Source organism: Grampus griseus, assembly GCF_964374135.1.
Source record: "Grampus griseus genome assembly, chromosome: 5".
Taxonomy (NCBI): Eukaryota; Metazoa; Chordata; class Mammalia; order Artiodactyla; family Delphinidae; genus Grampus; species Grampus griseus.
The window spans coordinates 76,808,682-76,938,138 of NC_138998.1; the positions used below are offsets into that span (position 1 = coordinate 76,808,682).

General features: G+C 36.5%; 1 protein-coding gene across 1 annotated transcript; it reads left to right on the forward strand.

Annotated features, from left to right (window-relative positions):
- Positions 1 to 7,520: 7,520 nt before the first annotated feature.
- POLQ (DNA polymerase theta) lies at positions 7,521 to 121,549 on the forward strand (the record flags this gene model as incomplete). Its single annotated transcript, XM_082654665.1, has 30 exons — positions 7,521 to 7,701; positions 8,169 to 8,348; positions 10,298 to 10,428; positions 12,103 to 12,259; positions 13,872 to 13,980; positions 21,578 to 21,797; positions 24,291 to 24,438; positions 26,834 to 26,980; positions 28,645 to 28,857; positions 33,662 to 33,801; positions 35,488 to 35,692; positions 36,018 to 36,160; positions 56,109 to 56,302; positions 57,182 to 57,306; positions 58,601 to 58,844; positions 72,520 to 75,629; positions 77,970 to 78,113; positions 79,118 to 79,314; positions 82,069 to 82,309; positions 88,547 to 88,740; positions 92,263 to 92,400; positions 93,640 to 93,814; positions 96,325 to 96,451; positions 97,024 to 97,145; positions 104,538 to 104,722; positions 107,404 to 107,515; positions 112,409 to 112,533; positions 118,588 to 118,741; positions 120,870 to 120,985; positions 121,436 to 121,549. The coding sequence occupies 30 exons, from the start codon at positions 7,521 to 7,523 to the stop codon at positions 121,547 to 121,549; spliced, it is 7,791 nt and encodes a 2,596-aa protein (XP_082510791.1).
- Positions 121,550 to 129,457: the final 7,908 nt, after the last annotated feature.

The following is a 129,457-nucleotide window of genomic DNA, read 5'->3' on the forward strand; positions in this document are numbered from 1 at the left end:
GACTGCTTTGGCTATTCAGGGTCTTTTGTATCTCCATACAAATTTTAAGGTTTTTTGTTCTAGTTCTGTAAAAAATGCCATTGGTAATTTGACAGGGATTGCATTGAATCTGTAGATTGCTTTGGGTAGTATAGTCATTTTCACAATATTGATTCTTCCAATCCAAGAACATGGTATATCTCTCCATCTGTGAGTATCATCTTTAATTTCTTTCAACAGTGTCTTATAGTTTTCTGCATACAGGTCTTTTGTCTCCCTAGGTAGGTTTATTCCTAGGTGTTGTATTCTTTTTGTTGCAATGGTAAATGGGAGTGTTTCCTTAATTTCTCTTTCAGATTTTTCATCATTAGTGTATAGGAATGCAAGAGATTTCTGTGCATTAATTTTGTATCCTGCAACTTTACCAAATTCATTGATTAGCTCTAGTAGTTTTCTGGTGGCATCTTTAGGATTCTCTATGTATAGTATCATGTCATCTGCAAACAGTGACAGTTTTACTTCTTCTTTTCCAGTTTGTATTCCTTTTATTTCTATTTCTTCTCTGATTGCCGTGGCTAGGACTTCCAAAACTATGTTGAATAATAGTGGTGAGAGTAGACATCCTTGTCTTGTTCCTGATCTTAGTGGAAATGTTTTCAGTTTTTCACCATTGAGAATGATGTTTGCTGTGGGTTTGTCATCTATGGCCTTTATTGTGTTGAGGTATGTTCCCTCTATGCCGACTTTCTGGAGAGTTTTTATCATAAATGGGTGTTGAATTTTGTCAAAAGCTCTTTCTGCATCTATTGTGATGATCATATAGTTTTTATTCTTCAATTTTTTAATATGGTGTATCACATTGATTTATTTGCATATATTGAAGAATCCTTGCATCCCTGGGATAAATCCCACTTGATCATGGTATATGATCCTTTTGATGTATTGTTGGATTATGTTTGCTAGTATTTTGTTGAGGATTTTTGCATCTATATTCATCAGTGATATTGGTCTGTAATTTTCCTTTTCTGTAGTATCTTTCTCTGGTTTTGGTATCAGGGTGATGGTGGCCTCATAGAATGAGTTTGGGAGTGTTCCTTCCTCTGCAATTGTTTGGAAGAGTTTGAGAAGGATGAGTGTTAGCTCTTCTCTAAATGTTTGGTAGAATTCACCTGTGAAGTCATCTGGTCCTGGACTTTTGTTTATTGGAAGAATTTTAATCACAGTTTCAATTTCAATACTTGTGATTAGTGTGTTCATAGTTTCTATTTCTTCCTGTTTCAGTGTTGGAAGGTTATACCTTTCTAAGAATTTGTCCATTTCTTCCAGGTTGTCCATTTTATTGGCATAGAGTTGCTTGTAATAGTCTCTTAGGATGCTTTGTATTTCTGCAGTGTCTGTTGTAACTTCTCCTTTTTCATTTCTAATTTTATTGATTTGATTCCTCTCCCTCTCTCTCGATGAGTCTGGCTAATCATCTTTGTTTATCTTCTCAAAGAACCAGCTTTTAGTTTTATTGATCTTTGCTATTGTTTTCTTTGTTTCTATTTCATTTATTTCTGCTCTGATCTTTATGATTTCTTTTCTTCTGCTAACTTTCGGTTTTGTTTGTTCTTCTTTCTCTAGTTCCTTTAGGTGTAAGGTTACATTGTTTATTTGAGATTTTTCTTCTTTCTTGAGGTAGGTTTGTGTAGCTAGAAACTTCCCTCTTAGAACTGCTTTTGCTGCATCCCATAATTTTGGATCGTCGTGTTTTCATTGTCATTTGTTTCTAGGTATTTTTGATTTCCTCTTTGATTTCTTCAGTGATCTCTTGATTATTTAGAAAGTATCATTTATCCTCCATGTGTTTGTGTTTTTTACGTTTTTTCCCCTGTAATTGATTTCTAATCTCATAGGGTTTTTTTCTTTTTTTTTGCGGTACGCGGGCCTCTCACTGTTGTGGCCTCTCCCGTTGCGGAGCACAGGCTCTGGATGCGCAGGCTCAGCGGCCATGGCTCACGGGCCCAGCCACTCCACGGCATGTGGGATCTTCCCGGACCGGGGCACGAATCCGTGTCCCCTGCATCGGCAGGCGGACTCTCAACCACTGCACCACCAGGGAAACCCCTCGTAGCGTTTTGATCAGAAAAGATGCTTGATGTGATTTCAGTTTTCTTAAATTTACTGAGGCTTGATTTGTGCCCCAAGATGTGATCTTGCCTGGAGATTGTTCCGTGTGCATTTGAGATAAAAATTTATTCTGCTGTTTTTGGATGGAATGTCCTACAAATATCAGTTAAATCAATCTGGTGTATTGTGTCATTTAAAGCTTGTGTTTCCTTATTAATTTTCTGTCTGTAGGATCTGTCCATTGGTGTAAGTGAGGTGTTAAAGCCCCCACTATTATAGTGTTATTGTCGATTTCCTCTTTTATAGCTGCTAGCAGTTGCCTTATGTATTGAGGTGCTCCTATGTTGGGTGCATATATATTTATAATTATTATATCATCTTCTTGGATTGATCCCTTGATCATGTATTGTCCTTCCTTGTCTCTTGTAACATTCTTTTTTTTTTTTTTTTTTGCGGTACGCAGGCCTCTCACTGTTGTGGCCTCTCCCGTTGTGGAGCACAGGCTCCGGATGTGCAGGCTCAGTGGCCATGGCTCACGGGCCCAGCCGCTCTATGGCACGTGGGATCTTCCCAGACTGGGGCATGAACCCGTGTTCCCTGAATCGGCAGGCAGACTCTCAACCAGTGCGCCACCAGGGAAGCCCTCTTGTAACATTCTTTATTTTAAAGTCTATTTTATCTGATATGAGTATTGCTACTCCGGCTTTCTTCTGATTTCCATTTGCATGAATATCTTTTTCCATCCCCTCACTTTCAGTCTGTATGTGTCCCTAGGTCTGAAGTGGGTCTCTTGTAGACAGCATATATATGGGTCTTGTTTTTGTATCCATTCAGCAAGCCTGTGTCCTTTGGCAGGAGCATTTAATCCACTCACATTTAAGGTAATTATCAATATGTATGTCCTTATTACCATTTTCTTAATTGTTTTGTGTTTGTTTTTGTAGGTCCTTTTCTTCTATTGTGTTTCCCACCTAGAGAAGTTCCTTTAGCATTTGTTGTAGAGCTGGTTTGGTGGTGCTGAATTCTCTTAGCTTTTGCTTGTCTGTAAGGCTTTTGATTTCTCCATCGGATCTGAACGAGATCCTTGCCGGGTAGTGTAATCTTGGTTGTAGGTCCTTCCCTTTCATCACTTTAAGTATATCATGCCACTCCCTGCTGGCTTGTAGAGTTTCTGCTGAGAAATCAGCTATTAACCCTATGGGAGTTCCCTTGTATGTTATTTGTCATTTTTCCCTTGCTGCTTTCAATAATTTTTGTTTGTCTTTAATTTTTGCCAATTTGATTACTATGTGTCTCAGCGTGTTTCTCCTTGGGTGTATCCTATATGGGACTCTCTGCACTTCCTGGACTTGAGTGGCTATTTCCTTTCCCATGTTAGGGAACTTTTTGACTATAATCTCTTCAAATATTTTCTCGGGTCCTTTCTATCTCTCTTCTCCTTCTGGGACCCCTGTAATGTGAAAGTTGTTGCATTTAATGTTGTCCCAGAGCTCTCTTAGGCTGTCTTCAATTCTTTTCATTCTTTTTTCTTTATTCTGTTTCATGGCAGTGAATTCCACCATTCTGTCTTCCAGGTCACTTATCCATTCTTCTGCCTCAGTTATTCTGCCATTCATTCCTTCTAGTGTATTTTTCATTTCAGTTATTGTGTTGTTCATCTCTGTTTGTTTGTTCTTTAATTCTTGTAGATCTTTGTTAAACATTTCTTACATCTTCTCGGTCTTTGTCTCCATTCTTTTTCCGAGGTCCTGGATCATCTTCACTATCATTATTCTGAATTCTTTTTCTGGAAGGTTTCCTATCTCCACTTCTTTCAGTTGTTTTTCTGGGTTTTTATCTTGTTCCTTCATCTGGTGCATAGCCCTCTGCATTTTCATCTTGTGTATCTTTCTGTGAATGTGGTTTTTGTTCCACAGGCTGCAGGATTGTAGTTCTTCTTGCTTCTGCTGTCTGCCCTCTGGTGGATGAGGCTGTCCTGCATCCCATGTTTCTGATCAAGTGTATTTTCCAGCTGTTTCTATTTTTGCCAATCACTTCCACTCATGTGAGAAGCACATAGTTTTTTTTATTGCTTTTTTCTTCCAGTTTTATTGAGATATAATTGAAATACAATACTGTATAAGGTGTACAGCAGAATGATTTGACTTACATACATCATGAAAAGATTATCACCATAAGTTAATAAATATCCATCATCTCATATAGATACAGAGAAATAGAAAAAAAGTTTTTTCTTGTGATGAGAATTCTTAGGATTTACTCTTTTAACAACTTTCATATGTAACATACAGCAGTGTTAATTATATTTATCATGTTGTACGTTACATCCCTGAGAAGCACAGAATTTATTTAGTCTGGTTAGATGTTTCTGTTTTAGTCAATTCACAATTTAGTTTGTGTAAATTTCATTTTTTCATATAACCTCTGCAATTTCAATGGATAAACCACTCTTCATTATTTGTGCAACTTACTAAAATAATCAGATGACATCTTTGAAGGTACATCAATTGTTATTGAGTTTCCTTTACTTCTGTCTTTAGCAATATTAGGCCAAACAAGAAACCACTTCTAGAACAGCACACTTTCCTTAAAATTCTGGATGTTATATAAAAAATACTTCCTTTAAAATTCATGACTAAACTGGTAAAATCAGAGATTTCCTTGTCAGTCAAAAAATTTGACATTTGACTCCTTAATAAAAGGAGTAAGTAGAGAAGTGAAGCGTTAGAATCAGAATTTTTCATAGTGATGTCTGCTGATCCCTGGTGGTCTAGAGTATGGATTTTAATGGATTATGTGTTCTGGGGGATAGGAATCTGGTGTTCCTAGCAGGGTGGGTGGTAAGATCTAAAATCCCCTGTATGAAGCCAAAACCCCAAAACGACAGCTCCCTCAGAAAGTAAAGCAGAGAAATATCTCTTCTGAACATTGAGATGGTGAGTGTGGAAGCTGTCCAAATCTGGCTCTGGTGTCTAACATTACTACTTCCATATCTTAAAAAATGCCAACCCAGAGATTACATTTAAAATGGGCCAGAACTGATATGTCTCCCAGGTAGCTGACAGAAATATATTCAAAAAAATTTTCAAGGTCTTTAATGCAGACCTTAAGGAATTACCACAGATACAATTCCAAGGAATCCAAGCTTACAGTTAAAAGACAGGTGGGAAATACTTCAGGTGTATTAGCTTTAATTATTATGGTAACTATTAGCACAAAAAATGTTTAACATTTTTGAGAAGTAACCTTCTCTTTTCTATTTTCTAAGAGTTTTTTTTACATCTTTATTAGAGTATAATTGCTTTACAATGGTGTGTTAGTTTCTGCTTTATAACAAAGTAAATCAATTATACATATGTTCCCATATCTCTTCCTTCTTGCATCTCCCTCCCTCCCACCCTCCCTATCACACCCCTCCAGGCGGTCACAAAGCACCAAGCTGATCTCCCTGTGCTATGTGGCTGCTTCCCACTAGCTATCTATTTTACATTTGGTAGTGTGTATATGTCCATGCCTCTCTCTTGCTTTGTCACAGCTTACCCTTCCCCCTCCCCATATCCTCAAGTCCATTCTCTAGTAGGTCTTTGTAAGAGTTTTTTTTAAAATTAGAAATTTATGTTGAATGTTTGAAGTACATTGTAAATTTTAAAATATTCTCTAGGTTTTTTAGAAGGATGACACAAACCATGCCTTTCAATTTCTTCGTAATTATTTTTCTCACTTGATTATAGTTCACCTAATAAAAATAGAATAACTTTGTGACAGAGATTTCTTTGGTTTATTCTTTTCCCATCGAAGTGCTGGATTTATATTAGAAGCAATATTAGAATATTTATATAGCACTTTCTCTGAAGAGCACTTATTATGTGGTAAGCACTTTACACCTATGACTATCTTAGTGCTAATAATAACCAAATAGTTGTTACTCTTATTATCTCCATCATATAGATGAGGAAAAAGAAGCTCAGGGGGTTAAGCAAAATCACACAGCTACTAAGTCTTCAAACAAAGACTGATTGGCTACAGAGTTGCTGCACTGTTGACCCCTATGCTACACTGCATCTCTGAAAGATCTTCCATGACTACAATCTAAATTAGGATCCTTTTATATCTTTGATAGCACTCTATTCTTTTTTGCCTGAGCAATAGTACAATTTAAAATTATCAATTAATTAATTAGTTTAATGTCTGTCTCCTCTAGTCTCTTTCACTTTGAGAGCAGGAGCCATTTCTTCCATTTCCCTGCCATATACCCAATGCCTAGCACGTAGTAGACGCTCAATAACTAGTTGAGTGAATGATTGCAAGAAAGGTTAACTAAGAAAAATGTTTCCTTCATGGAGTAATGTCTCCATCTTGTGGAATTTTAGAATACTGTCCAAAAAATTTTTCTTTTAACAAGGAAGGTTTCACAGGAGAATTGATTCTCCTATTTCCCAGACTACAAGTCCGGGAAATATGAGAATTTTTGTTGTTGTTATTGGACTGGTCCTTTTGAGACTTTTAGAGCTGTAGAAAAGCACCACCCCTTCAGGGCAGGCCTTTCCCTGACTAGATTTGCTTGGTGAAACGAATTGTGCAACTGGGTAATTAACTGGCATCAGTTTAAGTCCAGAACTCGTTTGATTCTACCTTGCCAAAGGTAGAGCACAGATCCATTAACAAACTCTTGGCTCCGAATGATCACTCGGGCACATCCAGAGCCCCTTCTATGCAGCGTTCTACTACCTAAGAGGTCTATCGGCCGCAGTCCCTATCTCTCCATCACATATTCCTCACAGCGTATGATGGCTAAAGTAGAAATTGTGTACAGAAATAACCTCTGCCCTACCATCTGTAAATCAGTTATACATATACATATGTTCCCATATCTTGTTATAAAGCAGAAAGTAAAGCAGGAGTAAATTGCACTCCATTCTAAATCCTAAATTTTACTTGTATAATATTTTGCACATATAATTTGTAATAATTGTTTTAAAAATACAATATGTTAAATAGAGCTACTTCTCTACCTATTATGGGCAGTTCATTTTATGAAGTTAACATAAACTTGCTATTTAAACCAGACATGGACAAAAAGAAAAGGAAAAACTTTAAGCCAGTATGATTATAATTGGAGATTATATATACTGAGTCTGGTTTTTCCCCCCGTTTAATCTAGGTCCAAGTCGGGTTCTCTTTCACCATCCGACAACCGAGGTTACAGGCCGGAGGTCTACGACACCAGCGAGAGCCCCTCCTTCCCCACGATTCTATGGTCCTCAGGTTACTCTCGTCACTGGGAACTCTATGGTTCCGGGGCGGGTTGGGAGGCCTGAGTTTGAAAGCCGTGGCGGGAAGATGGCGGCCGCACCTGTCGCCAACTTCCGTTTCTTCCGAGCGGGAGGACGCTGGGACTGTGCCTTTCCCTGAATGGCCGAGAATATTTCGCGATGAATCTGACGCGCTGGAGTGGGAAACGACGACGTTCAGCACCAGGCTCAGACTTCTTTTCGGGAAGTGGCGGTGACAGCAGTGACAGCCCCCTGCTCCTCTCGGGGCCGGTGCTGAGCCCGCCCCCGGGCCTGAGACGCAGCCTGAAGGACCGCGGCCGCCCGCCGGCCAGAGCTGCAGGTACTCCCAGGCACTCCGTGGGCAGCGGGCGAGGTAGGCAGCTCAGCCGGGCCAGTCGTCGGGAGGTGTCCTCACCGCGCGGAGCTCGCGCGTTTGCACGGCCTGCTAGGCTTCTACTCCCCTTTCTCAGTTTGTGACTAGGACCTGGTGCGGCACGTCACTTTCTATTGACGTGGAAGAGCTTTCAGTCCATATTCAGCGACTGTCTTCAAGTGGTTTCTGGGTCTTTTCGACCTTTATTTACAGAAACAACTTACTAGCTGGCCAAATCTCATCACCTGTAGGGAATTCACTCCTAATAGTGCCCAGTGCTCCTTACAGATCTTTATATTGTATGTGTTTTATGTCAGGATGTACTTTAAATAGCCTCTTTACAACACATAGGAATCCCAAAACACAGTGGAAAGCAAATTACTGAAGTCTTATGTTAGAACTAAATTTAACTATTTCCTTTTTTTTCCTAAAAGGGAAATGCAAGCAGACGTTTCCTGACGATAAAGTAGACAAGCTGCTATTGGCAAATTGGGGGCTTCCTACAGCGGTTCTGGAGAAATATCACAGTTTTGGTGTAAAAAAGATGTTTGAATGGCAAGCAGAGTGCCTTTTGCTTGGACAAGTCCTGGAAGGAAAGAATTTAGTCTATTCAGGTATTCAAATTTGTGCAAGTTAATTTCTCTACTATTTTTAAGACATTATTAATGTAAAGGACACTCTATTGAGGTAAGGTGGGTGAGAGAGTGCTTTATAACTAGAGAAAGTCTTAAAATATTTGAAAAGCAGAGTTTCATCATATGCATACTTAAATTATGAAAATTCCATTAGATGGTAGGGTGGGGGAAGGCAAAAACCGAACAATTTAAACAGAATTATCTGCCTACCATTCCTCTCAAAAAACATGTGTCCCAGAGCTTCCCTGGTGGCGCAGTGGTTGAGAGGCCACCTGCCGATGCAGGGGACACGGGTTTGTGCCCCGGTCCGGGAAGATCCCACATGCTGGAGCAGCTGGGCCCGTGAGCCACGGCCGCTGAGCCTGCACATCCGGAGCCTGTGCTCCGCAACAGGAGAGGCCACAACAGTGAGAGGCCTGCGCACCGCAAAGAAAAAAAAAACAACAACAACAAAAAAACATATGTCCCAGAGTGAGTGTGCAGTATGAGATGTAAATGTGCTCTTCCCACAGTTGATCTCAGTTGCTTTTCAGTGTGTGAACATTTTATGTTATATGTTTATAAATTGACCTGCTTATACAGGATTGTATATACAAAACCCTATGTAATATACTTTATGAAAGGTTTATATGGGCTTTCAAGAGCAACTTTGACTTACATAATTTTTAACCGTCTGTGCTTAGTATACTGACTTTAAAATCTAATCACTTGGTAAGATGTACGTCCTTTGTATCAGTTTTCTCTGAAATTGTGAGTCATCCAGATTTTCATTATGGCTGCCAAAAATGATTAGAGAGTTAACTATCAATAGATATAAGTTCAGGCTGTTTACTGACTGTGTAACCTTGCAAATTAGTTGAGAGAGAGAAGCAGAGGGAGGGAGGGAGCGAGCGCCTACGCGCACAGAGAGCATGAGTGCCAGGGTGTGGGCTTAGAAAAGTTTTTGGCATGTAGGAAATACTCAGTTAATGCTAACTAGTGGCAGTTGGTGGCATTGGTAGAATGGCCTGACCGTTTCAGTTGCTTAAACAAGAATTTGGGTGTCATTCATAACTCTGCTCACCAACTCACATTAATTAATCACCAAGTGTAGTGTCTGTTACCTCAAATGTCTTGATTCTGGCTACTACTCTCTGTTCTTAGGTCCATTACCTAGTTTACTATCATCTTCTAGATTATGCAATAGTTTTCTAACTAGTTAATCTTTTCTTTCTGCTCTTGCTTTGCTCCTGCAGCCAAAAGTGATCTCTCTAAAGTATAAATATGATTTTGTCATTCCTTTTCATAAAACTCACTAGTCACTCTGCATTGCTTTCAGGATAAATTCCTTACATGGTAGGATTATAAAAGTCTTCTCCATGTGGCACTTTCATATGTCTGTTTTCACTCCCCTACTTGTACTTTATACTTCAGGCTTACTAAATTACTTGCTATCATCTGAACATACCAGGCTTTCCTCTAGAACTTTACACATGCTGTTTTTTTCTGCTTGGCATTCCTTTCTTCTTGCCTTCTTTGCTCTCATAAGTTCTGTTTCCATAAACTTCCTTACAGCTCTTCTCCCTCAACTTCTATCATAGCTCCTATCACAATGTATTAAAGCTTTTTATCTATTTCCCCAAAGCAGGGCTTTTAACTGTTCAGTACTTAAAGGAAAGGATCTTTAGGTATAAGCCAGGTACTCAGTAATATTCATCATTTATTTGATGTAAAGATTTATTTGTCTCTATTTTCACTGTGAGTATTTAGAAACCTGGTTTAAAGTCAGGGGCATTTCAGGGTATAAAGGTTTCAGATGCTAGCTGGGGCCTTAATGATAGTTTAGCCTTGGGCTATTTAGTTACTGGATATGATTTAAAACATTTATTAATGCAGTGTATCAAATATTACTTCTTTTTGTGATAACCTTGCCGAATAACTTGTTTTAGCTCCTACAAGTGCTGGGAAGACTCTTGTTGCTGAGCTACTTATTTTGAAGCGGGTCTTGGAAACGCGGAAGAAAGCTCTATTTATTCTGCCCTTTGTCTCTGTGGCTAAAGAGAAGAAATACTATTTCCAGGTAATGTTCTTTTACTAAGTTTGAAATTGTGAAAGGCCTGTTATTGGCAGCTTCAGCTTTACTCATTTAAAATGGAATTATAAAAGCAATTGGAAAATAAAATTTCTTTTATTACATCCCAATGTAGCTTTAAAAGTTGACCATTTATGAGGGGAAACTTTTAAATTACTGCATAAAGGAGAAAGGGCCATTAAATCAAAGAGCAATCGGTGAAAATTGTGTAAAAATTTATAAACTTTTCCTTAGGAAATAGGCAGGGTACTTTAATTAGCATATAAAAGTGCAAATTAAGAATCAACCTCTTAAGTGAATAGTAGGACTAGACTGAAGCATGGAAAGGAAGTATGTTTGAGGAAGCATATCCCATCCTGATGCAAGGCCATTTGGGAACGTTAGAGGATGAAGAACAAGATCCATTGGTGCTTATGTAAAGCTCCAAACCTGTGTTTTCTTCTCCTGTTCTCCTGCAAAAATGAATGACAACAGTATACATTTGTGTGACGCTCACTGGTCTTTAAGGTATTTTTACAAATACAATACTTCATTAAATAGAATAAATTTATTCTGATTTCTGCAGTGAAAAAATGTGATTTTGGAATGCCAAGATTATTGCAGTGGTAATACAAAAAATCTGAGTTCTAGTCCCAGTTTTGTCACTACCTGTGTCTTCAGGCCAGATACATAATCTGCTGGGCCTCAGTTTTTTCACTGGTAAAATGAAACTATGGGGTTAACTATGGGTTAACTTAGTAAACACTCAGAAACATTTTATTGAATGAACAGCTCTAAAATTCAATGGTTCTATAAATCTTTTTAACAGTTATTTCAGAGGTCAAATAGCCAACCAAGCTGGTTTTACATGGTAACATCCTTTCAACTTAGACCAAAGTAACAAAATGATGATCCTTTTTACTGAGAAGGTATGTTAGTTAAAAGTTAAACTAAAAAAATTAACATCAAAGTCCCATTGCATTTGACTTTTGAAACCTTTTCTTCTGTTATATAAAAAACTAATCTTTAGGGGAATAATGAGAATATTTTCCTCACGAAGTATAAATTTCTGAAAATATTAAGTTTCTGAAAATATTACATTAGTGTTACTTAAAGAAAGAGTGAGTTTCTTGCTTGTTTATTAGATTAAAAATGTTAGTGCTTAAGGTAGTTTTTCTTTAATTTTAATTTCTATAAAGAGCTCTTAGAACTTATTTGATTAAGTATGCCATTTTATTTGACTCTGTCTTTTTTTTTTTTTTTTGCGGTACGCGGGCCTCTCACTGTTGTGGCCTCTCCCGCTGCGGAGCACAGGCTCCGGACGCGCAGGCTCAGCGGCCATGGCTCACGGGCCCAGCCGCTCCGCGGCATGTGGGATCTTCCCGGACCGGGGCACGAACCCGTGTCCCCTGCATCCGCAGGCGGACTCTCAACCACTGCGCCACCAGGGAAGCCCTTGACTCTGTCTTAACAGAAAATCTCTGTACTGAGTTTTATCAGTTCTGAACTTCTTATTTTTAGTATATGATTCTAAAAAGAACCAGTGTGCCCTGACCAGGAATAACTAACAGTAATCTGATAAATGTATTTGAATACTTATGTCTATGTTTTGGGAAAGAACCAATTTAAGATTCATGAATTTCAAATATTTTCCCCTGTATTTTTCCTTTTTACTCAATTTAGAGTCTGTTTCAGGAAGTAGGAATAAAAGTAGATGGTTATATGGGCAGTACCTCTCCAACAGGGCATTTCTCTTCTTTGGATATTGCTGTCTGCACAATTGAGAGAGCCAATGGTCTGATCAATCGCCTCATAGAGGAAAATAAGATGGATCTATTAGGTAAGCAAATAAGAAAATAAGTATATACTTTCTCTTGCTATTTTTGATAGAATGGAGTGAAGCTGTTGTGATTTCTGTATGACTTATGTTTTATTCTATTGTCTGTCATCTACTTCTAGAGGTGAAAATTGGCATCTGTAATGTTAGGAACTCTGTAAAAAAAAAAAAAAGTTTTGCATCCTACTGATGTTATTGTCTCTACTTCCTTGTATTTTTGCACTTTACAAAGCATAGAGGGTATGCTTGAACCCTCAAGTCATTTCTCATTGCTTCTTTCCTATCTAAAGTTTACCAGGAATAGAAGGAAGCACCTGCCATCTCTGCAATTAGTGTATATATGTATTCATTATCATATTCTGGTACTGTGGTATCTAGATTAGGCCTGGACCCAGAGGCTACCATTTAGCAGGCAAATGGTAGGGAGCTATAGAAACTGGCACTGTATTTGAGCTTGGAACTTTTCTACCTTAATCCTTTTTTTTTTTCCTTTTCCAACCACTTGGGAAAGCCCACTATGTAGAGGTAGCAACAGGAAGAGAATGGTTATAGCAGCAATAGAAGCTGCAAGAATATCAGTTAGCTACTCATTGTTTTCCTGGTGAACGTAAATGGTAAAGTTAGGGTAGGGTAGGGGTGGGGAGTAAAATCAAAGATTAATGAGACACAGGCTCCGCTCTATAAAGCTTGGAGAGAGAAATCACATTCATCAGTTTGTATCAGAATTGTCAGATTGTGTTATATCAGATTAAGTGTTATATCTACTATACCTAGCACAGTTCTTGGCACACTAGGTAGAATAAATATTCTTTGGATGGATGAATGAATGCTGAAATAAGTCATCATACAATATGATTTGGAAATAGCTTACTGATGAGGAAAAGGATCATCATGTACCATTAGGAAATAGTCTGAAAGGTCTTTATTTTTGTAGGGGGATTTGTGGGGGGGACACTAGTGCACATGCAAACTATGATATTATGAAAATGTTTAAAGGAGGCATTCGTTGATACAAATTTCAGTACTTCTTGAGCATTATTCCAAGTGCATAGACTGGTTTGATTCTCCAAGTAGGGGAGGAGGGAATTACGATCATGTTTATGTTTTATAGTAGGGTGAGTCACTAGTCTACCATAATCAAACAAAAACATCCTCTTAAAATCATTTATTTCTTCCTGATCTGATTCTGTTTTTCTAAGCACTTGCTAACATCAGTATGGTTGCCCTGGCTGTTTTCCCCATAGAAAAGTCAACCCACTGAATAATTGTTGTGGATGTCCTTGATTTTCATTGTACATGTATTTCTACAAGGTTGCCAATTAAGAATTGTCTGAGTAACACGACAAAGTTTTTCTTGAGTTAGACCTGAGTTAGCTAATCATTGATTTTTAGATCCAGAATACATTGTGGTAAGACCACTTATTATACTTGAAATATCTTGGAAAAGAATTGTCTGCTATGTGGAATCTGATTTTTGTTTTATGGTTAGAAATTTGTATTACGTGCAGTGTATTATAATGACAGCTATTTATGGTACAAGATACAAGATACTGAGTCTTAAAATTCTTGGAATTGTGAAATTCTGTAAAAACTAGTATCTGGAAAATCTCTTTAGGAATGGTGGTTGTGGATGAATTGCATATGCTGGGGGACTCTCCCCGAGGGTATCTGCTGGAACTTCTGCTGACCAAGATTTCCTATATTACTCAGAAATCAGCATCTTGGTAAGTACCTGAAATAACTAAGTTCCTGAGATTCCAAAGAATGTTGAGAATGTGTTTGCAAAAGTGCATAATAACTAGGAGTTAAATACATCAGAGGAGGGTAGTACTTATTTAGAACAAACTCACGTACAGCATTTCATTTTTGTTCCAAAAGAAGTACTTAAGACTAAGAGTGATTTTAGATTATTTTTAAAACATTCTTAAATTTCTGACTGCTCACCACTTTTATGATAGAATTTTTAAAATCCAGTTTTCGTATTTGTTATCTGCACACACATCCTTTTTAAGTAGTCAAGGCTAATTATGAAAAATAGCATTTCTTTATCCCCTACTTTCCAGAGGTAACTATTTTCAACTCTTACAGCTTATTTTCTTTTTTAAAAAAAATTTATTTTATTTATTTATTTTTGGCTGTGTTGGGCCTTTGTTGCTGCGTGCGGGCTTTATCTAGTTGCGGCGAGCGGGGGCTACTCTTCGTTGCGGTGCACGGGCTTCTCATTGCAGTGGCTTCTCCTGTTGCAGAACACAGGCTCCAAGCGCATGGGCCTTAGTAGTTGCGTCACTCGGGCTCAGTAGCTGTGGCACGCGGGCTCTAGAGCTCAGGCTCAGTAGTTGTGGCGCGTGGGCTTAGTTGCTCTGCGGCATGTGGGATCTTCCCAGACCAGGTATTGAACCCATGTCCCCTGCATTGGCAGGCAGATTCTTAACTGTGCCACCAGGGAAGCCCCTCTTACAGCTTTTTAAAAATTCTGTTTACATGGATATCTCTAAATATAGCTACTTGAGTTTTTAGTTTTACACGTTATATATTGACTTTTTACTATGGAAGATGAAGATCTAGCTCTTTTTTATATTCTTTACTCACTCTGCCTGATCTCCTCCAGCCCCTTAGTCTTTCTTTATCCTCTCATTATATTCCCATTCTTCAAATATACTTATGTTCTAATTTTGCTTAGTTCAGTATTCAATATTACACTATTATGACTATATAAGTGTCGTTGTCAACTGAGCCATGTGGTATATTATGATTATTTTTACTTCCTAAATAACTTTTTGTTTTCTCTGAAATTAATAAATGTCTTTTGTTTGATGAGTTGGTTTTCTGTGAACTTATCATTGATTTATCTCTAGCCTCTTCCCCACTTATATAAATCTCCACCCAGTGTGTTCCAATACATTTGTTATTCTGCCCAATTTGTTTTCTTGAAGAAGTTTCTCCTAAAGCCTCCTGAGTTGTTCCAATTTAGATAGGTGGTTAATCTATATATGTGCTGTACAACAGTTATCTTGAGATCTCTTTTTATCATTATCATTAATTCCCATTGCTGTTGGCTTGAGTCAGAGCCCTCCTTTTTTGTGATCATATGTATTTCTCTTGATTCACTTTCTCATTTTAGTGGGGATATCTTCTAGGAAGTTCCACTTTATTTCAGTGTACAGGCTATTATGGGTATAAATTTTGCAAAAATTAGCATGTCTGAAAATGCCTTACAATTATTTCATAGATTTTCCAGGTACAAACGTCAAGATTTTAAACACTTTTAGAGTTTTTAACATAGTACTTCATTTTTCTCATTACTATTGAGAAATGCAGTGCCATGCTAATCCTTCATCCTTTGTATAAATTTTATAAATTTATTTATTTATTTTTGGCTGCGTTGGGTCTTCGTTGCTGCGCGCGGGCTTTCTCTAGTTGTGGTGAGCAGGGGCTACTCTTATTTGCAGTGTGCAGGCTTCTCATTGCTGTGGCTTCTCTTGTTGGGGAGCACAGGCCCTAGGTGCGCGGACTTCAGTAGTTGTGGCTCGTGGGCTCTAGAGTGCAGACTCGGTAGTTGTGGCGCACGGGCTTAGTTGCTCCCCGGCATGTGGGATCTTCCTGGACCAGGGCTCGAACCTGTGTCCCCTGCATTGGCAGGCAGATTCTGAACCACTGGGCCACCAGGGAAGCCCTGTATAAATTTTAAAATTTTTCTCTGAGAGTTTTTAAGAGATCCTTTTCTTCCTTAGTATTGTGAAATTTCACTGATGTTTCTTGGTGTTGGTCTATTTTCTAACATTGTTCTGGGTACTCAGTAGTTGCTTTCAGTCTAGGAGCTCTTGTCTTTCAGTTTAGGGAGATTTTAACACATCTCTTGCAGTATGTGGGAAAACATACAGATAGTCATCTATATCCCAAATTAGTAGGGATATAGAAGATATGACTAATATAATTAGCAAATTTGACCTAATGGATGTATGTAGAATATTTACCAAATAAGAGCAGTATATATATTCTTTTCAGTTACATATGAAACATTTACAAAAAAAAAAAACCCCTATCATGTGCTAGGCCATAAAACAACATATTTAAAGGATTTAAGTCATTTAAAATATATTCTTTGACAGCAGTGGAATTAAGCTAGAAATAACTATAAGAAAAACATAACTGAAAGATGCCCACATATTTAGAAATTAATAAATAATTCTGACCCCTTTTGGGGTGAAAAAAATAATCACAGTAAAAACAGGAAGATAGTTTGGAATGAAAGTATAATAAAAATATCTCCTAATGAAATTGTGAAATGCAGCTAGAGTTGTTTTTTTGTTTGTTTGTTTGTTTATTTTGCGGTACGCAGGCCTCTCACTGTTGTGGCCTCTCCCGTTGCGGAGCACAGGCTCTGGATGCGCAGGCTCAGTGGCCATGGCTCACGGGCCTAGCCGCTCCGCGGCATGTGGGATCTTCCCAGACCAGAGCACGAACCCGTGTCCCCCGCATCGGCAGGCGAACTCTCAACCACTGTGCCACCAGGGAAGCCCTAGAGTTGTTTTTAAAGGGAAATTGATAGTATACAGTGTGTATATTATTAAAGACGAGAGACTGGAAAATTAATGACTTATTCATCTCTAGAACTTAGAAAAAGAATAGTAAAATAATGCCACAGAGAGTGGAAGGAAAGAAATAATAAAGACAAGAACAAAAATTAATGAAAGAGGAAGATCATTATCCTGAACATTAAAAACAATTCTACAAGTCAATGAGGAAAAATACAATCTAATATATCAATGGGTAAGGAACTTGAACAGACATTTATAAGAGGGTATCCAAATGGTGTCTAAACATGAAATGGTGCTTAATCTCATTAGTAATCAAGGAAATGTAAATTACCTCTTCAAAGAGCTATTACCACACACTGTCCAAAATACCTAACAGATTGACAATACTAAGTGGTAACAAAGATGTGGAACAGTAAGGAAGTCCTAGCCACAGCAATCAGACAAGAAAAAAAAAATAAAAGGAATCCAAATTGGAAAGGAAGAAGTAAATCTGCCACTGTTTGCAGGTGACATGATAACTATACACAGAAAATCCTAAAGACCCCACCAAAATACTAGAACTCATCAATGAACTATGTAAAGTTGTAGGATACAAAATTAATATATAGAAATCTGTTGTATTTCTGTATACTGACACGAATTATCAGAGAAATTAGGAAAACAATCCTATTTATAATTGCATCAAAAAGAATAAAAATCCTAGGAATAAGTCTAACTAAGGAGATAGAAGACCAGTGCAATCCCTATCAAATTACCAATGGCATTTTTTTGCAGACCTAGGGCAAAAAAATCTTAAAATTTGTGTAGAAACACAAAAGACCCCGAATAGCCAAAGCAATCTTGAGAAAGAAAAATGGATCTGGAGGAATCAGGCTCCCTGACTTCAGAGTATACTATAAAGCTTTGTTCCAGTACCATACTGTAATCAAAACAGTTTAGTACTGGCACAAAGACAGACTTATAGATCAATGGAACAGTATAGAAAGCTCAGAAATAAACCCATGCACCTATGGTCAATTAATCTACGACAAAGGCAGCAAGAGTATACAATAGAGAAAAGACTGTTTCTTTAATAAGTGGCACTGCGAAAACTGGACAGCTACATGTAAAAGAATGAAATTAGAATACTCCATAACATCATACACAAAAACAAACTGAAAATGAATTAAGGACCTAAATGTAAGACCAGATGCTATAGAATTCCTAGGGGAAAACACTCTTTGGCAGAACACTCTTTGACATAAATTGCAGCAAGATCTTTTTGGATTCACCTCCCAGAGTAATTAAAATGAAAACAAAAGTTAACAGGTGGGACCTAATTAAACTTAAAAGCTTTTGCATAGCAAAGGAAACCATAAACAAAATGAAAAGACAACTCATAGAATAGGAGAAAATATTTGCAAACAAAGTGACCGACATGGGTTTAATCTCCAAAACAGACAAACAGCTCATGCAGCCCAATATCATAAAAACAAACAACCCAATAAAAAATGAGCAGAAGATCTAAATAGACATTTCTCCAAAGAAGAATACAGATGGCCAAAAAACACATGAAAAGATACTCAACATCACTAATTATTAGAGAAATGCAAATCAAAACTACAATGATGTATCACTTCACACAGAATCGCCATCATTAAAAAGTCTACAAACTATAAGTGCTGGAGAGGGTGTGGAGAAAAGGGAACCCTCCTACACTGTTGGTGGGAATGTATATTGGTACAGCCTCTATGTGAACAGTACGGAGGGTCCTTAAAAAACTAAAAATAGAACTATCATATGATGCAGCAATCCCACTCCTGGCCATATACCTGGAGAAAACCATAATTTGAAAAGATACATGCACCCCAATGTTCACTGCAGCACTAATTACAGTAGCCAGGACATGGAAGCAACCTAAATGTCCATCAACAGGAATGGATAAAGAAGATGTGGTACATAGATACAATGGAATATTACTCAGCCATAAAAAAGAACAAAATAATGCCATTTGCAGCAACATGGATGGACCTAGAGATTGTCATAAGGAGTGAAGTAAGTCAGACACAGAAAGACAGGTGTCATATAATATCACTTATATATGGAATCTAATAAAAAATGATATAAATGAACTTACTTACAAAACAGACTCACAGATCTTGAAATCAAACTTATGGTTACCATAGGGGAAAGGTGGGGGGAAGTGATAAATTAGGAGATTGGGATTAACCTGTACGTACTACCATATATAAAATAGGGAACTAACAAGGCTGTACTGTATAGCACAGGGAACTCTACTCAATACTCTGTAATTACCTATACTGGAAAAGAATCTGAAAAAGAATAGATAAATGTATAACTGAACCACTTTGCTGTACACCTGAAACTAAAACAACATTGTAAATCAACTATACTCCAATATATATATATAAAAAAATCCTAGGAATAAGTCTAAGGAGGTAGAAGACTTGTACTCAGAAAACTATAAGACACTGATGAAAGAAATTGAAGACAGCACAAACAGATGGAAAGCTATACTGTGTTCATGGATTGGAAGAATAAATATTGTTACAATGACCATACTACACAAGGCAAGTTACACATTCAGTGCAATCCCTTCCAAAATACCAATGGCATTTTTCACAGAACTAGAATGAAAAATTCTAAAATTTGTATGGAAACACATAAGACCCTGAATAGCCAAAGCAGTCTGGAGAAAGAATAACAAAGCTGGAGACATCACACTCCCTGACTTCAGACTATAGTGCAAAGCTACAGTAATCAAAACAGTATGGTACTGGCATAAAAACAGACACATAAATCAATGAAACAGATTAGAAAGCCCAGAAATGAGCCCAGACTTTTATGGGCAATTAATCTATGACAAAGGAGGCAAGAATATACAACAATGGTGAAAAGACAGCCTTTTCAATAAATGGTGTTGATAAAACTGGATTACTGTCTCACAGCATGCACAAAAATAAATTCAAAATGGATTAAAGATTTAAATCAAGACCTGAAACCATAAAACTTGTAGAAGAAAGCATAGGTAGTATGCTCTTTGATGTTGCTCTCAGTAATATTTTTAGGATATGTCTCCTCAGGCAAGGGAAACAAAAGTAAAAATAAACAAATGGGACTATATCAAACTAAAAGGTTTCTGCACAGCAAAGGAAACTTTCAATAAAATGAAAAGGCTGCATACTGAATGGGAGAAGATTTTTGCAAATGATGTATTCAGTAAGGGGTTAATATCTAAAATATATGAAGAATTCATGTAAATCAACATAAAAAAATCCAATTAAGAAATGGGCAGAGGGTCTGAATAGACATTTTTCCAAAGAAGACATACAGATGGCCAACAGGCATATGAAAAGATGCTCAACGTCACTAATCATCAGTGAAATACAAATCAAAACCACAATGAGATATCACTTCACACCTGTCAGAATGGCTGTTATCAAAAAAGACAGCAAATAACAAGTGTGGGCAAGGATGTGGAGAAAAGAGAACCCTTGTGCACTTTCGGTGGGAATATAATTGCTGCAGCCACTATGGAAAACAGTATGGCGATTCCTCAAAAAATTAAAAGTAGAACTGCCATGTGATCCAGCAATTCTACCCCTGGGTATTTATCTGAAGTAAAACAAAAACACTAATTTGGAAAAAATATGTGCACCCCTAGGTTTAGTGCAGCATTATTTACAATAGCTAAGATATGGAAGCAACCAAGTGCCCATCAATAGATGAATGGATAAAGAAAACATGGTGTATTTATATACCATGGAATATTATTCAACCATACGAAAGAAGGAAATCCTGCTGTTTGCAACAACATGGATGGACTTAGAGGGTATTATGCTAAGTGAAATAAGTGAGACAGAGAAAGACAAATACTTTATGATTTCACTTACATGTGGAATCTAAAAATACAGAACAGATGGTTGCCAGAAGGATGGGGGTTGTGGGGAGGAAAGAAATAGGTGAGGAAGATTGAGGTATAAGTTTCAGTTGCAAAATAAATGAGTCATGGATATGAAGTGTACAATGTGGGGAATATAGTTAATAACTAATAGCTTTGTATGATGACATATTGTAACAAGACTTATGCTGATCATTTTGTAATGTATAGAAATATTGAATCACTGTGTTGTGTAACAGAAACTAACAGTGTTGTAGGTCAGTTATACTTCAAAAATGAACAAACTCGTAGAAAAAGAGATCAAATTTGTGGGTTACCAGAGGCAGAGTTGGGGAGAGAAGGAGCTGAATGAAGGTAGACAAACTTCCTATTATAAGATAACTAAGTACTAGGGATGTAACGTACGACATTATAAATATAATTAACACTGCTGTATGTTATATATAAAAGTCATTGAGAGTAAATCCTAAGAGTTCTCATCACAAGGGAAAAACTTTTTTCTGTTTTTTTAATGTTGTATTTATGTGAGATAATGGATGTTCCCAAAACTTATTGTGATAATCTTTTCATGATGTAAGTCAAATCATTATGCTGTACACCTTAAACTTATAGAGTGCTGTGTGTCAATTATATCTCAATAAAACGGGGAAAAAACACACATGGATTGCAGGGGTGTAACTCTGGTACAGTCTCTTTGGAAAACAGATGGACATTATCTAATAAAATTAAGATAATATAAGACCCAGCAATTTTACTCCTAGGTATATACCCTAAAGAAATTTATGCACATATATACCAAAGGACACGACCAAGAGTATTGTTAGCACCATTTGTAATTAGTACTGTGTGTCTTTTAGCATCATTTTCATTTGTTTTTCACAGCCAGGCATATTTAGCCAGTCCTCTGTCTAATGCCGTGCAAATTGTTGGCATGAGTGCTACTCTCCCAAATTTGGAGCTTGTGGCTTCCTGGTTGAATGCTGAACTCTACCACACTGACTTTCGCCCTGTACCACTGCTGGAATCAGTAAAAATTGGAAATTCTATTTATGACTCTTCATTGAAGCTAGTGAGGGAATTTCAACCCATGCTGCAAGTAAAGGTAAGTCATTATTTTTATATAATTACCACCAGTACTTTTGTGTTTGATTGCATTTTCTCACAAGTTAACAGTTTTTTTTTTTTTTGTTGTTATTTTTGTTTTTTGCTATACGTGGGCCTCTCACTGTTGTGGCCTCTCCTGTTGTGGAGCACAGGCTCCGGACGCGCAGGCTCAGCGGCCATGGCTCATGGGCCCAGCCGCTCCATGGCATGTGGGATCTTCCCGGACCGGGGCATGAACCCATGTCCCCTGCATCGGCAGGTGGACTCTCAACCACTGCGCCCCCAGGGAAGCCCAAGTTAACAGTTTTTGAGTTAAGTAAAGTAGGGGGTTGCAAAGTAGTTGAATATGCATTATATATGCATTAGAAGGATTCCTAATGCTAAGCTAATTGGTTTCATATTAAAGAATTGGTGGTGTTGGTGAGAGAGGAAATTTAGCTGTGTCTTAAATTTAAGTATTATCATTTCCTGTAAGTGTAAGTATAAAATTGTGTAGATTTTTCTTTTTAACTAGGAAAAAGATTTTCTTATGGCTTTGTTTACACTAAACACTAATGTGGAAAATTGACCTTTTGTTTAATGTTGTAGGTATAATATAGGAGAGTGGAAAAATCATTTTTTGGAGTCAGAAAGACCTACTTCTGATACTTCATAGGGATACTTGATATGGCTATGATATTAGTTGAATCACATAACTTCAATGAATGTAGTGTCTTCATCTATAAAATGGGATATAATACTTGTATTTAGTATTGTAAGAATGAAATTTGATTTAAAAGAATTGCCTAGCACCTAGGAAGGGCCTGAGAAATATCCCCTCCCCACACCCCTAAATACACTTAAAAACGTTTAGTTCACAATATTTTTCTAAGCCTGATTCTTCAGTCCTGAGGTTAAAGGACTGACTCATGATCTGTGCTGTGAGGGATCTGTTTTTATGCCGAGCAGTGCCTCTGAGTACTGAAAAAGTTAAGGGTAAGTTTAGAACTAGGAATAGGACTAAATTCATGTGTTTTAGTACTGTCATAGGTATGCATTTGTAGCTTCCGCATGCCTGGTATGGAATCTTATTTAGTTGCTTCGCTCTGTACCCCAAATTTCACCTGACTGTGCCTTGGTTACCTTAAGCATATAAGTAAACACATTCATCTACTCTCCTGTTAATCTTCTTCTATTATCATGCCTATGCCTCCACCTCATTTAAATGTTACAACTCTTACCTGGATTTTTGAAATAGCCTCATAATTGATCTCTTTGCTTCCTACTTTGTCCCCTTCAGTCTGTGCTTAAATCAAGAGCTAGTGACCTATTTAAAATGAATATCACATGCTGCTCAAAAACTTGTGATGGTTCCCTGTTTCATTTAGAATGAAAGCCAACATCTTTAAAGTAGCCTACAAACCCCTGCATGATCTGCCCCACTCCCTTAGTGCGCTGACTTCAGTTTCTATATTCCTTCTTACTTCCTCGGTAGCCTTTTTGCTATTCCATAATATGCCAAGAATCTCCCACCTCAGGTTCTCCTTATCTGGAATGCTTTCTCCCCCAGGCATCAGTAGGGTTTACCCTTTCACCTTTGGACCTTTACTCAAATATCAATTTCTCAGACTTTCCTTGGCCACCTTATTTAAATTGCTGTGTTCTCCCATTCCTCCTATTTTCCCTTTTTATTTTTCCCCTTTGCACTTTTCAAAATTGAACATACTACGTGTTTTACTTATCTTGTTGTTTTTATCTATCTTTTCTTACTGGAGTAGAAGAACTCCGAGGGCAGAGCTGTTTTTCTGCTTTATTCTCCATCTGCAGTGCCTAGAACAATATATGGCACATAGTAAATATTTGCTTAATGAGTGAATGGATTAATGAATTAATCCAGTTACACACACTCACCTTCCAGTTTTGAGAACTCCCTGGGCCACCACTGGGTGTTTACAAATGCTCTTTGTTCTGCTTGAGATGTGTTCTCTGTCCCCCAGTTACCTTTCATTAGGATAATGCTTCCCATTCTTCACGTCTCAGCTAAATCATCAGTTTCTCAGGGAAACCTTTCTTTCAGATCTTTCAAATTTATGTCAAATATGAGGCTTCAAAACACCATAAAACTCTCTTTCATAGTACGTATTATGATTGTATTTTACATTTGTTTGTTTAGTACTTTAATGTTTCCCCAGTGAGACCTAAACTCCTTAAAGATAGTACCTTGACTTTCTTTTACTCACCATAATATCCCCATTACTTGAGGGTTGGAGGTCAGTCAATATTAGTTGAATGAATATAAGATATTTCCTACTCACCTTGCATCATAAGGAAGTTTATTTTCTTCTTTTCTCTTTCTGCTTTTTCTTTGTTTTATTACTGATTTTGTGTAACTGATTTTTATCATGCCTTTGAGTAGAAAAACCTTTCCCTTGAAGCAAAATGAATGACTTTAAAATGATATGAAAATGTTTTGAAAGTACTACTACAGTGGCAACTTCTCTTTCTTTTTTAGGGAGATGAGGACCATGTTGTTAGTTTATGTTATGAGACCATTCGTGATAACCATTCAGTATTACTTTTCTGTCCGTCAAAGAAATGGTGTGAGAAGTTGGCAGATATCATTGCCTATGCGTTTTACAGTCTACACCATCAAGCTGAGGGTAAGTTACTGATAGCAGTGAAAGCCTCCATACTTAGGACATTTGCTTGAAAGTAATGTTAATAATTATATTAGCAAAGCATGGCTCTCTTTCATCATTGCCACCACCTGCCTACTGTATACTCCTTTGTAAAACTATGCTTTTGTGACTAATCATCTCCTTATCCTCCTTACAGACAATGTGTACACACATTTAGATTAATCTTCAGAATTTTAAAATGTTGGATTTCTACAGATATATACTGAGGTTCTTCATCTAGGATCCATGAGCTTTGAGAGGTTGACCTCAAAGCCCCTAAATTGTATAAAAAACTTCACATATACACATTTTTTGGGGGAAAGCAGTCATATCTTTTTTATATTTCCAAACTGTAACTCTAAAAAGAATCATACACACACACACACACACACACACACACACGTACATATACATATATACACATGTATTGGGTTGGCCAAAAAGTTTGTTCATAACATCTTATGGAAAAAGCCGAATGAACTTTTTGGCCAACCCAATATTTTAAAAGCTTTACTGAGGTGGAATTTATGTGGAATAAAATGTACCCACTTGAAGTGTGTAACTTCATGAATTTTAACAAATGTGTTCACCTGTTTAACTCCCCCACTGTGATCAACATGTAGAACATTTCTGTCACTCTAAAATGTTCTCTTTTGCTGTCAATCTCCTCCCTCTATCCCCAGCTTCAGGCAACCACTCATATATTTTCTGTCACTCTAGATTAGTTGTGTCTTCTAAGAATTTCATGTAGTAAATGAAATCATATTGTGTGTGTGTGTCTTTTGTGCCTGGATTCTTTTACTCATCATAATATTTTTAAGATTCATCCAGATTGTTACTTTTATCAATTTGTTTCTTTTTTATTGCTGAGTATTGATCTAGTATATTGCTATAACCATTAGTATATATTTTTACTGATTCTAGGATGAGTACTAGCTTATGGTCCCTTGGGGTCAAAGATAAGTGTAGGGAAGACAGAGACCAGTTCTAGTTACAGAATACTGTGATATTTTATGACTTTGTTATGACAGTGGCATCTTGAGGACAGGTGATGGATATCTCAAGCCTAGCTCCAATAAGTAAACTTTGCCTGAAGTTATATTGGGTAGACTCTGATCCAACGTTTTAATATCTCTTCTAGTTCCCTCTTAATTGATACTTTCTTATTATGCCAACTTATATTTTTTATGTGAACCATGATAACTTACATTTCTTAATAACCAGAAACATTATTAATATTTTCTTTGCTTGAGGCTCTGTTATTTTGATTTATAGCAGTGGTTCCCAAATCCTAGTGCTTAGACTGGAGCCTGGGTTATGATGAACTTTTCACCAGAAAAGTAAAGACATGGCAGCACATTTTTCATAAAGATGAAGTTTAAATTTTGAAATTATCCCTACTGATTTTTTATGTTAAAATAACTTTTTTTTTGAAATAAGGAATCAATGATAATTTTAAAAAAATTTTAAATTGTTCTTAGAGAAATAAAACTTTGGCAACCCTCTATGGATCCTCAAAATTTGAGGAAAAGTTTACCTAAAAGATTTAAAAATATATAAAATATAAGATACATTCTATGAGAAGGTTTACTAGTTCAGAAATCCAAAATTCTAAGAAATTCTTTAAGCAAACATAGTTCTTGCATCTAAGAAGGTCTTCTGGGGGAAGTTACACATAGAGGCAAAAACAGAGGGTAATGTATGATTAATTACCACATTGGTGCCAAAAAGGCTAGAAGAATTGTCATTTAGAACTAAGCTCCTATGTGATTCTGACACTGCTGGTTTGGGGGGTGGGGCACACTTTGAGCGAGGATTTTGATTTTTAGTCTCTGAGTGGTAGTATCTGTAATTTTCTCCTTCCTTCAGCTGTTTCTTTGATCTCCTCCTGTGGGCTTGATCTCACCCTAATATAGTGTTTCCTAAACTTTGGTACACATTAGAATTGCCTGGGGAGATTTAAAAATCGTTATGTCCAGGTTGCATCGCATCACAAAGTCCAGAGGTGAATGCCAGGCATCAGTATTTTTAAAAGATGTCCAGGTGATTTTTTTTTTTTTTTGTGGCGGTACGCGGGCCTCTCACTGTTGTGGCCTCTCCTGTTGCGGAGCACAGGCTCCGGACGCACAGGCTCAGCGACCATGGCTCATGGGCCCAGCCGCTCCGCGGCATGTGGGATCTTCCCGGACCAGGGCACGAACCCGTGTCCCCTGCATCAGCAGGCGGACTCTCAACCACTGCGCCACCAGGGAAGCCCCGTCCAGGTGATTATTATAAGTAGTAGTTTCAGAACCATTGCCCTCTGTCATGACTCAGGCAGATAGCAGTTAAAGAGGTCCAAGGGGAGGTGACAGTGTTGATGATTTTTTTGTGACAGGATTGGTAAGATCATCTGAACTTCCACCAGTGATACTGGAACAAAAGGGCCTCCTAGAAGTGATGGATCAGTTAAAACGTTTGCCTTCAGGACTGGACTCTGTATTACAAAAAACTGTGCCATGGGGAGTAGCATTTCATCATGCAGGTATCCGTATTTATAATATGTTATTAAGAAGCCCCCTCCAAGAATCCTTATAATTTCTTCATTTTTATATTTGATTTGCATTTGATTTCTTGTTAACCACACTTAATACTCTTAGATTTTATTTTAAGAAATTGTGTGATTAAGGTTAAACAAGAATAACATGTAGGTTTACTTATCTGTATGGTATATAAATACTGGATATAAGCTTTTTTGTACCATTGGGGAAATGAATTCTAAAATTATTACCTTTCTATACTTTGTTTTCTTAAAAATTAGGTTAGAGTGGTACTTGCTATCCTAATTTTATGCCACTCTGCTTCCTTTTATCTCAAGGGGTATTGGAAATATTCTCACGAGTATATCAAAATCAAATTAAGTTTAGAATTTGTCGTATTGTATTTTGAGAGGGCTACAAGTGTTTAAAAACCAAATACCTAGGTTGTCAAAATTGCAAGGGTTATGACAGTCACCGAATTAAATAATTTCTTTCAGGGTATGATCTGTCAATGATGATATATGCTGAGGATATGATTAAGAATATATAGTTTCTGGGGAGTGGGAAGGGTAAGCTGTGACAAAGCGAGAGAGAGGCATGGACATATATACATTACCAAACGTAAGGTAGATAGCTAGTGGGAAGCAGCCGCATAGCACAGGGAGATCAGCTTGGTGCTTTGTGACCGCCTGGAGGGGTGGGATAGGGAGGGTGGGAGGGAGGAAGACACAAGAGGGAAGAGATATGGGAACATATGTATATGTATAACTGATTCACTTTGTTATAAAGCAGAAACTAACACACCATTGTAAAGCAATTATACTTCAATAAAGATGTAAAAAAGAAAAAAAGAATATATAGTTTCTATGATTAGGAACTTAACCTTTTCAATTTATTTAAAATTTTTATCGTGCTATATATAAATAAATTTTTAAAATATATATATATATACCCATACACACAAACACATAAAAGAATATTTTCATTGTATATAACTTATAATGCATACTAGTAAAATGAATACCGGTGGACCCACAACTTATTTACAAACTAGAATCCCAATCCTTTTGATTTTTCTTAAAATAAAAGAAAATAAAAAATAAGCCACATAAGTGTGTATTCTATATGCTGTTTTTCATTTACTCATGTATTTATTTTTCAGACATTTATTTATGTGTCTCACCATGGTGTTGGATAGACCCTGCAGATACTGTCATAAGGCATGTCTCTACCTTCAAGGAGTTCTTGTCTAGAGCAGGGGTCAGCAAACTACAGTCTGCTGGTCAAATCCAGCTGTTTTTGTAAATAAAGTTTTATTGGAACACAGTCTTGCCCATTTGTTTTGCGGCTGCTTTCATGTGACAGTGGTAGAGTTGAGTAGTTGCAGCAGAGACCATCTGTCCTGCAAAACCTAAAATATTTACAGATAAAGTTTGACAACCCCTGGTCTAGAAGATGAGATAGAAGTACAGTATACAGTACAAGGGTTGGCAGATTATACTCTTAAATTGGTAGACTTTGATTACTTCTTTGTTTACAGTCATAACAATAGCTTGAAAAAAATCTTTACATGCTTGTAACAGATTCTCGGATCCATTTATAAGTGATCAAGTACAATATTTTCATTATATGTTAATAAATATATGCTATTGTAATTTCTTTTTTTTAGGTCTTACTTTTGAGGAGAGGGATATCATTGAAGGAGCCTTCCGTCAAGGTCAGATTCGGGTCTTGGCAGCAACTTCTACTCTTTCATCTGGGGTGAATTTACCTGCACGTCGTGTAATCATTCGGACTCCTATTTTCAGTGGTCGACCTCTAGATATTCTTACTTACAAGCAGATGGTTGGTCGTGCTGGCAGGAAAGGAGTAGACACAGTAGGTAAGTGAGTTTGAATTTTGTAATAGTGTTGCTGAAGGACAGTGTCAGTCTACCTGAAATTGAATGGCAACCCATTTCTTATCATGCTGTATTTCTTTGTTATCCAAAACACTAATGTCATCCTTTTGGATTTGTTTAATATTTATATGACTATAACTTAAAATTTTCATATCATCAACTATTGATTGTCTAGTAATGTAGAATCAAGATTTTCTTTTGTATTATATACAGTGAAATGATTCAGTATTATGTTAGATGACATCACATTAGCTGTAAGATGACTTAATTTCCAGTATCATCTACTATTTTGTGCTAGTGAAGGGATTAATTTATATGGGTATTAATTCTGTTTAGGTGCCTGCTGTAAGAGTTCAAATAGGGATGCTGAGAGCTGGGAAGTACTCGCACACTTTTGGAATAGGAACTTCATGTACCCTCTTTCTCTTTCTAAATTGGTGCTGGCTCTGAAAACACTTTTTCAGTTTCTTATTTTGTATCAACAAGTAATGATAATATTACCAGCAATGCAAACAAAACTTTTGTCTTAAGCAATAGGGAAGAGGCTTGTTTGAATTAAATATGAAGATAGCAGCAAATATTATTTCTTGCCTGCTACATTATTCTGAGTATGACTAAATTGTTGAGTCTTCTAACATTAAAGAACTTTGAGAGGAACATTCTCTGTCACACTTTCTTTCTTCTAGTTTGTTTTTCCGTGTTCAGCAGTATAGTTTCTATCTTGTGGTATAAGATGGCTATTCCAGTCTCTGTTATCACATCTGCATTTCAGTCATCAGGAAGGAGAGATGAGGAAGTAAAGGGCCCATCCTACCCTTTAAGGACACTTCCCAGAAGTTGCACTTAGTATTTCTCTTTACACACAATTGGCCAGAACTAAGTCATATGTTTACATTCCCTGACTACAGGGAAGCTGGTGAATATAATCTAGCTGAGTGACCCTGTGTTCATCTAACATTTAGGGGTTTTATTAAAGAAAGAATGAGAGAATGGCTATTAGGGGCAAGTATTAGTCTCAGCCCTAGTAGCAAATGATTCGTCTGTATGTAATCCCTGAAGGGCCACTGGTCTGCCTCACTTTTAAGCCCTAAGAAGTTTGTTGATTAAACAAACCTTCCAACTCATTGGATTTCTCTTACTAAAGGCATCAAAGAAGTTTATCCTACTTCTGTCTCTTACTTTATCTACGAAATATGCAGATTACATTTATGTGTTTTAAAAGGGCGGGAGGAAGAGCTAAGAGGCTTCCTTCTCATTCCTAACTGCCTCCTTCTGTCCTTCCTCCAATTTTCATTTCTCAGTAGACTCACAACTCTGGAGAGTGGAGTGTAAGTTCATTTTACATAGATACTCTTCTTTCAAGGCCAGAGGGTCTTCAAGGTGATGTAAAGATAAGGAGGTTTTATTTGCCTTGCTATGTTCTTAGCTTGTGCTTATCTTTCTCATGGGGAAGAATAATAGGAAGGTTGGCACCCTGGACTCATATCAAGCCTTAAATCAGATAACATTCAAACAATACTAAAATATACCACAACAACTTTGTTTCTGAGGTCTTGGAAACTTCTGAGATTTTGACTTTGCATAATGTTCCATTTTAGGTGGCATATGGCTTGCTCAGAATTTCTTTAAGTGGAGAATGTGCAAATAAAGGGTTTCATATCAACTATGAAGATTTAAATACTTGGTCATTCTTTTTGTAGCATTTTTGTAACTTCTTTGCATTTTATAAATGATATTAATATTTCCTGGATAGTTCATGGAGTTTTATTTAGATGACTCTTTAATCTCTCTTTGGATTTTTTGGAACCTTCCAGTGTAGGATGATGGTGCTTTGTGCCAAAACAGTGACTTGCAGTTAAAAAGTTTGCAGATCTATCTATATCAAATCTATGAATGATTTGACTCTAATTGACTTCTCAATTATAATATGGATACAGCCTCACTAGGCAGGTGGGAATGGGATCTGGACATATATACTGGCATTATTTTGGGCATTTTCATAAATCTTGCTCATCCTGAAAAAGGGTTGTCTATTTTGTTGAAGAATCAAAGCCTGGAAGAGCTTTACACTGCTCAAAGTGGCTTTTTAACCTTGTTGCTAATGCTAGTTGATCCATTTTCTAGGTAGTTTTTTTGTTTTAAGCTGGGTTGTTTTATAGTTATCACAAGAGCCAGGTGGTATATTTTATTCAGCTGGCTTTTGTTTGTTTGTTCTGATGGCACCTATGTTTTTGTAGTTATATTTGGGGTAAATAACCAATGGTTATCAAGTTTATAGTTCCTTATATTTTTCCTATCTTGATTCTCAATTTGGCAGTGTTAAGAAAGCATCATCTGTATTTTCTCTCTGCCTGGGTGGTTAGTATAGTCCACCACAATCCTACTGTTATTTCTGTTTTTCTCTAATGCAAATGGCCTTCATTTTGCCTGTTGAATATCTTATTTACTGCCTCCTTTCATTGGATTCATTTTTGAAAAAAAAATAGTTTTCTCTAGTTTTAATTGTTGTAATAAGTGTTTATGTTTGTATAAATTGTATATTTTTTTTCATTTTTGAAAAAAAAATAGTTTTGAAAAAAAATAGTTTTCTCTAGTTTTAATTGTTGTAATAAGTGTTTATGTTTGTATAAATTGTATATTTTTTTTCTTAGTGACTTTTTTTAAGGTTTAATTTTTTTTTTTTTTGGTGGCTGCGTTGGGTCTTTGTTGCTGCATGCGGACTTTCTCTAGTTGCGGTGAGTGGGGGCTACTCTTCGTTGCAGTGCGCAGGCTTCTCGTTCCGGTGGCTTCTCTTGTTGTAGAGCATGGGCTCTAGGCATGAGGACTTCAGTAGTTGCAGCACGTTAGCTCAGTAGTTGTGGCACGCGGGCTCTAGAGCACAGGTTCAGTAGTTGTGGAGTACGGGCTTAGTTGCTCCATGGCATGTGGGATCTTCCCAGACCAGGGATGGAACCTGTGTCCCCTGCATTGGCAGGCAGATTCTTATCCATTGTGCCACCAGGGAAGTCCTGTATATGTATTTAATTAATAAGTGCTTTCACATATTTTTGTTCACTTGATTGTTTCAATAGCCTAAAGCATTTAAATTAGTGAGTGTTATAATGTGATTTCTAGGTATCTGTTAATATTTTTGATTTTATATTATCATCATGTATAACTGATACTGAACTCAGGTTTGGCTACTCATTACACGATAGGCCAGTAAGTCAAGTGACAAGGTGTTCAGTCAAGGAAAGTGACTTTATTCGAAAAAGCCAGCTAACTGAGAAGGAGAAGATGGTGGACTAGCGTCCTTAAAAACGATCTTAACATCTTGGTGCAGGCAAAGAGCTTTTAAAGTCAGTGTGAGGGAGGGTGCTTCTGGGTGCATGAGCAGCTTTTGCACAATTCTCGGATTGGTTGGCATCAAGGTGAAGTTTCAAGCATCACCAGTTTTCTGGGTTCAGCTGGTCTGGGGTCTACATGCTTGTAGTCAGCAGTTTTCATCTGGGGGTCTGCTTCCTATAGAACAACTTAGGAACGTGTGTTAGACCTTTTATCTATATCTTTCAGGGAACTGAGAGTTCGGTGACTCTGCTTTGTGGCTGGTTTATAGTCTAAATTGTTACCAGTTTCCTGGCCCAACAGCTATTCTTTGTTTCTACACCTTCGCATTTCCTAATCATTAACTCTTTTTTTTATTTATTTATTTTTTTATTTTTTTAACATCTTTATTTGGGTATAATTGCTTTACAATGGTGCGTTAGTTTCTGCTTTATAACAAAGTGAATCAGTTATACATATACATATGTTCCCATATCTCTTCCCTCTTGCGTCTCCCTCCCTCCCACCCTCCCTATCCCACCCCTCCAGGCTGTCACATCATTAACTCTTGAGCCAGCCTTTTGAGACTGAGGGGAGGCCTGGGAGCTTTTTACTTCAAAGGACAGGGACACAGGGACTGGTATGCAGTTTCATAACCAGTAATAAATTGCATCTGCATTTTCCTTTATAGTTTTCAAAATATCTATTACTATTATATACTTAATTATTCAATAACAATAGTTAATCCTGTAGGGAAGGAAAAAACTTTTCCTCTACCCTCTTAGGTTCTATGCCTAGTGCCTGCAAATGAAACTGACAAATTACAGATTAACAGGAAAAAAGCCATACATATTTGACTTGATGTTAATATTTAATTTTTTACATACACAGAGTCCCTAATAGAAAAATAAAAATCTAAAGAAGCAGTTAGATGCTGGGGGCTTATATACCCTTTTAACAAAGGTTGATGAATTGTAGAGAAGTGACAAGACAAAGGAAAAGGGGTTTGGGCTTCTAGGGGGTGGTACATTGTGGGAAGGTAGATATATGCTGGAGTTTAATGCAAGTTAAGGTTTCTTTAGTGAGGTTTGTGCACACCCATCTCAATACTGACTTTTTGTCTCCAGTGATAAGAATTGTCCTCCTGCTGTGAGAGACAGGAAGGGGAACACCTTCACAGAGAAATTTATGTCCTGCTTCTAAGCAAATAAGGAGAAAGCAAAGAGCTCTTTCTATGTTTGCTGCTTCCCAATTGGCTTCAGGTCAAAATAATCCTTATGCTAAAGTGGCATATTTTGGTGTAGCATATTCTGATCCCCTTCAATCCAAAATTCAGAAAATAAAAACATTAGTGATAATTATATGACTATAACAACCACTATCTCTTGTCTCCTTTTAAACAAGCCAGTTTAAATTCTCTTTAGCAGGTATTTTATGTAAACGTGTTGGGATTCTGCAACTGTATAGTTTTTTTTGATTATAGGTGAGAGTATCTTAATTTGTAAAAACTCTGAGAAATCAAAAGGTATCGCTCTACTTCAGGGATCTCTAAAACCTGTTCGCAGCTGTTTGCAAAGACAAGAAGGAGAAGTAACTTCGAGCATGATAAGAGCTATTCTGGAGGTAAGAGAGAGTTCACTAAATCACCATTTGCTTTTTTGTTCCTGTAGTACAATGATAGAACTTTAATATGTGAGAAATCTTAGTTTTGTGTTTCTTTATGAGATTATTTATAGCCTTCCCAAGTCTGAACCTCTTCTACTTTATATAGTTATTTCCTGGAGTTTAATACAGCTAGTGCCATACGAATCTACTTCAAAACAGTGTATTAAATCACAAATGCCAGATGGTTATTTTTTAGATGTTCTTTATTATTTTCTGAATTTAAAAAAATGATGACAGGGCTTCCCTGGTGGCGCAGTGGTTGAGAGTCCGCCTGCCGATGCAGGGGACACGGGTTCGTGCCCCGGTCCGGGAAGATCCCACATGCCGCGGAGCGGCTGGGCCCCTGAGTCGTGGCTGCTGAGCCTGCGCGTTTGGAGCCTGTGCTCCGCAACGGGAGAGGCCACAACAGTGAGAGGCCCGCGTACTGGAAAAAAAAAAAAAAAAAAAAATGATGACAAAAATGGACCATAGTTCCTCCATCCAGATAATACCTGTTGACATTAAAATAAAATTAAATTACAAATACACAATTAGAAGTTGCAAACTTTTACAGACGGAAGTATCTAAAGTGAAAAATAAAGCCTTTTGCTCAGAGTCCTCAAAGATAACCCCTTTTAACTGTTTAATGTATTCATCCAAAAAAGTTTCTATTCCTATACCAGCATGCCTTGCTGTTGGTTTCATTGCTGGTGCTGGAGGACTGGTATTGTACTCATTCTCGTTTTTTCCCCTTTAGCTCTGTTTGAAAAAAAAAAAGAAAGTAATTGATAGCACAGGGTAGGTAAGACTGTAGAAAGTAGGCACTCATACAGTGCTGAAACTCTTTTGGAGAGAAACGTGGCCATACCTACTAAGAATTTTTTTAAAAATGCACAAAGACATTTATCCAGCAGATTCACATCTAGGAATTTTACCTAGGGATGTATTTGTGAAATTTCATCAAATTAAAGATACAAGAATGTTTATTATAGCTCTATTGGTAATAAGAAGAAACTGGAAACAACTAAAATACTATTAAAACTAAACAAATCTTGGTAAAACTATGCTTTGCTGTCATTAAAAAGAATGAAATAGCTCTGTTTAGACTGATTTGTTATGTTTCCAGTATACTTTAAATGACAGAAGACAAGGGGCAGATTAGTATATGTAATAGAATAGTTTGAGGAAAATGATATCTATAAGATGCCACTTTCATCTTTTTCTACACTGATTCTCACCCCTCTTCTAGGTGGGGAGTATTCAATGCTTGCATTCATATATGCCCACATATTTAAAAAAGGAAGGATGAGAAGAATTGATTTGGTTCATGGCCATGAACCATCAACACCCCCTTTATATTATATATGTTATATACTTATAGATGTATATTATTTAATTATGTTGTTAATTCCCACATTTCAGATAGATAATGATTCATTTATTTTCATTTATGAGAACATGCTATATCTACTTTTAAGGAAAACTTTTCATGTTGTCAGTAGGTGTTATCTACCTTTGTAATGAATGATGGTGGAAGAGTTAATAAAGAGTCTCTACATTAAGATGCTGATAATATTTTAAGGGAACAAAGTTATTTCTTTTATATTTTGAGGACCTATGTGTCTTATTAAAAAGTTACAGAATATTTCAAACCTCTTGTCTCAGATAATAGTTGGTGGCGTGGCAAGTACATCACAGGACATACAAACTTATGCTTCTTGCACATTTTTGGCTGCAAGTATGAAAGAAGGGAAGCAGGGAATTCAGAAAAATAAAGATTCTGTTCAACTTGGAGCAATTGAGGCCTGTGTAATGTGGCTACTAGAAAATGAATTCATCCAGATTACTGAAGCTAGTGATGGAACAGAAGGTAAATTATTCTTAATTGCAGCTTACTCACTTTTTCACCTTTAGTGATTTAGAGTATCTAAGACTGCTTAGTAAAAGGAAATTGACTTTTTCAGCAGTATAAAAGGAAACTGACTTTTCAACTCATTTTTAGTAAATCAGTGCTGTGTTCAGCAACATCAGACAATTAGCATAGAGCCTGCTAATAAATATCCATGCATTGGATTCTGTTTGTAAAATTTATCAGAGTCTTAAAATGTTAATTATAGAATGCCAAAAGACAGCATTTGTTTTATTTTATTTTTAACATTTGGTCCTTTATTTCTCCACCCCCAATCCCAAATCAGGAAGTGTGTATCATCCAACACATCTTGGTTCGGCAACTCTTTCTTCTTCACTTTCTCCAGTTGATACTTTAGATATTTTTGCTGACCTCCAAAGAGCAATGAAGGGCTTTGTTTTAGAAAATGATCTGCATATTGTTTATCTGGTAAGTTCTGCTTTCTTCATTATTATATTTGTGAAAATGGGGAGAAAATACCTATAAGAATCCTGAGCATCAAAGATACCCTAAGGGAATATCTTGCCTGCTTCCCTTGACTAGGTAGTACTGGTGGGAGTAGAGAAGAAGTAAGAAGAATTGTTGTAAAGTAATAAGCTAAATGTTCTAGTGACCTTTTCAATCTACTTGCCTACTTGTCTTTTTTCTCCAACTTTCTTTCAAAAAGTATTTGAGGTGACGTAAGAACACAGCAAAGGACAATGAGATATCTGGAAATTAAAGATAAGATCATAATGTAAAACTCAAGCAAATGTTGGTACATAAACAAGAACACCATTAAGTCATGTACAGTTTTTGTGCCCAACATTGGTTCTGGGCTGTCTAGCAGCTGTAGCAAAGAGGGAAGCTTTGTTAGTCTCAATATTCATAAGATAAAAAACAAAAAAATTTAGGAGAAGCATTGCATTTTATTGCCTAAGAGAAATGTCTTATAAAGATACTATGGGACTTAGATTCTTGATAAAATATTTATAGTAAATGCAATTAGGAATTTTAAAAGTTTGTCTACATTAGGTAATCTTTTATAAATGTTATTTCTTATAACAAATATTTTTGATAAGAATTGAGTAAAATAAAGTTTGAGATCATATTCTCTGGGAAGAACCTGACCAGAAATAAATACTTAATTTTGCAATTAAGAGCAGATGTAGGGACTGGTGTAAGCAAGATGGTGGTATAGGAGATCCCTGGCTCTAGTCCTCATCAAAAATACAGATTAGCAACTATTCACAGTCAAGAATGCCTTTCTGAAAATCCCAGAACCTGGTGGTGAGGTTAAAACACTCTCTTAGAGCACAAAAACTGAGAGAGGCCACATTCGAACACTAAGAACAGTGGTTTCACTTTGACTCTGTTGCCCCTCCTTCAAGCAAGCACAGTGCCACACTGAGGCATCCAGTTTCTCCAGTGGGGTGAAGAGAGTCAAGGTAGTCATCCAGTTTCCTCAGCATTCTGGAGTATTCCCTGGGAAGGTCACTTCTGTCTCGCCTCATGGAGAACCCTGGGAGAATTGGCAAGGCTAGACCACCAAGGGTCAGCTAGTAACAAAAAAGTGGGCGGGGCTCACAGTGACCAGTGTGTGGATCATGGCAGTGGCTCTGCATCTCTCCTGGCCACCTCACCCAATCAGAGAGGCCAGTAAGCGATTCCACTCACTGTGGCATCAGAATGATGTCCCCATCTGGCCAGGAAGCAGGGTGAGCAGTTCTGCCCAGCTGGCATCCCTGGCTAGTGGCCTGTGCATAATCCTCAATGTATATTTATACATTTTTATTTTTTATAATTTTGGGAGAATTTGTGGAGGGAAAAAGTAGTAACAGAGCCAGATTAAGAATGTGATTTATGAGCTCTTAATAAAGGTCATAATAAAAACCTTTTAATTAAAAAAAAAAAAAAAAAGAGAGCCAAGCCAGCAGCCCCACCAGACTGCAGAGCTTGCTTGCAGTCTTGCCTGACCAGGGACCCTGACTGTGGAACATAGCCTGGAGTCCTGCATGAACACAGAGTTCATCCTGTGGGCAACCCAACTGTGGAGCACAGTCTCTGTCTACACCTGAACATGGAATCCAGCTAATAGCACCAACCAGCCAGGGAGTACAGTTTGTTCCTGCCTGACCAGAGAACCCAAGCAGCAGCCCTCCCCAACCTCAGAGCTCAGCCAGTGGTCATGCCTATCCATGGACCCCAGCTAGCAGTTCCACCTGACCAGGCAGCTCAGGCAGTGGTCCTGCCTGAATGCAGAGCTGAGCCAGTGGCCCCACCCAACCAGAGGCCCTGCCTGCCCTCCTATGGACTCTAGCAGCTGGCCCTTTCTAGAGCCCCAAGCTAGCCTGACTAGTGAAGGTCTTTCTCTGCCAGAGCAAATGTGAGGATTGGAAGAGGAGACTGCTTCCTCAAATGCACAGACACCAACACCAGAATGCAAGAATAATGAAGAATCAGGGAAACATGACACCACCAAAGAAACTAATAAAGCTCCAATAACCAAACTTAAAGAAATAGAGATCTATGAACTGACTGACCAAGAATTCAGACTAATCCTTTTAATGAAGTTCAGTTACTACAAGAAAACACAGATAGGCAACAGAACAAAATAAAGAAAACAATACATGAACATAATGAGAAGCTCAACAAAGAAACAGAAACCGTTTTTAAAAAGCCCCCCAAGCCCCCTAAAACCCAGAAATCCCAGAGCTGAAGAATACAATGAGTGATCTGTAAAATTCAATAGAGAGCTTCAAAAGCAGACTTGATCAAGCAGAAGAAGGAATCAGTGAACTCAAAGATAGGTCATTTGAAATTATGCATCCAGAGGAGGGGGGGTGGGGGTTGGGGGGATGGAAAGAATGAAGAGTGAAAAAACCCTGCAAGACTTACGGGATGCCGTCATATACATTATTGAAGTCCAAGATGGAGAAGAGAGAGAGAAAATGGCAGAAAGTCTATTTAAAGAAATAATGGCTAAAAACATGCCAAATATGGCGAGAGATATGGACATGAAGCTAAAAGGACCCCAAACAGGTACAACCCCAAAATGACTTCATCTAGACACAACAAACTGTCAAAAATCCAAGAATCAGAATTTTGAAAGCAACAAGAGAAAAGACTCTTGTCATGTACAAGGAAACCTCAAAAGGCCATTAGTGGATTTCTTAGCAAAAACTTTCCAGAGAGAATGGTATGATATATTGAAAATATTTAAAGAAGAAAACTGCCAACTAAGAATGCTATACCAAGTAGTTCTGTCCTTCAGAAATGAAGGTAAGATAAAGACTTTCCCAAACAAACAAAAGGTGAGGAAATTCATCACCACTGGACGTGCATTATAATAAATGTTAAAAGGAGTTCTTCAAGCTGAAATGAAAGGATGCTAATTAACAGTGTAAAAACATATGAATGTATAAAACTCACTGGTAAAGGTAAATTTATAATCAGATTCAGAATTCTGAATGTAATGGTGGTATGCAAATCACTTTTATATAAAAGTTAAAGACAAACATTGAAAATAACTATAATTACAATAATTTGTTAATAGATACATAAGATAAAATGTAAATTGTAATATTAAAGGCATAAAATATGAGGGGATGGAGAAGTAAAAGCATAGAGTTTTTGTATAGCATCGAAGTTAAGTTGTTATTAGCTTAAAATAGGATTTTATAACTATGTATACAATGGAATATCATTCAGCCATAAAAAAGAAGGAAACCTTGCCATTTGTGACAACATGGATTAACGTGGAGGGTGTTGTGCTAAGTGTAATAAGCCAGACAGAGAAAGAAAAATTTTGTATGGTCTTGCTAATGGAGAATCGGAAAAGTTGAACTCAGAAACAAAGGGGAATTGTGGTTGCCAGGGGCTGGGGTATGGGGGACATGGGGAGGTGTTGGTCAAAGGGTACAAACTTTCAGTTAAAGGCATACCTCCTCGTTTTATTGCACTTTGCTCTGCTTCATTGCGCTTTGTAGATACTGCATCTGTTTTTTAGAAATTGAAGTTTTGTAGTAACCCCACATTAAACAAGTCTTTTGGTGCCATTTTTCGAACACCATTATTTTTATTTTTTATAACTAAAAATTTTATTTTTATTTATTTATTTTTGGCTGTGCCTTGCGGCTTGAGGGATCTTACCTTGCGGCTTGTGGGATCTTAGTTCCCCCACCAGGGAGCGAACCCCGGCCCTCAGCAGTGAGAGCATGGAGTCCCAACCACTGGACCGCCAGGGAATTCCCTAACAGCATTATTTTTAGATTAAGATGTGTGCATGGTTTTTTTAGACATAATACTATTGCATACTTAAGAGACTACTTTTATATGCACTGTTAAACCAAAACATAACTTTTATATGCACTGGGAAACCAAAAAACTTGTGTGGCTCACTTTATTATGATAATTGCTTTATTGCAATGGTTTTTTTTGTTTTTTTGTTTTGTTTTTTTACATCTTTATTGAAGTATAATTGCTTTACAATGCTGTGTTAGTTTCTGCTTTATAACAAAGTGAATCAGTTATACATATACATATGTTCCCATATCTCTTCCATCTTGTGTCTCCCTCCCTTCCACCCTCCCTATCCCACCCCTCTAGGTAGTCACAAAGCACTGAGTTGATCTCCCTGTGCTATATGGCTGCTTCCCACTGGCTATTTTACGTTTGGTAGTGTATATATGTCCATGCCACTCTCTCACTTTGTCACAGCTTACCCTTCCCCCACCCCATATCCTCAAGTCCATTCTCTAGTAGGTCTGTGTCTTTATTCCTGTCTTACCCCTAGGTTCTTCATGACCTTTTTTTTTTTTAGATTTCATATATATGTGTTAGCATATGGTATTTGTCTTTCTCTTTCTGACTTACTTCACTCTGAATGACAGACTCTTGGTCCATCCACCTCACTACAAATAACTCAATTTCGTTTCCTTTTATGGCTGAGTAATATTCCATTGTATATATGTGCCACATCTTCTTTATCCATTCATCTGTTGATGGACACTTAGGTTGCTTCCATGCCCTGGCTATTGTAAGTAGAGCTGCAATGAACATTTTAGTACATGACTCTCTTTGAATTATGGTTTTCTCAGGGTATATACCCAGTAGTGGGATTGCTGGGTCATATGGTAGCTCTATTTGTAGTTTTTTAAGGAACCTCCATACTGTTCTCCATAGTGGCTGTACCAATTCACATTCCCACCAGCACTGCAAGAGTGTTCCCTTTTCTCCACACCCTCTCCAGCATTTATTGTTTCTAGATTTTTTGATGATGGCCATTCTGACTGGTGTGAGATGATATCTCATTGTAGTTTTGGTTTGCATTTCTCTAATGATTAATGATGTTGAGCATTGTTTCATGTGTTTGTTGGCAGTCTGTATATCTTCTTTGGAGAAATGTCTATTTAGGTCTTCTGCTCATTTTTGGATTGGGCTGTTTGGTTTTTGGTTATTGAGCTGCATGAGCTGCTTGTAAATTTTGGAGATTAATCCTTTGTCAGTTGCTTCATTTGCAAATATTTTCTCCCATTCTGAGGATTGTCTTTTGGTCTTGTTTATGGTTTCCTTTGCTGTGCAAAAGCTTGGAAGTTTCATTAGGTCCCATTTGTTTATTTTTGTTTTTATTTCCATTTTTCTAGGAGGTGGGTCAGAAAGGATCTTGCTGTGATTTATGTCATAGAGTGTTCTGCCTATGTTTTCCTCTAAGAGTTTGATAGTTTCTGGCCTTACATTTAGATCTTTAATCCATTTTGAGCTTATTTTTGTGTATGGTATTAGGGAATGTTCTAATCTCATACATTTACATGTAGCTGTCCAGTTTTCCCAGCACCACTTATTGAAGAGGCTGTCCTTTCTCCACTGTACATTCCTGACTCCTTTATCAAAGATAAGGTGACCATATGTGCGTGGGTATCTCTGGGTTTCTGTCAGGTTCCATTGATCAATATTTCTGTTTTTGTGCCAGTACCATACTGTCTTGATTACTGTATCTTTGTAGTATAGTCTGAAGTCAGAGAGTGTGATTCCTCCAGCTCCGTTGTTCTTTCTCAATATTGCTCAGGCTATTCGGGGTCTTTTGTGTTTCCATACAAATTGTGAAATTTTTTGTTCTAGTTCTGTGAAAAATGCCAGTGGTAGTTTGATAGGGATTGCATTGAATCTGTAGATTGCTTTGGGTAGTAGAGTCATTTTCACAATGTTGATTCTTCCAATCCAAGAACATGGTATATCTCTGCATCTATTTGTATCATCTTTAATTTCTTTCATCAGTGTCTTATAATTTTCTGCACAGGTCTTTTGTCTCCTTAGGTAGGTTTATTCCTAGATATTTTATTCTTTTTGTTGCAGTGGTAAATGGGAGTGTTTTCTTGATTTCACTTTCAGATTTTTCATCATAAGTGTATAGGAATGCAAGAGATTTCTGTGCATTAAATTTGTATCCTGCTACTTTACCAAATTCATTGATTAGCTCTAGTAGTTCTCTGGTAGCATCTTTAGGATTCTCTCTCTCTATATAGTATCATGTCATCTGCAAACAGTGACAGCTTTACATCTTCTTTTCTGATTTGCATTCCTTTTATTTCCTTTTCTTCTCTGATTGCTGTGGCTAAAACTTCCAAAACTATGTTGAATAAGAGTGGTGAGAGTGGGCAACCTTGTCTTGTTCCTGATCTTAGTGGAAATGCTTTCTGTTTTTCACCATTGAGGATGATGTTGGCTGTGGGTTTGTCATATATGGCCTTTATTATGTTGAGGAAATTTCCCTCTCTGCCTACTTTCTGGAGGGTTTTTATGATAAATGGGTGTTGAATTTTGTCAAAAGTTTTTTCTGCATCTATTGAGATGACCACATGGTTTTTCTCCTTCAGTTTGTTAATATGGTGTATCACATTGATTGATTTGCGTATATTGAAGAATCCTTGCATTCCTGGAATAAACCCCACTTGATCATGGTGTATGATCCTTTTAATGTGCTGTTGGATTCTGTTTGCTAGTATTTTGTTGAGGATTTTTGCATCTATGTTCATCAGTGATATTGGCCTGTAGTTTTCTTCCTTTGTGACATCCTTGTCTGGTTTTGGTATCAGGGTGATGGTGGCCTTGTAGAATGAGTTTAGGAGTGTTCCTCCCTCTGCTATATTTTGGAAGAGTTTGAGAAGGATAGGTGTTAGCTCTTCTCTAAATGTTTGATGGAATTCACCTGTGAAGCCATCTGGTCCTGGGCTTTTGTTTGTTGGAAGATTTTTAATCACAGTTTCAATTTCAGTGCTTGTGATTGGTCTGTTCATATTTTCTGTTTCTTCCTGATTCAGTCTTGGCAGGTTGTGAATTTCTAAGAATTTGTCCATTTCTTCCAGGTTGTCCATTTTATTGGCATATAGTTGCTTGTAGTAATCTCTCATGATCTTTTGTATTTCTGCAATGTCAGTTGTTACTTCTCCTTTTTCATTTTTAAATCTATTGATTTGAGTCTTCTCCCTTTTGATGAGTCTGGCTAATGGTTTATCAATTTTGTTTATCTTCTTAAAGAACCAGCTTTTAGTTTTGTTGATCTTTGCTATTGTTTCCTTCATTTCTTTTTCATTTATTTCTGACCTGATGTTTATGATTTCTTTCCTTCTGCTAACTTTGAGGTTTTTTTGTTCTTCTTTCTCTAATTGCTTTAGGTGCAAGGTTAGATTGTTTATTCGAGATGTTTCCTGTTTCTTAAGGTAGGATTGTATTGCTATAAACTTCCCTCTTACAACTGCTTTTGCTGCATCCCATAGGGTTTGGGTTGTCGTGTCTCCACTGTCATTTGTTTCTAGGTATTTTTTGATTTCCTCTTTGATTTCTTCAGTGATCACTTCGTTATTAAGTAGTGTATTGTTTAGCCTCCACGTGTTTGTATTTTTTACAGATCTTTTTCTGTAATTGATATCTAATCTCATAGCGTTGTGGTCGGAAAAGATACTTGATACAATTTCAATTTTCTTAAATTTACCAAGGCTTGATTTGTGACCCAAGATATGATCTATCCTGGAGAATGTTCCATGAGCACTTGAGAAAAATGTGTATTCTGTTGCTTTTGGATGGAATGTCCTATAAATATCAATTAAGTCCATCTTGTTTAATGTATCATTTAAAGCTTGTGTTTCTATTTATTTTCATTTTGGATGATCTGTCCATTGGTGAAAGTGGGGTGTTAAAATCCCCTACTATGAATGTGTTACTGTTGATTTCTCCTTTTATGGCTGTTAGTATTTGCCTTATGTATTGAGGTGCTCCTATATTGGGTGCATAAATATTTACAATTGTTATATCTTCTTCTTGGATCGATCCTTTGATCATTATGTAGTGTCCTTCTTTGTCTCTTGTAATAGTCTTTATTTTAAAGTCTATTTTGTCTGATGTGAGAATTGCTACTCCAGCTTTCTTTTGGTTTCCATTTGCCTGGAATATCTTTTTCCATCCCCTCACTTTCAGTCTTCATGTGTCCCTAGGTCTGAAGTGCGTCTCTAGTAGACAGCATATATATGGGTCTTGTTTTTGTATCCATTCAGCCAGTCTGTGTTTGGTGGGAGCATTTAATCCATTTACATTTAAGGTAATTATCAATATGTATGTTCCTATTCCCATTTTCTTAATTGTTTTGGGTTTGCTATTGTAGGTCTTTTCCTTCTCTTGTGTTTCTTGCCTAGAGAAGATCCTTTAGCATTTGTTGTAAAGCTGGTTTGGTGGTTCTGAACTCTCTCAGCTTTTGCTTGTCTGTAAAGGTTTTAATTTCTCCATCAAATCTGAATGAGATCCTTGCTGGGTAGAGTAATCTTGATTGTAGGTTTGTCTCCTTCATCACTTTAAATATGTCCTGCCAGTCCCTTCTGGCTTGCAGAGTTTCTGCTGAAAGATCAGCTCTTAACCTTATGGAATTCCCTTGTGTGTTATTTGTTGTTTTTTCCTTGCTGCTTTTAACATATTTTCTTTGTATTTAATTTTTGATAGCCTGATTAATATGTTTTTTGGCGTGTTTCTCCTTTGATTTATCCTGTATGGGACTCTCTGTGCTTCCTGGAGTTGATTAATTATTTCCTTTCCCATATTAGGGAAGTTTTCTATATAATCTCTTCAAATGTTTTCTCAGTTCCTTTCTTTTTCTCTTCTTCTTCTGGAACCCCTATAATTCGAATGTTGGTGCGTTTAATGTTGTCCCAGAGGTTTCTGAGACTGTCCTCAGTTCTTTTCATTCTTTTTTCTTTATTCTGCTCTGCAGTAGTTATTTCCATTATTTTATCTTCCAGGTCACTTATCCGTTCTTCTGCCTCAGTTATTCTGCTATTGATCCCTTCTAGAGTAGTTTTAATTTCATTTATTGTGTTGTTCATCGTTGCTTGTTTCATTTTTAGTTCTTCTAGGTCCTCGTTAAATGTTTCTTGCATTTTCTCTATTCTATTTCCAAGATTTTGGATCATCTTTACTATCATTATTCTGAATTCTTTTTCAGGTAGACTGCCTATTTCCTCTTCATTTGTTAGGTCTGGTGGTTTTTATCTTGCTGCTTCATCTGCTGTGTGTTTTTCTGTCTTCTCCTTTTGCTTATCTTACTGTGTTTGGGGTCTCCTTTTTGCAGGCTGCAGGTTCGTAGTTCCTGTTGTTTTTGGTGTCTTTCCCCAGTGGCTAAAGTTGTTTTAGTGGGTTGTGTAGGCTTCCTGGTGGAGGGGACTAGTGCCTGTGTTGTGGTGGATGAGGCTGGATCTTGTCTTTCTGGTGGGGAGGTCCACGTCTGGTGGTGTGTTTTGGGGTGTCTGTGGACTTATTATGATTTTAGGCAGCCTCTCTGCTAATGGGTGGGGTTGTGTTCCTGTTTTGCTAGTTGTTTGGCATAGGGTGTCCAGCACTGTAGCTTGCTGGTCGTTGAGTGAAGCTGGGTGTTGGTGTTGAGATGGAGATCTCTGGGAGATTTTCACCATTTGATATTACATGGAGCTGGGAGGTGTCTTGTGGACCAGTGACCTGAACTTGGCTCTCCCACCTCAGAGGCACAGCACTGACTCCTGGCTGCAGCACCAAGAGCCTTTCATCCACACGGCTCAGAATAAAAGGGAGAAAAAGTAGAAAGAAAGAAAGAGGATAAAATAAAATAAAATAAACTAAGATTAAATAAAATAAAGTTATTAAAATAAAATATAATTAATGAAGAAAAAAAATTTTTTTAAGTAAAAAAACAAAAGAAAAAATGGACAGATAGACCCCTAGGAAAAATGGTGAAAGCAAAGCTATACAGACAAAATCTCACACAGAAGCATACACATACACACTCACAAAAAGAGGAAAAGGGGAAAAAATAATAAATCTTGCTCCCAAAGTCCACCTCCTGAATTTGGGATGATTCGTTGTCTATTCAGGTATTCCATAGATGCAGGGTACATCAGGTTGATTGTAGAGATTCAATCCACTGCTCCTGAGGCTGCTGGGAGAGATTTCCCTTTCTCTTTGTTCGCACAGCTCCCGGGGTTCAGCTTTGGATTTGGCCCCGCTTATGCGTGTAGGTCGCCGGAGGGCGTCTGTTCTTCGCTCAGACAGGACAGGGTTAAAGGAGCCGCTGATTCGGGGGCTTTGGCTCACTCAGGCTGGGGGGAGGGAGGGGCACGATGAGGGGCGAGCCTGAGGTGGCAGAGGCCGTCGGGACGTGGCACCAGCCTGAGGTGCGCCGTGCTTTCTCCCGGGAAGTTGTCCCTGAATCCCAGGACCCTGGCAGTGGCGGGCTGCACAGGCTCCCCGGAAGGGAGGTGTGGATAGTGACCTGCGCTCGCACACAGGCTTCTTGGTGGCCGCAGCCGCAGCCTTAGCGTCTCTCATGCCCGTCTCTGGGGTCTGCGCTGCTAGCCACGGCTCGCGCCCGTCTCTGGAGCTCCTTTAAGCAGCGCTCTTAATCCCCTCTCCTCGCACACCAGGAAGCAAAGAGGGAAGAAAAAGTCTCTTGCCTCTTTGGCAGGTCCAGACTTTTCCCCGGACTCCCTCCCAGCTAGCCGTGGTGCAGTAACCCCTTCAGGCTGTGTTCACGCCGCCAGTCCTAGCCAAGCCCTAGCCTCAGCTCCCAGCCCCGCCTGCCCCGGCGGCTGAGCAGACAAGCCTCTCAGGCTAGTGAGTGCCAGTCGGCACCGATCCTCTGTGCGGGAATTTCTCCGCTTTGCCCTCTGCACCCCTTTTGCTGTGCTCTCCTCCGTGGCTCCGAAGCTTCCCCACTCCACCACCCGCAGTCTCTGCCCCTGAAGGGGCTTCCTAGTGTGTGGAAACCTTTCCTCCTTCACAGCTCCCTCCCACTGGTGCAGGTCCCTTTCCTATTCTTTTGTCTCTGTTTATTCTTTTTTCTTTTGGCCTACCCAGGTACGTGGGGAGTTTCTTGCCTTTTGGGAGGTCTGAGGTCTTCTGCCAGCGTTCAGTAGGTGTTCTGTAGGAGTTGTTCCACGTGTAGTTGTATTTCTGATGTATCTGTTGGGAGGAAGGTGATCTCCGCGTCTTACTCTTCCGCCATCTTCCCCCTCTTCCCTCTATTGTAATGTTTTGAACTGAACCCAGAATATCCCCAATGTATGCCTGTGTAAGATGAATAAGTTCTGGGAATTTAATGTACAGCATAGTGATTTTAGCTAATAATACTGTATTGTATACTTGGAATTTGCTTACGGAGAGAATCTTACCACACACATGCACACAGTGGTAACTATGTGAGGTGATAGATGTGCTAATTAACTTGATTGTGGTAATCATTTCACAGTGAATACATATGTCAAATCAGTATATTGTACACCTTAAATATATGCAATTTCATTTGTCAATTATGCCTCAATAAAGTTGGGAAGGGGGAAAGAGCAAATGCATGTGTTTTGATAGGCAAGAGAGTGGGGGGTAAATTTGAAATTATAAGAATTAGGAAGGCTTATCAAGAAATGTATTTCAATAAAAACACTATATAGAGGCGAGCAGAGGAGAAATTTCTGGACAGGGCCTTCCTTCCGTCCCCCCTTCCAGTGAACATGTGTACTACGTGGGTGATAATGTGTTCAAAGTTCTGTGCCTGAGAATGTGTCTAAGGAGAATCTCAAAGCTGGTCTTACCAGTTATCTGGCATGGCCTTATAAATAAGTCTCATTTATTTTACATTGGTTATGATTATGGGCTCTAGAGTCAGACTGCCAGTTTCCTTCTATGAAAATTAGATTTAATGCAAGTTACTAAAATAATTGCTGATAAAACATGTGAGTGAGACTTCTGTAAAACTCTGAAAAAAAATTATAATCTATATGGGAAAACAACTAGAAGGATACTGTTCACAGAGTATTTTGCAATTTTCTTTAATGTCTAATTTCACTTGACCAAAAGAGTAACTGGATTTATGAGACAATGTATTGTGGGTATGGTTTACATAAGAAAGCCATGGTAAATTCTAATCAATAGACTCAAACTCAAAAGACCTTAACCCTATCTCAAAAAATTGCCAAGTTAATGTACATTTATTTTTTTAAATAAAACATTTAAGTTTGCATGTACTATTTTGTTTTTTGAATATTTAAAACATTTATGTGATTCAAAAGTCAGAACTATATAAAAAGGAATACCCAGTGAAGTCTGGCAGCTATATATGTCAATGCTCTGCATGCCGTTTCCTCTTACCTTCATAGATAATTGTTTTCATTAGTTTCTGGTGTATGTCTTTTTCATTGTATAAATATTAGCAAGTGCTAATAAATATTAGCAAGTCCTTAGATACAGTCTCACTTTACCTTTCTTATTCAGAGGATAGTATTCTATATACATTACTTTGTACCTCTTTTTCCCCTTTAACAATATATCTAATATATCTTGGAAATCACTCTTTGTCAGTTCATGGGATTTTTATTCTTTTTATATCTGTATAACCCCATTGTGTATGTGGATAATCCATTGTTTATTCAGTCAGTTCTCTGATGGATATTTGAGTTGTTCCCAGTATTTTGGTATGGCAAATGATGCTGCAGTGAGTAACTTTGGCATATATTATTGTTTAGTTTAGTTTTGATGGAGGTGTATCTTTGCAAAAGAATCCTAGAAGTATGATTACTGGGTCAAGTGTAAAGACATAGGTGATTTTGGTTTTGCATTGCCCTCTATAGCGTTTATATCATTTTCCAGTTTTACCAGTGCTATATGAGAGTGGTTATTTTCCCACAACCTCATAAATAAAATTATATTGTCAAGCTTTTACATTTTTGAGTGTACTTTTAATTTACACTTTTTATTATGAATAAATTTGAACATTTTTTCTATATGTTTAAGGTAGTATTCTTTTATTTTCTATGAGTTGTCCATGTCTTTTGCACATTTTTCTATTGTATTTTTGGTCTTTTTCTTAAGTTTTAACAATTCTTTTACATATATTAGGGAGAGTAGTTCTTTGTGGTATAAATATTTTTCTCCTAGTTTTTCACTTGGCTTTTGACTTTGTTTATTGTGTGTTTTGTATAGCATTTAAAAAAAAATGTAGTTGAATTTTGAACTTTAGAATCAGTGAGAAATGCTTTTCTTGTTCTGAGATTATAAATTCTCTCACATTTTCTTCAAGTAATTATATGATTGTAGTCCCTCTCTTTTGCGCTCTATTCCATTTAGAGTTTATTCTAATATATGGTTCTTCAATTTTATCTTTTTTCATAATGGCTATCTGTAGTCACATCTTTATTTATTAAAAAGATTTGTTTACACACAGTGACTGAAAAATTTTCTTCAGCTTTCATTTAACTTTTTTCTCCAATTTTTATGTACTAATTTGCATTTGTGTTTAGGTGCATTTCTAATTTCCATTTGTTGTTGGATATATTTCTATTTCATTTGTTGACCTGACAACAGACCAATTTTACCAATATGTACACTACTACCTCTGTTTTAATTAAAAGCTTTTGTTGTATTATCTAGTAGGGTTAGTTTCATTGCTCTCCTTTTTTAGTGTTCATAGGTATTCTTACTTACCTCCCTTTTCATATATCGCTTAGAATTAACTTGGTATTTTCATTGGTATTGTTAAATTTATACATTAACATGGAGGAGAACTGACTGACATCCTTTTTAATTTGATTGGTCTTATTTATGAAAAGAGATGTTTTTCTATTTCTTTCAGTCTACTTTGGGGCTTTCAGGAGTGTTCTGAAAATTTTCTCATAGGGAATTTGAGTTTTTTTTAAATAGCTGTGTTGCAATACAATTCACATAGTATATAATTTAAAGTGTACAAGTCAATGATTTTTAGTATGTTCACAGAGTTGTGCAGTCATCAACATCTAATTTCAGAACATTTTCATCACCTCAGAAAGAAACCCTGTACCCATTAGCAGTCACTCCCCATTTTCCTTCAACCTCCTCATCTTCCCCTACCCCTGAGCAACCACCAGTGTGATTTCTGTTTTTCTATAGACTTTCTATTCTATTCTTATTCATATAAATGGAATCATATAATATGTGGTCTTTTATGGCTGGTTTCTTTCACTTAGCATAATGTTTTCAAGGTTCATCCATGTTTTATCATGTATCAGTTCTTAAGTCCTTTATATTGCAGAATAATGTTTCATTGTAGAGATGTACTACATCTTTATCCATTCATCAAAATGATGGACATTTGATATGTTTTTACTTTTTGACTATTATGAGTAATGCTGCTGTTAACATTCATATTCAAGTTTTCGTGGACATATGTTTTGGATTCTCTTAGATATATTTCTAGAAGTAGAACTGCTGGATCATATGGTAACTCTAATTTTAACATTTTGAGGAGCTTCCAAAGTCCTAAAAAGCAGCTGCATAATTTTACATTACCATAAGCAATGTACAAGGGTTCATATTTCTCCACATCTCTCCAATGCTTGTTTTTATCTGTCTTTTTAAGTATATCCTTATGGGCTTGAAGTGCTATCTCATTATAGTTTGAATTTGTATTTCCCTAATGGGTAGTGACGTTGAACACCTTTCCATCTGTTTCTTGACCACATGAATATCTATCTTCCTTAGAAAAATATCTACTCAGATCCTTTGCCCATTTTTAAATTGGGTTATTTATCATTTTATTATTGAGTTGTAAGAGTTCTTTATATATTCTGGATACAAGTCTCTTATGAGATATATGATATGGAAATATTTTCTTGCATTCTGTGGGATGTCTTTTCAAGTTTTTGATTATGTCTTTTGAAGCACAAAGATTTTTAATTTTGATGACAATTAACAATGTTAAGTCTTCCAGTTAGTGTACATGGCTGTCTTCACATTTGTGTAGGTCTTTAATTTCTTTCAACAGTTTTTATAGTTTTCAGAGTACAAGTTTTATATGTCTTTTGTTAAACTTATTCTTAAACATTTTATTGTTTTTAATGCTATTGTAAATGGAATTCCTTTGTTAATTTTCTTTTCAGATTGTTTATTGAAATGTATGAACAATTTTTTAATATTTTGATCTTGTATGCTGCAGCCTATTAAACTTGTTCATTAATTTTAATAGTATTTTGGTGGATTCCTTAGGATTTTCTATATACAAGTTCATATCATTTGCAAATAGAGGTAGTTTTGCTTCTTCCTTTCCACTATAGATGAATTTTATTTCTTTTTCTTGACCTGTCTGGAATCTCTAGTTAAATATGAATAGAGATAGTGAGAGCAGACATCTTTGTCTTGTTCCTGATCTTAGAGGGAAAGTGTTCAGGCTTTCACCATCAAGTATGATGTTAGATGTGGATTTTTTGCACATAGCCTTTATCAGGTTGAGGAATTTACCTTCTATTCCTAGATTGTTGAATTTTTTTAATCACAAAAAGGTGTTAGATTTTGTGACGTGCTTTTTCTGCATCTATTGAGATCATCATGGGATTTTTGTCCATTATTCTATTGATATTACATTATTTGATTTTCAGATATGATATTAATCTTGAATTTTCTGGGTAAATCTCACTTGATCATGTTGTATAGTACTATTTACATGTTGCTAGATTTGGTTTGCTGGTATTTTGTTGAGGATTGTTGCATCTACATTCTTAAGACACATTGGTCTGTAGTTCTTTATTCTCATGATGGTTTTGTGTGGTTTTGAGGTAGTGAATGAATTAGGAAGTGTTCCTCTCTCTTTTTGGAAGAAATTGTGAAGGTTTGCTGTTAATTATTTAAACATTTGGTAATAGATTTCACCAGTCAAGCCATTTGGGCTTAGACATTTCTTTGGAGTACAATTTTTGATTACTAATTCAGTCTCTATTCTTGTTTCAGGTCTATTTAGATTTTCTATTTTTTCTTGAATCAGTTTTGGTAGTTGGTATGTTTCCAGGAATTTGTCCATTTCATCTAGGTTATCTAGTTTGTTGGTATTCAATTGTTCATAGTATTTTTTTATGATTCTTTTTATTTCTATAAGGCAGTAGTAGTGTCCCCTCTTCCATTCCTGATTTTAGTAATTTGAGTATTCTCTCTTTTTCTTGATCAGTCTAGCTAAAGGTTTCAGTATTGTTTCAAAGAACTGTTAACAATACATAAATAAGGAAGCCTGTCTTAGCAGCTTATGTAAGCAAACAAGAACTTAAGCCTTAGTCAATGCACTTGAATCCAAGAAAGTGAAACTTGAGAACAACCAATCACAAAAAGCCAACTAGGTTCTCCCAAATAAGGCAACTGCTGAAGCTATAACCAGTCCTGTAATTGCTTTGATTTTCTTCAGCATCTTCTCTTTAAAAACTTTGCCCCTAGCTCCTGTCCTTAGAGGACTCCTAACTGCCTTTGGTTTGGCACTGCCCAATTCTAATTGGTGCGTGCTCAAATAAACTCTTGAAAATTTTAATGTGTTTCAGTTTACCTTTTAACAGAACCTATTTTGGGTAGGTTGATTTTCTCTATTATTTTTTACTCTCTGTTTCATTAATTTCTGCTCTTTATAGTTTTTTTTTTTTTCCTTCTTGCTTTGGCTTTCCTTTGCCCTTCAATTTGCAGTGTCTTAAGGTGGAAGATTAGGATATTGATTTTAGATCTTTATTCTTTTTTAGTATAGGCATTTATAACTATAAATTTCTTTCAAAGCACTACTTTCACTGTATCCCATAAATTTTGGTATTTTATGTTTTCATTTTTTATCTTCATCTGTTTCAAGGTAGTTTTTAATTTCAATTGTGATTTCTTCTCTGACCCATTGTTATTTAGTAGCATCTTGTTTAATTTCTACATTGTGAATTTCCAAAATTTTTTAAAATTTATTTTTAATTTCATTCCATTGTCAGAAAACATATTTCACATGATTTCAATCCTTTTACATTTATTGAGGCTTGTTTTATTGCCTAGTAGATGGTCTGTCCTGGAAAATGTTCTATGTGGCCTCAAGAAGAATGTGCATTCTGCTGTTGCTGGTTGAAGTTCTACAGATGTCTGTTAGGTCTAGTTGATTTACTGTATCGTTTTCACCTTCTATTTCCTGTTGATCTTCTTAGTTCTTCTTTCCACTGTTGAAAGTGAGGGTATTTAAATCTTCAACTCTTATTTTTGAATTGTCTGTTTCTTCATTTCTGTCAAGTTTTGTTCATGTGTTTCAGAACCCTGTATGTATTTACAGTTGTTATGTTTGTTTGTTGGATGGGTCCTGTTGTCATTATAAAATATTCCTCTTCTGTGAACTTTTTTTTAGAAGTCTATTTTATCTGATATTAGTCTAGTTACTCTGGCTTTGTTATAGTTGTGGCTTGCATATTTTCACTTCCTTTTACTTTTGACCTGTTTGTATTTTTGAATCTGTAATGTGTCTCTTACAGACAGCATATAGTTGGATTCTGGTTTTTTTCTTATCCAATCTGTCAATCTCTGTCTTTGATAGATTATTTAGTCCATTTGCATTTCATGTTACTATTGATGTAGTTGGATTTACATCTTCCACATTTTGTCTGTTTTCTATATATCTCACGTCTTCTTTTGTTCTCTTGCACTTTTACTGATTTCTTTTGAATTAAGCAAAACTTTCTAGTATAACATTTAGATTTCTTTACTTTTTCTCTATATTTTTTGAAGTTATTTTCCCAGTAATTACTCAAGGGGTTAGCATATACAGCTTAAAATTTATACTTACTTAATCCCATTGAGATATAGAAACATTATTCTTGTATAGCTGTATTCCTATTCCTTTTTTTTTTTCTTTTTGGTGCTATTAGTGTTATACATGTTACATCTAATCTACATGTGTTACAAACCCAACAATACATTGTTATAATTGTTATTTTATACAATTTTATGTCTTTAAAGAAGCTGAGAGTAGAAAGGAGAGCAAATGTATACATATAAAATTTGTTATATTTACATTTTTATTTAAGATTTGTGCTTCCCTTTTTTTGTTTCTATGGATTTAGTTACTCTCTCTTGTTATTTCCTACTTCAATATAGCTTTGCTCCCATCTGCCTCCTTTGGGCTGTTATTGTCAAACATTTTGTATTTTTATATGTTTTATACATACTGTTTTGTACAGTTGCTTTTTAAAGTCAGTCAAGAGAAGAAAAGAGGGGAAATATGCAATAATACTGTCTTTACAAGTACCCATGCAATTACCTTTGTTGGCACTCCTTGTTTTTCTGTGTGGAATTAATATACTGTTTTGGGTCACTCTCTTTCAACCAGAAGAACTTTTCTTTAGTAGTTCTTGTAGGCAGATCTGCTAGCAACAAATTTTGTGTTTATCTGGGAATGTCTTTGTTATGCCTTTATTTTATAAAGTTAGTTTTCCTTTATATAAGATTCTTTGTTGACTTTTCTTTTCTTTCAGCAGTTTGAACACGTTGTTTCACAGCATTCTGTCCTCCATTGTTTTTTTTCTTTTTTTGCAGTATGCGGGCCTCTTACTGTTGTGACCTCTCCTGTTGCGGAGCACAGGCTCCGGACGCGCAGGTTCAGTGGCCATGGCTCATGGGCCCAGCCGCTCTGTGGCATGTGGGATCCTCCCGGACTGGGGCACGAACCTATGTCCCCTGCATCGGCAGGCGGACTCTCAACCACTGCGCCACCAGGGAAGCCCTGTCCTCCATTGTTTTTGATGAGAAGTCGGCTCTTAATTTTTTTTGGTTTCCCTTGTATATGATGCATTGTTTTTCTTTTGCTGCTTTCATGATTTTCTCTTGGTATTTTACATTTTGACTCTGATGCATCAGGGTGTGGGTCTTTTTGAGCTTTCCTAGTTGGAGTTCACTTTTAGTCTCTGGCATATGTAAAGTTTTCCGTTAAATTTGGAAAGGTTTTAGCCATAATTTCTTCAAATGTTCTTTCTGTTCCTTTCTGTCTTCTTCTGGTACTCTCATTATGCATATGTTGGTACACTTTAATGCTTCCCACATTTCTCTGAGGCTCTGTTCATTTTTTTTTTCCTTTTTTCTGACCTCTCAGATTACATAATCTTGATGGATCTATCTTCATGTTTGCTGATTCTTTATTCTGCCAGCTTGCATCTACTGTTGAGCTCTATAGTTAATAGTTCATTTCAGTTGTATTTTTTAACTCTAGAATTTCCATTTGGCTCTTTTTTTTTAATCATTTCTCTTTATTCATATTCCCTACTTGATGAGACATTGTCATCATACTTTCCTTTACATTATTAAGCATGTTTTTTTTTGTTGTTCCTGTTCTTTGACCATACTTATAATGTCTCTTTGAAGTCTTTGCAGATATTTCTGACATCTGGAACCCCTCAAAGGTGTTTCTTTTGCCTGCTTTTTCCCCTGTGTTTGGGACACATGTTTCTGTTTCTTTGAATGTCTCATTGTTTTTTTTTGTTGTTGTTGAATACTGGACACTTCAGATAATAAATATATTATAGCAATTGTGAATATTGATTCCTCTTTCCCCTCCCTGTATTTTCTCAGAAGTCATACAAAATACTTAAGATTGTATTTAACATCAGAATACCGAGATTAAAAGTGTCTATGATTAAAGTCCTTGGATTCTGTAAAATCCAGCTTGTGTGCTTAGTGGTCTCTTCTTTTCTCTTGTCAGTGAGTTGTTTGTGATTAAATGAAGTTTCCATATAAGTGAGGCATTATCACATTTAGAAATTTTTCCAAATACTGAAGACTTTGTTTGTTTGTTTGTTTGTTTTTTTGGTACGCGGGCCTCTCACTGTTGTGGCCTCTCCCGTTGCGGAGCACAGGCTCCGGACACGCAGACTCAGCGGCCATGGCTCATGGGCCCAGCCGCTCCGCGGCATGTGGGATCTTCCCAGACCAGGGCACGAACCTGTGTCCCCTACATCGGCAGGTGGACTCTCAACCACTGCGCCACCAGGGAAGCCCATGAGGCCTTTGTTTTTAACATGAAGTTTACGTTTACGATTTTGTCCCTTTTGTAATGCAATAGTTTTAGGTAATGAATGATGCTTCTTCCCTTTAGGTTACACCTGTGTTTGAGGATTGGACTACTATTGATTGGTATCGATTTTTCTGTTTATGGGAGAAGTTGCCAGCTTCTATGAAACGGGTGGCAGAGCTAGTGGGAGTTGAAGAAGGGTTCTTGGCTCGCTGTGTGAAAGGAAAAGTAGCAGCCAGAACTGAGAAACAGCACCGACAAATGGCCATCCATAAAAGGTAAATATCAAGGAGCCTGGACTATCCAGTTTTTAACACAGTATTGGATATACAGTAGATGTCCAGTTTATTGTAATCACTTTCATTGTCATTAAAATAAAAGTTTTGGCTGAATATAGTGAAAATTTTCAACTTCTTGTATTTACTGAATTTATTGATATTTTAGTTTCTTCTTTGTAGCTTATAAGAAGCCACTATATATCAAGACTTTTTAAAGTAGAACTCTTAATTACTTTCTTCCCTTAAAGAAGATATGATCAGAATTGCCAACTTAGTGTGGCTCCATTTGAGGATATGGTTTGTATCATCCTTTGAATTGATTTGTTACCAGTAGGGAAGAGCCAATTAAAAGATTCAGGTGGGGAAATTGTACAGGCTTTAGCTTCTTTGAAATATAATAAAATTATTTTTCTTAAAGCATTAGTCTCATTATTTACATCATAGTCAAGTGTAAATTTTGTAAGGATTATATACTTGGCTTATTTGTGGCACAATTGCCTTTCACATCAAAACTTCTTTATAACCAAATTTTGATTGAAATATGATTAGGTGATATAATTGTGTATCAAGTGTTCTTTAAAATTTTTGTGCCATCATATTTCTTGAACCCAGTCTCATTTCTTAAAATTAGTTAGCATTATTGAAATATGAACAAAATCTTTTTGTTATACAGATATTAGTTTTTTGCTATAGTACTAACGTATGTTAGAATTTACGAACATTGAGCTCTTTGTCCACTAATCCTATATCCTATTAGGAATCTTCTCACCTTCTCACCCTCTTACCTTTTTTGGTTCTTTCTTGTTTCTCAACATACATTGTACTTTCATAGTAGACATAAGTGACCTCTTACCATACTTTTGGTAATTTACTTTCTAGGTTTTTTACCAGTCTTGTGCTATTAGATTTAATCAGTGAAGTTCCCTTAAAGGAAATTAATCAGAAATATGGATGCAGTCGTGGACAGATTCAATCGTTACAACAGTCGGCTGCTGTTTATGCAGGTCAGTTAAACAAGTGTTCCCACATTTATTTAAGACTCTGTGGTTTGAGGTCAAGTTAAGATTACTTTTTTTCAAATTCCATTTTACTGTAGGTTTCTCTAAAAGTGAGGGGATCATGTTAAGCCATAATTTTGTATAGTTCCTGTCATCATCAAAACACCCAAAACTATGACTCCTGTGGGCTCAGTTACCCTGCTACAGAAGACTGGCAGCTGGCTGAGCGTCTGGATCTTGATCCCCTTCCATTCCCTAGCAACCTGCTGACCATCGCTCTTCTTTCTGTTTTTCTGTCTTTTTTTTTTTGGTGGGGGGAGCGTATTGTAAGAAGAAACAGACACAGTTCTCACTGGTCTTCATTTTTTCATCAAGTTATTGATTAATACTTGTTATTGTGGAAGATGGCAAGTGGAGAGGGCTTTCTGGACTTCTGTCTCATTGTTTTAAATATCTGTTCTCTAAGGAAATACTGGTCTTTCTTAATAAAATTAAACTCTTATCTTCTAAGCTAGGCAAACAAGGGAAGTTCTAGGTCTGATTTTACCAAGAAATCCTTAAGCCCTTAGGAGGGAAATCCTGGGCTGCTGGAGAGTGTGTTTACATGTGTAAGAAGTTTCATTGTGAAATTGTGTGCATGAGAGATTACCGAGGGAAAGATGCTAGGAGAGGGCAGTAAGAAGGGAGAGACTTACCCTTCAACTCACTGGCATCAAAGATCTCAGATTACCTCTAGGGTTAATGTTCTTGTAGGGAAGTGATTTTCTTAATGACTTGACACTTGGCTACTCTGGCCTCTTTATTTCAAGAGGGTATAGCTATCAAGCTGGGCAACCATTTTTTTTTTTTTATGAAATTATCAATGGGACTTTCACTCTTTGTAAATAATCCTCTCAGCACTTGACAATTTAAATTAGCTCTCTTGTTTTCCTCTAGGTGAAAAGAGTTCTTTACCTGTTTTAAGAGTTCTTTCTTCTTTAAAGAAAGTAAGGAAAAAAAAGAGAGAGAGAGGCAAACTAGTGAGGGCTTTTTGTTTGTTTTGTGTTTATGTGCTCTGCCTCAATTTTTTCAAATGCAAGTTCATGATTAAGAAAAAATGAGATGATATTTAATGTGTCTAGCCAATTAGCTAGGCCCTTAAAGATGTCTGCTCTCCTATTATTTTATACCTTGGGCCTGTTAAACTTTATAATTCTGCAGAAAAAATAACAACAACAGTGAAACAAAAATACATCTCAAGAAACGGAGAATTGGTCTAGAAAGAATTTTTAATTCAATAAATATTATATGAATATTCTAGGGATGATTACAGTGTTTTCTAACCGCCTGGGCTGGCACAACATGGAACTACTACTGTCCCAGTTTCAGAAGCGTCTTACATTTGGCATCCAGAGGGAGCTGTGTGACCTGGTCCGGGTATCCTTACTTAATGCACAGAGAGCCAGATTCCTCTATGCTTCTGGCTTTCTTACTGTGGCCGATCTTGCCAGAGCAGATGTTGCTGACGTGGAAAGTGTTCTGAAAAATGCTGTGCCTTTTAAAAGGTAAGAAAAAACCCCTTGTCTACATATGTTATTAAATGAAAACAGGTCAATTTGTAAATAATAGATAATATACTAAAATATTTTTCCCTTAGATAATATCGTGCCATATTTGGTATAAGTGGAAGAAAATGTGGCTCCTTTTCCCCTTGAGGATTACTTTTTTCTTTTTTTGTATGTTTAAAATATATTTTATGACTTTAAAGACACTTCTAAATGTATCATAACTCTCTCCTAGAAAGTTTGAGTAAAGTTAAGTTACCAATGTTTCTGCTTTGATGGATTTTAGTTCTCAGTATATATCCAGGACTCATCTTAGATTTTCTTCAGGCAAGAAAACTTTAAAATATACTCTTCTTGAATATTCTTTGGAATACTAGTCCCTCAAAAACAGTTTATGAGAAGAGGACTTCTTGATGTGTGTGTGTGTGTGTGTGTGTGTGTGTGTGTAAGTGTGTAACCAATTCATTGAATGGGCTGGACTCAGCATATTATCAAGGAATAGCTTAATTATTTTCTCAACCACTATTCTTTGAACTCACTGTTATATGGAATCTTAGCTAGATTCTATAGCTGTTTAGGCAGTTTCAAGTATTAACAGTTTTATTTTCAGGTTTTAAAAATTTGTCCTAAATTAGAGCATTAATCTCATTTCCAGTTCAGTGCTTCTTTCCTCTTTGGTTTGACACATGCTCTGAAACTTGAAACATGTGTGAAGGGATGGGAGCATAGTCAAAGAAAGGGCCTCACTGCGCAGTGCCATCTCACATCATGGGCTCTACTCCGTGTACTTCGGCAGCAACGGCAGGTGTGATTCCTACTAGTGGGCCCTAGTACAGCATGCACTACAGCCAGCATAGCTATAGCTGTATAGCTACCTCTACCTAGATTTTGAAGGATGAAATTGCTTGGAGTCTTAAGCATATGCAACCCAAGCAGAGAATGTGGAGCTGTGGGGGCAGGGTCATCCCCTGTGACCCCAGATTGGCAGATCCATTGGTGGGAGATTTTGTCACTTTGGGGTGTGCCTCTGGCTGAAACCTACATAGAGTATGCTTTAAAACCTACTTGTAAAGGTGTTGATCTCCTCTGGAGCCTGTGATTTTCACAGAATCTTTGGATATATTCATAGTTGCTTAGAAATATGTAATAAAAGACCTGAGGTGAAAAAATTCAGATGTGGGAGTATCTCTGTGGTAACAGCATACCACATATCATACTTAACCCTTCCAGGGAGTCATCTGAAGTCAGTACACGTTTTTAAAAATTTAATTGGAAAAAATTTGTAAACATATTTTGGAATCTCTTCTGTGTGATTCTAAGGCCATTATTGCCATGACTGTGATTCTTCTGAAAGCCCAGAACCTTCACTGATCAAAATTAATGAAACATAGTAATATGAGAAATCAACATTATCTGCCTCCTCATGTGACATACTGAGAAAGACACAACATTACTCCTGGAATATTTTTATCAAAAATGTCTAATGTAAATTTAACTGTAGAGAAACATCAGACAAACCTAAATTGAGAGACATTCTACAAAATAATTGGCCAGTACTTTTCAAAAATATCAAGGTCACGGAAACAAAGACTGAGGAGCTGATTCCAATTAAAGCAAGCTAAAGAGACATGACAACTAAATGTACCACCTTAATCTAGATTGGATTAGAAAAAGGACATACTTGGAACAATTGGTAAATTTTGAGTAAGGTGTGTAGATTAGATACAGTATTGTATTAATGTTAATTTTCTGAATAGAAACTGATGTATTTGGAGACTGGCCACCCTTTCAGTGCCCGGTACGTAAAAGCCAGAAAACCATCCACATTCAGATTGTCTCAAATAGCTTGCCATTACCAACAATCTGTAATGAATTACCTTGTGCATATGTATTTTCATATTGTTGGTGATGTTTCTTCAGAGTAAATTCCTAGATGTGAGATTTCAGAAGGTAAGTGCATATATATAGATTTATTAGATTCCAAATTGCTCTGCAGAAGGGTCTAGCCAAGTTACACTCTCACTAGTCTATTACCCCTCAGCTCACCAGTAGAATCCATTGTTGGATGTTGTTAAAAAACAAAATTCAGCTGAGTAAATTTGAAGATCCAACTAGCTTTATTAGGTGATTCATGAATTGCAGCATCCAATCTAGGAACTAGAAGGGGTTTTACTAAAAGATGGAAGGTTTTTGTAGGAAGAAGGATAGGGCAAAGGAGCTATTAGCAAAATAAAAGAAAGGATTATTTTTATACCAGGGCAGCTTTTTGGGGGTAAAAGGGAAAGGCAAGGGGGTTTTATCATGCAGATTGTATCTTGGGGGTGGGTGGGGGTGCGGGGGGGTGGGGAGGGAGGATGGACAGATTACCTCTTGGTGCTGACCAGGAAATTCTAGACTGGTTGATTAAGATTACATTTCTGGTGAAGGTCAAAACTGCAATTAGGTTAGGTATTAAATCTAGGTTTGGTATCATGGGCTTTAGCCATTTGGGGCCTGTGGCTTTTCTCTTTAACAGTTCCCTCCTTTTCATCATACTCTCAGCCTGAGAGATGTGATCAAAATTTAAGGCATTAGCTTCGCTCTCAACTACTGCTCTGCAGCTTTGTTGATCTTTGTTCTGCTATCCATAGGTCATGACGTCTTTGATGAACTCCTGTGATATTCACAGGCCATGACTTCAGGTTTGTTACCGAGTCCAAGCTTGTTCTGCTGCACAACAGACCAATAAATCAGGAGATGAGGTGTTGAGGCAAGGAATAGCGACTTTATTTGGAAAGCTGGGCATCTGAGAAGATGGCAGACTAGAGTCCTATAGAGTACCATCTTATCTGGGTCTGGATGCTAGTTTCTTTTATAGAACAGAGATGGGGAGGAGGTGAGGAAGTAAAGTAAAAAGGCTCTAAGTCTTGCAAAATATCTTCTGGTTTGGCCAGCGTCTGGGAGGAGATGTGTTAATTTCTTCTTTCTTGCAGCCATTCACGGGCGGGCAGGGGCAGGGTGTTTCCCTGTGAGCTGAATGAAGGCACTTTGGTTTAACATTGAGGCAGAGGGGCAGGGTTCCCCAAGGGACGCCACTATGTATGCTTATAGCTATAAAGAGCATCCTTTTAGTGATTATAGTCACAAAAGCAACAGGAAGCAAAGGTTAAAGTAAAAGAAACAGATCCAACATGGAGTCAGATTTTGTTCTTCCCTGTTACAGGTTCACAATTTTTAAGGTGGCTGTTCTCCTCATTTCTTTTCTGATGTTCCACTCAGGGAGATCACTTCTCTGCTGGTCAGTGGCTGTGAACATGCATTTAAAACTTTTGAGAGAATCCAATGTGCTGATGTTTATGACAGCTATAAATAGGATAACTCCCAGTATTTGGGGTGTGCTTCAGAGCCATAGTCCCCAAGACCCAAACCAGTCAAAGACACTGTTGAAGGAGTCACCCTTTTAAGCCAAGTGGCTTACTCAGTGATCTTACATAATTAAGTTTCAGCTTCACCAGAAGTGTCAATCCAGGTACAACAGATGGTATTGGTCATAGCACAGACACTTCCCTGCTCAGCTAAAAGATTATCAAGGGCTATCTTATTATCAAGAGCAACTGTGGCCAGAGAGTCTAAGTATTTTTGTTGGACAATTAGTGCCCTAGCAATGGAATCTGCAATGTTCTCTAAGAGTTGAGGAAAGGTTCCTGATTATATTCTTCTTTGTTTTAACTCCTAATCAGGGAAGTAGACCCTGCTAAAGGAAGCAGTTCTTGAATCATGAATTCTCCTGTTAGACCTTTTCTAGAACAGTTAGGGGCACAGTTAGATAACCTAAGACGCCTAGTACAGTTGTGTGCCAGCCATATGGGCATTCATATGGGCCCAAGGAGAATGATAACCACCACAGACAAAGACAAGACCTGTCGGGATGCAAACCATTCCTGTTAAGGAATCCTGATAAAAGATTTATTCACAGGGACTGCTGCATTTACCTTTTCAAGCCAGGAGTCAGTCAGGTTTTTAGTGCATGTGGAAAGAGAATCTCCCATCCTAAAATAGAGTTATCCTAAATACTGAAGCTTATCCCTTCTTAGTAATGGCCTGGGAGATACAGATGAGGGTGTTATCTTTCCAGGCCAATGCCAGAGTGAAATTAAGAAAGAAAAGGAGAAAGGATTTCATGTTTAACTAAAGCAAGAAGACTTGAATCTGGTGTCTTGGGTGAAAGCAGTAGACATCAATATCAGTGACTTTTCTTACTCATCATTTTGATTCAGGGGTCTCCAGTGTTGTGTAGGACCAGATGTCAGGTGGTCGTCCTTAGCTGTGAGACATGTACCCAAGGCTCAATGCTTTCCATAATTTTGCATCAGTGTCAGTGGTCAGGAGCACTTGGTAAGCTCCCTTCTGACAGGGCTCAAAGGCTGCCTTTGTTCTTAGTGATGTCAAATCAGACGGGTGGGGGAAAATTGGAAATATTAATTTGGTGAGTTGTAGCCAGATATTTAAGGACACTAGAAGAATTCAGGATCCAGTCCAGTTTACAGGTATGTAATAAAACCTCAAAGACAATTAACAGGACTAGAATCTAATACTATCTACAAAGGTGCAAAGATAATTTTTCTCTCTTTAATTACCCCTATATTTTTTTTAACCAAAGATAATCATAGTAAAACTAATTTGTTTGCATTAAACTTGGCCTGATTATTTATATAAGTACAGCAAGAATAATGATTGACCATATAAGTCCTTTTTTAAGACTGCTTTGCTGAAACCTTGTAAGCAAGGTACCTGGTTGATTTTTTTTTGAAGCAGTTCTTTGAAGCTATCTGGTCATATCTGAGTCTGTGCACACCTTTCTCAAATATGACATTCCAGTCAAAGCCTTGGTAATATAGCCAGTGTTTCTAATTGTATCCTGTTACAAGGAGAACAGATTGTTATTGAACTTATGCAAGCAAATAAATTGTTAAGAGAGTAAGAATATTCACTGAGAGTTCCTGAATTCTGGAGGGATCAGGTGGGGAGAAAATGTTTCATCTTTGTTCACAAAGGTATACTTTACCAAATTGTTGTTAAGTCATAGATAGCTTAAGAAAAGGTCTCCTTAAATCTGGAAGAACAGAAACATTAGAGTATCCTCCTCAGGTCATGTAGTCCTATGTAATTATACTTTTTCTGCTTGAATACAGTTTTTCAAGGGCCCAGAGGGAGGAAGCCTAAGGCCTTTAGGGACACAAATAGTTGTTCTTACATATACTGTGGTGGGTGAAGGAATGGGAAAACAGAAAAATGAGATTTGTCAGGGAGCCAGGAAGAACCATGAGGCCATCTTGGTTTTCCCACAGCTCCAGCTGTTTGTTTAATTTACAGCCATTGTTTACCCATCTTAGTTTCTCTGATTCAGGAGCAGACTGTCGTCTGTTATAAGGACATCAGGTCTGGCAGTAAGCGGGTCATTTTTGGAGAAGTAGAACGAATCTCATCAACACTTGCCACAATCTTTATATAGATTCTGTTGCCTTTACATGAAAGTCAGCTAGGTCATTTCCCTGTTACTCAGGTTCAATATTTTTAGTGTGAGCCTCAATTTTGATGAGTAATTTTAGAAAGTAAGTGAATAGCAGTAAAAGGATTGTTTACTTGTTACCCATTTCTGATTGGGGTCCCAGAGGATGTCATACACCATTTTAAGATAATGACTAGAATTATAAGTTAGGATTATACCAGGATATATCAAGTTTCTAGGAATTTCACACAATTTCTAGAACACTTACACACCTAATCAAGTACAACATAAAGAAGGCTTAGTGTTGCTCCTTGTTTGGTAATGCTTCCGATGTTATTTAACATATCAAATAAGCCTAACATCTTTTGAAATGTTCCAGGGGCCTCTGAAAAATTTCAAAATTAGTTTGTGGTCAAAAGACATCATTCAGAATTTGATTTGGGGAAGTTTGTCAAAGATATCAAATGGTTTGGACACTTGACTAAATAGGATCACAGGTCCATGTGAAACAATACTTGATTGTCTATTTAGCAGATGAAGGAAAATTAAGTTCTAGTTTTATATAAGTACACTATTGATATTAAAACTTAATTTTTAAAATGCTTATAATAAGTCAGTTTTAGCCAGCTTGATTACACAAGGTAAAATCTTTTCTCTCTTCAGTGAAGAGAGAAAAGATTTTTGTATGCCTTTAGTTTACCCTTTATAACCAGAAGCTCTAGTTCAGACAAAATTACTCTCATTTCCCTTAACAAAATGCATCTTCATTCCTCATGCCTTTTCTTTTCGTTGTTTTTTTTAAAAAATTAATTAATTAATTATTTTTTGGCTGCGTTGGGTCTTTGTTGCTGCACGCGGGCTTTCTCTGGTTGCGGTGTGCAGGCTTCTCATTGCCGTGGCTTCTCTTGTTGCGGAGCACGGGCTCTAGGGCTGCGGGCTTCAGTAGTTGCGGCTCATGGACTCTTGAGCACAGGCTCAGTAGTTATGGCACATGGGCTTAATTGCTCTGTGGCATGTGGGATCTTCCTGGACCAGGGCTCGAACCTGTGTCCCCTGCATTAGCAGGCAGATTCTTAACCACTGTACCGCCAGGGAAGTCTCTCATGCCTTTTCTAGCCAAAAGCATATCGTGCTTTTCTTGCATATGGAGATGTTTCCTTTGTTGTTTCTTGTAGCTTTAATTACATATATTAGAATTTTTAATCTTTTGAAAACCTTAATTTCTGGCTAAAATTTAGGAACTAAACAGTTGTGGACTCTTACACTAGCATTCCGAAGCTTGGCAAAATTATAAGTAATCTTTGTAACTTCTAGAAACATGTGCTTTCTCATAGAAACTTTCTTAGCATAGCACTGTTGACTGAAAAAAAAAAAAAAGCGCAATGTGAGAGTTGTGAGTTAAGTTTTATTTGGGGCAAAATGAGAACTATAGCCCAGGAGAGAGCATTTCAGGTAGCTCTGAGAAGCCGCTCCAAAGAGGTAGCGGGGAAGGTCAGTGTTATATGACTTTAGTGAAGGGGGGTACGAGCAGCCAAGCACACATTTTGGCAGAGGCTTGCTGCTAGTCACGAGGAGCAGGCGTCACTGTTAATGATTTTAGTGCTTTTCTAGATATGAGGAATGTAAGAATTGGGCTCATAAAATCTCCTGAAAATATCTATCTGAAGACCTTTTCTGCCAGTTTTTCCCAGAGCATGAAGTGCCTCATTCCTGATCTCCACCCTGAACTCCTTTCAGGGGGTGTTGAAGGTCAGCAGCTGCAGCAGCTCATGATTTAATCCTTGTAGAGGTAGATGGCAAGTGCCAATAGTTGGCAGCACCAAACATGCTTACTAATAATCCCAAATTTTATCTTTAGTTTTTAAACAATAGAAAGCCAAAAGTAGATAAAGCTGTGTTCAGTAATTAATCTTTCACCTATTTTATCTTATTTGGAATGATCTAAATGTTCAATAAATTTCCATTACTTAACCTAAGCTTAGCAAAACTTTAGGGTTTCAGGCTAACGATTTGGAAAACTTATTTCAAAAGTTCACCTAGAAAATCTTTTTATTCTACTTTTATTTATTTAATTTACTTGCTCTAAACAATTATATTTAGGTTACTAATGAAAATTTCATCATACCAAGTTATTTTTCTTGCTGACAAATTTGTTAGCTTAGGTAGAATAAAAATATAATTAATGCTGACAACTATTAAGACTTGTCTGTTTTAATTAAAGCGACAAACTTAAACTAGCTTTTACATCCTAAAGATTATCTTGGATAACTTGATCTTGAAAAGCATTTGAGTTAGCTATATTCCTTAGAACTTTGGAGTAGCCAATCCTTACAAGCTTGTCTTTAAACCAAAAAAAAAAAAAAAAAAAAAAAAATACAGCTCTTATTGTACATCAACTATATTTCAAAAAAAAAAAAGATTACACTTCTGATGAAGGTTTAAATTGTATTTAGGTTATGTATTAAATCTAGGCTTGGTATCATGGGCTTTAGCACAAGTGATGCCATTTGGAGCCTCTGGTTTTTCTCTTTGACAAAAAGGTTTTCATTTTTACTACTTGGATAGATGAGAAGTTGTATCTCAGTATGGTTTTAATGTGCATTTCTCTAAATGTGCGTGATGGTGAATATTTTTTCTTATTTTCAGGATTATTTAAAGAAATATATCTTTGTGAATTATCTGGTTATGTCTTTTCCTTATGTTTCTACTAGATTTTGGTTTTTACCCTCTCCTTTTTAAAGAGTCTTAGAATCTTTTCTTTTTAAAACTGATTAGGGTTCTTAGCCATTTGTTTCACATGTATATTTCATACATTTTTCTCAAAAACTTATCAATTGTCTTTTGACTTTATTGCATTGTTTTCACCATGCAGAATTTTTATTTTTCTTTTCATTTATTTTTTAGCAATCTTTTTTTTTTTGCTTCTAAATTGTCATAGTTAGAAAGGTTTTTCATATATTGAGGTTAAAGAGGAATTCACACGTTTTCTTCTAGTATTTGTAAGTTTGCATTTGGATTCCTGATTCATTTAGAATTTAATTTTGTGTATGGTGTTAAGTCTGGATCCAATTTTATTTCTCAATGGTTCCCATTTATAAAAAAGTTTATCTTTGTCCCAGTGATTTGAGATGCCACCATCATATATTAAATATCCATATGTAATTAAGTCTATTTCTGGACTTTCTATTCTATTTGCTATTCTTTCTGTCAGTTAATGAGCCAGTACCATGCTTCTAATTATAAGGGCTTTATAGTGTGTTTTAATGTCTGGTAGAGTAAATTCTACCTTATGTTTTTTCAGTATTTTCTTGGCTATTCTTGCATGTTTGCCCATATGAAACTTAAAGTGCTTTTTGATATTGTATTAGAATTCGATTGAAATTTAATAGAACTGAAATCTTTATAATGTTGAGTGAACCTACCCAAGGATAGGTAATATCTTTGCATTGGATCTAGTCTTTTTGATTTTTCAGGAGTTTTAAAATATTTTCCTCATACAGGTTTTCAGGAGTTTTAGTTTTCCTCATACAAATTTTATACATTTCTTGTTAAATTTATTCCTGTTTAATCATTATCCTGTTTTTAATTAGTGGCTCTCTTCTATGTCTTCTACATGGTTATTATTTGAATATGTAAATGCTATTGAGTTTTATATTTTTTTATCGTGCTATTTTCTGAATACTTTTGTTTAAATTACTTTTATCATTGATTCTCAAGGATTTTCCAGATATATTGTCGTGTCATTTGCAAATAGAATTATTTTACTTTTTCCCTAACAATTCTTGTGCATCTAACTGATTTATTTGGTCTAATTGAATTAGCTAATAGCTCTAATAGGTAGTGGTAGTAGACAGTAGTAATAGAGATAGTGGACATTTTTGCTTTGTTTGTGATCCTAGTAGAAATGCCTCTGCTACCCTAGTAAGATACTGACTTCAGGACTATGGGTGTGTGTGTGTGTGTGTGTGTGTGTGTGTGTGTGTGTGTGTAATCATTTTAAGAAAATGTCCATTAATTGCAATTTTCTCGTATATTTTTTATCAGGAATGGGTTTTAAATTTTGTTAAAGGCTTTTTCAGTATCTATGGAGATAGTCATAGGTTTCTCCCCCTTTACATCTCTTAGCATGTTATATTAATAGATTTCCTACTATTGAATCAGTTTTATGTTCCAGAATAAATTTCACTTGGTCGTGTTATATTATTTTTTTACATGATGTTGGATTCTATCTGCTAATATTTAATATAGTATACTTTTGCATTGTTATCCATAAATAATATTAGTCTACAGTTTTTGTATGTGTATTTTGCACTGTCTTTACTCAAGTTTTCATATCAGACTTTCTTCATGAAAAACAAAAAGGAAGATTTTCCCTTATTTTCAGTACTTTGGGACTGGTTAAAGGTTTGATATGATTACCCTATGAAACAGTCTTGGATGGTGCCTTTTTATGGGGTTAATTCTCTGATCACCTTCTCTATCTTATTTTTTCAGAACTTAATCTCTAAGCTTTCTATGTCTAGTGGGGTCAATTTTGGTAGCCTTTCTTTCCCAACTAAATTATCTATTTCATCTGGATTTTCAAATATATTTTCATAGCGATCTATAAATTAGTCTGTTAGGAATTTTAAATATTTCTTTTATTTCATTGGCTATGCCTCTTTTTTGATTTATTATTTTGTAAATTTCTGCTTTCTGTTTTCTTTTTGATCAGATTAACTAGTAGTCTATTTTGTAAATTTTAAAAAATCAAGTATTTTGTTTTACTAGTTAGGTCTATTAAAAAAATCTACCTCATTAAATCCTGTTTTTTGAATTTTATTACTACCTACTGCTTTCTTTTGTTTTACTTTGTCATACTTTTTCTAGTTCTTTTTGTTGAACTAGGAGTTTAATTGGTTGACATTCATATTTTTATTGATAAAATACTGTGTGTTTTTATTTTAATACTATGAATTTAGTACTGTGAATTTTCCTGTGGTCTCTTATTTTAAATGTACCATAGATTCTGATATTTAGGGCTTTCATTATTTTTTTTAGGAATTATGGAATTTGCATGGTTTCCCTTTTTTGCCTGGGTAGAAGTTCTTTTTTGTTGTTAATAATTTTTAGTTTATTGCATTGCAATATAAGCATGTTGTTTATAACATTTCTACTTTATGGAATTCACTGGCAATTTCTTTGTTTCCTAATATATGATCAATACAAACTAGATAGTTGTATTCTCTATTATAAAAGTAAAATGTTTGAGATATTTTCACAAAATCTACCTTTTTGATTATGTTAATTAAGTCTTATTCATTCCTATTTATTCCTCCCTGCCAGTACTTCATCTGTCTTTTAATAAGAATGGTTTATTAAAGTCTACTAATTGTTAGTACACTTCTCTCTTTGTCTCCTTGTATCTCTTACAGTGTTTGCTTCACAAATGTGGTTGCTTGTTATTTAGAGTGTAAATGTTCATAGTAAATATGACTGATTGATAGTTATCTTTGTTGTGCTTTTGGTTTTGAGCATTAAATTATACCCTTCTTGGAATATCCCTCACTGCTTTCTTCTTGTTTCCCTTTGCCTGGGAATTCCTTTGCCCATTCCTTTATTTTTAGCCTTTTTGAATTACTTTGTTTTAGGTATGCTTTTTTGTACCACATTGAGTTGTAGTTGTGTTTTGCTTTCTGAAACAAATTGAAGATCTTTTTAATAGATGATTTAATCCCATTCACATTTATCAATATGAATAACATGTTTGGTTTCAATTCTCTCAAATTATTTTATAATTATGTGTATTATGTGTTATTTGCTGTTTCTTTCTCCACCCAAGGGTATTCTTTGGTATTTTATTTTTAAATTTAGAAAGGTGTATATTTTTGTTTTAATGGGTGCTTTTGTACTTTTTATTATGTGGTTTGTCAAGATTTTAATTGTATCCTGTAATTCCTACCTATTGCCGGAACAACAGTCACTGACATTGAGCTTACTTTAACTTTCTTTTTCCCTCTCCCTTTTTCAAAGTGCATTCTTTCTACTTTATCTCAATATAAAACTTGCATACATTAATTTTCCACCTTTGCCTCCACCCTTGTGGGGGGGTAGGGTTGGAAGACTAATATAATCTACATTTTTAGTTATTCAGATTCTTACTATCGTTCTTATTTCTGAAGTATTCCTTCCTCTCTTGAGTGGATGAAACTTATCCTCTAGTAGCTTTAGGTTCCTTGAGGAGGGCTTATATAATATAGAATTCTTCAAGTTCTTGTGTGTTTCAGACAGATTTTCCATAACCTTAATATTTGAAGCACACCTTGGCTGGATAGAAATCCTTGGTCTATACTTTCTTTTATTGAGTTTTTTGAAAATGTTGTTTCTTTGCTTTGTATGCTGTTTTCAAGAATTCTTACGGGAGTGTGATTCTTTTGCCCTTCCAAATATGTAGGCCTTGAGAGTTCTTTTCTTTTCTTTCCTTTTAACATTTATTTGTTTATTTATTTATTTTTGGCTGCATTGGGTCTTCGTTGCTGTGTGTGGGCTTTCTCTAGTTGTGGTGAGCAGGGGCTACTCTTCATTGGGGTGCACAGGCTTCTCATTGCAGTGGCTTCTCTTGTTGCGGAGCACAGGCTCTAGGGTGCGTGGGCTTCAGTAGTTGTGGCACATGGGCTCAGTAGTTGTGGCTCGCGGGCTCTAGAGCACAGGCTCAGTAGTTGTGGTGCACAGGCTTAGTTGCTCCACGGCATGTGGGATCTTCCCAGACCAGGGCTCGAACCCGTGTTCCCTGCATTGAAAGGCAGATTCTTAACCACTGTGCCACCAAGGAAGTCCCGAGATATATTTTCTATATCTTTGAAGTTCAATAGTTTTACTAGGCATTTTAGTTAACTCTTGCTATGGAAGAAATTACTTAAGAGCTTAGTGTCTTAAAAGCAACTAGTAAATATATATTTACTCAAAGTTTTTGCAAGTCATGAATTTGGGAGTACCTTTCCTCGTAGTTCTGGTTTGAGCTCCTCAGGAGGTTGTAGTTAAGTTGCTGGCCAGAACTGTAGTCATCTGAAGGGCTGACTTAGATCTGCTTTAAAGACGCCTCACACACATGCTGGCAGGTTGGTGTTCATTTCTCTACATGAACTTCTCCATAGAGCTGCTTGAGACCCTTTTGCCATGATGGTTGGCTTCCCCCAGAGTGAGTAACCCAAAAGAGAGCAAAATGGAGACTGCAATGTCTTTTATGACCTAGCCTCAGTTTTTAGTTGTTTTGGGTGAGAGGCTAAATTGGTCCCTGTTATTTTATCTTGGTTGTAAACAGAAGTTTCCCAGCTTCCATAATTTTTATGCCTCATCCTGTTTATCTTCTCTTCATGGTACTTCAGTTACGTATGTTTGACCTTTTAGGGTGTAGAATCTATTATTTTACTATGAAGAGCACTGATATTTTGTCAGTCAGCTTGGGTAAGCTCAAACTTTTCCTGTTGTAGGCAATAGCTCAAATCTCTGTTCAGTTGTTTAGACTTTCACCTAGCTGCTTGGAGTCTCTCCACACTTGCATAGTTTTGAGGTCAGCCAGATATTTGGGCAGAATTTGTATGAAAAATATGGGGTTCTCCTTCTCTGGGTCTCTCAATTCTGAACTTTCTCTCTTCATTTTGAATCTCTTGTAGTTACTCTGAACTGTCTTTCAAATTCTGTCAATAAACTCCAGGTTTCCATTTAAAGACTCTGTCTTAGTGAGGCCTTCCCTAATGATGCTATTTAAAAACTTCAGAACCACCTATCCCTTTCTGGTGCTTCATTTTTTTAACATCTTTATTGGAGTATAATTGCTTTACAATGGTGTGTTAGTTTCTGCTTTATAACAAAGTGAATCAGCTATACATATACATATATCCCTATATCTCCTCCCTCTTGCATCTCCCTCCCATCCTCCCTTTCCCACCCCTCTAGGTGGTCACAATTGTGCTTCAATTTTTTACACAGCTCTTATCTATCACCAGTTGACACAGAATGCATTTTAACATTTGTTTACTTTCTGATTTCCCCAACTATAATGTAAGCGCTATGAGAGTAGATACATTTCCCTCTTGTTCAGTGCTATTTCTTCAGTTCCTAGAAAAGCTCAGATTGATGCTTAATAAATACTTGTATTAATGAATGAATCAATGCATTAATTTATTTCTTTTCCTACCTCTTGTATAGTACCCGAAAGGCAGTGGATGAGGAAGAGGAAGCAGTTGAAGAGCGTCGGAATATGCGAACTATTTGGGTGACTGGCAGAAAAGATTTAACTGAAAGGGAAGCGGCAACTCTTATAGTAGAAGAAGCCAGAATGATTCTGCAGCAGGACTTAGTTGAAATGGGAGTGCAGTGGAGTCCATATTCCCTTTTAAATTCTGATACACACTCATTGACCTGCAGTGAATCAGAAGTAAAAGAACACAAATTTATACCCCAAACTAAGAGTTCTTATAAAAGATTAGCATCAAAGAAAAAAAGTAACACAATATTTAATGATTCTTCTGTTACTCATTTACCAAATACAGTGCAAGATTTAGATAAAAGTAGAGAGCATACAGATTCCTTTTATTATAAATTTCAGGATGGGCATCAAGAATGTCAGTTGCATTCCATTTCCAGAGCAAAAAGACGGGCTTCTTTGAGTATAAATAAAGAAAAGCTAGGGACCTCTCTGAACGAGGGGAAAGCAAGCACTACGAAAGTTGTTCAGACTCTCTCATCTGAGAAAACAAAAAAAGAAGCTTTGAATTTCAGTTCAGAAGAGATGAGTACAACCTCTCAATCTTGGAAACATAGTAAGCATCTAAAACGATCTAGAGACAGTAGCCCTGTGAAAGACACTAGGATGTGTAGAATCAATTTACAAGAACAGACTCTGTCTAATCCTATTCATTGTGAAGAGTCATTTACTTCAGATGAGAAGAATATGGAATTTAGAAGTCCAGAGCCATTTGCTAAAAACATATCTTTCTGTGCTGAGGGAAGATATAGCAAAGTATCATTCCCATCACAAACAGAACAAAGTTGTTCAAGGAACAATAAAGTATCTAATGATATTCTTGTGGAATATTTTATCACAGGATCCCAGAATAAAAATGTGACTCATCAAGCCACCAGTGTGGTTAGTGAAAATGGAAGAGGATTAGCTGTTGAATCAGAAAAAACAAATGAAGTGCTGATACAAAATGATTCAAAAAACCAGCATGTTAATGTGAAACACCATGACACCCATCCAATTAACCAATGCCTGGAAAAGCAGTTTGATAGACAGACAAATACTTACACCAAACTGAAAAAACCAATAGCAAGACAAATGCCCTATGAGAAAGACAGCAGTTATATGAATAGGGACTCAAATGTTGTTATGAAATGTGAAAGTACAAAGTTTAATGCTGAGGAAAATAAATCAAGTAATCTTCAGGTATCAGGAGATAACATAAGCAGCACTGAGATATCCAGTGGAGTACATCTACTAAGTGGAGCATTTGGTAAATCAGGAGGCCAGCGTGAGAATATTCTGAATACCCTTAGAGTAGAAGTAAAAACAGATGCTTATGCAGCAGACAGAACTAAAAATAATCATGTTTCTGACTTAGGTTTAGATCTCTGTGATTTTGAAGATAGTTTCTACCTGGATACTCAGTCAGAGAAAATAATTCAACAGATAGCAACTGAAAATGCCAAGCAAGAAGGAGCAAAGGATACCAGCCTGGCAACAGGAATGATGCAGAAGAGCCTAGACAAACAGAGCTCAGTGAGCTCCTTTCAGAAAGAGATTCACTTTACTTTTCCAGGTGAACAACATTCACCAGGAATGACAAGTCATTTGAAACTTAAGACTGTAGATGCTATGAAACAAAGCACTGATTCACATGGGGTTGATAACCTGACTCCAGAAAGCCCAATTTTTTATTCTCCAATATTAATAGGGGAAAATGACCCATGTTTTAAAGGCAATGAACTTTCTGTTACTGACTCCCAATTAAATAGTTTTCTTCAAGGTTATCAAACACAAGAAGCTATGAAACCAGTTATACCTCTGGTTCCTAAAATGAGAACTCGTACTGATATAGAAGTAGAATGTCTGCCAGTTCCTGAAACAAGTTTGAATTTGAGTGGTAGTTTACTGTTTGACAGTTTCAGTGAAGAGTACCTGGTAGAAGAACAACCACCTGATGTACAAGCAAAAGAATGCCTTCCTTCTGAAATAACTTCAGTCCATTTTGCTGATTCTCTGTGTCTACAACCAGAGGGCCCAATTAAAAAATCAGATGTGAATGAGAATCAAGATAATCAGCAGCCATTGTCTTGTTTCAGTGATGAGTCTACTGTATTTTCAGAAATGGATTCTGCTCAGATGGTTGAAGCTTTGGATAATGTAGACGTATTTCCTGTCCAAGAGAAACATAATACTGCAGGATCTCTTAGAGTATTAGAACTGAGTGATCCAGTGATTGTGGGTAATGATTATTCCCAAAGAGAAGTAATTGGAGGAGATAAAGATAAAAGGTCTCAAAAATCCAAATTTACTGGGACAAGGCAAGATAATTCATTCATATGGTCAGGGGCATCATTTGATTTAAGTCCAGGACTGCAAAGGATTTTAGATAATGTGTCCAGTCCTCTAGAAAATGAAAAGCTAAAATTAACCATTACAGACTTGCTCAGTTTGAAAGGAAAAAACACAGAGGTAAATGACAAACAGGAAGTGATTTCAAATTTGGAGACAAATAAAGTGCAAGGAATTCCATTATCCCCTAATATTGTGGTAAAAGGCAGTATTGACGCACTAGAGAACAATGTCATTCATGGTGAAACCTCCTCCCTCTTGCCTTGTAAAGAAACCTGTATAGTTGATGATAATGGACTCATTCCTCCTATACCATCTGCTTCTAAGTTGTCATTTCCAGGTTTTCTTGGAACATCTTCTGTAAAACTTAAGAAAATTAGTGGTGGTTTACAACTTGGTGAAAGTTATTCATTTGGCTCACCTTCAGATAATAAAAACTGCAATTTAAATCCAGAGACTAGAAATGGTTTCAAAGATGACAGTCCTATTGGAGACACAAGTTTTTCACCGCAGTTATCACAGGATGGATTGCAGTTAACTCTAGCCTCATGCAGTTCAGAAAGTTTGGCCATAATTGACGTAGCGAGTGACCAAACTCTCTTTCAAACATTCATGAAGGAGTGGCAAAACAAAACTCGATTTTCCATCTCATTGGCTTGTGAAAAGATCAGTAATTTGACATCTTCTAAAAGTGCTACTATTGGTGGTAGGTTTAAGCAAGGTAAGATTTTTTTTTTTAATCTTTTACATTTTTATGTAAAATAGTGGACTGAGATGGGACTGAGACTTTTCAGTATTGGATATTAAATGTAATAAGTGTGTTCAAAGTTTAATAAGTTTCAGGCTTCCCTGGTGGCGCAGTGGTTGAGAGTCCGCCTGCCAATGCAGGGGACACGGGTTCGTGCCCCGGTCCGGGAAGATCCCACATGCCGCTTAGCGGATGGGTCCGTGAGCCATGGCCGCTGAGCCTGCGCGTCCGGAGCCTGTGCTTCGCAACTGGAGAGGCCACAACAGTGAGAGGCCAGCGTACCGCAAAAAAAAGTTTAATAAGTTTCTCCTATGTGGTTTTATATGTGGAACAGCCTTATTGTTCAGCACAACTAGATTAAAAATAGTTACCCTCTGGTATAAGAGATGGGGGACCTCTGGACACATGGGCAGGAGAGCTGAGCAGTGAGGCCAAGAGCTCAAGCTGGTAGACTGAAAACGTGCACACCACTAGGACACTGTTTGTTCCTCTGGCTCTGATCCATTGTTGTGCCTGGGGTCTAATCAGGCCTGTGTCTGCCTCCTTCCAAGCAGGCCAGAAATCCCATCTAAACAGCCTTTCTATAGCAGCTCCCAACAGGAGTTCCATACCAGTGTTGTCTCCCAGGACACTGACCCAGCAGCCAAGCTTATTGCTGGTGGGGACACCACAGTTGGTATGGCTGGTTCAGAGGCCAGCATTAGAACAGTGTTTGACAGATTGATGCTTGGGTGCCAGGCATACATACATACAAACAATACCTCTTCTATGCCATTCTGGGCTCTGCCTTGTCTGAGGCCATAGGGCCCTTCTGTTTGGTTATCTTCCTCATCCTCTACTTTGTGAGTCTCTGGAGGTTTCCTGTACATCCCTGCTGCTTTAGCTCCTGGTCATGCCTGGTGTTAGAGTGTGCCAAGCTTACCATTAAACACAGCATTTCTCTAAGAAAGAAATCATATATATATATACATCTGTGTATCTATATCTATATATATAATCATATGCATATATTAATGTATATTAGTTAGAATATAATTTTGTAAAATTTAAGATGTATATTTTGAAAATGGATCAGACTTGTTATGGTACCTTAATGGTGTGACATGGTTTGAATTTAATTAATTAAAGTATAGCTGATTTACAATATTAAATTAGTTTCAGGTATACAACATAGTGATTCAGTATTTTTATAGATTATACTCCATGTAATGTTATTGTAAAATAATGGCTATATTTCCCTTTGCTGTACAATATATTCTTGTAGCTGATTTATACATAGTAGGTTGTACCTCTTAATCCCCTACTGATATCTTTCCCCTCCCCGCTCCTCTCCCCACTGGTACTCCCCACTTCTACTCTTCTCAAGTAGAACTTGTACCTCTACTGATAGTCATGAAAGCCTCAGAACTCTTTCAGGTTTTCAGAGAATTGAAACTTTTGGTTAAATAATGCCATGTATTCCTGTCTTATTTCATGGAAGTAATGATTCAGTATTATGGGGGATAGCTGTAGTCAGCTTGACAATCTGTTGTGGAAATCAAAGATTTGATCAAATTTCTTAAATCTCTATATTTATGAATGAGTTTGTTCATAAAGTTCTGAGTATTTGTTTGATCTTCAATTCAGGAAGCATATGTGTTAATGACAAGTTTTATGCACTTTCATTGTTGACTAGCTCTTTCCATTTTTCATTCAACAAACATAAAATTGAGTACATTTTCTGTGCTAGAGGTTAGAGGGATAAAAACATTAACTTAAATTTAACAAATATGTGACAGTTATTTTCCAGGTATTGGGGATATAATTGTAAATAAGATGGATTAGTTTTTGACCTATGTCTGTGCAATTGAAAGGTGTATTATTTTAGGAAAAATATTGACTCAAATACAAAATCATACCTAATTCTTCACTAAGAAGTAAGACTCTTGATTTTTCTGGAGTTTCTAAGTGTTAAGAATTGCTAAATTTGCTACAAAATTTTTGTAGTATGCAAGTGGTCTTTATTTCTGAGTTATAGAAATTCAAAATGCAGCTTTTGGAAAACTTTAAAAAGTTAATTTTAAACTATCTTAGTCATTATTACAGATCTCTTTTAAGAAATCTTTGGTAGATTTTTCATAGTGACAGTTATCTTAAATGATGGGAAGCCTAGGAAGATCTTACACCTAAAAATGACTATACACATGATGCATATTGTAGGGATCTGAAAAATTTGCTTATCAAATAATTTTTTATTATATCATTTTTTTTAGTACTCAATTTAGTGGTTTCATTTTCAGAGATTTTTAACTATTTCACTTTGGTTTTACATAGTTAGTTCCTCTCAGGAAAGCCCTATTGGAGATGATGGAATTCCTGTTAAAGGTTGTGATGGCATCTTGGTGGTTGGACTGGCAGTATGCTGGGGTGGAAGAGATGCTTACTATTTTTCATTGCAGAAGGAACAAAAGCATTCTGGTAAGTAATCACTATTTGGTTAAGTTACCATATAATTTTAATGTAACCTCTATGAGGATAGTGACTTGTTTGTTGAGAATAGTTTCCTGAAATTTACCTAGAATTTATTTTTTAGGATTAAAAAAAAACCTTCAAAAAATAGTAGCTATTGTATACATTATTTCATATATTAACTAGAATGACATTTTAAGAAGCCACCCCCCTTACTGTCTTCTGCTTGTCACATGTGGCTGTTACTGTGTTTTCTTCTTTGGGGTAGTGGATCCTTAAGGACTCACTGGCCACCTTGAGGATTTGCTTCTGAAGACTGGATCATGACAGTTTCTTTCCAGGCTTTTATCCTCCTATCGACTGTATCTGGAACTCATTTAGAGGCAGTGATGAGCTAGACATCTACAGTAGTTGAATCACACAGCTTTTGGAGAAGTCTTGGAATTAAAAGGATAGGACCTAGGTATAAATTGTGATCTGATTATGGTTGTTGGATACCTAGTTGATTGTTTGGTTTTAGACAGAAGCAAAATTAATAAGGAAACATTTAAAAAGATGCCATATAATGTCTGTTCTGAGTGAGCATGAAATATTTTCAGTTGTTTATAGGAGAACATCTTAGGATAAGTAATTACTTGAACTTCTTTTATTTTAGATGTAATTTTATACATTCATACTAAAATTCCCTCTGAAATGAGTTCCTTTAAAATTCATTTAAAAATAACTTTTCTTTTTTTAATTCCACATTCTGAGAAGCGTAAATTTATTTTTAGGAATCTTAATGTTTAGAATTGTCTCCCACCTGATTAAATAGAGCATTATAAATCACCTAGCCCAATCCTTAAGTTTTAGATTACAGAGCACTTCATCTATATAGCTAACATGACCTGGACAAGGTCTTGCTGAACTAAACTGAGGCTTTTGAGTCTTTTTCAGTCTTGGCACTAAAGATTGCTGTTGCAAATGAATGCGTGTACTTTTTGCCTTAAGACTTTTTTTTTTTTTTTTTTAAGAAATTAGTGCCAGTTTGGCCCCACCTTCTCTGGATCCAAGCCTGACTGTGAAAGACAGAATGCGGCACCTTCAATCTTGCTTTCAAAAGGAATCTGATAAAGAACGTTCTGTTATCATCTATGACTTCATCCAGAGCTATAAAATTCTTCTTCTGTCTTGTGGCATCTCCCTGGAACAAAGTTATGAAGATCCTAAGGTTCCCTGTCTTATCTAAAAGAATTTTACATACTTCAAAAAATATTTAATTTTAATGTTTAGGGTTAATTCTTAAATGACTTGGTATTTATTTAGCTTCAACAGTACAGCTTAAGTATTTTAGAGTAGTCACTTCTTTGTCCAATAACTTCATCCACCCAGAACAGATTATTATGCACCAAATGCCTCTGTGTAGATAAAACCAGAGATGTTACACATTCCAAGCACTAAAGTTCACATCTTTCTTCAGAGACTTAAACAATTTTCATTTTGGTCATAAGTTCTAAATTTGCTGTCTCATAGTAAATTAGAATGAAAGGAGAACTGTCAGATTTAGATATATGATAGCAGGGTGTTTCAAATATCCATGAGGATAGAGGCAGAAAATAGCAAAAGCATACAGATATAAGAGATCACAAAGCATAGTAGTTAGAGGCCATTAGCATAGGGACAAATGGCCTTACTAGCCCCTGAGAACTTTTCCATATAATAGCAAACTATGATATACTGTTCATAATGATGACTCTGAGTTATTAAGGAAAGAGTAACTTATGTTGTTGTAATATACACTTAACAGTATAATGCACTTTCAGAAGATATTTATTTACAGGATCATAGCCCTGAAAAGGGATATCGTTTTTTCCCTTCTGTTGAGACTGGATACATGAGGTGTGTGGAATATTAATTTTGAGTTGAGATATGATACTAATTGGTTGTTATTATCAATATGATCAATGATAATAGGATAATATTTTAGTTTCTTTAGCTTTTTTGGCAAAGATTTTTGAAGGCAGTATCAGGTAAACTAATGATACTATTCTTTCCTATACTTCAGACCAGCCTTGGTTTATATGTGATAAATTTCATATAGTTCCTAAACTGACCTTTACTGGATATAAAAGGTTATCACCTAATTTTGATGTTCCAGAGCCCAAAATGAGAATAATGGTAATGTGAGCTTATTAAAACTGTAGTAGTATCCCAGATTTATATAACACCTTTGGCATAAACTATTTGAAATATTCCATACTTGGTTTTGTTAATCATCACATTTTTGGTGTAAGAAGAGAAGCTATTAATTTATAAAATTTCACTTTTATAAGAGACGTTTGCCAACTTTTACATCAGACTATCTTATTCAACACCCCTAAAAGGGTTCTGATCACCAATTTCTAATGGTGGGGGGGAGGGGGTTTCGCTGTATCTCCAACAGTTCTCTGGGTACCAGTTGGGTGTCCTACAATTCAGCTCAATTCTGTTACTATCTACCTGGAATGAGCATCAAATCCCATAAGTTAAGGGCTCAGTCCCACAAGCCCCCAACTTCAAACACCAGTTGCAAGCCCAGCTCGTTACTTGTGCTTCTGGTCAACCAGCTATAAATAAATCAGATTCCCACAACCCCCTCCTTGAGTTTGATTAATTTACTAGAGCGGCTAACAGAACTCAGGAAACCAGTTTACTCACTAAATTACTGGCTTATTACAAAGGATATTAAAGGATACAAGTCAACAGCCAGACGAAGAGATACATAGGGTGAAGTTTGTAAGAAGAGGTGTGGAGCTTCTGTTCTTTCTAGGCTTGCCACTCTCCCTGCATCTTCATGTGGTTACCAACCCAGAAGCTCTCTGAACCCTATCCTTTTGGGTTTTTATGGAGGCTTCATTACATAGGCATAATTGATCAAACCATTGGCCATTGGTGATCAATTATCCTCTGGCCCCTTCCCCTTCCCAGGAGTTTGAGGGGGTGGAACTGAAAGTTCCAGCCCTCCTATCACAGGGTTGATTACTGGTGGCAACCAGCCGCCATTCCTAGGTGACCTAGGGGCACTCCAAGTCACTGCATTAGCATAATTAAAGACACCTTTATCTCTGTTGGGAAGACCCAATTTATATTTCTTATTATAATTTACAATATCGCCCCCCCACCCCATAAAACTACATTCTAGACCTATAAAAGAAGTAACCAAGTCATTTAGTAATTATTGAAATTATGAACAAGGCTTAGATTTCCTTATTCTAAATCCAATTTCGCTCTGCTAAAATCAAGTATTAGAAAATACAGGTCTTCTAGTCTCATAGGGAAGCTAACAGTAGCAGTCAAATCACTAGTTGGATGGTCATGGTGACAGGTCCTCATCCTTGAGAGAAATTCTGTAGGCATTCTAAAACACTGGATATGAACTTGTAATGGCGAAATATTTATGTCTCACTTCTTCCAATATTGAATAAGCCACTCAACTGTACAATTAAATATGCTTAAAATAGTATGTTTTATATTATGTGACTTACCGCAATAAAAAAATTTTTTTTTATTAAATAAACCTAAAACTATATAGGCCCATCTTTGTTATAGTAGTAGGAAAGCCAAAATTAGCCTTAGTGGAGAAGAATCCAGCTGCATTTTCAGAAACATGACTTTTGTTAGCTGAAAGGCACTTGGTTTTCAAGCCTACTTCTGAAGTAGGTCAGGAGGAGCATTGCAGTAGTGGAAAAGTATAAATTTTCCTTCTTTGAAGGCTACCTTTGAAGGCTCTTATTGGTAAAAAATGAGTTATTTTTTATACCAATTATCCTTTCCTTATCCTGGTACAATTATCCTTTCCTTCTCCTCTCCTGGGAAGACCATTGAATAAGTATTAAGTGAAAACGAGTGAGATTAGAAATGAGCTTTCTTTTTTCCCCTTTTAATTTAAGGGTACAGAAATATCTTTGAAAAATCAAGAAAATATTCTGATTGTTATCTCACTCAGGTGGCATGCTGGTTACTAGATCCAGATTCCAAGGAGCCGACTCTTCATGGCATAGTTTCCCGTTTTCTTCCTCATGAGCTTCCACTCCTGGAAGAGATAGAGACTGGCCAAGGAACTCAAAGCCTAGGGCTGAACGTCACCACTGAGCATTCTGGGCGATACAGAGCATCTGTAGAGTCCATTCTCATCTTCAGCTCTATGAGTCAACTTAATTCTTTGTTGAAGAAGGAAAACCTTCAAGGTAAAAACACAGTTCCTGGCATTTTTACGATGTTATGAGACTGGGGATAGTTATGTATTTAGCCACTCTATCACAGGTGGATAAATTATACTTTTTATGCAGACCCTTTCTTTTGATTGTCTAGTGCAGGAATCAACAAATTTTTTTCTGTAAAAGGCCAGTGATGAATATTTTTGGTTTTGCAACCTAGACAGTCTCAATCTCAAATATTTAACTCTGCCATCACAGCACGAAAGCAGCTATAGACAATATGAAAATGAGTGTTCCAGTAAATCTTTATTTACAAAAACAGACATCTGGCCCTAGTTTGGCCGTAGTTTGCTGACCTTTGGCTCTACTGTAATGAGGTGAATTAGTGACATCTTCTTCATTTATTCCTAATTTTATATTTGAATGTTATCAAATGGTTTTTATTCACACTTAGAATATATCTTTTATGGATTTAAAAAAATGAACTGTTTTCTTTTTAGAGCTATTAACAGTTATTTTTTTCAGCCAAGGGTGTTTATGTGAATCTTTTTTTTCCCTTGTGACAAATAGCATGAATTTATTGTGCAGGCTGCTGGCCCAGATTGAGTACCTTGACTTTGGAGAGCATAATATATGTTCATGGTGAAAATGAGAAAGTGGAACAAAGTTGGCTTCATTGTGAGGAGATATAAACTGTGGATTTACTGGCTGATTAATAAATACTAGAAACAGCAGACTGGTGAATTCACAGAGACCAGGGCTTGAATCTGTATTATTTATTTGTGAGGGACCTTGTGCAAGCTATATTAACTCTCTAAGTCTGGTTCTTATTTTGTAAGTATTAAATGAGACAGAGAACTTAGTGCAGTGTTTGCAACAGAGCAGGCGCTCATTATTGTATTCCTTGATGATTATTATTACTGCTAGCACAAACCCTCTGTGCTGGTAATAAAGTTCTCCCCAACATCCCTGGGGTAGAATATACAGAAGACCAGACTGACTTATTTGCTCACAGGAGACTTGCTTAAGTGATGTTAATTAGTAGCTCTTCAACAGGCATTGTAGTATTTCAGACAGCTTCTTTAAGCCAATCTAGGCAGGCCAAGGAGTGGGAGTATGCAGCACACATACCTCAGCTACTTTACAATAATGCTGAATGAACATAGCTCATTCCCTCTTAGTCTGACTAGTCTGCTCCTAGGATAGGCATCCTGGGTAGTCTGTATAGTTTCTAGACACTGACATTTGACGATGGTGATACGAATTAGTCTGTAACTTTTTAGATATTTGTTACCCATTATCAGATTTGTAAGTTTTCAGTCTGATTGGGAGGGGATGGTTCCACTATTTAAAGACAGTTTTTCACCTATAAAAAAAAGAAGACTGACTTTCCTTTCCAGAAAAGCACAAGAAACCCTCTAGATTTGTAATTTTTAACTTTCACAATTTCTTTCTATGTGCCTTGAAAGCTTTTTTTTTCCCTGCAGATTCAAAAGTGGGTGACCACGAGGTGTTAAATGCATTCTTGTACAGTGTTAAATATTTCTTATTCACAGAATCCATAGAATTGAAGTACATTGAGATAAGGGAGGTTTTTGGAGAGAATGTGGACAGCTATCAAATTTTATTTGAAAATAATTATTTCAGGATGTGCTTGTTAATTTTAATGGGCCTCCAGAATCTTCATCTTTTTCTTTTCTCATCTTCTTGCCTGTTGGAGAGGTGTGTTCTAGCTGACTTTCTCCCCATAGAGAGCTGATTTTTGTTTGGGTATGAATTAATACTAATAGTACAATGTGTCTTTGCTTAATTTGAACCAGGACAAAGTATCCTGTCCTCTTCACATTGATCAATTAGGTCCTTTCTAGATAGTTTGAACATAGATTAGATGATTTTCTAGGTATGGAGTGAGTTGGTTTCTCTCTTTTTCAAAGGACCTCAGCTGCACAGATTTATATTAGTCATAATCTTTCTTTCATGAGCACTATCATCATTGGTCCATGTATGGTCCTCTTATTATTCACCATTATTTTAATAATATAATGATAACTGTTAACTCACATTCATAACTTAGACATTTGTCTACCTTTGTGCTCCTCCTTCCTTGTACATCCCAAGTTTTATGTTTATCATTCCCTTATTTTCTTATTTAAATTTTATTTTTAATTAAAAATTTTAGCATATATATGTCTGAGTCCAAACAATGTATTATTTGGTTTTGCTTGTTTTTGAACTTTACAAAACATCTGTCACACTATGTCTTGTTTTACTTGCTCTGCATCATGTTAGTAAGTTTCCTGCATATTATTGCAAGTATGTGTAGTTTATTGATTTTCACTGCTCTGTAATATATCACTGTGTTTTGTGTGTGTGTGTGTGTGTGTGTGTGTGTGTGTGTGCACCAAAATGTATTTATCCATTTTCCTCTTGGTGAATGCTCAGGTTGTTTCTAGTTTTGTTTTATTTTGTTTTTTTGTTCTGCTATAACAGGTATTTCTGTATAAATATTCTTATAAATTTACATGTCTCCTGCTATACTGGGCAAGAATTTCTTTTGCATGTAGAATTGCTCCGTCTTGGAAATGGGAATATTCAACTGTACAAGATTATGTTAAATTGTTTTCCAGAATGGTTGTATAAAGTTTGTTCTTTAAACAGCAATGTGAAAGAAATCTTGCTGATTACGTTGTCTCTACTTTGCCAAGTCATTGGTTGTAAAATGACTGTAATTTTTCTTTCTTGTGCTTTGTTTTTGGTAAGAGAGTTACTCTAGTTTCATGGAATGCGTTGATGAATATAGCCTCTTTTTGTTCTGGAGGAGTTTATGTATCGTAGGAATGATGTGTTCTTTAAAAGTTCGGTAGAATTTGCCTGTAAACTCTCTTTATGGAAATATTTTTAACTACTACTTTGACTTCTTTAATAACGGTAAGATTATTCAGTTATATCTTTTGATTATGTTTTGGTAAGCTATATATATTTTTAAGAATTTATCTAAAGGTATTGCTGATTTTTTATATCTCTGGTTTATCTGTTATGTCGTCTTTTTCTTTCATAATACTATTGTTTAATCTCACTAGAAGTTTATCCAATTTTTCAGTCTTTTTAAAGAACCAACTTTTGCCTTTGATCTTTCCTGTTGTTTTTGTTTTCTATTTCATTGATTTCTGTGAACATTTATGTAATCTCTTTTCTTCTAGTTCCCCTGACTTTATTTGCAGTCCTTTTTCTGAATTCTTAAGTTTGACACTAAACTCATTATTTTTAAAATCATGTTTTTCTTTTCTAATATAAGTACTTAAGGCTATAAATTTTCCTCAGAGTTCTACTTTCATTATATCTTACAAGTTTGACATATATTGTTTTCATTGTTTTATCCTAAATATTTAACATTTCCTGGTATACCTCTTAGACTTATAAATTATAAGAAGATTGTTTTTAATTCTCAAATAGTTGGAAACTTTTATTTCATATTTTCATTATTACCTTCAATCTTTATTGTGTTGTAGCTAGAGAACATGTTTGTATAATACCCATTCTTTGAAGTCTTTTGATAATTGTTTTGTAACCTAAAACTTGAACTATTGTGTAAATGTTCTGTGTGCATATAAAATAATATGTATTCTAATTCTGGATGCAGAATTTCATAAATGTCTGTTAATTCAATGTTGTTGTTTAAATCTTCTATATCTGATTTTCCCTGTAGTTCAGGTAATTTTATATGTTTTGAGACAATTTTATTAGGTGCATACAGGTTTAAAATTGATGTATTTTCCTGGTGCATTAAACCTATCATTATGTTGTGACTAGCTTTTCCACTAATATGATTTTTACTCTTAATCTATTTTTTGGAATGAATATGGCAGCATCAACTTTCTTTTGATTAATACTTGCCTCATATATATATCTTTTCTTTTCTTTTTTTTTTTTTTGTGGTACGTGAGCCTCTCACTGCTGTGGCCTCTCCCGCTGCGGAGCACAGGCTCCGGACGCCCAGGCTCAGCGGCCATGGCTCACGGGCCCAGCCGCTCCGTGGCATGTGGAATCCTCCCGGACCGGGACACGAACCCGCATCCCCTGCATCGGCAGGCGGACTCTCAACCACTGCGCCACCAGGGAAGCCCCTCATATATCTTTTTTTCTACCCCTTTAAACCTTCTAGATCCTTACTTTTTAGATGTCTTATAAACAAAGTATAGCTTATTTCTTCTTCAAACTATCAGTTTTTTTTACAAATTTAGCAATTTATTATGATGATTGATGTGTTTCTATTCATTGTGATTATTGACATATTTACACTTTCCTGTTTTGTTTCTGTTCATCTTGTTTGATTTTGTAGATAGTTCATTCGTAGCTGTGCTCCGTTCTAATGATTCCATACCTGCAATTCTTAGGGATCTAAATCTGTCATTTGTTGTTTCTGCTGAGTCCAGTTCATACATCTTTGCTATCTTATATTTTTTATAATCTTTGTGAAATCATACAAGATTTGATCAGTAGAGCCCTGCAGGGCTTATTTGGGGGAAGTCTTCCTCTAGAAAGGCTATGCTCTGGCTTCTGCTTGTTACTAAACTAAACTTCATCCAAGGCCTACATTAGCTTTTCTCGAGAGTTTTGGTTCAGAACAGAAGTCTGAGAATCAGCTTCTCCTCCTATTGCTACTCCAAAAATCTATTATTCCCTCAACCTTTTTGCAGTAGGACTCCATTCCCATTGCAACCCTGTTTCTTCCTACTGTCTGTGAATCCAGGCTGGCTTCCTACCACTCTTGACTCTTCTTTTTCTGACCCTAGTTCCTTATTTCTCTGGTCCCACATCACATGAATTTCTTCTCTGGTTCCAAGTCTCCAAAGCCAGGCTCTGACTGCCCAGTATGTTCTGACTATTAGAGGCCAGTAGCTCTCAATTGTTTGCTTTTGGGGGTGGTTACAGGTGTCCTTTGGGATTTCGCCTGCTGATTGAGACCAAGAGTGCCTTAAAGAATGTGTGGGGGCTTCCCCGGTGGTGCAGTGGTTGAGAATCCGCCTGCCAATGCAGGGGACACGGGCTCGATCCCTGGCCCGGGAAGATCCCACATGCTGCGGAGCAACTAAGCTCATGTGCCACAACTACTGAGCCTGTGCTCTAGAGCCCATGAGCCACAACTGCTGAGCCCGCGTGCCACAACTACTGAAGCCCACACGCCTAGAGCCCGTGCTGCACAATGAGAGAAGCCACTGCAATGAGAAGCCCGTGCACCGCAATGAAGAGAGCAGCCCCCGCTCGCCGCAACTAGAGAAAGCCTGCGTACAGCAATGAAGACCCAACACAGCCAAAAAAAAAAAAAAAAAAAAAGTGTGTATGTGGAGCTGGGGAAGGCAGGCCAGGGTTACACAGAGTCCTAGTGAGCCATAGTACTGGAGCAGAAATCTTTGTTATGGATTATTTTCTTAATAATTTTAGGATAGCATTTCCCACAGAGTGTTCTATGGACACTTACTTTTCACAATGTTAATAAATATTACACAGATAAAGGGTTTTATGGTCAAATGATTTCAGACTTTTGGTTAAAACAAAATTAAATAGTTGTCTTTGTTCATTTCTACTCAGAGCCTTTAATATATTAACAGGCATCATGAACATCTAAGCGTAATTTATAAATGATGAAACTCATAGTATACAGTGTCTCTCAATCCCAGCCTTTTATAGAGTATTTTTGAGACTAATATTCTAAAGAACATACTGGGAAAACTGATTTAGAGTGACTATTCTGTTGAGAAATGTCAGCAGATAGAAAAATACTCTGATTCTTACTTCAGGAATCTTATTCTTTACTCTTAGAGCATTGGAAAATATAAAACCTTCATGTTTAGCTTTGTGCACGCCGGCATACCATGGGACCAGGAATACTGGAAAAAATTTTGGTGAATTAACCTTTTGTAGTCAACTTAGCAAATTAGATTGGCTACCTTGTTCTTGCTAAGAGTAGAAGCAGAAACATCATCTTGGGAGAAATGCAATCTCTTATAATTCAGACTGTTCATAAGATTGCCTGTTTTACTCTGCATGGACACAGATAGTAATCCAATACTCAAGTGGAAAAGTGGAAAGTACTTTAATACCTTTCACTGATGGTTTGATAATGCTGCTCAAAAGACTGGATCTTGAAGGATCGCTTAGTAGCATCTCTGATTCTCCCAGAAAAATTCTATGTATGTTTAGGTAATCATGCTGATCTAGTCACTTAGCTGGTGAATTAATGTTTTTTGCTTTCTTTTTTTCTTCCAGATGTCTTCTGTAAAGTGGAGATGCCCTCCCAGTACTGCTTGGCCTTGCTAGAACTAAATGGAATCGGCTTTAGTACCGCAGAATGTGAAAGTCAGAAACACATAATGCAAGCCAAACTGGATGCAATTGAGACGCAGGCCTATCAACTAGCTGGCCATAGTTTTTCTTTCACCAGTTCAGATGACATCGCTGAGGTTGTATGATGGGAATAAAAAATTTAGAAAAGTCATTTTTAAAGCAAAAACGTGTGTGTGTGTGTGTGTGTGTGTGTGTATGTTTCATAAGTGTGTTTACCTAAGTACCAAAGATCAGTAAAATAAAACAATCAGTTAACCAGAATACTTTGGAGATAGAATATTCTAACATCTCCTTTGTAAGTTTATACCTATATTTATGAATAGTAAGGTAGTAAAGAAGTATCCTAGAATGTGTGTTCCATAAGGAGATTTGCCTGGAACAGAAGGGGCACCCAGTAAATATTTTTTTATTTTAAAAAATTAACTACCACTATGAGATCCATAGTGGTAGTTGTATAACAGTGTAGGTGTTTCTCCATGAAGTTAGTAATTTCATAAACTCTCACTCCTTCTTCACTGCAAAATTAGATATTTTTCTTAGATGTTAGTGAAAAAGGGATTTTGGGAACGCTCTGCTTTTTTAAACCTACTAATATTTTTATCATCTTAGATAAATTTTGACATAGTTTACTCTTCCCCCCGCCGCCGCCCCTCAAAAGTTGGTGTTCTCTTCCCTCCCCACACTCCATAAAGGGTGGTTGGGTTGTTTTAGAGGAGTTACTGATACAGGGTGGGTGCTTACTCTTGATATCTTTGAAGTTCTATTGTTATCTAGATGTGATTCAGTATTATAGTATATTGGTATTATAGACTTTAAATCCAGACTTCTTGGGTTTGAATGCTACCTGCTCTATTTATTAATTAACTCCATGACCTTGGACCACTTCATTAACTCTATATCTCAGTTTCTTCATCAGTAAAATACCTCATGTTAGAAATACCTCATAGAGTTGTGAGGAATAAGCAATAAATGTAAAACACTTAGAACAGTGCCTATCTCATAGTAAGTGTTGTATAAATATTATATAAAGGGCTTACAAATGCCCCCCCCCACTTTAGCCACAGTTATGCGTTTTTAAAAAATGAGGAACTTTGTTTCTCCTAATCACGTGGTACATTTGTATTGAATTCAGTGGTGTTTTTTGGGGTGTTTTAAAATACTTTCTTTTGATTTCTTTAGTCCACAAGTCCCCAAGCCAGAACCTAGCTCGCTACACCTAAAATTACATGGGGAACTTGTCAAAAATATAGAATCTCTGGATATCAGCACAAGTAGGCTTGGGGCAAAGGCAAGAACCAGTACTCTTGTGATTCAGATGGGTGCAAAGGCATGTGGGCCTTAGGCCTAGACCAAACTCTGGCCTAGAATAAAAGTCCTTTGATATTATTGGCTTGTTCTTAGATCTTCATGTTAAAATGGAAGTTATATTAAAGGTAATCTAACATTTTCATACATTGATTATTTTATCCTTGGTGATTTTAAGTTGAATCTTTCAAATAGGCAAGATGTTACTAATCATCTAGAGCTGCAGTGTTCAATAAAGGAGTCACTAGCCACTTATCTCTGTTTCAGTTTAAATTAACTGAAATTAAATAAAATATATCAATTAAGTTCCTTAGTCATGCTAACCACATTACAAGTGTTCAATAGCCACAGGTGGCTAGTGGCCACTATATTGGACAATACAAATATAGAACAGTTTTATTATTGCAGAAAGTTCTTGGATGGCACTGGTCTTGAGAAGGTATCAGCAAAATATGACTTGCAGGCCAGATCTGGCCTGCCACCTGTTTTTGTAAATAAAGTTTTATTGGAACACAGCTATAGCTGTTCATGTACTTATTGCCTGTGGCTGTTTTCATTCTATAATGGCACAGTTGAAAAGGTGTGACAGACAGTAAAACAAAGCTAAAAATATTTACTGTCTGGCCCTTTGTAGAAAAAGTTTCTGACTCCTGGTCTAGAGGGAAGCATGGGTTAGTAGAAAGAAAAAGGACTTTAGAGTTAGAAGACTTTGGGTTCTAATTCTTAATTCTACTACATTTTGGGCATGCAACTTTGAGCAAGTTTCTCCAACTGTCTAAACTTTGCAGATTTGTCATAAAGTTGTTATAAGGATTGCATGTTAAAGCACCTAGCCTGATGGCTGGCACATAGGAAGTGCTTAATAAATATTAGTGTCTCTTGCTCCCATCCAGTTCAACTCCCTCAGTCACAGATGTGTTAGTTAAGACCTGAAGAGAGAATTTATGTGTGAAGTTTTTATAATTAATTCTGAAGGATTCACCAAAAATGGAAGCTTAAGATAAAACTTGAGATCTTTAAATTGTCTTAATTATGATAGGTCTTCCTTCCTGGGGTTGTCGATTTATTGTTATTGTAATAATGTTTCATTTTTTCTATTCAGTTATTTTCTTCTCTCTTCTCTGCTGTCATTCATTTATATACTCTTTGATAAGTATATTAGAGTTGCCTGATTAAATACCAGCACTTGGTTAAATTTGAATTTCAGATGAACAGTGGACAATATTTTAGTATAAGTATGCTCCATGTCATTCAAATTTGGCTGGGCATCATGTAATTTTATTTGCTAAATATAGCAACCCCAAACCTTATGTGTGCATATGTTCATATCTATATAACACAGTCTTTGGGCAAGTTAGTTATTAACATCCATAGTAAGCCTCAGTAATTTTCATGCCTAGGACCCCACTTATTCACACTACTTAAAACTAAAACCAGATTTTTGTTTCTGTCATCACCACTGTTCTAGGGAAACAGGTATATCTTTACTTCCACCCCTGGCCCAACTTGTAGAAAAAATTCTCATGCAAAGGGTTTCAATTTTTAGAATTATTATTGGGAAAATAATCCAAGGTTCAATAAATCTTACTGAAAGTATATAAATGAATGAGTAGAAAGAGTAGATAGTGTTCTGAATTGCCTAAATTGGAACCCCTCTAACAAGAACTAGTGAGTTTAAGGTATACATGGGATCTTCCCTCTGACCCGCAGCCTGGATCCCTGTTCCGTGTAAGCCTAGTTTCTTCAGTGGGTGCTTACTGGCCACTCTCTAACTTTCATTATTGCTGCATTGGATCAATCACCTTCTCCTGGCTTTTTGCCCAGGGCCTCTCAGGGTCTAGCCTTGTGGTAGTGGAATTAGATGGCTTTTGGGGCCCCTTCCTACTTTAGTGTTCTCTGAGTTTTGTGATCACACAATAGCCACGAAGGCTCCCATGTTTATCCTCTATGGGGCTTAAATGATCAAGCAGCCGCATTGGTCACCACATCAAGGAGTATTTAGGTGAGCTTATAATCAGAGCAACCTAAAGTCGCAATGCCAATAGTTTGTCAGTTGTTCAGCACAGAATATACATTCTTGTATTCTTGACTGTTTAAGAGCCTGGTGTTACTGTTAATCTAATACTGACTAAATTAGGGTATGGACAGCCTACTTGATGTAAGATTTTATTGCCATTATTTATTAAATGTGATAATTCCAAATTGTCCAAAAATATTCTTACAATCCATGTTGAAATGTGTAGAATCTTTTCTCGAATAACTTTTTAAAATGTTTTCTGAATGATAATACTTGTGATTTGATTCTTGACTAAAGAAGCATTAATTTCTTGCAGGTTTTATTTTTGGAATTGAAGTTGCCACCAAATGGAGAAAGAAAACACCAAGGCAGCAAGAAAACTTTGGGTTCTACCAGAAGAGGGAATGATGATGGATGGAAGCTAAGGCTGGGAAAACAGTTCAGCACTAGTAAGGTGCTCTTTGGGGCAGTCACAGGGCAGAATCTGAACTACTTTTAGCATTTTGGTGTCCTGAAAGAATGCTGATGAAATCAAGATCCAATGTAGTACACCATTTGAACTTATCCAGACAAAAACAAATTGGTTTTTTGTTCAGCTGCCCACAAACACTATGGAAACATTCCAGCATGGAAAATCTGGATCATAATCTGAGTTAGCAATTGTGTCCTTCCTATCATTAAAACAGTGTAAAGGTTTGTAAATTCAGACCTATATAGACATTAATTATTGATATGCACTACTCTTGGACTTCTAGTATAATATAATTTCTGTCGTTATATGAACATGAACAGAAAGGTATGGAAGAATTTAAAAAATAAAAAGACAGTCAATATAAATAAAATTTTGTTTTTTTCAATTTCAGAGCAAAATAGTAAGTTTTCCATGCATTTGTTTTGAGAATCTAATCTGTTAATTTCAAAGTCAAATTGAATCACAACCCTTGGAAACTGTATACATGGGACAAAAGAGAGAAAGCCTTAATTTTATATTTTTACTGAATGAATTATCAATGGAAAATAAGGATAGAAAGTACAGCCACAACAGCCATGGAGAGAGCAGTCCAAGTTGCCATTCTGTAGAATTTTGACCATAATATTATTAATTATGACTTGCCTGCCCCGGGGAAGTTTCCACAGCTTCATTCTGTAGCAAAACTTTTTATTTAATCGCATTGGCCCTTTTACCCTACAAGTTTTTGTTCCTTAAAGGTTCATTGAATGTCTGTAGCATGGAAAATTCAAAGTTTTAAAAATAAATTTCCTTGATACAAAGACCATGAAAGTATTATGGCAAAAAGAAGGAAAAAAAAAAGACTGGGAAACTTACAATCACATGAGCAATGGAGGAGGAAAATATAAAGGAAAGAGATGATGTAAACAATTGGGTGGGGTGTGGGGAAGCAGCTGTTTTACTAAGTTGACATCTCATTGATTTTTTTTTTTAATAGTAGATGTAAATTGACATTACTCAACATTAACATGTTTACATTTTATAATCTATAGTTATTATAGATTTATCATTATGGTGATTTCCAAAAAACCCAAATAGTAATTTTATAATAGTAAAGTTGAGTTTAGATACAGGAGTTATCAAATTTAGTTTTGAGATTATATTGTTTACTTAAAAGAGATTCTAGTTTGCTATGGAATTTGGACAAGAATCTGATCCTACTTTATTATAATTCTTTGGCAGGATGTTTTAAATAAATTAAGGGCATTACATCCTTTACCAGGCTTGATATTAGAGTGGAGAAGAATCACTAATGCTATTACCAAAGTGGTCTTTCCCCTGCAGCGGGAAAAACGTCTGAATCCTTTCCTTGGAATGGAAAGAATCTATCCTGTATCACAATCACACACTGCTACAGGTAATGAGAAATCTTAAATATGGATAATATCCAGTTTTGCAAAAAAAAATTCATATGTAATATTTGCTTATGTAATAAGCAAATAATAATATTTTAATATAATATAATAATAATAATATAATATTTGCATATGTAATATTTGCTTATGACGACCAAGGAATTCGAATGTTGATCATTGGGTTCAGTGAAGTTCTATAAACATTTATGAAACGCATACTACATCCAAAGCATAGGTGAATATCAGGTAGATAAAGAGATGAAATTTAATAAGATAACAGTTCCTGCTTTCAAGTACTGTATAGAGTAACTTGGATGTCTGAGCTTGGATGAGAGTATGGCCAGGAATTAAATATTTATTTGAGTCAGTGATCTTATCTAATTTCAGTCACAGCCCTATTCTGAATCTCTTAAGAGTCTCTCCAAGTTGAATCTAAGTAGGCCTGTGCAGTAATAAGGGAGTGTCTTACTTTACTCAATCGGAAAAGAAAGCTGTAGAGTCCTTTGCATGTCTTTTGGCCCTCTTGGGATCAGTATGCATGTAATCTCATGAAGAAAAAAAAGCATTCTTTTTCTAGGTAGTGCACAGCTTCACATATTTGTCAAATGCAATGTGCAGTGGAAGAAAGGGCAGCATTAACTCCTTCATAGAGGGGGCATTTTAGTTTGGTGGTATAGAATGTGGACTTTGATATCACATTTTCACAAGGTTTGAATCTTGGTGCTGAGAATCTTTAGACAAGGTACTTAACCTTTCAGTACCCAAGTTTCCAAATGTATAAAACAAGATAATAACAGTCCTACCTCACTGGGTCATCCTGAGGATTAAATAGGTCAGTACATGTAAAGTGTTTAGAATGATGCGTGGTACATTATCAGTTGTTGCTGTTATTGAGGATGGGGGCACCGTGAGGAGCTGCTTTTCTCTTTGCTTGCTTAGTCTCTGTTCTAAACAATTCCTCTTCCTTCTCCCTATTTAGGTAACCTCTTGGTGCTTCTTGCCTATTTCTTGCCCTGTTTTAAGTTTCATTTTGAAACGTATGCTAATGTGTAAACTTATGTAAAATAAATCCTTGTTGGTGAAAAAACAATCAACCTAGAGTTTTCAAAGCTTTTGCACATTTATTTGTTGCTTATAAAGCAGAAAGTCATCAATTCCTTGTTGTTTTCCTGATTGTTTTTCATTATACTATGCCTACATTTAAAGAATATTTTAGAAATACAAGCTTACCTAAGTATAGTAAAGCCCTTTCATTATTAGAATTAATCTTCATGAAGCTATATTCATGTTTTGTAATTTACTTTTGCCATTTTATTTGTCTACCAGTGTTACCTCATTAATTCAAACACTAGACCTGAATATTAAGTATTGATATTATCATAGAAGAGAAGACAGTGTGCTGAGGCAGAAAGAGACTTGGATTCTTTCCTGTGCTATTTGTTAGCTTTATAAAATGGATTAGGCCATTTAATGCTAATAAGTGTAATAATATCTACCATTAATTGAACACTAATTTTTGCTAAAATCAAAATAACGAGGATATAGTGTCAGGAGTTTATTCAGAAAAACAGTATCTGAGATACTTAAGATCTCTGATTCATCTAAAGAAGATGGAATTACATACAGTAGCTAGTAGAGAGCCTGTTAGAATGAAGAGTGTCATAAAACAGAGGATTTTTTGGTCACTATATGTGTATGATAAAAACTGCAGTAGCAGTCAGTTACCCGAACTTTTTGAACAACACCTGTGTGTTTTTGAAAAATTCATCCAATAAATAAATAAAATGTAAAATATTTGGGGGAAATTAAAGGCCATAAGCATTAAAACAAATAGCTTTCTGTTTCCTAGAAAATGTACTAGCCACCTGATTCTAGTTTCTAGTCATGTCAGTGCTACCTACCATTGATTCTTGTGATAAGTGATGAGGAGGAGGAGGAAAACTGGCCAGGTGATATCTAGAAAGTAACGTTCTAGTCACCATCTCTCACTACTACTCCATCTCCTGCATCCTGTGGCCTAACTCCTGTGGCCCCAGTTGTTCTGTTCAGCACTCAGTTGCTCTTCTGCTTCAGATCCTCTTTTCTGTATCTTGTTTGTTCCTGGCTTTTAAAGGCTTCGACAGTCATTTCTCCTAAGATCCATTTGATTTGTCTTTTACTCATTTGTATAACTGCTAGCATTTTATAGTGCTAACTTCTGGTACTCATTTTAGCGTAGAAATAGTATGATTTATCATATTCTTATCATGGGATTGTTTCTGTAGAACGAGGTTAATTATAAAACACTGTATTGTAGCTGATTCATATATTCACTTATATCACGATTGGTCTTGTACTTGTTATTTTTAGACACATGAACATAATAAAGTGTATATCATTTAAATTTAGTTTAACAATAACAGAGCATGCATTTTTAGGATAATTCAGAAATGGTATTCGTGTTAAAGTAAATGTCAGATTTCCCCTCTTCCCTTCCCCCCCAATTTTATGTCTTCATTCTGCTTGATTTTAGGACGAATAACCTTTATAGAACCAAATATTCAGAATGTACCAAGAGATTTTGAGATCAAAATGCCAACACTAGTAGAGGAAAGCCCACCTTCTCAAGCCCTAGGCAAAGGCCTACTTCCTATGGGCAGGTAGACTCTATTTCTCTTTATTTGGGTTAATATACTTCTGGGAGTATGAATGGCTCAAAAATAGCCTATTGGACAAATAATGAAATCAGTTTAATTTTCTGTTCCAGGCATACACATTTCTATTCTATTTCAAATCCTGAGTCTGTCTATAAAGAAGCTAGTTGATGGCAAAAAGCTGAAAATCTGGGTCACTAATTAAATCAACCAGCACTATATGCTTAAGTCAAAAACTAAAGGGACAAGTTTAGCAGTGTCTGGAACATCCCCCTTCCTGCCCTCTTCATATGCTCACAAAAGGAAGAAAAAGCACAGATCATTTATATTAGATATGGTCAATGAGATTTACTGAATTGAGTGAAGCAGTTTGTGGGAAAGGTTATTACAGAAATACCTTCCTGTTTAATTGAAGGTTTGCTGAACGAGGTCTAGTATATTTGTTAAGCTTTAAAGTGTGTTTCAAATAAGGTTTTTAAATTTCTTAGATGGAAATATTGACTTACTGAAAAACTCAGACCATTTTCATATATTTAAGACTACTTCATGTCCAGCTGATGATGTTTTTCGCACAACAGAGGAGGAAAAAAGAAGGGTTGTGGCCTGAACCCCAGGCACCAGGCAAAGATGGAGGAGAGAGCCTCAGACAGAGGAATGCCGTTTTCAGTTAGCATGAGACATGCCTTTGTGCCTTTCCCAGGTAAGGTGACCGATGATAGTTTTTGAGCTTCTTTTTGCTGTGGGAATGGTTTTCAAAGCACTGATAAAGCCTGATTTATGAATAAGACTCAGAAGAATACATTAGTTTCTCCATCTTTCCTCTCTTTGGTGGAGCCTGTTTTTCCCCTTCATGTTGCCAGGTTTATAACAGTCAGTCATTATTGTCTTCATGATCTGCTCTGTGGGAAACCTCTGTGCTGTTTGCTCAGCATCCTGCTGAAATCATGTAATCCTGGGTCATTGTAAACCTTTTTGCAAAATCCAGTGAATTTTGTTAGTTGTCATCCTCTTTGACTTCCCTATAGCATTTGTCACTCTGTTAACCCTCTCTTTCCTCAATTTCTCTCCCCCCCGACCTCTAAGGGCACAATTTTTTTTTTTGGTCTCTTTCTAACTTGTTTTGCTCTTTTGTTTCTTCTCCAGTTCTCCCCACTGCTGCTTCCTATTGCAGGGGGTAACCCTCAAGGCTATCTTACTTCTGTCTGACCTTTCCTCAGTACTCGTCATCAAAACATTTGGAAGTCATGATCTATCTCCCAGATCATCCCTATTATTTGTATACATATTTGCTCTTTTTGCCACCTGGCAGCTCTGGGTGAGTGCAGTTAACCAGCTGAATTTATTTGAATTCTGTCAGAAATTTATATTCCAAGGGTGAATTCAGGTCTATGATAGTATAACCCATTTGGCAGTTTTCAGCTTTGCTTTTTAAATATGAACTACCAGCATTTTACCATTGTAACTATATTTAAGTATTCAGTTCTGTGGCATTAAGTACATTCATTCACATTGTGGTGCAGCCATTACCACCATCCATCTCCAGAACTTTTTATCATCCCCACCTGAAACTCTGTACCCATTAAATATAACTGTCCCCCGGGATTCCCACAGCACCTGGCAACCACCATTCTATTTTCTGTCCCTATAAATTTGACCACTCGAGATCATATAATATTTGTACTATTGTGCCTGGCTTATTTCACGTAGCATAATGTCTTCAGGGTTTATTCATGTTGTAGCAATTGTGTCAGAATTTCTTTCTTTTTTAAGGCCAAATAATATTTCATGATATTTATTTATTCTTACCTAAATAATAAAACTGTGTTTAACACAACAATATTTTATACTGATTTTGTTTAAAATTTTAAAATTAATTTAAATTAAATGTATATGGATTTAACCTGAAAATTTCTGCCATTTAAATGTACTGTTTAGTTAACTATCTAAAATAACTATTGATGGGGTTTATCCCAGGAATGCAAGGATTCTTCAATATATGCAAATCAATCAATGTGGTAAACCATATTAACAAATTGAAGGAGAAAAACCATATGATCATCTCAACAGATGCAGAAAAAGTTTTCGACAAAATTCAACACCCATTTATGATAAAAACCCTCCAGAAAGTAGACATAGAGGGAACTTACCTCAACATAATAAAGGCCATATATGACAAACCTACAGCCAACATCGTTCTCAGTGATGAAAAACTGAAAGCATTTCCACTAAGATCAGGAACAAGACAAGGTTGTCCACTCTCACCACTATTATTCAACATAGTTTTGGAAGTTTTAGCCACAGCAATCAGAGAAGAAAAAGAAAGAAAAGGAATCCAAATCGGGAAAGAAGATGTAAAGCTGTCACTGTTTGCAGATGACATGATACATAGAATCCTAAAGATGCCACCAGAAAACTACTAGAGCTAATCAATGAATTTGGTAAAGTAGTAGGATACAACGTTAATGCACAGAAATCTCTTGCATTCCTATACACTAATGATGAAAAATCTGGAAGAGAAATTAAGGAAACACTCCCATTTACCACTGCAACAAAAAGAATAAAATATCTAGGAATAAACCTACCTAAGGAGGCAAAAGACCTGTATACAGTAAACTATAAGACACTGATGAAAGAAATTAAAGGTGATACAAATAGATGGAGAGATATACCATGTTCTTGGATTGGAAGAATCAACATTGTCAAAATGACTATACTACCCAAAACAATCTACAGATTCAGTGCAATCCCTATCAAACTACCAATGACATTTTTCACAGAACTAGAACAAAAAATTTCACAATTTGTATGAAAACACAAAAGACCCCAAATAGCCAAAGCAATTTTGAGAAAGAAAAATGGAGCTGGGGGAATCAGGCTCCCAGACTTCAGACTATACTACAAAGCTACAGTAATCAAGACAGTATGGTACTGGCACAAAAACAGAAATATAGATCAATGGAACAGGATAGAAAGCCCAGAGATAAACCCATGCACATATGGTCACCTTATCTTTGATAAAGGAGGCAGGAATGTACAGTGGAGAAAGGACACCCTCTTCAATAAGTGGTGCTGGGAAAACTGGACAGGTACATATAAAAGTATGAGATTAGAACACTCCCTACCACCATACACAAAAATAAGCTCAAAATGGATTAAAGACCTAAATGTAAGGCCAGAAACTATCAAACTCTTAGAGGAAAACATAGGCAGAACACTCTATAACATAAATCACAGCAAGATCCTTTTTGACCCACCTCCTAGAGAAATGGAAATAAAAATAAACAAATGGGACCTAATAAAAATTAAAAGCTTTTGCACAGCAAAGGAAAGCATAAAGAAGACGAAAAGACAACCCTCAGAATGGGAGGAAATTGCAAATGAAGCAGCTGACGACGGATTAATCTCCAAAATTTACAAGCAGCTCATGTAGCTCAATATCAAAAAAAATAAACAACCCAATCCAAAAATGAGCAGAAGACCTAAATAGACATTTTTCCAAAGAAGATATGCAGATTGCCAACAAACACATGAAAGGATGCTCAATATCATTAATCATTAGAGAAATGCAAATCAAAACTACAATGAGGTATCACCTCACACTGGTCAGAATGGCCATCATCAAGAAATCTACAAACAATAAATGCTGGAGAAAAGGTAACCCTCTTGCACTGTTGGTGGGATTGTAAACTGATACAACCACTATGGAGAACAGTATGGAGGTTCCTTAAAAAACTACAAATAGAACTACCATATGACCCAGCAATCCCACTACTGGGCATATACCCTGAGAAAACCATAATTCAAAAAGAGTCATGTACCACAATGTTCACTGCAGCTCTATTTACAGTAGCCAGGACATGGAAGCAACCTAAGTGTCCATCGACAGATGAATGGATAAAGAAGATGTGGCACATATATACAGTGGAATATTATTCAGCCATAAAAAGAAATGAAATTGAGTTATTTGTAGTGAGGTGGATGGACTTAGAGTTTGTCATACAGAGTGAAGTAAGTCAGAAAGAGAAAAACAAATACTGTATGCTAACACATATATATGGAATCTAAAAAAAAAAGGTTCTGATGAACCTAGGGGCAGGACAAGAATAAAGATGGAAACATAGAGAATAGACTTGAGGACACGGGGAAGGGGAAGTGTAAGCTGGGATGAAGTGAGAGAGTGTCATGGACTTATATATACTACTAAATGTAAGATATGGGACTATATGTATATGTATAGCTGATTCACTTTGTTATAAAGGAGAAATTAACACACCATTGTAAAGCAATTATACTCCAATAAAGATGTTAAAAAAATAAAATAATTCTTGATATATGGTTGGATTTAAGTCTGTTGTCATTTGTATTTTGTTCTATCTGTTCTTTATTCTTTTTTAAAAACTGTAAGTGACTATTTTTGTTATTGTTTTATTTCCTCTATTTTTTTTTTTTTTTTTGCGGTATGCGGGCCTCTCACTGCTGTGGCCTCTCCCGTTGCAGAGCACAGACTCTGGATGCGCAGGTTCAGTGGCCATGGCTCACGGGCCTAGCCGCTCCGTGGCATGTGGGATCTTCCCGTACCGCGGCATGAACCCATGTCCCCTGCATTGGCAGGAGGACTCTCAACCACTGCGCCACCAGGGAAGCCCCTCTATTATCTTTTTAACTCTATATCTTAGATACTTCAGAGTTTACAATATGCATCACATCACAGTCTAGCTTCAAATAATTTTATACCACTTCATCCATAACGTAAGGAGTGTTTTTCCATTTCCCATTTTTTGTAATACGTTTAACTTCTATGATTATTATAAACTTTGCTATGTAGTTTTTTTTTTGTTGTTAACAGTTATGACCTTTCAAAGAAATCAAGAAACAAAAGTGTCTTTTCTGTCTGTTTACTTTTTTACCCTTCCTGGCACTCTTTGTTCTTTGAAGTAGACTCAGGTTTCCATCTGTTATCAATTTTCTTTACCCAGAGTACTTCTTTAAGGTTTTTTTTGTAGTGCAGTTCTACTGACAGTGATTTCTCTTAGCATTTCCATGTCTAAATTTCTCTATTTTATCCTCACTTTTGTAAGATTTTTTTATTTGACATAGATTTATGGGTTTATAGTCCTTCTCTTTTAGCACTTTAAATATATATTTCCATTAGCTTATGGTTTGCATTATTTCTGATGAGAAGTACACCACTATTTTTCTTGCTATTCTTCCAAGCATAATATATTTTTTCCCAGGATGCTTTTTTGATTTTTTAAATTTGTTATTCAGTTTTAGCAATTTGATTTGGGTGTGAGTCTCTGGGTGGTTTTTTATGCTTTACTATTTGGGCTTTTGAGTTTGCTGAATTTCCTGAGTCCACTTAGGTTTTTTTTTTCTTGCTTCTTCTTAATCTATGTGCTTATATTTTTCATTAGATTTGGAACATTTTCAACCATTATTTCTTATAATATTTTTGTCCATATTTTGCCCTTTTTTCCTATTACTCCAAATATACATGTGTAATACCACTTAGTATAGTCCCACAGATCACTGAAACTTTTTTTCTTTTCTTCTTTATTCCCCTCTCTTCATTTTTTTAAACTCTGTACTGCAATGGATATTTTCTACTGACTGTTTTAATGTTCACTGATCTTTTTTTCTACAGTGTCTAAATGCTGTTATATCCTTTTAGTGAATTTTGCATTTCAGATATTGTATTTTCAGTTTTAGAATTTTAAGTTTTTGTATAGTTTTCATTACTTTATTGTAATTCACTATTTGTCCCATCATTATTTTTATATGTCTTTAAATTCCTGAACATATTAAAATTCCATCATCTCTGTAATTTCTGAGTCATTTTTCTATTGACTGAATTTTCTCCTGGTCAGAGTTACATTTTCCTGGTTCTTCATATGTCTAGTATTTTTTTTATTGTATGCTGAACATTATGGTTACTACATTGTTAACTCTTTGGATTTTGTAGTCTTCATTTATAGCGTTTTCTTCTGGCAGGCAGTTAATTTACTTTCACATCAGCTTGATCATTTTGAGTCTTTTAAGCTTTGTGAGCAGACGTTTAGAGTAGCCTTTACTCTAGGGCTAGATTAACCATCATTGTAAAGTTTGGCCTTACTGCGGTCTCTACTTTGTGCTCAAGTTGTTCAGCAGGATTTCTCCACTCAGTCTGGTCAGAGCTTGAACATCTTTCAACATTCAAGAGTATGTTGTTCAAGTAGTTCAGCTGATAGCTGAACTTTGATAATAGCTATTTCTTTAGTGTTTGTTCTTTGTCTGGTTCTCTGAACTTTCTCCCTGCACAGTTTAGTATTTGGTCAAAAATCCAAAGGGATTACTGTGCATATTTCTGGTGATCCTTTTATGCAAAGTTCCTTTCTCTCCAAATTTCACAAGTTGTAGCAGCCTCAGCAGGCCCAAATTACACTTTCTTCTTCCAGCTCAGAGACCACAGTGCTTTGTTTCACCTCTTTCCCTGCGCTGCCTCCATTCAGAAACTTGAGACAGTTGCATGGCTCCTCTTATCTCCCCTCTCCTTCCCCTTTCTCAGGGATTGTAGTCCTGCATTGCCTATTGTCCAACATCTGAAAATTGTTATTTCATATAGTTTGTCCAGTTTTATTTTGTTTAGGGCAGAAAGGCCGTAAAAGTTGTGGTCATTTGTTTCAAATCAGTATTTATATATTTTTGAATTGGTTATTCGTTCACATAGTTCAGAAATCAAAATATTTAAAAGGTATATATTGAGAAACTTTGCTTCCTTCCCTGTCCTAGCTACCCTGTTATGTATAACTCTTATAGTTAATTACATATTTGAGTTTCTTATATATCCTTCCAGTATTTCTTTATACAGATACAAGCAAATATGAATATGTACTATTTTCTTCCTCTGTTCTTACACAAGCATAAGCATTCTGTATACACTGTTGTTTGCTTTGTTTTTTTGTTTAATATTTTTATGCTGAAGACTTGTGATTATCAGTAAAGAAATTTGAACGTAAGCCAGTTTAATTTGTATGCAGATAATCTTTGCAGCAGCCTGTGGGCTTGTTTACTGAGTCACAGAGTTAAAAGCCTGTTTAATTTTGATGGATATTGTCAAATTGCCATCTAATGGGACACAGTTACCATTTACTTCCAAGTAACAATGTATGAGTGTTTTCTTTCTCCACAGCCTTGCCACAGAATGTGCCATCCAACCTCTGGATTTTTACAAGTAGAAAAGAATTGTTTCTTGTTATAGAGTTAATTTGCATTTCTTTTATTGTGAATGAAGTTAAGCATTCTTTAATAGGTTTAAGATTCTTTTGTTTTTATTAGTTCTGTGAATTGCTTGTTTATATTTTGTTCTTGATTTATAGCACCTCTTTTATACAATATAACAGTGAGTCCTTTGTGATATCAGTTGCAAATATTTTTCTACTTTTTCTTTAACTATGCTTTTGCTTGTTCTATTTTGTTTTTGCCATGCTTATCCAGTCATTCCTAGTCCATAGATAAATTATTTGAATCCTCTTAATTATTTGAATACTCTTTTTCACATACAGGCCACTTGACCTTTTTTTGTTGAGCAAGTTTATTTTCAAAGCAGAGCACACATTTCTCTCCATACCCCTTAAAATGTCAGCACACATTAGAAACCAGTTTCTTGATTCACTCATTCATTCATTCCTTCAACAACCATTTGTTAAGGACCTATTAGGTACCAGGAATTGTGCATTTCTGTAGAATGCAAAGGAAGATTATCTCCCATCCCTAATGGCTCAGTGTTACGTGGGAGAGGCATGAAAGAACCATTTTAGATTATGTATCAGTGCTATAGGAACACTGAGGAAAGCACTACCACAGTGGTTAACGGGCAGAGGTCAAGGGTGGCTTTACATATATTACATATCCTTGAAAGCTAAGCAAAAAATTTTTATATGTTACAGAGCTGAATTGCATCATATTAAGAGCAAGGTTTTAGCTTTTTTTGATTTGAGCTTTTTTACATGATCTCACGGTTGTATGTTGGAACTAAATTTCTGTCATCCTGCTCAGTGTTATAAAACTTAGTTTTGTCTTTGTACCGACTTTTCTAAAATCATTTCTGTTTCAGGTGGTTTAATATTAGCTGCTGATTACTCTCAACTTGAGCTGAGGATCTTAGCTCATTTATCCCACGATCATCGTCTCATTCAAGTACTAAACACTGGAGCTGATGTTTTCAGGAGTATTGCAGCTGAATGGAAGATGATTGAGCCAGAGTCTGTTGGGGATGATCTGAGGCAACAAGCAAAACAGGTGGTCTTTACTGAACATGTTTAACATAAATGAGGAGAATTTTTATGATTTAAAAAAAAATTTTTTAACTATCTCAATCATTTGTGGTTGAGGAGTGATTTCTCCCTCTTTGGATTTTTCACAACGTTCACCTGAGCCTGTCTCATGGTATTCATATTTTCCTTTGTAGAGTCAATAGAAAGAATCAGGTAGAGTTAGTCCAAGCCTACTTAGTTCTGGGAAATCTATATGCATTAGTGGTAGATATTGTGGTGGTGGTGGTAGATATTGTGTGTGTGTGTGTGTGTGTGTGTGTGTGTGTGTGTGTGTGTATTTTTAAAATCTCTTTCTAGTCTGTAAGCACACAAATATTTATCTTTTTATATTCACACGCATTGAGCCATGGTGCCTTTTATAGAAGGATGCTCTCTGAATGTTTGTTGAAAAATAAATATTGCTGAGCTGCGGATTATAATCAGTAACTATTAGCTTTTTAGTTATTTTAAGATTTATTTATTATTATTTTTTAAAATAGATTTTATTTATTTATTTTTGGCTGTGTTGGGTCTTTGTTGCTGCTCACGGGCTTTCTCTAGTTGCAGTGAGCGGGGGCTACTCTGTTGCGGTGCACGGACTTCTCATTGCAGAGGCTTCTCTTGTTGCGGAGCACGGGCTCTAGGCGCGCAGGCTTCAGTAGTTGTGGCACACTGGCTCTGTAGTTGTGGCTCACGGGCTCTAGAGCACAGGCTTGGTAGTTGTGGCGCACGGGCTTAGTTGCTCCGCGGCATGTGGGATCTTCACAGACCAGTGATCGAATCCGTGTCCCCTGTATTGGCAGGCAGATTCTTAACCACTGTGCCACCAGGGAAACCCAGCTTTTTAGTTTTTTGAGGCCATTAGTTAGCTAATCTGCCTGTAAAACTTCATACTGCCCTTGGACTTTTCACATGGGCCCATATTAGTTCCTACTCCTGGATGACTGTTGGGCACAGGGAAAATCAAAGGCCACATTCACACTGTTCCCTGGCCTAGATTAACAACTGATACTTGTTTATCACATGACCTGTGGGAAATCTGATGCCCTTTTCAAGAGAGCAGGATTGTTGGCTGAGGTAAAGGCACACCACCTCTAAGATCCTGCTTTACTAGTTTTACATTTGCACTTCTTGTTACTCACAGCTGTGATTCTTGACTGGCTCATTAGGCATGAAACACTTCCTCTCACCACTGCCTGTTTAGCACCAACACTTGTTTCTTCCACTATTTAGAAAGCCAGTTTTGTCTTCTCTATTTAGTCCTCTCAGATTAAATCCTGCATTTAGCAAGAATCAAACCCTAAGTTAAATAGGTAATATTCCAATATTTAATCCTCGTAGTAAGTACACGAAATAGGTTTTATTATTATTATTCCCATTTTACATAGGAGGAAACCAAGGCACAGAAAGTTAGTAGTTTGCTTAAGGTCATATAGCTATAAGTGGTGGAGCCAGGATAAGTTCAGAATGACAGAACTTAGACATTCTGACTCCATAATCTAAACATTTATATACTGATGATAGCTGCCTCTATTTAATAAGTTCTTGCATGATTTAATAGGGTTTATGATATACCAGTTTTTTTTTCTTGAATCGTCATGCACTGAACCATCTAATCTAGATCTCAGTCTTGCTGAGGTATCAGTTAACACTAAGTAATATCTGAATTAAGAAAAAAAAGTGTAAAAAGACCTAAAAGGAAAAGAAAACAGGAGTGAAAAAACTCCCTCTCAATGTAATTAAAAAAAAAATATTTTGGGAAGTATTTTGGATTTTGGTAATCAATTTTTGCAAGTTATCTTTTTAAATTTTATTTAACAATATTTATATGATCTTGCTTTATGTCAGGTGGTATCCTACACACACACACACACACACACACACATATATAAAATAACTCATCTAATCCTAACAAACTCATGATGTAGGTATTACTGTCCTCATTTTATAGTTGAAGAAACTGAGATACAAGGTAGATTGTGCAAGATAATACCTCTTGTAAATGGTGGAACTAGGATTTGAACCCAGGCAATACTTATTAATAAATCAGTTTCTTTATTGACCTATTTAGACCATTTTCCTCCACTACTCCCAAAATTTTCTCAAAAGTTTGTCTTTAACCCAAATGAATTCTGCAATTGTGGGATTTCAGGTGGCTGTGAGATGAAGAGGATATTTATTTCCAATGACGTCCTCCCTATTATGAAGCCATGTAGTCTACTCTTCCTGCTTTTTTAGTGCTATTCAAAGGTGAGGAGAGGAATGTTTGTAATGCTTCTCTTTCCTGACTCCTAGGCACTTCTTTAAGCAGCAGTTAATGAAGTATTATGAGGAGTAGAAAGCTTCTCTGAAGAGTTCTGGATAAATGACAGTCAGAAATATTTCCTTTTAAACAACTAGGGTTATTTTCTTCACCCACTCATATTCATTCATATTCTGCCCCTTCTTCTCTTTCTCTCCACACCTCAAAAAGTATTGCTAAAAGGCAGTAAAGGCGCTCACTGGATATCAGCTTCTATGGATCTAACCCACCAAAGCAAATCTAATCATTTCTTTGACTCACTATGAAAAGTTTACCAAATCTCAATCCTAATGAACTTTTTATGTTTGCATTTTATGTAGTTATGACCTATAATTTACTTACTGTGTGTGATGAGTCCCTTTCAGATTTGCTATGGAATCATTTATGGAATGGGAGCTAAATCTTTGGGAGAGCAGATGGGTATTAAAGAAAATGATGCTGCTTTTTACATTGACTCCTTCAAATCCAGATATACCGGTAAGGAAGCATTGAATGTTAATTATCTTCTAGATACTATTCTTCTCAACTCTCTTTCCATATTATATTTTTAAAAATTTGTGTTACAGAATTTTCTATTAACAGAAGTTTTCATCAAGCACTGTTGATTAAATAACATCAACCTTACTTAGAGATGTGCTTTTTTCATAAAAGTAGGGACAGAAATGGAATAGCAAAATGAAGTTGATGTATATGCTACTGTGTCGTTGTGAAAATCTTATAAAATCTAGGAATTGTCCTGTGCTTTAGGTTTACATAGCTTTATCTTGAAACAGTAAACCATTGAGTAAATGTACCAGAAACTGTGAGAGAAAAATTGCTTTTATAGAGCAGTTTGAATATCACCATTTTAAATTCTCTCTTCTTTCGGCAGTTTATTGAGGTAATTTGCACACAATAAAATTCACCTTTTTTAGTTGTATAGTTCTATGAATTTTGACAAATGCACGCAATCATACTGTCTACATTACAGCTGAGGTATGGAACCATCACCTCATCATCTCAGAGAGTTCCTTTATGCCCCTTTGTAATCTACCCTGTCCCCAGTCCCCAAAAAGAAAAACTTTTATTCACACATGACATGATCTTGTACATAGAAAATCACATGAATTCAACAAAAACAACTACTAGAACAAATAACTAAATTTGGCACAGGTTCCCACCATACAAGGTCAGTTTGTAAAAATCAGTTGTATTTTTTTTTTTTTTTCCTTTTTTTGGCCATGCCAGCATGGCATGTGGGATCATAGTTCCCGACCAGGGATTAAACCCATGCCCCCTGCAATGGAAATGCGGTGTCTTAACCACTGGACCACTAGGGAAGTCCCTGAATCAGTTGTATTTTTATATACTAGCAATAAACAATTAGTGAATGAAGTAAAAATAAAACCATTTACAATAACATCAAAAAACATGAAATACTTGGGATAAATTTAACAGAGTATGTGCAAGACTTTATTGAAAACTCCAAAGCAATCCTGAGGGAAATTGAAGAATACTTAAGTAAATGTGAGGTTTACCATGTTAATTTATTAGAAGACACAATATTGTTATCACGGTTCTCTGTAAATTGTTCTATAGATTCAGTGCATTTCCAATCAAAATATCATTAGACTTTTGTGTCAGATTTGACAAGCTGATTCTAAATTTATATGGAAATTCAAAGGGCCTGGAATAACTAGAATAATTTGGGGGGGAAAGCACAATGTTGATTATTTACACTCCTTGGTTTCAAAATTTATTATAAAGCTACAATAATCAAGATAGGTATAAGGGTAGACGCAGGGAACAATGAAACACAATAGAGCATCAGGAAATAGACCTATACATATATGGTGAATTGATTTTCAACAAAGTTGCCATGGTAATTCAATGGAGGAAAGATGGTCATGTCAACAGTTGGTGCCAGAACAACTGGATACCAGTATGAAAAAAAAAATGAACTTCTACTTTATCTCATACTGTATTCAAAAATTAACTTGATATGAACCACAGACCTAAAAGTAAAAACTAGAACTATCAATCTTGCAGAAGAAAAGGGAGAGGAGCTTTATGACATTGAGGTAGGCAACAATTTCTTAGGTGATAATAACACTGAATTAGTCATAAAAAATAAATATTTATAAAAGACACCATTAAGAAAATATAAAGTCAAGCCACAGACTGAGAGGAAATATTTATAGTTCCTATTATCTAACAAAAGACTTGCATCCAGAATATATAAAGAACTCTTACAACTCAATACTAAGAAAGTAAATCATGCAATAAAATAAAGTTCAAAAATTTGAACAGACACTTCACAAAAGAAAATATGTGAATAACTACATCAAGTGTTATCGTCATTTGTTCTCAGGGAAAAGCAAGTTAAAACCACAAAGAGATACCATTATATAAACATTAGAATGCTAAAATTTAAAAACATTGTGTCTCTTTTACATTGCTGATTGGTTGTAAAATGGTACAGCCACTTTGGAAGACACTATGGCTCTTTCATATAAAGTAAAACGTACACTTAACTGTATGATTCTGCAATTCTACTATTGGATGGTTGCCCAAGAAAAATGAAAACATGTCCAAAGAAAGACTTGTATGTGAATGTTATAGCAGTTTTATTCATAACTGCCAAAGACTGGAAGTGTTAAACAACAAAAATCCTAGTGAGTAAATTAAAAAAATTTTTTTCCCAGTTTTATTGAGTTATAATTGACACACAGCACTTTATAAGTTTAAGGTGTACAGCATAATCATTTGACTTACATACATCATGAAATGATTACCACATAGATTTAATGAGCATCCGTCATCTCATATTGATACAACATTAAAGAAATAGAAAAAAAAGATTTTTTCCTTGTGATGAGAACTCTTAGGATTTGCTCTCTTAACAGTTTTCATATATAACATTCAACAGTGTTAATTAGCTTTATCGTGTTGTACATTTCATTCCTAGTACTTATTTATCTTATAACTGGAAGTTTGTACCTTTTGACCACCATCACCCATTCCCTCTCCTCCCACTCCCCACCTCTGGTAGCCGCAAATCTAATCTCTTTTTCTATGAGTTTGTTTTTGAAGTATATTTGAACTACAAACTATGTTAATTCCTGGTATACAACACAGTGATTTGATATTTCTATACATTTCAAAATGATCACCATGGTAAGTCTAGTTGTCATCTGTCACCATACAAAGATATTACATAGTTATTGACTATATTCCCCACACTGTACATTTCATACTTGTGACTCATGTGTTTTGTAACTGAAAGTTTGTGCCTCTTAGTCTCCCTCACCTATTTTCCTCCTCCCCCCAACTCCCTCCCCTCTGGCAACCATCTGTTTGTTCTCTGTATCTATTACTCCATTTCTTTATCAACTGAGTAAATTTATTAAAGATCAAATTGGCTTTATTCAATGATTCATGAATCGGGCAACATCCCATCTAGCACTAGAAAGGAGCTCCACCGAACTGTAGAAGAGAAAAGTTTTTTAAAGGCAGAAAGGGGGTAGGTGGATAAAGGAAATATTAGCAAAGAATGCATTGTTTCAGGCAAGGTCACTCTCCTAAGGGGATCGGAAGGGCCTATTGGGCAGATAACCTCACTAGTGCTGACCATGTAATACCAGGTTGACTGGTTAAAGGTTACATTCCTGGGGGTGTTGAGGCTGCAATTTGGTTAGGTAGTAAGTCTTAGTTTGCTAACATAGGGTTTAGCACAAGTGACTCCATTTTGGCCCTGCTCTCTCCTTTTTAACAGGAACAAATATCTGTCAACAGGATTATGGATAAACAGATTTTGGTATATCTCTTCAATGGAATGCTACTTAGCAAGAGAAGGCAGACACAAGTGAGAACATACAGTGTAGTTTATGAAATTCAAGAACATGAAAAAGATACAGTGTAATAAAGTAGATCCATTAGTGTTTGAGGCTGATAATGGGGAGCTGACTGTGAAGGTGATTAAAATGTTTTGTATCTTGTAGTGGTTGTTGGAGGGGTGCATATGTTTGTTAAAATGCATCAAACTGTTCACCGGAAGTGGGTGCCTTTTATTGTATGTAAATTATATCTCAGCTTTGTTTATTGTATGTAAATTATACCTCAGCATTGATTGTTTTTTTAAAGTAGTTCTTGCAATCTCTGAATATTTGAAGTCTTCCTACAGGAGTCAGGTAAGAGAATTCATAGAGGTGTAGTCTCTTAAATCTCATCCTTTTCTTTGCTCTTTACTCAGCAGTATCACAGTAATTCCTGAAGAGAAGATGAGAGCCTGATTGCTTTCTGAAATTCCTATGCTAGTAGTCAGATATCACCAACAGCTGCACTTGGCAGGGTTTCTCCCCTTCCTTTCACCCACAATCTGTGCCAGCCACACAATAGAAATCCTCAAATGAGGGGTTTTAATTGGGAGGCATTAGTGTTTATTACTTAGGATGAGCAGAGCTGTGAGAAAGCAGAAATTGCACAAAAGAATAAAGATAGATTAGCAGTCTCTGTACTTAAATGTGTTTTAAAGAGTATAGAAAAAGAATGTTCCAGGAGAGAAGAACCCCTCTAGCTCAGAGACAGGAATGGGCAATGAAGAGACTGGCCCATCTGAAGCAAAGGGTTCATCCTGGAGAGTCATAAGACCTAATAACGGACCTATATAGCAAAGGATGAATGCTGGTATAGGGAATGTGAATGTGTTTGAGTAATATACTATATGTAGTCTTTTTGAATTTTAAGAAGTGAGTTGTTTAAGTTTCTAATAAAATATTACAACTTCATGCATTAGTTTCAGTTAGGTCCTATTTGAATCATAGCATAGATGGTAACAAGGAGCTGTTGGAATGTATTAAGCCTGGTAAAGATAAGCTCAAAGAGTAAAAGAGGGTTAGTGTGATCAAAGAACAGAACCCTGTGAAAAGTAGCATGGAGTAGTCTTAAGGTCCTGTGATAAAACCATCTAGGTTTTAGTACCTGCTCTGTTGTTCTAGAGTTTAGTTTTGTATTTTTTGTTGTTGGTGGTTGAAAAACAGAGATTATGTCATTTCTAAAGTCCCTTTTGTTTCTAACTTTCATAGCTGTATGAGGTGATGAGTGTTAATTAAATTTATTGTGGTAATTTCACAATATATGTATATGTGCTGCCTAAGCGAGCACTATTTCACAATATATGTAAAGCAAACTGTCATGCTGTACAGTGATGTGTATAAGTTATTTCTCAATAAAACTGGAAGAAAAAGTGAATGAAAGTTTATATGCAAAATTTTGATGATGTGATATTAATGTTAATCATGGTGAAGTTTTGGTATATTTCACTATATTGAAACTAGTGAGTGAGATTAAGGATGGACATTGATTGTAATTATTTCTTCATTTTCTTTGTAGGGATTAATCATTTCATGAGAGAGACAGTGAAGAATTGTAAAAGAGATGGATTTGTTCAGACCATTTTGGGAAGGCATAGATATTTACCAGGAATCAAAGACAACAACCCTTATCACAAAGCTCACGTATGTTGAAATTTCTCTGGATTTTTAACTTAATATTTTAACTTAAATTTTTAACTTTAATGACATGTACTTTTTCAACAAAGACTGAACCCTGCTATTGTCCCTTTTAGAGATCACTAGCATATTAATTGGATCTTCTATTTTATTAAGGACTTCTGAAGTGATGGTACATGCCAGTATTTGCTGAACACAGTCTCTATAGGAGACTAATGTAAATATGAGTTCACTTAGTAATATTTCAGTTAAAGATGTTCTGTTTTAGTAAGCCAATTATTTATTAGCTTTGGTAATAAGTTATATATAAACTTAATTCTTACATTTGCTAATTGTTCTTTGTTTCAGATATCTATACTAATTTGTCATATTACACCAGATTGCATTGTCTTCAGAGATTAGCCAGTCATTGAATTGCGGTATTTTTTGGTTCATTCCTTTTGTTTATTTATTTTAAAAGCACTGGCTCATCAGAGGTTGTTATTAGGATACCCAAAATATTAAAGAAGATATTAAAATGATATTTAATATCATTCAAAAGATGTATTGATGGTATTTACTCAAATTATGGTTGAAATCTCTTTCTGAAATCATTGGGATCCATAAAAGTGTATCTGTACACTTTTTGTGTATCTGAGCATTTAAATTTCTGTTATAGTCCAAACCTTCCTATTTTAACTGGTTGTATTTTGCCCTTACCTCTTACTTTTGTGTGTCAGTGCCCACTACACATTGTATGTAATGAAAATATCCAGCCCCCAAATTGCTAAACTACTGTCTTGAGCTAGAATCTCTCAGAGCAATAATGCTCTTAGGGACCATGGAGGAGTAGTTGGGGTTTTGTTACTTCTTCACTCTCTCGCCTCCCATATATCCACATACAGATGTCAGATATTTATCAGCCTTTTACCATATCTCCAAGTGAAGTAGGCACTGTAGTTGTTGCACTAGGAAAAGTAAGTCTTAAAATGTATTGGAAGAGATAAAGCAAACTAAAAAAATATAAAAGTAGCATGTATACTCAGTTATTTAGGCTTCTAGAGGAGATAGGACTTAAACAGATTCTTGAAGACTATTTAAAATTTAATTGATGGCATGAGAAAAAGATAATCACAAGTGACCAAGAGTTTGAGTAAGGATTGGCTAGAAGCCAATCTGATAGGAGTGGAAAGTTTGAGTTGTCACTTAGGAATAGATAATTTTCTACTGGTCAGATGGAATCAGCTATTGGGGAAGGCTTTTAATGGCAGGCTGAGAAATTTGGGCTTGATCTAATAGGGATTGATTATGTTTTTTGGTATTTACACAATGAAAAATGGAGGATAGAATGATTAATGTTAATGAACCATATAATTTTTTAAAAACTAATATTTTTGAAGTTAAAACTGTGAGAGTAAGACTTTTTATACCAAATCCTTAGGAGTCAGAGTTCTAATTGATTCATTATGTTTTTGCACCCCTCTGAATCAGATATGGAGTAAATATAGCCAGATTCATTGTTTGGTTTTCATTTAGTTTGGTTTTACATTTTATTTCAACTTTTACTGTACTGAAAAATATACATAGAGAAAGCACAAGAAACAAATTTAAATTTCAGTAAATTATCATAGAGCTATACCTATGTAACTACCATACAAACCAAAATACAGAATATTGTCAGCACCCCAGAAGCTCCCCTCATGCCTCTTCCTAATCACCATACACTGCCTTCCCAGAAATAACCACTATAACCTCTAACCCTATGGTTTTGTTTTGACCTCTCTGTATATCATATATATGTATTCTGTGTTTAGCTTCTGTCACTCAAAATTACATTAGGCAAGTCATTTATGTTGTTTCATGTTGGGGTAGGTATATGGCTCTGTTATATGAATATACCACAATTTATCCATTTTTCTGTTGATGGGTTTCTAGTTTGGAGAATTTTCTATTTGGATGGGTTTCTATTATGGATCTTGATGATTTGATTATTCTTGTTCAAGGTTCCTGGTGCACATATGTTTCTGTTTATGTTTGGTAAAGCGGTAGACATAGAATTGCTCTCATCTTCAATTTCAGTAGATAAAGCAACGTTGTGTTTTATGGTAGTTGTAGCAATTTGTCCTCCCATATAAGTTTGAGTTCTCATTGCTCTGCATCCATGCCAACATTTGCTATTAAGTTAACATAATTTTAGCTTTTCTGGTGAGTGTAAAGTAGTGTCTTGTAGTTTTGCTTTTTCTTGAATACTATGTTTTGATATATGGTAAAGTTTTCCCAACTTGCTTTTTTTCTCTCCCCCAAGATTTGCCTGTTCTTGGGTTCTCTGCATTTCCATATAAATTGTAGAAGCAGCTTGTGAATTTCCACACAAACACAAAATCCTGTTGGGATTTTTTAATTGCAGTTGCTTTGAGTTCATAGATCAAGATGGGATTAATGACATATTTATAAATTTGAGTTTTCCAGTCGATAAACATGTTATATATGTCCATTTATTTAGGTCTTTAGGTCTTTTAAAATTCTCTCACTAATGATGTATAGTTTTGGGGAAGAGATCTTACAAGGTTTTTATTAAATTTATAGCTAGATATTGGAAAAGTTTCATGCTGTTGTGAATGGCATCTTTTTTAATTTTTAATTATTTTCCTTCCCTTTTTACATTTTCTAACCCTTTACTACTGGTATAGAAAGATAATTGCCTTTATTCTTTTGTCTAGAAACCTTGCAAATATTACTTACTAATTACAAAATTTTATCTGTAGATACTTTTAGGTATTCTATCTACACAGTTATTATCTGGAAAAAAAAAGTAGTTTTATAACTGTCTTTCTGAGTCTTATTCTTTGTTTTTTTTTTTGCTTGACTTACTAGCTAGGACAGTGTTGAACAGAGTTAGTGATAGTGAGTATCTTTGCCACTTTTCAGGTCTCAGAGGGAAATTTTAAACATTTTACCAATAAGTAGAACTTTCCTTTAGGTTTTTAATAGTGTCTGTGTCAGAAAAAGTAAGCTCCCTTAAACATGTGCTTGTAGGCTGCAGAGTCTCCATCACAACTACTCAAGCCTGCTGTTCTAGTGCAGATGCAGCCATAGACCCTACATAAATGAGTGAGTGTGGCTGTGTTCCAGTAGAGCTGTATTTACAGAAACAAGAGATGGGCCAGACTTGGCCTGTAGGCTTTAGTTTGCCCATCCCTGGTCTGTTTCTTCTTTAAATGCAATCTGCCTTTTTTCTCTAGGTTGCTTTTAATACAGTATTTTTCTTTCCTTGTGGTTTCCAACAGATTTTCTGTGATGTGCTTAAGTTTGTGGGTTTGTTTTTTTTTGTGGTACGTGGGCCTCTCTCACTGCTGCGGCCTCTCCCGTTGCGGAGCGCAGGCTCTGGACACGCAGGCTCAGCGGCCATGGCTCACGGGCCCAGCCACTCCGTGGCACGTGGGATCTTCCCGGACCGGGGCATGAACCCGTGTCCCCTGCATCGGCAGGCGGACTCTCAACCACTGCGCCACCAGGGAAGCCCCTGTGGGTTTTTTTTTTTTAACTTCATGTGCCTGTGTGTGTGTGTGTGTGTGTGTGTGTGTGTGTGTGTGTTTAACTGATCTGTTTTTGAGGGTGTTAGGACTTCTTGAATCGGCACCGTGAGATCTTTTGTTGATTTTGGAAAATTCTTAGTCATTTCTTCTTCAGTCATTGCTTCATCAAAATCTCTCCTCTCTTTCTGGAACTTCTATTATAAATTTTAAAAACTTTTCTCTTTAATTCCTCATTTTTCGTATCCTCTGTTCCATGTTTATATTTCTTCATGCTTAATTCTGGATATTTTCTTCTAACTTATCTTTCAGTTGGCTGATTTGCTCTTCAATTTGCTGTTGAGCAACTATTGAGCTTTTAGGTTCTAAATGATATAGAACTTTTCCAGCACCCCAGAAGGCCTTTTTATCTTCTCTCCAAGTCGATACTATCTCCCCACTGCACACATACACCAAACTATAGGGAAAGCACTGTTTAAATGCTTTAAGTTCTGTTGTTTTAATTTTTTTGGTTATAGAGTTTCTATTTGGTTCTTAATGGTATTTTGTTCTCTGCCGAAATATTCAATTTTGTCTTTTATTTTCTTGATAACATGATCATTTTATAGTCTAATAGGTTTGATACTAGTCTGTAGTCAAATATGGCTCATACTTGAATCCCTGTAGTCTGTTCCTATTGCCTTTTGTTTTTCTTAGTTTTCTATAAAAACAGTTGTATTATCTTACCTCCTTACCAGGCCTCCTACTTATTGGGCTGTGAACCCAAATATTTCAAGACTATCAAGTTCTGCTCAGCTTCTTAGCCTGTCAGCTGCCTCTTCTGGAATCTGTTGATTTCCCTGGGAGAAAGGATGGCCTCCAATGCCAGGATCACCTCCTTGGTTTCCTTTCTCTCCCAGTTCTCTAGGTTCTATAATTCTTCACTTCCCTTTTCCTGTCTGATTCATTCAAAGAGGCATTTTCTGACCACCTTTTTCTGGTTATCAGTGGAAGGGTTAGTCCTAATGGCATAATCTCCTATTACCAGAAACCTGTATATTTTTATGTATATGAAAACACTCTAGTGATGAGAAGGGACTAAGATTGTGGGACACAAAGCTGAGACTGCCAAGTTTTCTTATTTTGGAATAGAATCAGGGAAGTACAGTATCATGAGAATGAATTATATATTTTAGTTATATTTGTTGTGTCACAGTAAAAACAACTCCCGTATTTCAGTGACTTATAATAAGAATATTTATTTTTAATTCATAGTATAGTTTGGCTCTGGGTTGACTCTGCCTCTGCTCTGTATTTTCTTCATTCTAAAATTCAGAATAAAGAAAAGTACCTACCTGGGATAAGCCCTTTTTTGTGACAGTGTTAAGATAGCTTTTAAAACTCCTTGCATGTGCTGTATGTCAGTTTTACTCACATTTTATTGGCCAAAACAAGTCAAGACCATTCTTTTAGAGTGAAAAACACTCTGAATTACATGGCAATGGGTGGGGGCCATGGGACTTCACAGAGAAAGGCAGCAAGTAATAGCAACAATAACATAATCCACTGCACAGAGGCATATAGTTTCAAGAACAGGAGCAGTCAGAACTTTGAAATTCAGTCACTCTTTAAACAATGACAACTGAATGAGTTTAGAATGGATTCATCAGCATTTGACAAAACAATAGTTAAAAAGTCTGTCTCTTTACCAGTATGTAATATACTAGGAGTTGGATGTAGCCCAGGTGACAGGGAACTAGAGAACACCTCTCAGGTTACATAGATCCCTCCAGTGAGTAGACCCTTCCCATTTTCTGAGCCCTTTTGCAACAACAGGAGTGATATTCATGGATAGATTACATCTTGGATATTAACCTAGACCCCTATTCCTACTGCCCCAGGATGTTCACTTTTAGCAGCTGTGGTTGCCTGCCAAGAAGCTCATGGCAGCAATAGTTTCAGGGAAGTTCTAATTTAATACCTGGGGATCTAGGATCTGCATTTTCACCAGCAGCTAACGATTAGGCCCAATAGCCCATAAAAAGCTCTGATTCATACCAGAGGGCTGCAGACTTGCTGTGGCCAAACTCTACATAGGACTGAGAGGCCACTGATATGGGGGATGTGCTTGAAACATTCCAACTCACATCACAAAGAATGGTATTCTAATTATATCTATTTAGTGTTAAGAGGAATTGTATTTTGAGGAATGGATCCTTTAAAGTGAAGTTTAGAATACTGATACTATATTTTTAAAAATAATTTTGAGCTTCTAGATACATTTTAAGTGTAATGTAGTTTTTGGTTCCTAACTGTCGAAGATTTCTAAACTGAAGCAATCTGACCTTCTTTTGTTTAGTCTATCCTCATGTGAATGATAGCCCAGGATCTAGAGCCCTGGATCATTCTGGTTGTTATTCTTAAGATACAGCTTATAGTGGATGCCCTGGGTCACATCTCAGTTCCAGATTTCCAGTCTGCACATGTGAGCACTAATCTGTGGACGCTAAAGGCAGGTATGAAACAATGCTGGCGTGTCTGATGGAGCATCTGTTGTTGTTTTTCATAGGCTGAGCGTCAGGCTATCAACACAAGAGTCCAAGGTTCGGCAGCTGATATTGTCAAAATAGCCACAGTTAATATTCAGAAGCAATTAGAAACCTTCCACTTAGCCTTCAAATCCCATGGTCATCGGGAGAGTATGCTCCAAAGTGACAGAACAGGTTTGTTCATAAATGAGGCCCTTGCTATAACATGGTGAGATTAATTACATCAGAAAAGAAAGGGGGAAACGATTTATATTTATTTCTCAGCAGTTCTCAAACATTTTGGTTTCATGATGTCTTTACACTCTTAGAAAGGATCCCAAAGAGCTTTTGTTTATGTGTGTTAATTATATCTACTAATATTTACCATATTAGAAATTAAAACTGGGAATTTAAAAACATTTATTAACATTTACAGGTAACAATAATAAACCCATCATGTGTTAACATAAATAACATATTATGAAAATAACTACATTTTTTTCAGAACAACAAAAAAATTCGTGATGAGTGGTTTTATTTTTTCTGAAAATCTCTTTAATGTCTGGCTTAAGAGATGACAGTTGGAGTCTCTTATATTTTTCTGCATTCAGTTTGTTGCAATATTACCTGTTCTGTAATCTCTGGAAAATCCTCTGTAGAGGATGATGAATGTCCCAGTTTGTGGGAGACTGATGGTTTCCCAGGATGTGGGACTTTCATTGCTAAAACCAAGATAATTGATCACCTTGTTGTACGCTTATGAAAGAAGGAGACTGAAAAAGGAAAATAACCTTTGGGTGTTATTGGGAAAATAATTTGACTTTGCAGATGCTTTGAAAGAATTTCTGGGATCCTCTTCGATCCTCATACCACACCTTAAGAAGATGTTGATTTTCCTGGTCATGACTTTCCATGAACACATGCACACATTCACACTCTAATATTTGTAGAAAGAGGATGTATGGTCAAACTTATTTGGGGAATAACATTGTACTGTGTGCTTTGGAGGATTTAGAAGTAAAAGTTGTCAACCTATGTTTGAATTTTAAATCTGCTAAGGAAAGGAAGATATGATACCTGACTGTGAAATATTTACCTGACTCTTCACAGCAGAATGATGCAGTGTCAAAATGAAGATATAGGTGGTATCACTCTTTAGAGTGAGTGGAAGACAATGTGGGTATGTCACTGAGGATGGCTTGATTGTGTCAAGTTGAGTTAAAGGCAGTAGTAGGTCAGTGGGATCAAAGGGAGCTCAGCCTGAGGAAGCAGACCACACAGGGAACAGGAGGATCGTGGCATTCTGGGTCAGAAGCCAAGTAACCAAGGGAAATCAAGAGGACAAAGGTATAACGATCAGAAAGCAGAAAAACTAGAGCATCCAGACAGCCAATGATGCAAGATAAGTGGGGCCCAATGGGTCAGATCAGATTTTAGCCAAACTGGCAAACAGATGCACAGCCTTTGCAGCCCTGGTATGGAAGCAACTTGCCATGCCTCATCTGCCTTTGTTCTCTTACCCTGTGAGAGCCACCTCTGAGAAAACTTGGGCTGCAGGTAGTGACAGCTAAAGAACTCTCTCTGAGGGAAGCACCAGATATCGAGGGAGACAGTATTTGTGCTGTCCTGTCCTGAAGAATAAGTATAGGAAATTTGAATGGCAAAAAGGAAGGACTGCTCTGAGAAACGGGCAAACAATGGAAGGCAGATACTCTAAAAGTATTAATGTTGAACCTTATTTTAGTGATCAGAGGGGCATAATCTGTACCACTAGGCCCACTAGTTAGGAAATAGTGACTATAATAACTATATTATAATAACTATAATACAGTGATTTTTTTAAACCATTTTTGGATTCATGAGTTCTTTTGAGAATCTTCTGAAAAGGTATACATCATCTCCACAGAAAAATATACAGACATAGACCCTTTCATATATCTTGAAGGAATCTGTGTATTTTCTGAAGTCCACATTTGGACCCTAGGTTTAGAATTACTTGTCTAGAGTGTGTGGTCCAACTGGGGAATCACCAATTCTACCATGGTGACACTTCTGGCCAGAAAAAGACATCAAGGAGTGTCAATCAACTCCATTTACTGATGTCTTTTTTAGACTCCTCATTTCTGGGAGGAGGTAGGTGGAGATTTGAGTTTACCTGATAGGTGGGCTAGGTGGCAATCAGCAATTAGTTATTTTCTTGATAGCTCCAAATTTTATGTGTTTTAATCTCTTAATTATAATTTCCCAAAATCTCTCTCAAAAAAAAATACTCCCATAGCACAGTGACATGCTGATCAGTTTTGCTACTTTTCTCATGGGGTAGGATTGTTACCAAAGAGAAAACTGCAAGGGATGTTCTGTCCCATCAGAGGAGGCTTCTTCATCCTTCAACTCCATGATGAACTCTTATACGAAGTGGCAGAAGAGGATGTTGTTCAGGTATTTTTGCAGTGTTCATATCCATTCTACAGAAAGCTAAGACACTGTAAGTCAGGCTAAGATGCATGAGATTTCTGGAGCCCTTCCCTAGCCCCAGGATGGCTATAGAAAAGTAGAATCCTTAAGGGTAGAGAAAGAGCTAAGAGTGCTCATCTTTAAACTCATTTTAAAAGAAATTCCTGATGCAGGGATATTTTTGTCTGCGAGAAGTTAGATGAGAATTTGGAGACTTGCCCTGAGGATTTCAAAGCTCTGAGCATTCTAGTGAACCTGGCAGAGCTTCTGTTTGTCAGTGCAGATTAGTGTGGGATACCTGGCTCTTTTCCAACTTAGAGTTTTAAGCACCATGAGGTAAAGAGCTCCAGTCTGGTTTATCCCCTCAGTGAGTGGGCTGGCAGACAGTTCTTTGACTGGGCAGAGTTTGTTAACCTCTTTTTTTTTGTTTTGTAGGTAGCTCAGATTGTCAAGAATGAAATGGAAAGTGCCGTAAAACTCTCTGTGAAACTGAAAGTGAAAGTGAAAATAGGTGCCAGCTGGGGCGAGCTGAAGGACTTTGATGTGTGATTGTAGGGAAGCCTGGTGTAGGTACAATCACATGGAAAGAATAGAGATTACCCTTTCACCTACTTCATGAAAACAGAAAACCTCAAGTTCTGGTGAATTTACGATAGTAATTTTATAGTGAGAGTTTCAAAACATATATGAGTTTATTTTCTGTAGTATGAAAAACATTTTTGAGGCAAAATATCAAGTTTAATGATTATATTCGCTCTCAAAGAGTATCTATGAAATTGCCTTTTATAGTTTACTGTGGCCCTAAACAGTTTCAGAACACATGCTTGAAATACGTACTTAGCACTTTGGATCTTCATCTGTCTGGTTGAGCATGAAGAAAATGAAACTGCTGTCTCAGGGTCATTTTCATCCCAACCAGGATTCAGACACTGGTGATACAGACCCCTGAAGGAGCCAGAGGCAGATAAGGATTTGGTTTCACATAAACCACCAGGGTTAGGTGTTGTGTGTGATTTTCATCCAGTATCGGTGTAAGACTTTTGAAGTGGTATTTTTAAATAGCACTGGCTAGTAAATTAAGAATTCTGTAAAGTGGTAAGACTTGGTATGGATGTAGTCTAGGAATGGATTTTCATGAATTGCCATTTCTTCTTCCTTTCCCTCTCCCAATTCATGCAATTAATATATTTCCAATACTTAGGTATTATAAAACAAGCTACACCTCTTCAAGAGGTATTCTGATCTTAAGATCAGATATTTATACTGCAGTTTAATATAACACTGCCAGAGAAGGAAAACACCCCCTCATCAGTCCCTCAGTACCTTTCTCTGTGGCATGGTGAGAATACTCACGCTAAAAGATTGTACTTTATAATCCCAGTCAGAGGTGAATAACTGACCTTTTTTTTTTTTGCTGTTTTAATAAAATTAATTTATGAGAAACTTTATACCAGCAGTTCAGTTTTCAAAATTGTGTTTGGTCTAAGTATCAGAAGCCTGTGTATCCATTTACTTATTCTATAGTTTGCTCAACAGTGTACACATAGGAAGTGTTTATTATATTCTTAATCAGTTATCAAAGAGCTCTTTTATGTTTATTCATCAGAATTTTAAAAGACAGTTGCTTTATAAACAAAGTGTAATACACTATTAGTAGTTGGATATTAGTGCACAAAATCCTCAGATATTTTGGTGCTGGGGGGAAGTGGCAGAAGACGACAGAGGTAAGAGGGAAGTTATATCATTATTTCTCGAGTTTTTTCCATATTCACCTGTACCACGTTTCTCAGAAGAGTTGCAGTGCTGTTAGTATTCTGGTGGCCTTGAGAATCCAGCACAAGAGAAACCTCAGCCTATTTACATGAGTGTTCTCCAAATATGAGCGCAGACATATAGATCACTTCCACCTCATCTTCTGCAGCCATGGCTCTGCATGTGTGGTTACATGCATTTTCTCATCCTTTTTGACCTTCAGCTGGGCTTAAAACAGGAACTCCTTGCTTTGCATGATTCAGTTATGAAAAAATTCAAGTTACCATGGTTTACTTAAATAACACTAGTGTCCATACAACACAATTCAAATTTCAGTTGGCATGGTATATTAACTTAATAATCGCATAAAGTTCAAACTTGAATGGTAGCTCTTCAGTCTACAAATCACTATGTTAGTAACAGATGCCCTTTGTTGTAGGCAGAATAATGCACCTCCCCTCCCCAACTGCTCACATCCTAATCCCCAAAACCTGTGAACATTTTCGTCACATGGCAAAAGGAACATTGCTGATGTGATTAAGTTAGAGATCATGAAATGGGGAGATTATCTGGGTGGTTCCAATGTGAACACAAGGGTCCTTGTGAGAGGCAGACAGATGATCAGAGTCGGAGGAGGAAATGTGACGATGGAAAGAGTGAGATTGAGGTTTGAAGATGCTGCACTGCTGACTTTAAAGATGGAAGAAGGAGCCATGAGCCAAGGAATGCAGACAACCTCTAAAAACTGGAAAAGGCAGTGGAATGTACAGCCTCCAGAAGGGACACAGCCCTGGCAGCACCTTGATTTTAGCCCAATAAGATCATATTGGACTTCTGACCTTCAGAACTGTAAGATACTAATTTGTGTTTTTGTTTGTTTTTCAGTTTTATTGAGATATAATTGACATACAGCACTGTGTAAGTTTGTGTACAACATGACTTACATATATTGTGAAATGATTTCTACTATAAGTTTAGTTAGCATTCATCATCTCATTAGATATGAAAACGTTTTTTTTCCTTGTGATGAGAACTTTTAGGATCTACTCTCTTAGCAACTTTCAAATATACCGTCCAGTAGTGTTAACTATAGTCTTCATTCTGTTCATTACATCCCTATTTTCTATATATAAAATCATGTGATCTGCAAATAGAGACAATTTTCCTTCTTCCTTTCCAATTTAGAAGCTGTTTATTTCTTTTTCTTGGCTGATGTCTAGTATAGGACTTCCAGTACTATTTTTTTCTATTAATTAATTAATTTATTTATTTTTGGCTGTGTTGAGTCTTTGTTGCTGTGCGCGGGCTTTCTCTAGTTGCTACTCTTCATTGTGCTGCGTGGGCTTCTCGTTGCGGTGGCTTCTCTTATTACGGAGCACAGGCTCTAGGTGTGTGGGCTTCAGTAGTTGTGGCATGCAGGCTCAGTAGTTGTGGCATGCAGACTCAGTAGTTGTGGCTTGCAGGCTCAGTAGTTGTGGGGCATGGGCTTAGTTGCTCTGTGGCGTGTGGGATCTTCCTGGACCAGGGCTTTGACCCGTGTCCCGTGCATTGGCAGGTGGATTCTTAACCACTGTGCTGCCAAGGAAGCCCCCTTCCAGTACTGTTTTTAACAGGAGTGGTTGAGAGTTGGCACACCTGTCTTATTCCAAATCTTAGAGGAAAAGCTTTTAACCTTTCACCATTGAGCATGATGTTAGCTTTGGGCTTGTCATATATGGCATTTATTCTGTTGAGGTACATTCCTTCCATACCTAATTTATTAAGAGTTTTTATTATGAATAGACGTTGAATATTGTCATGCTTTTTCTGCATCTATTGAGATGATTGTATGATTTTTTTTTTTTTTTAATGCAGTACGCGGGCCTCTCACTGTTGTGGCCTCTCCCGTTGCGGAGCACAGGCTCCGGACGCGCAGGCTTAGCGGCCGTGGCTCATGGGCCCAGCTGCTCCGTGGCATGTGGGATCTTCCCAGACCGGGGCACGAACTCGTGTCCCCTGCATCGGCAGGCGAACTCTCAACCACTGCGCCACCAGGGAAGCCCAATTGTATGACTTTTATCCTTCATTCTGTTAACATGGTGTATCACACTTATTGATTTGCATATGTTGAAACATCTTTGCATCCCAGGTATAAATTTCAGTTGATAATGCGGTATAATCCCTTTAATGTGCTGTTGAAGTCAGTCTGCTAGTATTTTGTTGAGGATATTTGCATCTGGGTATATCAGTTATATTGGCTTGTAATTTTCTTCTCTTGTAGTGTCCTTTTCTGGCTTTGGTATCAGGGTAATGCTGACCTTATAAAATGAGTTTGGAAGTGTTCCCTTCTCTTTGATTTTTTTCCGAAGACTTTGAGAGGGATTGGCATTAATTTTTCTCTAAATGTTTGGTAAAATTCACCAATGAAGTCATCTGGTTCTGGGCTTTTGTTTGTTGGGAGGTTTTTTTTTATTACTGAATTAGTATCCTTACTAGTAATTGCTCTGTCCAAATTTTCATGATTCGGTCTTGGTAGGTTTTATGTTTCTAGTAGTTTTTCCATTTCTTTAGATTACCCAGTTTGTTGGAATATAGTCGTTCATAGTAGCCTCTTATGATCCTTTGTATTTCTGTGGTATCATTTGTAATGTCTCCTCTTTCATTTATAATTTTGTTGATTTGGGTCCTCTTTTTTCCTTGGTTAGTGTAACTGATGATTTGTCAGTTTTATCTTTTTAAAGAACCAATTCTTAGTTTTGTTAATCTTTTCTGTTGTTCCTGTTTTCTGTTTCATTTATTTCTGCTCTAATCTTTATTATTTACTTCCTTCTGCTAAATTTGGGCTTAGTTTGCACTTCCTTTTCTAGTTTCTTGAGCTGTAGAGTTAGGTTGATTATTTGAGATCTTGGTTTTTATTTTTCTTTAATTAAAAAATACTTTATTGCTAAAAAATGCTGACCATCATCTGAGCCTTCAGCGAGCTATAATCTTTTTGCAATGGTAATGTCAAAGATCATTGATCACAGATCACTGTAACAAATATAATCATAATGAAAAAGTTGGAAATATTGGGAGAATTACCAAAATGTGACACAGAGACACAGAATGAATAAATGCTATTGGATAAATGGTGTCGATAGACTTGTTTGACACAGGGTTACCACAAACCTTTAATTTGTAAAATACACAATATTTGTGAGTTTGTCTTGTTTCTTAACGTAGGCATTTTTTGCTGTGAACTTCTCTCTTAGAACTGCTTTTACTGCATCTCATACATCTTGATAAATTGTGTTTCCTTTTTCATTTTTCTCAAGCTTCTCTTTTATTTCCCCTTTAATTTCTTCTTTGATCCATTGGTTTTTCAGGAAAGTATTGTTTAATTTCCTTGTAATTGTGAGTTTTCCAGTTTTTCTCCTGTTGCTGATTTCTAGTTTCTATACCATTGTGGTCATAGAAGGTATTTGGTATAATTTCAGTCTTGTTGAATTTGTTAAGACTTGTTTTGTGGCCTAACCTGTGATCTATCCTAGAAAATGTTCCATTTGTGCTTGAGAAGTGTGTATATTTTGCTGTTGTTGGATAGAAAGTTCTGTATATGGCGGTTAGAGACATTTGATCAATAGTATTGTTCAAATTCGCTCTTCTTTAATGATTCTCTTTGTGGATGAGAATCCATTTTTGAGAGTGGGGTATTAATGTCCCCAACTATATTTGTATTACTGTTTATTTCTCCATTCAGTTCTGTTAGTTTCTGCTAACATATATAGGTGCTCCAATACTGGATGCATAAATATTTACAATTGTTACATCCTCTTAATGAATTGGCCTCTTTAACATTATATAATAATCATTTTTTTTGTCATTTTTACGTTAAAGTCTATTTTGTCTGATATAAGTCTAGATACCCCCTGCTTTTTTTTTTGGAGGGGGGGCAGCGTTTATCATTTGCTTGACGTATCTTTTTCCATCCCTTTGCTGTTAGTCTATGTGTGTCTTTAAGGCTAAAGTGAGGGTCATGTACTGTTCTGTTCTTTTTTTTAATCCATTCATGTTTTGATTGGATAATTTAATCCATGAAAGTAATTATTGCACCCGGATGTTTTCTGGTTGGGCAGGACTGGGAGCTACACTGAACAGTGAGTGGAGCTATGATTCTGCTCCCCTGCCTGGATGGGGAGAGTGGAGGGTGAGGGGAGGCAGACCAGGCTCCAGGGTGGGTAGGGGTATTTGTTTGAGGTCCCAAGTCAGGCAGACCTGCACCTTGCTGAGTTCCCTGGTCAGACTGCACCACTGTCTTGGCTATGCTGATGAGCAAAGCCACTAGTTGGGACTACCACCTGGGTGTTGTAAGTAGGACCTGGGTCTGCAAGATCTGAGTGCTGGTTGTTGCAGGCCTCTCACCCCTTCTTCATCAGGATCTGATTCTCAGAGGTCAAGCCCTGCAGATTCCCTTGTTATCCCCATAAGGCAAGACCCCAGTGGGACTCCTAAGAAGGGACCCAAAACACTGGAAGAGCTGGATGTCCACTGGGATCTCTTTTCCCACTGGAAGAACTGTAAGTTAAGGGGAGACCCATGCTGTGCTGGCCTGGGGGAGAGGCAGTATGGTCAGCATGTAGCAGCTCCTCTCATCCTTCTAACATGGTCTGTCTCAGTCTCTGTGGTACAGGGGATGCTTCAGTCTCACCCCACATTCTAGGATTTTCTCAGTGGTGTCTTGTCCATGAATAGTTGTTAGTTGTTCTTGTGAGGAGGAGTGAAGTTGGGAATGACCTATGTCACCATCTTGGTGATGTCACCCCTAAATTTGTGTTGTTTTAAGCCAGTAAGTTTGTAGTCATTTGTTATAGCAGTAATAGGAAACTAATACACATGGTGAGTTACCAATTGCGTCATTTCTTTCAAAGTCTGTCAATGACTGGTCACTGTACATCTGTCATTTACTTTACATACAGACAATAAAGCACGTAGCAGTGTTGACTCCTGGTCTCCCAGTGTTAAATCCATGTGACATTTTATAAAAATGGTTAACCAGAAGAGGAAATTGGCTAATTAAGATGCAGGTGCACCATGAAAAATGAAAAATGAAATGAAATGAAAAATGACAGCAGTATAAAGTGAACTTCAAATTGGATGTAGAGTTATATAAGAAGTAGTTGACTGTGGAAGTATTGACACTGATGCCATTCTAGATACTCTAGATATGCAACTTGAAAAACCTAGAAGGCAAAATTATCAACATAAATGAGGGAAATGGTTGTGACAAAGAGGATGAAGATATCCTAGGGGAAGCGATTTCAGCAAAAATCTTTGTTATTTATTAACCTCCAAATTTACTGTAATTCCAATCAAAGTCTCAACAGGAATTTTTTTTTTTGAGATAGATTATATACTAAAATTCACCTAGAGAAAAAAACTCAATACCTATTAAACTAAAAAAGATCAATATTAGGACATATTATAAAGATTGTAGTAATTTAACTATTTGATAAGGACCTAGAAATAGACAAATAGATTACTTGGGCAGACTAAAAATTTAGAAAACAGACTTAGGTGTATATGGGAAATGATTTAAATGGCATTTCAAATTAGAGGTGAAAGGATAAGTCATTTAAAAATAGGGGTGTAATGATATGTTTTCCATTTGTAAAAGTATGGAGACTCCAGATGGATTAAAGGCTTAAATATAAAAAATAAAACTTTGAAAGTAAAGGAGATATGAGAGTTTATTATTTTATAGATGTAAAGGCCTTTAAAACAAAGTTCAAAAATCATAAAGCTAAAAGATGATAAAATTTGACTACATTAAAAGAAAAAAATCCTCAATATGAAAAAGTGATGACATCAAGATACTGAACAGCCTAATCCAGGAGAAGGGCATAGATAACCCCAGAGGGCTCCATAGCCTAGATGAGTCTGAGTTAGCAAGTGAGACCACAGGGCCCTGCCCCAAACAAGAGAGCAAGGCACACATTCACTAAGTGTACTTTAGCACAAATCAGTGAAAGGTGCTCAAGTGTCTCGAACAGACCTGCCACTGTTATAGAGGGAATCACAGAGGACTCAGAGTGAAGCACAAGGACCAGGACCCTTCTTCCTTTACACCGAGTTCATGTAAGCCTTCCTCTAAACCCAGAAACCAATCATCTTTAGGAAGACTCAAAAATAAGGAAAAAGCAGTTATAAAAAGTAACTACACTAATTTCCAGAGTTATACTAAAAATCAATAATAGATAACCTGTGGTAAAGAGTCTGACTCCATCTCTTGATGTTTGCTGACAAGTTTCAAGCCTCACCCCCTCTTTTCCCCTCCAGCCCCATGTCTGGGTGAACTGAGAAGAAAGCCTGAGTGCTCCCCTCTTTCCAGTGCAGCCTCTCTCTGCAAACTCTGGTCCCACTCCCAACCACAATAAAAACCCTGAACCAGTCTCTTTACCTGTGCTCTCAAGCCATTTTAGACCATTTTGAGTGCTACCCTCCTCTCCCCAGAAAGCCTCTTTATGTCAATAGTAAATCTTTTTTGTGTCTTCCCAGGGTGTGCGTATGTGTCATTAGTCTTAATATCCAAACCAAATTTTGGGTAGGGTGTCTAGTCTACTTCTGTAGGATTACCACAACGGAACTATTAAGAGAACATAATAAAAAATTACAAACAGACAAGTCACAAAAGAGGGGGTAAGAACGTAAACATAAAAAGGTGTTCAATTTCACTAATCAGGAATAATA